Source organism: Mauremys mutica, chromosome 17 (genome assembly GCF_020497125.1).
Source record: "Mauremys mutica isolate MM-2020 ecotype Southern chromosome 17, ASM2049712v1, whole genome shotgun sequence".
NCBI classification, from domain to species: Eukaryota; Metazoa; Chordata; order Testudines; family Geoemydidae; genus Mauremys; species Mauremys mutica.
In genome coordinates this window covers 8,553,854-8,686,058 of record NC_059088.1, presented here as the reverse complement: position 1 = coordinate 8,686,058, position 132,205 = coordinate 8,553,854, and the positions used below count along the sequence as shown (strand labels likewise).

Genomic DNA, 132,205 nt, shown 5'->3' with positions numbered 1-132,205 from the left:
CATGGCCCCAGATGAACCCAGGAGTCCGGGCTCCCAGCCCCCCTCTTCCCTCCATTCTAACCACCAGCCCCCACTCCCCTCCCAGACCTGGGGAGAGAACCCAGGAGTCCTGGCTCCCAGCCCCCCTGCTCTAACCACCAGCCCCCACGCCCCTCCCAGAGCCAGGGAGAGAACCCAGGAGTCCTGGCTCCCAGCCCTCCCTGCACTAACCACCAGACCCTGCTCCCCTCCCAGAGCCGGGGAGAGAACCCAGGAGTCCTGGCTCCCAGCCCTCCCTGCACTAACCACCAGACCCTGCTCCCCTCCCAGAGCCGGGGAGAGAACCCAGGAGTCCTGGCTCCCAGCCCCCCTGCTCTAACCACCAGACCCTGCTCCCCTCCCAGAGCCGGGGATCTATTAGCCCAGGGGTCAGCAGCCTTTCGGAAGTGCTGGGCCGAGTCTTCAGTTATTCACTCTGATTTAAGGTGCCGCGGCCGGTCCGACCCGTGAGCGGCTTTGGAAGGGCTCTTTCTATACGTCTGTAATACAGAACTAAACTATTGGTGTCTGTAAAGTAAATAAGATTTTTAAAATGTTTAAGAAGCTTCATTTAAATTTAAATTAATATGCAGAGCCCCCCGGCCCGGTGGCCAGGCCCCAGGCAGTGTGAGTGCCACTGAAAACCAGCTCGCGCGCCGCCTTCGGCCCCTGTGCCATGGGTTGCCGACCCCTGGCCTAGACATTAAATAACCAAAATTCACTGGGTGAAGTGACAACAGGCTCCACCCCCCCCCCCCCCCCCCCCGCAGTCGGTAGCCAGAGGAGGTATCTGTGGGGCTAGACAGATTGTGTGTATGGGGATAGTGAGTGTCTATGGTGATCTGACAGTGGGTACTGGGGTGCCCTGGGGGTGCACGGACTGAGTAGGGGGGTGGGTTGGGGTGTCCCTGGGGGCTGGGAACAGCAGGTCCTGGGGGCAGGTTACAGGGGTTCTTGGGGGCTGGGGACAGGGGTGTCCCTGGGGCAGGTTACGGGGTGTCGGTGGGGCTGGGGACCGGGTGCCCTGGGGGCTGGGGACAGGGGTTCTTGGGGGCAGGTTACAGGGGTGTCCCTGGGGCTGGGGACAGAGGTTCTTGGGGGCAGGTTACAGGGGTGTCCCTGGGGCTGGGGACAGGGGTTCTTGGGGGCAGGTTACAGGGGTTCCTGGGGGCTGGGGACAGGGGTGTCCGTGGGGGCTGGGTACAGGGGACAGGGGTGTCCCTGGGGGCTGGGGACAGGGGACAGGGGTGTCCCTGGGGGCTGGGGACAGGGGTGTCCCTGGGGCAGCTTACGGGGTGTCCGTGGGGCTGGGGACCGGGTGCCCTGGGGTGTGCGCCCCCCCTCACCTGTGCCCAGCAGCGCAGCCAGCACGCACAGGCGCAGCAGCTCCCCCATCCTGTCTCGTAGGCTCAGGCCGGCTGTGGGGCCGGGGCCGCCTCCCGGGGTTGTTATAGGCTGGGCCGGGCCGGCGGACCCAGGGGCGGCCCCGGGCTGGGCTGGGCTTGGCTGGAAAACTCCCGGGCACCAGCTCTACCTGTTCCACCCCCCCCACCCCCCTCTGTGCAATTCAATCTCCGGGCCCCACCACAGGAATGTCCCCTATCGAACCCGACCGCCACAGGCCCGGGAGGTAGACGGCACTGCTGGGGGGAAGCTCGCAGCACTTGGGGTATTTCTGTAGGGAAGATCACTGGAGGAGTGGGGTCTTGGGGTCTGGTGGGGGGGCTGGGAGCCAGGACTCCTGGGTTCTCTCCCCGGCTCCGGGAGGGGAGTGGGTCTAGTGGTTAGAGCAGGGGGCTGGGCGGTGGCGCTGGGTGTGAACGGAGACATACCAGCTGCCCCTCGCTGCGTGGCTGATTTGTTCCACAGGCAGTGACTGCGTCATCCAGAAGCCGCAGATTAAGAGGCCTGAAGCCCAGGGCGACGGGCCTGTACCACAGGAATTAGCACAGGCCCCGCCGGTGCCCCTCAGTCCCGACCCGCAGCCCCCAGGATTCCAGCCCTCCCCCGTCCCACAGCTCGGTGCCCCCAGTCATTCTCCAGGCCTGGCCATCGAGTCCTCCAACTCCAACCCATTACTCCCCCTCCCTGAGCTGGGGAGCGAACCCAGGAGTCCTGGCTCCCAGCCCCCTCCCTAACCACTATACCCAGATCCTATATCAGGCAGCCCCAGAACCTGGGTCCTAGGCGTGTTTAACCCTTTCCCTGCTGTACCCTGGGTGAGGCCCATAACTGCCCCTGTTGGGGAGCTGCTGGCAGCCTGGGCCAATGCCATGGAGGGTTCCATCCCCCGGCTCTGGGAGGGGAGTGGGGGCTAGTGGTTAGAGCAGGGGGCGCTGGGAGCCAGGACTCCTGGGTTCTCTCCTTGGCTCTGGGAGGGGAGTGGGGGCCAGTGGTTAGAGCAGGGGGGCTTGGCTGGGGAACAGGGCCTGGCTGAGCACCCAGAGGCAGGAGGTTGCTGCTGGGACACACTGTCCCCGACCCCTCATGCCACGTCAAACCCGCAGCAGCGTCCCGGTGGTGCCAGGCGAGAAGGGCCCGGGGCACCGCAGCAGGTGATGCCAAGAATCTGGGCAGACTGGTGCAGCAGGAACCAGAGCAGGATCGGGGCCTTGGTTTCAATCCCCTCAGGGGCGTTGTGCTGCAGGGAGCAGAGTGGGGGGCTCTCCCCTGGCCTTCAGGACCAGTGCTAGGGGGCACTGGGGGGGGGGTGGCTCAGTGGGGCAGGGAAGGTGATGTGGGGCAGAGTGTAATTTGGCAGGCAGATGTGTGGGAACCACCCCCTCCCCCCGCAGGAAAGAGCAGCCTAAAAATAGCCTGAGTCTCAGGGAAGGTCAGTTTATTGAGGCACAATTATGTGGCTCTTTATTGCAAGTGACTGTTTCCTCCTCCTCCTCCCCGAGCCGGGGAGAGAACCCAGGAGTCCTGGCTCCCAGCCCCCCTGCTCTAACCCACCAGCCCCCACTCCCCTCCCAGAGCCGGGGAGAGAACCCAGGAGTCCTGGCTCCCAGCCCCCCTGCTCTAACCCACCAGCCCCCACTCCCCTCCCCGAGCCGGGGAGAGAACCCAGGAGTCCTGGCTCCCAGCCCCCCCTGCTCTAACCACCAGCCTCCCCTCCCAGAGCCAGGGAGAGAACCCAGGAGTCCTGGCTCCCAGCCCCCCCTGCTCTAACCACCAGCCTCCCCTCCCAGGGCCGGGGAGAGAACCCAGGAGTCCTGGCTCCCAGCCCCCCCTGCTCTAACCACCAGCCCTGGCTCCTCGCTCAGAGAGAACCCAGGAGTCCTGGCTGAAGAATCAGGCAGAGATACCGGGGTAGGGGGATTCTCCGTGACGTGACCTTTATCTTACACACAGGAACCGGGCACCAGACTGTGTGTCTGGGGCTGAGGATCCAGCCCCTACGCAGGCAGAGGGCACGCATTCCCATAGCTACCTATTAGGTGCATTACGGTAGCACCCAGCAGCTCCAGTCCAGGCCCAGGCAGGACCCATTGTGCTAGCAGTTGTGATGTACAGCATCTATTTATTAGGTGCATTATGGTAGTGCTGGGTGCGGTACATCACAGTCACTATTTATTAGGTGTATTACGGTAGCACTAGGTGTGGTATATCACGATTGCTATTTATTAGGTGCATTATGGTAGTGCTGGGTGCGGTACATCACGATTGCTATTTATTAGGTGCATTATGGTAGGGCTGGGTGCGGTACATCACAGTGGCTATTTATTAGGTGCATTACGGTAGTGCTGGGTGCGGTACATCACAGTCACTATTTATTAGGTGCATTATGGTAGGGCTGGGTGCGGTACATCACGATTGCTATTTATTAGGTGCATTATGGTAGGGCTGGGTCCGGTACATCACGATTGCTATTTATTAGGTGCATTATGGTAGCGCTGGGTGCGGTACATCACGATTGCTATTTATTAGGTGCATTACGGTAGTGCTGGGTGCGGTACATCACGATTGCTATTTATTAGGTGCATTGTGGTAGCGCTGGGTGCGGTACATCACGATTGCTATTTATTAAGTGCATTATGGTAGTGCTGGGTGCGGTACATCACGATTGCTATTTATTAGGTGCATTACGGTAGTGCTGGGTGCGGTACATCACAGTGGCTATTTATTAGGTGCATTACGGTAGTGCTGGGTGCGGTACATCACAATTGCTATTTATTAGGTGCATTATGGTAGTGCTGGGTGCGGTACATCACAGTGGCTATTTATTAGGTCAGTGGCTTTCAAACTGCAGCTCGTGACCCAGCCCTGGGCCGCGGCGGCTCCGGTCAGCACCGCAGACGGGGCCGTTAAAAGTCCCGGCCAAGGCAGGCGAGTCCCTAGCTGTCCTGACACCGCGCTGCGCCCCGGGAGCAGCTCCTAGGCGGGGGGGGGGGAGGGGACGGGGCTCCATGTGCTGCCCCCACCCCGAGCACCGGCTCCGCACTCCCGGCCAATGGAAGCGGGGGGGGGGGGGGCGGTGCCTGTGGGCGAGAGCCGCGCCGAGCTGCTTGTGTGCCTCCGCCTAGGAGCCGGGCTGCCGCTGGCCACTTCCGAGGAGCAGCGCAGATCGTGCTGCCAGGACAGGCAGGAAGCTGCCTCTGCACCCCAGTTGTGCCGCTGACCGGGAGCCGCCCGAGGTAAGCCCGTGCCCCAACCCCCTGCCCCAGCCCTGAGCCCCCCAAACCCCTTCCTGCACCCCAAGCCCCTCATCCCTGGCCCCAGCCCAGAGCCCTGACCCCCTCCCCACCCCGAGCACCTCATTCCTGCCCCCACCCCGCAGCCCTCACATCTGCACCCCTGCCCCAGCCCTGAGCGTCTCCCACCGCCCCCCCAAGCCCCTCACTCCAGCTCCGTTGGGTCGTGGGCATCAACAGTTTTCTTCAGCTGGGTCGCCAGAAAAAAAGTTTGAAAATCACTGTATTAGGTGCATTACGGTAGCACTGGGTGTGGTACATCGCGATTGCTATTTATTAGGTGCGTTACGGTAGCGCTAGGTGCTGTACAAACCCATACGGGCAGAGCTGTGGAAGGACCCCCCCCCCCCACACACACACACGTTGCCCCTTTCGAGGACCGTCAGGGGCCCCCTGCAGAACAGGCCCCCCTGCATTTCAGTGCTGCCCCCCAAAAGCCAGGGAACAGGGCTGGACCCAAGCCCCACAAGCCAGCTCAGACCCACCCGCGGACTGAGAGAGGCCTCGTCCGTGGGCCTGCGTCACGCCAAGATCCCTGCATGAGCCGGAGCCGCCGTGGGGCAGGGGCGGGACAGGGTCTGTGTTAGCGACCTCGGGGACTTCGGGGGCTGTGGGGGGAGAACTGCAAGGAGAATCGCCCCCCAACCCTATCCCCTGCAGCACAGCGCCCCCTAGCGCCGCGCTGGGGCATCGGGGCCGGCACTGACTGCCAGGGAGAGCCCCCATCCTGCCCCCTGCAGCACAGCGCCCCCTAGCGCCGCGCTGGGGCATCGGGGCCGGCACTGACTGCCAAGGAGAGCCCCCATCCTGCCCCCTGCAGCACAGCGCCCCCTAGCGCCGCGCTGGGGCATCGGGGCCGGCACTGACTGCCAGGGAGAGCCCCCATCCTGCCCCCTGCAGCACAGCGCCCCCTAGCGCCGCGCTGGGGCATCGGGGCCGGCACTGACTGCCAGGGAGAGCCCCCATCCTGCCCCCTGCAGCACAGCGCCCCCTAGCGCCGCGCTGGGGCATCGGGGCCGGCACTGACTGCCAGGGAGAGCCCCCATCCTGCCCCCTGCAGCACAGCGCCCCCTAGCGCCGCGCTGGGGCATCGGGGCCGGCACTGACTGCCAGGGAGAGCCCCCATCCTGCCCCCTGCAGCACAGCGCCCCCTAGCGCCGCGCTGGGGCATCGGGGCCGGCACTGACTGCCAGGGAGAGCCCCCATCCTGCCCCCTGCAGCACAGCGCCCCCCTAGCGCTGCGCTGGGGCATCGGGGCCCGCTGGGGATCTGCCCCCATCGACTGCAGTGGAGCTACGGCCAATTGCCTCAGCAGGGGGATTGCTATGAGGGTGGCTGTGCTGAGACGGTAGCCATGGGCATACGGGGTGGGGGGGCAGAGATTTCGGGAGAGGACAGGGAGTGCAGGCCCCTTTCAGGAGACCCTACAATAACCAAGCAATGCACGCGGCCCCCACCCACCCGGGAGACCCTACAATAACACGGCCGTTCTGCCTTCGCTGCGGGAGGGGATCCCCTCCCGTGGCTGGAAGCCCCCTCAGACCTCGCTGTCGAAGGCCTTGACGAGGACCCGCTGGGAGTCGGCCGCCAGCTCCTCCAGGCACTGGCTGAGCATGGAGTAGGTGGTGTGGAAGGAGATGCCCCCGGAGGCCAGCGCCCCGTAGATGGGGATCCGGTGGAAGAAGAAGTTGACCACCACCAAGCCCCCGCCGGTGGCCTTCCCCAGCAGCCCGATCACCACCTCCTTGTTGATGCCGCGCCCGAGCACGCTGCGCACCTCGGCCCGCAGCGCCTCCAGCGGCTTCCCGGCCCTCTCCGCCAGCCGGGCCAGGGAGGCCGCGTCCAGCCCGAAATCCTGCCGGTAGGCGGCCAGCTTCCTCAGCAGGATGGAGACGTCGCAGGTGAAGGCCAGACCCGGCAAGGGCACGGCGGCCACCAGGCTGGAGAGCAAGGCCACCTTCCAGACCTCCTGGTGCAGCAGCTGCCGCTTCCTCTCGATGATGGCCCGCGAGAGGTTCGGCAGGGAGAGGAGGAAGGCGTGACGCTTGTGCCCCGGCAGCTCTCGCTCCAAGGTCTCCTCGAAGGCCTGGAAGTCGTATTTCTCGAGCTCGAAGCTGCTGAGGAGGAAGACCTTGGTGTCGCCCAGCCCGGCCTGGCCCAGCCGTTCCCGGCAGTCCCTCCTGATCTCCTCCAGCACCTCCTCTTCCTCGGGCGGGTCCTTCCTCCTCCGCGTGGCCTCCAGGTCGTTGTCCACCTTGGCGCGCACGAAGTAGAAGCGTTTCCCTTGCTCCACGATGGCCCGGGCCAGGCGGACGTGGTTCTCCTTGAACCGCTCCGAGGCCAGGATGATGAAGAAGTCATAGCGAGTGAAATCCACGGCCTCGAGGTAGCGGTCGGCCCGGAAGCTGGGCGTGCCGATGCCCGGCAGGTCCCACAGCGTCACGTTGGGGTAGCCGGGGTAGGGGTAGGCCGTGGGCTGGGCCGTGGTCTCGGTCACGCCGGTCTGGGCCGCCCCCTCGGCCTCGTCGCTCAGGCCTCGCAGGGCGTTGACGAAGGTGGACTTGCCGGCCCCCGACTCCCCGGTGACGGCCACATCCAGCCGGGCGTTCCAGAGGGTCTCCAGGCTGCACTGGACCCGGGTCACCACCTCCGCCAGGCCGCCCAGCTCGTAGGCCTCCTGGATCTCGGCCACCTCCCGCTCGCTGATCTGCTCAAAGCCGGAGAGCGCCGGGCGCAGCACCCTGCGGGCACAGGGGGCGTGAGACAATGGGGGCATGGGGGCGTGAGGTGCCAGAGGGCGCATGGGGGGCACCGGGGGCATAAGACAATGGGGAGCACTGGGGGGGGATTAGAGGGGGCATGAAATGCTGGGGGGCACTGGAAGGTGGGGACTGAACAGCGTAAGGACCAGGGAGTATGGGCCAGGGGGCTGGAGTGGGGGGGACGCAGAGCAGGGGAGACACGGGATGAGGAGTGGGGGGGGGACTGGTGAGGGGGAGACATGGGGGGGCGACTGGCTGGGTGTTGGGGGCTCTGGGAGACCCTAAAATAACAAACTACCTGAGACCCTATAAAAAGAACCCACCAAGAGACCCTACAATAACGAAGCATCGTATGCAGCCCTCCAAAGAGACCTACAATGTCATCCCACCTGAGGCCCTTCCCCCAGCAACAACCCCCGTCGTCTCCCCAAGAGACCCTACAATAACAAACCAGCCCTCTCTCTCCCGAGCATCCCCACAACAGCGGCCCACCCAAGAGACCCTACAATAAACAAGCCGCACCTCTCGTACACCCTGACGTCTCCCACCAGAGCCTGGCGCAGCAGGGGCCCGTCCAGCTCCTGGGGCTCGTGGCCGGAGACGAGGAAGACGACGGGCGGGGGCTCCCCGAGGCCGTGGGCCGCCAGGGACTGGACGCAGGCGGCCCGGAGGGCGTCGAGGGCCCGGGCCCGGTCGTAGCGCTCGCCCAGGAGCCGCCGGAGGGTGTGCAGGTCCAGGTCGGCCTTGGTGCGGGCGAAATGCACCGTCTTGCCGGCGCCGCGGGCCTCCTGGGCCAGGCGGGCGTGGCTGGCACCGAAAAGCCCGTCGGTGGCCAGGAGCACCACGTCCCCCTCGGCCAGCCAGCGCGCCGGCCCCTCGCCCTCCGTCAGGGCCAGCTCCCAGAGCAGCAGGTTGGGCCGGGCCGGATCGGGGTACAGCACAGGCCCCCCGGAGCTAGCCGGAGCCCCCAGCGGGGCCGCGCGGGCGTCACCCTCCGCCAGGCCCCGCGCGGCGTTGAGCAGGGCCGACTTGCCGCAGCCCGGCGCCCCCACGATCACGACCGAGACGTCGCCCCGGTCCGGGGAGCCCGGCGAGGCGTCCGCCGGGGGCTGCAGGGGCATTTCGGGGCCTGAGGCGTCGCTCATCTGGGTGCTGCGGAGACAGAAGGAGACGTGATTGTCTCGGGGGGCGGCTCCGGGGGTCTGTCCCCTCCCCCGACACCCCCTGAGCCTACCCCCAACCGCTGATATCCCACCCCCTCCTGCCCCTGCCCCACCCCACCCCAATACCCCAGCCCCCCTCTTGAACCAGATGGAGAGGTGTGCACAGGGACGGACAAACCGCGGGGGGGTGCACGGGACAGAAAGAAAGAGAGCGTGCAGGGGGATGGATTGGGGGTGCACAGAGTGAAGAGAGGGGGTTACAGGGGATGGATTGGGGGTGCAGGGGGATGGATTGGGGGTGCACAGAGTGAAGAGAGAGGGTTACAGGGGATGGATTGGGGGTGCAGGGGGATGGATTGGGGGTGCACAGAGTGAAGAGAGGGGGTTACAGGGGATGGATTGGGGGTGCAGGGGGATAGATTGGGGGTGCACAGAGTGAAGAGAGGGGGTTACAGGGGATGGATCGGGGATTCATGGGGCAGAAAGAAGGGGGTACAGGGGGTGCAAAGGGATGGATCGGGGCAGGGGGACAGAGGGGGGTGCATGCGGACAGAGGAGGGTGCAGGGGGTGGATCAGGGAATGCAGGGGGTGGAGTGGGGGTGCACGGTGCGGATACAAGGGGCGCAGGGGGCTTGGGATGCAGGGGGACAGACCAGGGGGTGCACAAGGCAGACAGAAGGGGGTCCAGAGGGATGGGTGGACAGAGGGGCCCAGGGGGCGGATCGGGGGGTGCACGTGGCGGGTGGAGGATGGGGGGTGTAGGGGGAAGGGGTTGCACGGGGCGCCCAGAGGGGGTGCAGCGGGATGGATCGGGGGTGCACGGGGCAGGGGAAGATGGGGGGTGCAGGGAACGGGGCGGTGGGGGCGCAGCGGGATGGATCGGGGGTGCAGGGAACGGGGCGGTGGGGGCGCAGCGGGATGGATCGGGGGTGCACGGGGCAGGGGAAGATGGGGGGTGCAGGGAACGGGGCGGTGGGGGCGCAGCGGGATGGATCGGGGGTGCAGGGAACGGGGCGGTGGGGGCGCAGCGGGATGGATCGGGGGTGCAGGGAACGGGGCGGTGGGGGCGCAGCGGGATGGATAGGGGGTGCACGGGGCAGGGGAAGATGGGGGGTGCAGGGAACGGGGCGGTGGGGGCGCAGCGGGGTGGATCGGGGGGCGCATAGGGCGGATCGGGGGGGGGTCACACGAACGCTCCCTCCCGCACTCACGGCTCCGCCGGCGTCTCTCCCGGTTCCTCCCCCTCCGGCCCGGCCCCCGCGGGGAGGAGCCGCCGCGTCGGTTTCTGTTTCCCGGCCCCGCTGTCACTCGGCCTGGAGCCAGCGGCCGGGAGAGAAAGAAACACTGCGGGTGAGCGGCTGCCCCCCCGCGAGAACCCAGGCGTCCTGGCTCCCCCAGAGAACCCAGCCCCCCCTTCCCAACCACCAGCCCCCTCCGAGAACCCAGGCGTCCTGGCTCCTAGCCCCCCCAACCACCAGCCCCCCCAGAGAACCCAGGCATCCTGGCTCCCTGCCCCCCCACAGAATCCAGCACCCCCAGAGAACCCAGGCTCCCTGCTCCCCCAGAATCCAGGAGTCCTGGCTCCCAGCACCCCCACTCTAACCACTAGACCCCACTCCCCTCCCAGAGCTGGGGAGAGAACCCAGGAGTCCTGGCTCCCAGCACCCCCACTCTAACCACTAGACCCCACTCCCCTCCCAGAGCTGGGGAGAGAACCCAGGAGTTCTGGCTCCCAGCACCTGCACTCTAACCACTAGACCCCACTCCCCTCCCAGAGCTGGGGAGAGAACCCAGGAGTCCTGGCTCCCAGCCCCCCCCCACTCTAACCACTAGACCCCACTCCCCTCCCAGAGCTGGGGAGAGAACCCAGGAGTCCTGGCTCCCAGCACCTGCACTCTAACCACTAGACCCCACTCCCCTCCCAGAGCTGGGGAGAGAACCCAGGAGTCCTGGCTCCCAGGCCCCCCCCCACTCTAACCACTAGACCCCACTCCCCTCCCAGAGCTGGGGAGAGAACCCAGGAGTCCTGGCTCCCAGCACCCCCACTCTAACCACTAGACCCCACTCCCCTCCCAGAGCTGGGGAGAGAACCCAGGAGTCCTGGCTCCCAGGCCCCCCCCACTCTAACCACTAGACCCCCACTCCCCTCCCAGAGCTGGGGAGAGAACCCAGGAGTCCTGGCTCCCAGGCCCCCCCCCCCACTCTAACCACTAGACCCCACTCCCCTCCCAGAGCTGTGAGAGAACCCGGGGTCCTGACTCCAGCTTTCTTCCCCTCGCAGCTGTGGCCATGGCCGCCCCGGCGAGCTTGGACGACGCTTTCCTCCGGGAGCTGCGGACCCGCTACGAAGCCCAGGACCCCGGCACGGCCGCCACCCGCCTCCAGGCCCTGGTGGACTCGGTCAACGCCCTGAAGGCCGACGTGGCTGTGGTGGGCCGCCGGGGCGCCGGGGTCACCACGCTGATCCACGCCCTGCTGGGAGAACGCCCCGGCCTGGACGACCCCCAGGCCTTCTTCCAGCAGGCGCCAGAGCCCCCGGGGCAGCCGGCCGGCTACCCCCACCCCAGCTTCCCCAACCTGGCGCTGTGGGATCTCCCGGGCTTCCAGGAGCCGGAGAAGCCAGGCGACTACACCAAGCGGCTGGGGGACCTGGGGAGGTTCGGCTGCCTGGTGCTGGTGGTGGCCGAGGGAAGCCCGGCAGATCCCCTCCTGCAGCTCCTCAAGGCCTTCCAGCAGACGCGGAAGCCCTACTACGTGGTGCGCACCAAGGTGGACCTGGACTTGCACACGGCCAAGCGGCGGTTCCGGGCCTGCTACAGCTCGGCCGAGGCGCTGGCGCTGGCCCGGAACGGGGTGGCCGAGGCGCTGGCCCGGAACGGGCTGGACACCACCAGGGTTTTCCTGGTCTCGGCCCTGGAGACGGACAGGCACCAGTTCAACCAGTTCCAGGACAAGCTGGAGGAGGAGCTCATCCAGCTGAAGAGGTGAGCGGGGCGGGGCTAGGAGCCAGGACTCCTGGGTTCTCTCCCCGGCTCTGGGAGGGGAGTCAGAGCAGGGAGGGTGGGAGCCAGGACTCCTGGGTTCTGGCTCTGGGAGGGGAGTGGGGGGAATTTTACAGCACTTTGAAAAATCAGCTTTTTAACAGAAACTGCAGTAAAACTTCCACACTGGCCCCATCACACTAAGTGCTGCACTGTGCCGGGCGCTGCATAGCCCCCGCCCGAGATCAGGGGCTCCGTTGTGGGGCGCTGCCCAAGCCCCAGTCCCTGCCCCACATCCTCTAAGGGGTGGAGCTTCCATTCTGCATAGACAAAAGAAAGCTCCTTCTCCCACATTATACAGGTGGGGAAACTGAGGCCCAGAGAGAGGCAGTGACTCACAGGGAGTCTGTGGCTGAGCTGGGACCAGACCCCAAGTGTCCTGGGTTCCAGTAACACCAGGTACAAGCTTCCTCTCTACCCAAAGCACAGCAGAGGGGCTCCAATCCCCCCCCATCCCGTCCTCTCTGTGCAGGGCCCACGACGGGGAGCTGGAGGACCTGAGGGCCGTGAGCCCGAGGAAGATCCAGGAGCTGTACCAGGCCTGCGCCACAGGGGGGCTGGCAGAGGTGCCTGCCATCATCCGCTCGGCACTGGAGGAGCCCTCGCAGATCCGGCTGGACGTGGCGGTGCTGGGGGAGGCCGGCTCGGGCAAGTCGGCACTGGTGAACGCTCTGAGGGGGGTGGGCTGCGGGGAGCCAGAGGCAGCACCCACGGGGGTGACGGCCACCACCCAGAAAGCCACGGCTTACGCCCACCCTACCGTGCCTGGCCTGTATCTGTGGGACTTGCCGGGAGTGGGGTTGACGGAGGAGGACGTGGGACGGCTGGATCTGTCCCATTACGACTTCTTCCTGCTGACGGCCTCGGAGCGCTACCGCCACGCCCAGAGCCGGCTCGCCCGGGCCGTCAGCGCGGCCGGGAAGCGGTTCTTCTTCGTCAGGACCAAGGTGGACGTGGACGCCCAGCCCGGCCCCGAGCCCGGCCCCGTGGAGGAGATCCGGAGCAGCTGCGTGGATGCCCTCCAGAAGGACGGCGTGGGCTCCCCAAGGGTCTTCCTCGTCTCCAGCCTTCTCCGCGAGGCCTACGACCTGCCGGCCCTCCGGGCGGCCCTGGAGAGCGACGCCCCAGCTTTGAAGAGGGAGGCCCTGGAGAAGGCCATCCCCGTGGCCTTGGGCCGCCTGGTGAGGAGGAAGAGCAAGGCGCTGATGAAGGACGTCTGGGGCAAGACCCTGAAGAGCTGCCTGTACTGGGCAGAGAAACCTGGCCCGGATGTGGCCACCAGCCTCATCGACACAGTCTCAGCTTTCTCCATCCAGCTGAGCCTGGACGAGGAGTCCTTGGCCCAGGTGGCCAAAGCCACAGGGAAGCCGGCCGGGCTGCTCCAGGCCGAGATCCGGAGCCCCTGGGTCAAGCGGCCAGACCCGGAGCAGGTGCTGAAGCAGATCACGAAGCCAGTGCCCTTCTCCTCCCGAATGTGGAGCTTGGTGCCCTACTGGGGCCGCGGGGCCGAGGGGCAGCCCGAGATCTCCCTGGAGGCCACCTACAGGGTGCTGACGCAGGCCCTGGCAGAGATGACGGAGGACGCAGAGCGGATGCTGCGCCGAGCCTATGCCAAGGAGTAGGGGGAGGGGCTGTTTGTAGAGTGTGTCCTCCCCCAGCGCTGAGATGCAGCCACCTCTGGGCTGTTGTGTGGGGGCTGTTTATATAGGGATCCCTCCCCCGGCGCTGAGATACAGCCAGGGAGGCTGTGTGGCACAGGGGTTGCTGCTGCATTAGAGGAGTGTGGTTATACAGCTAGGGCATTGCATGGCTCTTTCCTTGTACTGCACTTGTGAGAATAAGGTGCCACCTGCCCGTCTAGGGGGTGACCTACTGAGCTCCAGGGGGCTGATGTTATAGCCAGAGTCACTCACACTGGGCCCTCCGCAGCGCAGACTTTGTATTAGTTCTTTCTTGTCTGTTTTCCTTCAATCAGAAATAAAATGGAGACCCGGACAGGACCTTGGCTCTGTGTTGATGGAAAACTCTGACGATGAAAGCGCGGCTGCTGGCTGGGGCACAGCTGACAGCGCAGCGCCCCCCGGGGGCCAGCCCAGCCTGGGAGAGGAAAGGGGGCACCCTTGCTGACCTCCACCCTGCAGCACGGCACTGGATACCCCATTGCCCCCTGGGAATTGGGGCTCTGAACCCTCTGGTGCCCCCCTGAGAATTTGGGGCTCTGAACACCCCAGTGCATGCTGGGAACTTGGGGCTCTCCCGGCCCCAGTGCATGCTGGGAATATGGGGCTCTCCACGCCCCGGTGCATCATGGGAATTTGGGGCTCTGCAGACCCCAGTGCATGTTGGGAATTTGGGGTGCTCCACTCCCCGGTGCACCGTGGGGATTTCAGGTGCTGGACACCCCACTCATCCCTGGGAAGTTGGGGGTCTCCATGCCCCAGTGCATTCTGGGAACTTAGGGCTCTCCCGGCCCCAGTGCATGCTGGGAATATGGGGCTCTCCACGTCCCGGTGCATCATGGGAATTTGGGGGCGGTGGATCCCCTTGTGCTCGCTAGGAACGAGGCCTCTCCCTGCCCCGGTGCACCCTGGGATATCATGGTGGGTCGCCTCCTGCCCCTTAATTGTCACCCTCCCCTCATTGGGGAAGCTCCCCCGCGGTCTGCGCATGCGCGTCATTCTAGCGGCCGCCCCCTCCCAACTATTACGCATGCGCAGACCTTTCGTCGTAGGATCGTTGCCGCGACGCATTGAGCGGAATCTATACGCATGCGCACCGTCGGACCCTGAGGCACACGATGTATGTCGCGCATGCACAGTCCACTTCGCCACGCGCCTTTCCCAACGCGCATGCGCCTGCCGCAGTAGCGCGACGCTGGGGACAGAAGGACCCCGCGTCCCCCCGTCTTTTGGGTGCCCTGTTGGATGCCTGATCAAAACTACTCCTCTCCGGGGGCGGGGCTGGGGGAGGGAGCCCAGAAGCGGGTAAGAGGGGAAGGGAAGGGAAGGGAGCAGGCCCGGGGGCCGGTAGTTTAGGTCAGGCGCGGGCAGGGGCAGCCCCACCGGATACGGGGGGGTCCTGGCTGGGTGGGCATCGGAAACAGGAAGGCGAAGCAGGCGAGGGAGGAGAGAGAGAGAGAGAGAGAGGGGTGAGGGGTCCGTGGGGGAGGGGTGGCTGGGAAGGGTCCATGGGGGGAGGGGTGGTCTCCATGGGGGTGGCTGGGAGGGGTCCCTGGGTCTGTGGGGGGAGGGGTAGCTGAGGGGGGTCTCCATTGGGGGTGGCTAGGAGGGGTCCCTGGGTCTGTGGGGGGAGGGGTGGCTGAGGGGTCCATGGGGGGAGGGGTAGCTGAGGGGGGTCTCCATGGGGGTGGCTGGGAGGGGTCCCTGGGTCTGTGGGGGGAGGGGTGGCTGAGGGGTCCATGGGGGGAGGGGTAGCTGAGGGGGGTCTCCATTGGGGGTGGCTAGGAGGGGTCCCTGGGGGAGGGCTGGCTGAGGGGGTCTGTGAGGGGAGGGGTCTATGGGGTTCTGGCTTTGTGAGGGGAGGGTTGGGAGGCTGCATATGAGGGTCGGGGGAAAGGGGCCATGGGGAGAGGCAGCCTTGTGTTGGGTTGGGGGATCTGTCTGAAGGTGGCGAAGGGCTCCATGAGAGGGGAAGGATTTAGAGAGAGAAGACTCCATGGGAGGAGGGGGGGAGAAGGATTTGTGGGGGGGGAGAAGGATCTGTGGGGGGGCCTCCATGGGGAAGGTGGGCCTGGGGGGAGGAGTCCACGGGCAGTAGTGGCTTTATATGGGGAGCTTTTGGGGTATGTAGGGAGTGGGGGAGCCTGCATGGGGGGGACAGCTGGTGGCTGCAAGGAGAGAGGGTTGGACAAGAGGGGGCTCCTTGGGGGGAGCGATGGGAGGAAATGGGGCGGGTGGAGTGCGGGGCCGAGACTCTGCATGAGGGGCCCTATGGGAAGCTGAGGTGCTTCATGGTGAGGGGCAAAGAAACCTAGAGTGGAAGAAACCGTGGCCGATCTGGGGCAGCAGGGAGGGGGCTGGATAGGGGCCTAGATGGGCCCGTGGGTCTGAGCTGGAGGGGGGCGGGATATGGGGCTGGCTGAGCCGGGGGGTGGCTGAGCCAGGTGCTCTGACACAACTCGCCCCTCGCCTGGCAGAGACAAGATGTCTGAAGTCACAGCAGAGAAGCGTCCCCTGGCTGAGCCGCTCCCGCAGGAGATCCCAGTGCGGCCTGCGCTCCCTGCCAAGCAGGAGGCTGCCCCGGCCCGGACACGGTGCCCCAGCTCCGACCCAGAGCCCATCTGCATTGAGGACGAACCCGCCCGGCCCAGCCCCGAGGGGAAGGTTAAGGCCTCTTCCAGCAACAGCCCCGTCTGTAAGTACCAGGGGTGGTCACGGCTGTTCCCTGTGTCTGCTCTCTAGGGCTTTAAATGCCACAGCACTGGGGCTCCCGGCCCTTCCCTTGGGGAACTGCACCCCGGCTTCCAGATCCCCCCAGTGCCAGGACTCCCAGCCCTTCTCTCGGGGAGGGCAGCCCCGTTCCCCCTCCCCACCACCGGGGTATGCAGCTCAGATGGAGTTAGGGATCCCGGCAGTAGGGGGAGGTGGTGTGGGGAGGCCAGGCTGGGCAGGGAGTTGGGGGTGGGGGTCAGCCCAGGCTGGAGCCTTGAGCTCTCCCTCCGCCCCTTTTCCCCCAGATCGCCTGGGTTCCAACCAGTGCTTCCACTGCCTGATCACCTTCCCGGACGAGAAGTTCAAGGAGCGGCACATGAAGCGGGAGCACCCCGAGGACTTTGTGCAGGAGAATCTGCGCGACGCCCTCTTCGTCTGCTTCATCTGCAGCAAGCCCTTCGAGAGCTCCCGCGCCCTCATCTGCCACCAGCGCGGGCATGCCCCCGCCCCGCCCCCCGACTGCCCCGACTGCCTGCGCCCCGCCTTCGAGTGCCCCGACTGCGGCCGCCGCTTCGGCCAGCTGGCCAACTACCAGCGCCACCGGCTGGGTCACGCCGCCGGCCGCAGCCTGCCCCACCAGTGCCCCGACTGCGGCAAGAGCTTCCGCCAGCTCTCCAACCTCCGCCGCCACCAGGCCTCCCACCAGCGCCCCCTGGAGCTGCTGCCCTCCCGCCCCTACTCCTGCACGGAGTGCGGCGAGAGCTTTGCCCAGGAGGCCGGCCTGCACGAACACTACATCCGGCATGCCCGCGGCGAGCTCTAGCGCCGCGGCCTGGGGGCTCTGGCACCGCCCCAGGAGCTCTCCGGCCCCCGTGGGGAGAGCTGGGGCTGCAGCAGAATGCCCCCCTCTTCCGCCACCGAGCCCTCTCCCGTCAGCTCCGGGCACTGGGACAGCAGGCGCCACCTGGCAGGAAGTCGAGCAAGAATGGGACTGGAAGGACATTGACGGGACGAGAGGGCACCAGCTCCTCTCCGGCCCCAAGGCGGGGGATTGGCTGGGGAATGGGGCACGGGGCCTGTCCCCTCTAGGGAGCGCGGGCTCCTATCCAGCCCCAAGGCGGGGGATTGGCTGGCTCAGGGGGTTGGGGAATGGGGCACGGGGCCTGTCCCCTCTAGGGAGCGCGGGCTCCTCTCCGGCCCCAAGGCGGGGGATTGGCTGGCTCGGGGGGTTGGGGAATGGGGCACGGGGCCTGTCCCCTCTAGGGAGCGCGGGCTCCTCTCCGGCCCCAAGGCGGGGGATTGGCTGGCTCAGGGGGCTGGGGAATGGGGCACGGGGCCTGTCCCCTCTAGGGCGTGCGGGCTCCTATCCGGCCCCAAGGCGGGGGATTGGCTGGCTCAGGGGGTTGGGGAATGGGGCACGGGGCCTGTCCCCTCTAGGGAGCGCGGGCTCCTCTCCGGCCCCAAGGCGGGGGATTGGCTGGCTCAGGGGGTTGGGGAATGGGGCACGGGGCCTGTCCCCTCTAGGGCGTGCGGGCTCCTATCCGGCCCCAAGGCGGGGGATTGGCTGGCTCAGGGGGTTGGGGAATGGGGCACGGGGCCTGTCCCCTCTAGGGAGCGCGGGCTCCTATCCGGCCCCAAGGCGGGGGATTGGCTGGCTCGGGGGGCTGCCATCTGAACCCTCCCCATCCCCCTGTGTCCGTCACACCCCCCCCAGCATCTGTCTCCACACCCTGCTCTTCCTCCCATAAACCACCTTGCGCCTCCCCTGCAGCCAAGCCCCGAGCGCTCCACGGCACCGGCCGTCACCCCCTAGTCCGGGTGGGGGCTGCAGTGCCCCGCACTGGAGTCCCGGCGGGGGAGGACCTAACCCGAACACGTCCTCTTTGTTTGTTTGGGGCAGGGGGGAGCTTTCCAGAGCAGCATGGCGTGATCTCTGACTTCCCCCGAGCGTAGCTGGGCCCAGTAAAGCCGTGTCAGCGCGGGGGCTAGAGTTATCCCAGTGCAGCGCCTGGCACGGCGGCACTTACTCCAGTACGAAGGGCTCTTGTACCAGTCTGCCCCTGCAGGATGGGCACTGAGCCACCATAAACGGGTACAACTGCCCAGTGCTGCAGGGGTCCCAGACCCGATCCCAGGGTGGGGGTTGTCTTCACTGCTTCGGGGCAGAGCTGGGCAGCCAGGGGCAGGAAGCTTTCGGGGGCAGTTCGGAGCGGAAGGGGGAGATGGGGGATGGTGAGGCAGCTGGGCTCCCATACAGGCTGCGGGGCCGTGCCAGGACACTGGGAGCAGGAGTTGGTCCTATTTTTCATATGGAAACAATAAAGAGTTGGAAGCTGAGCGCAGGACGGGCTGTCTGTCTCCTGGGGTGGGCTGGCCGCCGGGCAGGGGAAGGCTACAAGGAGCCATGGGCACGTAGCCCCAGGGCTGGGGGGATTGGAAAGGCTCTGCCTTCAGCTGCCAGGGACGTGTGGGACCTGCAAAGCCTGATTTCACAATCAGAGGCAGGGGAATGGGCCAGGGGGCACTGGCCGCAGGGCGGGGGGCTGGGCTGCAGCGAGAACTCGAGGCCTCTAGTTCTCAGCTGTGAGCTCTGCCCCACAGTGAGGCGGTTGTGACACGGGCACCAGGACCCCACTCAGCTGATCAGTGGTGTTGGGACAATGGCCTCAGCTGCTGAGGGATGGGGGGTGGTTCAGGACCCAGCTCCGCTTCCTGTTGCAACCTGCTCCCTGCGCCCCCCCCCCCCGATGCCATCTCAACTGCAGCTAATCAAAATGTTCCATCAGGCCCAGCCTTGCCCCCCACCCCTGTGGGTGCCCCTCAATCCCAACCCACAGCCTGCTGCCAGCCCAGCTCAGCCGGTGCCCCTCCAATTGACCCACCTTTAGCCCCAAAGGAAAAATCTCGGGGTGGTTTGTTTTCCGTTCTTGACTTTGTACCAATCCCAGGTTTGGTCTCATTGCCTCTGCTGTCCCCCCCAATCCGGGGGACCTCTGGGCTGCGACTCCAGCTTCTCCCACCCCACATCTCTCTGGAGCTGCAGCCCCAGGGCTCTGGTGCTCCCAGACTGTGTGGACAGGCCCTGGGCCCCTCCGTAACCGTGAGGGAGGGTTTCATGGCTTGGTCACTGCACCCGGTCCCGCTGCTGCACCCACAGCCCCTGCCCTTGCACTGGGTCCATAGCCCTGACTCAGCCCCACAGAGCGACAAGCCCTAGGCCCCAGCCCCCTCAGTCCCTCCTCCTCCTCCCTTTGGGGATATGGGGCAGCCCAGAGGGTGCCTTGGCCATGGGGCAGGCAGCCAGGGGAACAGTGACACGCTGCGAGGGGCAGCAGTGGGTGCCTCAGTCGCTGGATGCTCTGCCCCAGATGTGTGGCCTTGGCCCCATGTCTTGCCCCACAGTCCCATCCAGCCTCCCCCCCGCAAAGCGGCTCACCCAGGGCCACCCCCAGCCGCTGTCTCCCGGGGCAGATCCTGGGCCAGGGGCTCGTCCAGCAGAGGGGGGGCTGGCTGGAGTCCTGGGATTGGGCAGGGGGAGGGGAGAGATGAATTGGACACACCCTATGGGGTCCCAGATGGGGAAAGGAGCCTGCCCCGTTCTCTGGCCCCTCTGTCTTGCACCTCGAGCTGGTGCAGCAGGAGCCCCTGGGGCAGGTATTCCTCACCCCACCCCACCCCCAGCTGTCATTCTCAGGCACAAAGCCCCGACCACATGCATACTGTAGTTAGTGGAGAAATGACTGACCCAGATGCATTCTGGGAGTTGAAGTTCTTGCGGCGGAGCAAAAGCTAGGTAAGCTGGGAGTTGTAGTTCTCAGCCTAGGACAATACCCCGGTGAGGTGCATGCTGGGAGTTGTAGTTCTCAGCCTAGAACAATACCCAGCGAGGTGCATGCTCGGAGTTGTAGTTCTCAGCCTAGAACAGTACCCCAGCGAGGTGCATGCTGGGAGTTGTAGTTCTCAGTGAAACCAGGCGCCACAGCTGTTAAGTCTTCACTCCGAAACCGCAGGACACCAGGCCACGTGCTGGGAAGGGCCCCGGGCCCCTCCAGCCCAGTAAAATGCAACACGCGACGCTGCTGCTGTCACGGGCATGGCACCACCGCCGCAGCGCAGGCCTGCACGACCTCGTCACCCACCTGACACCCAGCTTGGCAGGGGGACGGCCATGAGCAGCATCCCCGCCGCCCTCACCCAACTAGGTGGCGGTCACCCATCAGCAGGGTGACGCCATGACGATATCACGGCCCAGGCCGGCTCCTTGCCCCGATCATCCTGGGAGCCAGTCCCCTCCCCCCCAAGCTCCTGCCCCAGCCCTGCCACTGATGCCAGATGTCCCCACAACTTCCCCACCCACCCAGACCCGCAGACACCGGCGCAGGGGACAGAGTAGAGCAGAGATACAGAATCACTTTTATTATTAAACAAGGTCCCCACCCCCACCTATTTCAATGAGCTCGTTAATATTCATGGTTCTGCTGCTGGCTGGCCCGCCCACAACCCCCTCCCTCCAAGGCGAAGCAGACAGGATGCGTGGGCAGGATCTGCCCCACTCGAAACCCTGGGGGCGCTGGGTTCCAAACACGCTCGGGCCTAGTGGAAGGGGCACCTTAGTGGCTGCCGGCCTAATCTGCGTGGGGCAGAGGGGCAGGAAATGAGTGATGGGGCCTTCTCCCCTTCAAGGGCAGCAGTGGGGAAAGGGGGGCTGGGCCCCTCCAGCTCCACAGTCTTGCAGCCCCAAGGGTGAGTGGAGATTGCCAGGTCTGAGCCCCCAGTGGGGCTCCCCTCTCTGAGGTCTGGGGGGCAGGTTGGGAGGGATGATAACAGGCCCTGCTCGGGGGCAGGCAAAGATAGGGCCAGGCTGGCTGGGGCCCTGTTCTGAGTCACTTGAATCTACAAATCAACTAGAATAAAAGGGGGGGTCCCCGGCCCCCATTTCTGCCTCAGGGGCTCAGGACTCCAGATCCCATCACTGCCACCAAGCCCCAGCCTGCAGAAACCACTGCGAACATCACCCAACCCACGGATCCCACTGCATCCACCGTCCTCTCTCCCACTACTGCAGCCACCAATCCTCACCTGTGGATCCCACTTCACCCATCATTCTGGCTCCCTCATATACTCCCACAGATCCCCATCCGGCCCCCATCCAACCCACAAATCCCACCGCACACACCAACCCCCAGCCTGTGGAACCCACTGCCACCGCCGCCGTCCAACCCACACGTCACACCACTGTCACCATCCATCTCACTCCCACCTTCCCCACCCCCCAGCCCCACAGCAAGGTAGGGGGCTACAGCTCCCCTCGGGCATGCAGCATGTAGTGCTCATGCAGATCCGCTACCAAGCCGAACTCGCCCGGGCACTCGGTACAGTGGTAAGGTCCGTCTGCTCCCTCAGCATCCCGGGCGCCATTGGCCTCGCGGGGTGGGGCGGGGGGCCCCTTGTTGCGGGGCGGGGCCGGGGGGCTGCGGCGCCAGCCATGTTCACAGCGGTGAGCCTCCAGGGAGGCAGGCGAGGCGAAGCCCAGGCCACATTCAGCGCAGATGTAGTGGAAGGCTCCAGCTCGGGGCGAGGGGGGCACAGGCCTGGCGTCGCGGCCCTCTGGGTCCCCGGCAGAGGGTGGGGCCTGCCGGGGTGGCGGCGGCGGCTTGGAGGAGGAGGTGTGCGGCCGCTTCCGGCCCACGTGGTAGCTGCGATGCACCTTCAGGGCCCGTGAGGTGCCGAAGCCGCGCCCGCACTCAGGGCATTCATGCCACTCGGGGCTGGGGGCCTGCGGGGAGCCCAAGCGCCCCTGGCCGGCATCCCCCTCCTCAGCCACCACCTCCTGCTGGGGCTCCGATACTGCCGACCTCAGCTCCTTGCTCCTGGGACCTAGAGAGAGACGGGGTTGGAGGGTGTCAGCAAACTGTCCCTGACCCACAGGGGCCACAGTCTTCGGGCAGCCCGAGAACACGCACACCCCAGCACCCCCCCAACCACAGGGAAGGGGCTGACTGCACGGGCAGGGGTCTGGCTAGTAGCAATACTCGGCTGAATCTCTGTCGGAGGAGAACCCAGGAGTCCCGGCTCCCAGCTCCACTTGCTCCAACCACCAGACCCCACTCCCCTCACAGAGAATCCAGGATCCTGACGGACTCCCAGCTCCACAGAGCGAGATGCCCAGCCCTAGGCAGAGCCGCCCACCTACCTGGGTACCCGTTGGCAGAGGGCGTGGATGGCCGGCTCTCTCCAGATGACACTGAGGTTGCTTCTGATTCATCCTCTTCCTCCTGCACCGTGGAGACGCCTGCAACATCCACTGCAGGTGAGATGAGGCCTTTTCCCACCCACCCAACCCACTGGGGGTGCCCCTCAACTCCAACCCACAGCCCCGGGCTCCCCACAGCTCTGCCAGTGCCCCCCAGTGCCCCTTGTTCTGGCACACGCGAAAGTATGCACAGGTAGGATGCAGCTAATCCCCTTTCTCCCCACGGCCTCAGGGGGCACAAATGGTTAACGGCACCAGAGAGCTATACACACCAAGCAAACCCTGGGCTCCACCCCTTCCAGCATAGGGACCAATCAAAAGAGAGCTGGGGAAAGGGGTGGAGACAAACGCCTATTAAAGTGCACTGAGTTCACCTAGTGCTGAGATGCGGCCCTTCTGGGGTGGGACTCGGTGGGTGTTTAACCGCCACACAGCACGGTAATTTAGGACCGAAAACAAAGGACTGAAGCCCAACACCCACAGAGACATATCCGGCATCGCCTTGGGTTTAACGGCAGATTTCCCATCCCAGTCATGAGCAGGCCTGACCCTGTTTAGCATGAGATCTAGTCCAATCGCAGCACACTGGGCCTGTCTCCTGTGTGCCACCGCCTCCCAGCAGCTCAGGATCGTGGGAAGGGGGAATTCCAATCTCATCATGCTTTAAGACTGGCATTATATTGACCAGGAGATGGGGAATTCCAAGCCCATAATGCACTAGGCCTCGTATTTTACAGACCAGAGAAAGGAGAAATTCCAATCCCACAATGCACTGGCCTGATGTTAAAAAGACCGAGGGGAGGGAGAGGGGGAATCCCAACCCCCCAGTGCCCCTCCCCACTAAGCCACCCCACCAGTCACTGCCTTGCCCTGCCCTCACCGGTCGAGGTCCCATCCTCCTCCTCGAAGATCACGTCCTCGCTCCCCCCCACGTCCGTGTGCTTGTGTGTTTCAGACATCATCCCTCGGCGATCAGCCTGGCTGGGGCGAGAGCCTCGCTCATGGGTCCCTGCTCTGTCACAGGGGAGCCAACCCCCCAGGGTGCCACAATCCCACAATGCACCAGGGCTATACACATTAGGAGAAATGTAAGGCTCCAAACCTACCTTGCCCTGGAGCTATATGGACCAAGGGGCAGGGGACACTCCCACAGTGGGCTGGGACTATATGGACCAAGGGGAGGGGGATCCATCCCAAAATGCACTGTGCTGGGGCTATATGGACCAGGGGGAGGAGGGTCCCATCCCACAATGCACTGGGCTGGGGCTATATGGCCCGGGGGGAGGAGGGTCCCATCCCACAATGCACCGGGCTGGGGCTATATGGCCCAGGGGGGTAGAGGGGTCCAACCCCACAATACACCAGGCTGGGGCTATATGGACCGGGGGGAGGGGGCTCCATCCCACAATGCACCGGGCTGTGGCTATATGGACCAGGGGGAGGGGGTTCCATCCCACAATGCACTGGGCTGGGGCTATATGGCCCAGGGGGAGGGGCACCATCCCACAATGCACTGGGCTGGGGCTATATGGCCCAGGGGGAGGGGGTACCATCCCACAATGCACCGGGCTGGGGCTATATGGACCAGGGGGAGGGGGTCCCATCCCACAATGCACCGGGCTGGGGCTATATGGACCGGGGGTCGAGGGGTCCGACCCCACAATGCACCGGGGCGCTATGCCCCGGGGAGGGACGGAAGACCCGCCCTATCCCGCCATGCACCGCGCCGCCCGCCGCTCACCGGCTCCTCCGGGCCTGACCCGGTCCCCTCTGGCCGCCGCGGCAGGACCGAGCTGCGCAGGCGCAGTGGGAGCGAGGCGGGGGCGGGGCCCCGGCAGCGCCTCCGACGTGAATCTTTGCGCGTGCGCGGGCCTCCCATTCACGTCTGCGCCCTGGTCGCAAGTCGTTGCGCATGCGCAGTGATGAAGGGATGAACTTCGCGGCTTTGGAGGGTTCTGCGCATGTGCGAAGGAGAATGCCATTTTTGCTGTTGCTATGGGGGGAATAATGCTCCCTGTTTTCATTATTCCCATTGGTATGGTCTAGATCTGGAGTCTCGTGCAATGCACCGCTGGGGCTGCAAAGGACCGGCCCACAAACTAGGAGAAGCTGGTGCAATGCACGTGGAGTGCAATGGTCTGGTCCGTACACTGGGGGTGGGGCTGGTGCAATGCACGGGGGGGTGCAACAGTCCGGTCTGTACACTGGGGGTGGGGCTGGTGCAATGCACAGTGGTGCAATGATCTGGTCCGTACACTGGGGGAGCGCTGGTGCAATGCATGGCGGTGCAGTAGTCCGGTCTGTACACTGGAGGCAGGGCTGGTGCAATGGTCCAGTCCTGTCCTAGGAGGGGAGCAGGTTCTGGTGGGTTAGAGCAGGGGGGCTGGGAGCCAGGACTCCTGGGTTCTCTCCCCAGCTCTGGGAGGGGAGTGGGGGCTGGTGGTTGTAGCAGGGGGGGCTGGGAGCCAGGACTCCTGGGTTCTCTCCCTGCTTTGTGAGAGGAGTGGGCTCTGGGGGGAGGAAGCGGGAGCCAGGACTCCTGGGTTCTATCCCTGCTTTAGGAGAGGAGTGGGATCTGGGTGGGGAGTCAGGACTCCTGGGTTCTCTCCCTGCTGTGCCACTGACTTCATACCCAACCTTCAGCGAGTCACTTCCCCTCGCAGGGCCTGGTTTCCCCTCGGCGGCGGCGCTCTTGGCAGGGTGGCGAGGCAGCGGTTGTGTGTCTGACAGTGACTCTCACGCTGGGGGCTGCGGCCCCTGCGGAGCGGCCTGAGAACAGGGGTTTGGGGTGGAGGGAAACGCCGGAGCCGCCCTCCCCCCACTCTCCCCCCGGCTCCAGCTCTGCGCCTGCTGTTCCGCAGGTGGGCGATGGAGCAGCCCGTGTGCCTCGTCGCCAACCCGGCCGACGGGGAGCTGGAGGTGACGGAGGAGGCGCTGGAGGCCCTGCGCGGCGTGGATCAGCCCGTGGTGGTGGTGGCCGTGGCCGGGCTGTACCGCACCGGCAAGTCCTACCTCCTGAACCAGCTGGCCGGCAGGAGAACGGGTGAGACCTTCTGCTTCTCCTCCCCCCCGGGCCGGCCGGGAAATCCCCCTGCTCCCAGTGGCTTGCGTGAGTCTGTTATCAAGCCACGGGAACGTGGGGCTGGAAGGGACCTCACGGGCTCGTCACGTGCAGCCCCTGGCGCGGAGGCAGGGCCAGGAACCGAGAACGGCCGGGACAGGGGTCTGTCCAACCTGCGACCAATGTGCGCTGGCTGGTGGGCGACCATCCACATAGCTAACCCTGTCCACAGCCGCTGTGTGTGTGTCTGTCTGTCTGTCCCCAACACCGACTCCGTCTGTCTGTCTATCCCCAGACCCCACCTCTCTCTCTCTCTATCTATCCCCACTCACCTCCCACCTCCCCAGACACCACATCTATCAGAGAACTGTCCACGGTACCGACCCATCCCGGGTCCAGGGGACGAGCCGGGTCTGGCAGCTCCAGTCCCTGAACGCCTCAGGCAGGTGGAAACCGAAAGCAGCCGGAGCCTTTCACAGCCCGGGGCTGATTCCGGGAAACCCAGTGGGGCCTGGGCGGGGGAGTTGCCTTCCTCTGCGGCAGGAGGCCCAGGGCACTTGCAGGTTGAACTCGTGTCCGTGGTGGAGTCTCTCACTTGGAGTCTGTAACCCACGATTCGGGGCTGGCAGCGACTCGGCCCGAGGTCGGGGCTGGGCGAGGGGCTGGGGGCTGCGCCGTGCAGGGGGTCAGACTGGATCACAGGGTCCCTGACTGTGAAGCAGTTAAACCAGCGCCAGCCTCCACTTTCAGTTTCCACCTGACTCATCCCCTGTTTTCTGGACCAGGTGCGGGAAAAGCGCAGCTCCGAGCCGGCCGGGCAGACACGTGGCGCAGGAGGGAAACCAAGCGGACACCGAGCCGGCCGGGCGCCCTGACCCTGGGCAGGTGGGTCCCGGGTGCTCCCCCCGCCCCGGGCTCAGAGCGACTGGGGTCGGGGCGCTGGGCATCCCCTGGGTGTGGAGCCGAGAGCGAGGGGAGCGGCTGCTAATGGGGGGCTGGGGCCAAGGGTGATCCCGGCTGGGGGGGCCGGCACCGGGGGAGGGGTGGAGAGCAGGGTCTGCCCCGGCCCTAAGACCTCAACCCTAATCCCTGACACTCACCGAGCCCCCTTCCCTTCCCCCCACCCCATATCTCTATCCCCCACCCCATAGCCCTAACCCCATAACTACCCCCACCCCATAGCCCTAACCCCATAACTACCCCACCCCATAACTACCCCCACCCCATAGCCCTTACCATAACTACCCCACCCCATAACTCTATCCCCCACCCCATAGCCCTAACCCCATAACTACCCCCACCCCATAACTACCCCCACCCCATAGCCCTAACCCCATAACTACCCCCACCCCATAGCCCTACTTCATAACTCTATCCCCCACCCCATAGCCCTAACCCCATAACTACTCCCACCCCATAGCCCTACTTCATAACTCTATCCCCCACCCCATAGCCCTAACCCCATAACTACCCCCACCCCATAGCCCTAACCCCATAACTACCCCACCCCATAACTGCCCCCACCCCATAGCCCTTACCATAACTACCCCCACCCCATAACTCTATCCCCCACCCCATAGCCCTAACCCCATAACTCTACCCCTTACCCCATAGCCCTTCCTCTGCCACTGGGGTTGTGATGGGTTCCCCCTGGAAGTGGGGTACCACAGAGCCCCCTGACCCACCAGCCTGGGCTCCCTCTCACCCTGTGCTGCTGCAACCAGCTGCAAAACTCTCCAGCTGCACTTCCACCAGCACCACCCGGGTCGGGGCACACCCAGCTGCAGTTACCCGCAGGCTCCCTGACCCCCAGCCTCCCAGCCTGAGCCCCAGAGCAGCGCCCTCCTGCCCTGGTCAAAGCTGGCCAGTGTGTGGGTTTAACTCCCCGTCCGCCTCTCCCTCAATGTGAGGAGAACAACGCGCACTTGTGCGAACCGAGCCGAGATCTTCCCCCAGCACCGCAGGCAGAGCTCACGGGTTTGGATTAAAACATAACATATGTTTAACTACAAATGATAGATTTTAAGTGATGACAAGGGATAGCAAACAGACCAAAGCAGAGCAACAGGAATGATTAAAGGTCTTGAGAACATGACCTACAAAGGAGGCTGAAAGAATTGGGTTTGTTTCGTTTGGAAAAGAGAAGACTGAGAGGGGACATGAGAGCAGTTTTCAGGTATCTAAAAGGGTGTCATCAGGAGGAGGGAGAAAACTTGTTCACCTTAGCCTCTAAGGATAGAACAAGAAGCAATGGGCTTAAACTGCAGCGGGGGAGGGTTAGGTTGGACATTAGGAAAAAGTTCCTAACTGTCAGGGTGGTTAAACACTGGAATAAACTGCCCAGGGAGGTTGTGGCATCTCCATCTCTGGAGATATTTAAGAGCAGGTTAGAGAAATGTCTATCCGGGATGGTCTAGTCCAGGGGTCGGCAACCTATGGCACGGGCACCGAAGGCGGCACACAAGCTGATTTTCAGTGGCACTCACACTGCCCGGGTCCTGGCCACCGGTCCAGGGGGCTGTGCATTTTAATTTAATATTAAATGAAGCTCCTTAAACATTTTAAAAACCTTATTTACTTTACATGCAACACTAGTTTAGTTAATATATTATAGACTTATAGAAAGAGAGCTTCTAAAAACGTTAAAATGTATGACTGGCACGTGAAACCTGACATTAGAGTGAATAAATGAAGACTCGGCACAGCACTTCTGAAAGGTTACCGACCCCTGGTCGAGACAGTATTTGGTCCTGCCATGAGGGCAGGGGACTGGACTCGATGACCTCTCGAGGTCCCTTCCAGTCCTAGAGTCTATGAATCTACCTAGCAAATAGACAAAACTGCAAACTAAGTTTAAGATACTAGAAAGGCAGGATATGAACTAGCAGATTCTCACCCTGATGGATGGTGCAGGTGGGCGGCAGATTCGTAAGGGGAAAGCTGCCCCCAGGTGTTCCATACCCAGGCCAGAAATCCCTTAGCCTGGGTCCAGCACCTCCCCCCGTCAGGCTTTGTTCCTCGGGTGTTTCCAGGAGTCTCTTTGGGTGGGGAGTGAAGGACCCAGATGGCGTCACTCCCCGGCCTTACCCAGCGCTAGCGCCTGGCGGGAACCTTTGTTCCCAAGCTTGGGTCCCAGCCTGGGTTGTGGGAAAATACTGACACCCCAAGATGGAGTCCGGAGTCATGTGGTCTCATCACATGTCGCTGTAGAGCCATTGCAGGTCACTCGCAGGCTGGGGGGGGGGGGGTTCTCAGGAAGGCCCCCCAGGTGGGAGATAAGCTTCTCCTAATGCTCAGTGTCGTTTCCTAATGGCCCTGAATAGGCCCGTCCCCACCCGCCATCTTGCCCAGGGGGCGTTCCCCAGGTGTGAGCACCGTTGCTGTACAGCTACACAGTCGATATTTATAACTTCAGTTACCAAGTTATAAATACACACCTAGGCTAATCCTCTTCAGCAAACATCACTTGTCCAATGACGCCTCACAGGACTTGTGGAAAACGCATCAGGATTATGCCATAACCCTGTCATCATAACATCGCGGTGAGGACACGGGCTGCAGGGTCCCGGGGTCACCGACGATTTTCGGCTGGAAGAAAAGCGAAGGGGAAGCGGCGGCCGCGTTTCGTTTTGAAAGGCCGGTTTGTGTCCACACGGAGCTGGGTTGTGTTAAAACCACAGGGCCAGAAAGGGTGAAAATCTGCCTAGAAATGCCGTGGAAAAGGGAGCGGGGGCAGTTTGGGGTCGAATGGTTCATTTGGAACCGAAGTTTGCAAACGTGGCGAGATTCTTCTATAAAACAAAATGTACAAAAAATCAACCTCAGCTCAGCCCGCGGCTTCCGGGCAGCCGGAGAGAGCTCAGAGACGGGCTGTAATCGAGGCAAGAGGCCTCCGCGTGCCCCATGGCTCCATCCCATGGGCTGTGGCTGCCCTGTCTATGGTCCTTCTAGGGGCCCCATCGCCGCAGCCTCATGTATTGACCCTCACCCCCAGGGGGCAGGGCGGCGCTGTTATCCCCATTGCACAGATGGGGAAACCGAGGCACAGAGCAGCTGAGACGGGGGACGGCCAGGCCTTGCAATGCTGAGTGCAGCAATGACGAAACACCTTCCAAAGCCTGGCCCAAGTGTCGGGGAGTCTGTGGGGGAGCTCGGACGTGACCCCAGCTCCCAGGCTCGCGCTCTAACCACTGCACCATCCTGCCTGTCCAGCAGCAGCCCTGGCAGGTGTGATTCAAGGGGCACCGGCTGGGGGTCTGCAGCGATACCCAGGAGCGCCAGGGCTTGTCTGCCCCGGGGTGAGCTGCAGCGGGCGACGCTGGGGTCTGTACGCTGCACAGGGGTGGGTGGAAGGGTCTCCTGCAGATTGGGGGGCCCGGCTCTGTGTCTCATTTCCCCCCCCCCCGCTCTGACCCTCCCCGCTCTGTGTCTCGCAGGCCGCACCCCCAGCGCGATGGAGATCCCCATGCCGGCCCCCATCTGCCTGGTCGAGAACAGCCCAGCGGGGGAGTTGCGGGTGCAGCAGGAGGCGCTGCAGGTGCTGGCGGACATCTCCCAGCCCGTGGTGGTGGTGGCCATCGCCGGGCTGTACCGCACCGGCAAGTCCTACCTCATGAACCGACTGGCCAGCAAGAGAACGGGTGAGAGACGTGAGCCCAGCCCCCGGGTGCCAGGACTCCTGGGTTCTCTCCCTGGTGCTGGGAGGGGAGTGGGGTCTAGTAGTCGGGGGGGGGGCAGGACTCCTGGGTTCTCTCCCCGGCTCTGGGAGGGGAGTGGGGTCTCATGGTTAGAGCAGGGGAGGCTGGGAGCCAGGACTCCTGGGTTCTCTACCTGGCGCTGGGAGGAGAGTGGGGCCTAGTGGTCGGGAGGGGGGCAGGACTCCTGGGTTCTCTCCCTGTGGCAGGGAGGGGAGTGGGGTCTAATGGTCGGGGGGCAGGACTCCTGGGTCCCCTCGCTCTGCGTCTGTCCCAGCTCCTCTCCTCTCTCCCCAGGGTTCTCGCTGGGCTCCACCATCCAGTCGCACACCAAGGGCATCTGGATGTGGTGCCTGCCCCACCCCCACCCCCGCTGGGCCGGCCACACCCTGGTGCTGCTGGACACCGAGGGGCTGGGCGACGTGGAGAAGGTGAGTGGGGGGGGGGGGGGCAGTGTGTGAGAATCAGCCAATTAGCGTTGCAGGAGGGAGCGCCCCTTGCAGTTCCCAGGGGCTGCTGGGAGTTGTAGTTCAGGGCAAGGCATGCTGGGAAAGAGGATGGGGTATTTAAGGAGCTCCCGCTGCTAAGGGCCAGACTCAGTGAGCCCCATGTAGGGGAAGGAGGGGCTCTCTGATGTGGGGTGATGCCCTCTGAGGGGGGCAGTGCCAACGCCGGGAGGGCTGGGGACGCGGTGGTGGGGCTGGGATGGGAGGCTCAGGGGCGTGCCTGGAAACGTTTGTTCTGCCCGGGGAGAACTGTTGAGATATCGAAAACATTTCCCATCCCAAATCATGATGAAAAGTCAAAATGGGGGGAAAGTGCCAGGGCCTGAAAATCAGAAATGTGCCCTGGGTCCGGGTCACGCAAAAAACTTGGGTCGTTTTCAACTATTTCATTTTGATTTTCCGCCTTTTTATTTTCTTTCTTAACTGGGTCTAAATTTACAAAAACCTTGGCAACGAGACATCGCTTTGCCTTGAAAAACAGCAAGTTTCCGGTTAGACAAACGGCCAGTTGGGCTGTTTCCGCAATTCTGAAACTTTTTCCCTAATAATTTTTCAAGTCGGGAAATTCACCTTAACCGACCCTGTTTCACCAGTGATTTTGGGATCAACAATTCAATGTTCTTCGGTGACAATTTCGTGCCCCACGCTAGTGGTGGAAGGCAGGCCTGGGAATTGGGGGACCCAGCTTCAAATCTCTGCTCCACAGACCCCCTGTGTGAGCTTGGACTCAGTTTCCCCACCCCACCTGCCAGAGGGGGTGTGACAATAAATACATTCGCTCTGGAGAGGGGCTCAGACACGGCCGATAAGATGGATCCTTTGAGAAGGATCCCGCAGCCTTGCCCATATGTTGGCATCGCTCAGCTGTAGGTGGAGGGAAGAGCCGGCATCGCCAGCCACCAGGGATAAAAAAAAAAATGTTGAGACCAGAAAAATGCATGAGAGCAGCTGGACCCCGTGAGGCAGGGGCGGGCGGGAGGTTGTCGCCTTCCCAAAGTTTAAATGGAGCCACGTGGGTTAGAAACTTACTTCAATAACATAAGGGCAATGGGAGCTTCCGTCCCATCCCGGGCCTCCGGGAGCTGGAGATTTAAAAGGGGAGGGGAGGGGAATACGTCAACCCCAAATAGTGACTCTGCTGGCTCCAAGAATGGGAATTCATTGTGGCCTTGACTGGGACTCCAGAGAGCTGGGGGCTGTTCTACTGGCCATCCCTCCCCCATGCCTCAGTTTCCCCATCTGTGCCATGGGGCTGTGAGCTCTGCGGCTGGGACGCGCTTGGGATGGTGACGGTGGGTGTCGTTCCAGGGTGACGGGAAGAACGACACGTGGATCTTCGCGCTGGCCGTGCTGCTCAGCAGCACCCTGGTCTGTAACAGCCTGGGCACCATCAACCAGCAGGCCATGGACCAGCTGCAGTATCCTTGCCTGGGGGCTGGGGGCCGAGTCTGGGGGCTTGGGGGGCCCCATCTCCCCGGAGAAGGGTCCCGCGGTTCCATCCAAATTCATCACCCCCAGCAAAATTGTGAGCCACGGCGCAGGGTGTGCACCATGGCCCCCTCTAGTGGCCGCTCTGCATGGTGGGTAACAACCCACTACTGCCACCAGCTGGCAGAGTCACAGCTTCAGCTCCAGTGCTGCAGGGGGCTGCTCTGGACCCTGGGAGTGGTGGGTTCGATCCCTGCTTCTGAGGGTTGTGATGGAATATCCTTCCCTTCCCCTGGTCCATTCTGAGCCCCCGTTGCAGGTGGGTGGGGGGGCTCTGAGGCACCGCATCTCCGGTTCCTTAGCCGGCCCCCAGCTACGTGACGGAGCTGACGGAGCGCATCAAGGTGAAGGCGGCAGGCGAGGGCGGCCGGCAGGAGGGGGAGGATTCGGCCGAGTTCGTGCGGTTCTTCCCGGCCTTCGTGTGGGCCGTGCGGGATTTCACGCTGCAGCTGGAGCTGGACGGGCGGGAGATCACCGAGGACGAGTACCTGGAGAACGCCCTGAAACTAAAGCCAGGTAGGGGAGCGGTGCTGGCCCCAGTGCAGCTCTAAGGGGCACTGGGATGCAGGGGGTGTCGGGGGGGGGGGCTCTCCCCTGGCTGTCAGGGTTGGCCCCAGGGTGGCACTAGGGGGCGCTGTGCTTGCAGAGGGGGTGACTTTTGCTCGAGACAGAGACCCCAGCCGTTGACACCTCGCGGGGGTTACTGGTCCCTGGGAGTTGGGGTGTTTGCTGTCCCGGACACGTTCCAGCTTGGGTGGTTCCCTGGCTCCCCTCAATCCCCTGTGGATATCGGGGTCTCTTCCCCCAGGGGAATCGGTCCAACAGCCGCCGTGCTGCCCCCCAGAAGCAGCCGCATGTCGGCACAGGGCTGCTGCCCAGCTCCCGTCTCCTCCCCAGGCAGCAGCCAGCGAGCCCAGCTCTACAACCTGCCCCGCGAGTGCATCCGCCAGTTCTTCCCGGCCCGGAAATGCTTCGTCTTCGTCCAGCCGGCCGGCAGGAGGGACCTGCCCCGGCTGGAGGAGCTGCGGGAGGCCGAGCTGGAGCCCGAGTTCCGGGAGCAGGTGGCCCGGTTCTGCCACCACGTCTGGGAGACGTCAAAGCCCAAGACCATCCCAGGCGGCCACGTGGTGACCGGGGCCAGTGAGTGTCGGGAGCCCTTGGGCCGGGGGACACTGGGGCAAACGGGGCTCGTGGGGTGCTGGGCGGGTGAACCGAGCTGGGAGGGGTCCCCTGTGGCCAGCGCTGCAGCCTGCGCCCAGCTCTGGGGTGCGCGGTTAGAAGGGCCGCTGGAAAATTGTCGAGGGGTGGAACAAAGCCGCAGAAACGGGCCAGGTTGGGGGAGCCCAACGGAGCAGATCTGGTCAGTGGATCCCAGGGGAGCTGGGGAGAGGCCTGGCTAGCGGAGTGGGCCCGTCTCCCCGGGGAGGGACGCCTGGGTCCCAAGGGGCCGTTTGGGCTGCAGAGAACGGCAGAGCAGGGCCCTGGGGTGGGGTGGGGAGGCTGAAGCCAGGCGCATCCCAACAAGAGATGAGGCACCAATTGCTCAGAGGGGTGGGGGGCATTTGGGAGGGGGCATGTCCCAGGCTTGGCAGCTGCCTGCAGGCAGAGGGCGGTTCAAGGGATGCAGGGACAGGCAGGGAGCAGCCAGGGTCCTGGAAGCTGTGGGGAGGGGCTGGGCCCCCCGGCGCGGACCCTGCCCCCCTCCGGCCCTGCGGGGCCCCCCGGCGCGGACCCTGCCCCCCTCCGGCCCTGCGGGGCCCCCCGGCGCGGACCCTGCCCCCCTCCGGCCCTGCGGGGCCCCCCGGCGCGGACCCTGCCCCCCTCCGGCCCTGCGGGGCCCCCCGGCGCGGACCCTGCCCCCCTCCGGCCACGCTGGGCCCCCTGGCGCTGCCCCTGCCCCTCCGGCCGTGCTGGGCCCCCTGGCGCTGACCCTGCCCCTCCGGCCGCGCTGGGGAACCTGGCGCTGACCCTGCCCCTCCGGCAGTGCTGGGGAACCTGGCGGTGACCTACGTGGACGCCATCCGCAGCGGGGCGGTGCCCTGCATGGAGAGCGCGGTGCTGGCCCTGGCGCAGATCGAGAACTCGGCGGCGGTGGGGGAGGCCGTGGCTGCCTACGAGGAGCAGCTGGGGCGGCGGGCGGCGCTGCCCACGGAGAGCATGCAGGAGCTGCTGGAGCTGCACGCCCAGTGCGAGCGGGAGGCGCTGCGGGTGTTCATGGCGCGCGCCTTCAAGGACGACGAGCGCCGCTTCCAAGGGGAGCTCATGGTACGGCCCCTCGCGCGGCCCCAGGGTTATGGGACAGCTGCCCCCCTGCGGGATGGGGTGGGGGGCTCCCCAACCCCTTCCCTGGGTATCTCCCAGCCCTGGCCCCTGCTGAGCTGGAGACCAAAATGCCAGGCCAAGGGGACCCGGCCCAATCTCCAGCCCCAGGTGCATGTGGGTCGGCTCACATCCCTGCCCCATTTGGGCCCTCTCCTGGCTCATTCCCTGCCCCGTCTGTAACCCCCCCCCCGGCTCACGCCCGCCCCGTCTGCACCCCCCCGGCTCACGCCCGCCCCGTCTGCACCCCCCCGGCTCACGCCCGCCCCGTCTGCACCCCCCCCGGCTCACGCCCGCCCCGTCTGTAATCCCCCGGCTCACGCCCGCCCCGTCTGCACCCCCCCGGCTCACGCCCGCTCCGTCTGTAACCCCCCACCCCGGCTCACGCCCGCCCTGTCTGTGCCCAACCTGGCAGCGCCGCCTGGAGGAGCAGAAGCAGGAGCTCTGCCAGCGCAATGAGCTGGCGTCCTCGGACCGCTGCACGGCCGCCCTGCTGGAGCTGTCGGACGAGCTGGAGGACCGGATCGGCCAGGGGGTCTATTTGGTGCCCGGGGGCCACCAGCGCTTCCTGGACGACCAGTGGCATGTGGTGGAGAGATACTGGCAGGTGCCGGGGAAGGGGGTGAAGGTAGGAGAGGGCTGGAGCCCGGCTCTGTCTGTGCGTGTCCTCGTTCTGCAGCCTCAGGGGCAGCATCAGACGGCGTCTACCCCCCCACCCCCACACAGCCCTGCCCGCTGCCAGCTTCCTCTGTGGGGCCAGGTTCCCGCGGCCCCTCCACCCTCGGCCGCTCTGCTGTGGGGGGGCCGGATAGTGCCTGGGTGATGAGGCCGTTTGTCCTGTTACAAACCGGGTTCAGCCCCCAGCTCATCCGGAGCCGGCGCCGAGGGTGTCGAGTGGGAACCGAATGCTGAGTCTGGAGCTGGTGCCCCCTGGAGGGGAAAGGCCCCAGGCCCCCATTCCAACCCCCCCTGAGCCAGCCAGTCCCCTGCCCTGGGACTGGATCACGGGCAGCAACTCCTAGAGGGGAAAGATCCTGTCTCCCAGCCCCCGCCTGCCTCGCCAGCCAGTTCCCCTCCGGTGCTGTGATCCTGAGTCCCGACCCGGATCCGGCCCCGCGTGACAAACCCCCCTGACCCGGTGGCTCCCTCTCTCCACCCCCAGGCCGAGGAGGTGCTGCAGGAGTTCCTCCAGGCCAAGGAGGCCGTGGCCCAGTCCATCCTGCAGACGGACGAGGCCCTGACGGAGAAGGAGAAGGAGATGGCAGGTACCACCGGAGGGATGTCGCACCGCTGGGGCAGGGGAGAGGGTGCCTGGGCTGCAGCCTGGCGGGCAGAGTCACTCCCCGTGCTGACCCAGCTCTCTCCCCATGCCAGCCCAGCGAGCCCGGGCCGAGGCGGCCGAGCGGGAGCAGCAGGTCCTGAAGCAGAAGGAGGCTGAGCTGCAGCAGAAGCTGGAGGACCAGGAACGCAGCTACCAGGAGAACCTGCGGCAGCTGAAGGAGCAGCTGGAGGACGAGAGGAAGAAGCTGCTGGAGGAGCAGGGCAAGATTATGGATCAGAAACTCAAGGTACGGGGGGGGGGGGGCCGTGGGTGCTTGGCACTGGGGGGACAGGATGGGCACAGCCCCCATCCCCAGCCCACCCCCGTTAGCAGATTTCCCCGTTACTTTGGGATACCCCCATTTATTAGAGTTACTCTTCTGGCTGGTCCTCCAGCCCCAGAACCGGATGAAAAAGCACACGCACACACACATGCACGTGCACACACGTGCACTCACGCACGCACACGCGCGCACACGCAGTCTGAGCGGACCGGGTCAATCAGCCCTCCCAAGCTGACCCCTTATATGCTCCGGGACTCAGTAGTCTGGGTCAAGCCACCCTCGTGTGCCCCAGGTTCAGCACGTCCCTGGCCCCACTTCCACGTCACAATTGCACTGGCCGTAACCCCCTTGCTGAGCAAACCCCCCAGGGTTCTGGGCGCTGCAGGGAGCGTTAGCTCAGGTAAGAGCAGCGTTGCTGCAGAGTGACTGGGGGAAGCTACAAACACCGAAGGGTAAAGTTCAGAGAGAGCGAGAGGGAAGCACCCAGCTTAACCAGACCAGGTATGGATTGAATACTGGTGATAACTGCACAAGGAGCCTAAACCAACCTAACAATCAGAGTATTAAAGGTTACAAAAGTCATATATAAAAAACTCTACGTGGTCAGACAAATCCGGGTTAGAAGGTTACACTGAGGTAGAAAGGAAAACAGAGAGCGAGAGCGCTGGGGTCTCACCGCCCCCTGAAGCTTGAGCCACTCGAAGTTCCCAGGCGCTGGCGGTAGCGCAGGGTCCTGAGTGCGGGAGCCAGGCCGAGCCCCCAGCAGAAGATGAAACCCCAGTGGAACTGATGCAGAGTCTGGGTCCAGGCATCAGAGCCCTTCCTGGAGTGTGGGTAGGAGTTTTTTGTAGGGAAAATACACTGGTTCAGGGGAGAACAATCCATTTTCTGATGAGTACAATGATGACTCCAGGATGTTCTTTAGGCTGGAGGTGGCAGCTGCTCATTCCTGGCCATGGGCCATGGGCCTGCCAGGGAGCTCACAGTGCAATTAAGCAGCCTCACTAGTTTGGATCCCAATAAAGGATTTATGCCTAGACCTGGTCTGATAACTGCTGGGCTGGGGGGTGCAGGCGGGTTCATTGACGTCTGGCGCAGAATCCCCCATCATGCACTGCTTCCCTGCCTCTCTGCTCCCAGAGTTCAGTGCGGTTCCTGCCTGGGAGTCTCTGTTCTCCAGGGTGTAGCTAAGGGAGATGCCTCCTTGTCCCATCTTCGATGCAGATCAGGCTGGGGAGGTCCCTTAATCCCGTCCCCTTGTCCCCGGGGTCCAGGTGTGTCTCCCACCCCCCCGTCACTGCTCTCTGCAAGGCCTTTCTCTGGTGGGTTTTGGTTCAAGCAGAGGCTGGGGGGGAGGGGGGTCCTTCATGAGTCAGACAGGTGGGATACAGCACCCTGGTTCCCCAAGGACACAGAGCTGACTGGTTTCGCCGCCCATGGGGCAGAGACTGTCCCATGGGGCGGGGATGGGGATCCCCCTCACACTGTCGTGCCCCCCAGGAGCAGGAGGCCCTGCTGAGGGAGGGGTTCCAGGAGGACGCCAGACGCTTGGAGAGCGAGATCCGGCGCCTGCAGCAGCAGAGCGAGGAGATCCAGAAGCCGTCGTGGATCCAATCGGCATTGGACGTTCTGGCCGACGTGGCCCCCTTCGTGCTACCTGGCTTCGCTGGCAAGGCCACCGGAGTCGTCAGCAGCCTCGTCCGGCGGATGTTCTGAGGGGCCCCCAGCGTCCCGCTCACCCCTGCACCCCAGCGCCCTGTTCACCCGCGGAACCCCCCGCCACAGGACGCTCCGCCGGCGAGCAGCTTAGGAGCATCCAGCAAAGCATTGAGTGGTTCTGACTGCAGCGCCGGGGGCTCCCAACCCCCACGCTGGCCGGGTCAGGGAGGAATATCTCACCCCACAGGGCCCTGCAGGGACCGTCACTGTGGGAGACGTGCTACCTCAAGATGCAGGGGACTTGTTGGAGAGGGATACCAGGATGGATGGGGCTCTTTGCCTGATCTGTGGGGCAGGACCCACGTGAGGTGGCCACCAGACAACCGCACCTGGAGCTGAGGCAGCCTTCTGCCCTGGGTACCTCCCCAGCCCCGGGCCGAGGGATGGGAGCTGGCTTGGGTGCAGGATGCCTCTCTGCCTTGCAGCCGGACAGCTTTAAACTCTGCAATTAAATAAACCTCCTCACGAACCTCGCTCACGTATCTATGTGTTTTTGCTGCTCTCTGGTGACATGAATCGACCCCTGAAACTAAGAAACATGCAGGACAGGCGCCGGCTGCCCTGAATTTGGGCTGTCAAGGAAGGGTCAGTGTTGTGAGATTGGCTAGTGGTTGCGGGGGGCGGCTGGGAGCCAGGACTCCTGGGTTCTCTACCCAGCTCTGGGAGGGGAGTGGGGGCTAGTGGTTAGAGCAGGGGGGGCTGGGAGCCAGGATAGGGCCCGTCAGGGCAGAGAGTTCTCACCAGCTCATTAGTGAAATACTCAGGGAGGTCCTGGCAGCGCAGATGCTGGAGGACAGTTCAAGCAGCGGGATTGGCTGGCACCGGCAGGGGCGTCAGGAAATGGACACGGAGCCAAGCCCCTCGCTGTGTGGAATCCCGACCCGGTCAGGGCCCTGCGGGGTGGCGTGATCTTGCTGTCGCCAGCTGGCCAGGTGGTGTTTCGCCTGCTCCGTTCAAGGCTCCGAGACCTGCCCCATTTCCCACAATGACAGGGAAGAAGCACCTGGGTCGGGTGTTCCTGCTGAAATGATCGTCAGTCACCCAGATAACGAAGCATCATTAGGTCCCAGGGGTAATACGCCATTGCTATGAAAGACACAACTCACACTGGGGTCAGGCTCTCAGCAGACACAGGCAGCAAACGATGTGGATTCAGGTCACGTTGGGAAGGTTTTGTAGAAGCTCAGGGCCGGATTCTCACCAACACCGGGGCCCTGTTTGGCCTGGAAGTGGGTGAAAGGAGAACACGGAGCCTCTGTACCTCCTGAGCTGTGTAAAGGAGCCCTCGCGCCAGTGAGAATCCAGCCCTGCTCCACCAGCCCTTGTGGCTGCAAAGCAAACTTCCAGATGTGACCTCTGCTGGGCAGGGTTTTCTGCCTCAGTGTGCAGAGAGCCTGAGCTAAAAGCCCTGTGAGTGGTGTGAACTGCCCCATTTCTAGTGACAGTCTGTTAACTCTGAACCCTAATGACCACACTATAACCTGTTTTGCTGATCGTGCCAGCTATGGGTCAGCCCGGCAGTAACATTTGAGGTTGGAGCCATTCGTTGCTGCGGGGGATGTGGGATAAACGCTCCCTTCGTGAGGGCCTCTGGGGCCGAGCGCTTCGGACACCAGCTGTTCACATAGAAACTCCCCACTCTTCCTGCTGGGCTCTCTGCTGCTCCCTCGCTTTAGCCTGTGGCCATGGAGGAGCCCGTGTGCCTGGTGGGGACCAGCACCGAGGGGGAACAGGACGGGTACAACCCGTGGAACAACCGCCATGGCCGCCATGGCCGCCATCGAGAATGTGGCGGCCCTCAGGGAGGCGCTGGCTCACTACGCGGCTGGGAGGGGAGGCTGCTGGCGGAGCTGGGCGAGATCTCGGTGGTGCACGGGACATGCAAAGGGGACGCCACGTGCATCACAGGTTCATCGATTCTCAGCCCACGAGGGACCCTGTGGTCAGCGGGTCCGACCTCCTGCACAGCACAGGGCGTAGGACGTCCCCGAAGTGATTCCTGTTTGAATGAGAGCAGATCTCATAGAGAAACACCCCACGTTCCCCAGCGGGTGACAGCGTCGGCCTTGTGGGCAGGCAGCTCCTCTCGACCCGGTCGCTTGCTTTCTCCCCCGGGCTCTGGCGCAATGTCGGGAAGCCCCCACGAAAGCGTCGATTTTCCTCCCCCGAGAGGATGAGGCCACAGAGAGGCGGGATCAGCCCTTGTGCTGCAGCTCAGCTCCCATCTCCCCACCCCTGACTCCGGCCCCTGCGACCTTCCGGCTTCACGGGGGGAACATTTTGCCCCGAGGTGGAGTAAAGTGAGGCCTGCGCCCCTGAGAAAGGAGGGGGCTCATTAGCATATTGATTGGAGCTCATGAATAACCCAGCGCTTCGCCATCTCTGGTCCCAGGCGGAGGAGGCTCTGGGGCAGTTCCTGGCCAGTAAGAAGGCCGAGGCGGAGGCCGTGCTGAAGGCCGACAACCTGCTGACTGAGGCGGAGAAGCACGTGGCCGGTGAGACCCCACAAACAAGCCCCTGCCCCCTTTTCTTTGCAGCAGAGCTAGTTTCCATCTGGCCTTTAAACTGCCCTTCGAGCCGTGGGTAGGTGGGTCCCATGCTGAGATGCTGGTGTCAGGGGCTGGCTCCCTAGTTATCCGCCCCGTCTCATGCCAACCGAGTCGGGGTGCGGGTTTGCGTGGTGCCCGGGGGCTGCTCCAGGCGGTTGGGGGAGGGGTTGTGCCTCTATTTCCCGGAATGTGCACCAGGGACTCTGTGCTGCTGAGCCGGGCACGGGCACTGCCGGGCCTGCCGAAAAATCTGCTTTTAGCTGAAAGCTCCACATACCTCCAGTGTGTGTGTGTGTGTGTGTGTGTGTGTGTGTGTCCCTGCCGCCCCCTGCTGGGGGGGCAGAGCCCTGCTGTGTGTGTGTGTGTCTGTGTCTGTGTCTGTGTGTGTGTGTCCCTGCTGAGCCCTGCTCTGTGTGTGTGCACGTGTGTAAGGCCACCATCTACCGGCACAATGAAATAACAGCATCCGTTGTGGTGTTCGCAAGTTGTCGGTTCACTCCAGCCGCTGGCCTGTGGGGCGGCCGGGGGCGTCTCTGACCCCTTCTCCCCTTGAGACACTGGGGCTGATTTTCAGACTCGACAGGCACTGGGGGGGCTCAGCCCCACCCCCAAACCAGGCCAAGGGGGCAGGTTGCCAAAGGGCTTTAGGTGCCTAGTGGGATGCTCAGCCCGGCCTGAGGTGGTTGGGGCCAAATGCCCATTGATCTGGCAGACCCAGCCCAGGCAGTTCGTACCATGCTGCGTTAGCTCCCTGCACAGCACACACCATCCGCACCCAGGGGCCGTCTCCACGGGGCCGGCGGCTGGGGGGGGGCAGACCCACGCCGGCTCCGAGGGAGCTGCACCAGCCCGCCTGACGCTGAGGGTCACTCTGACCCAGCACAAACCTGTAGCCTGTAGAGGGCGTCGCGGCTGAGGACAGCGGGGCTGAGCCGGTCCCTCGGCTTTGGAGACGTATGGCGGGAACAGCACCAAGGCGAAGGCTCTGCCCTGAACGGCCAGACCGGCCGGGTACCGTAAATGGTGTTAAAATGACAATCTGTTGCCTTAAATCCTCGGGGGGGGGGGGTTTCCTGGGCCTGCTGGCAGGTCGGGGGCCCCGTAAGGACGTGTGCGACCTGAGTCAGTCTGCGGAGAGCCAGCCCGGAGCAAGGTGGGGTGAGCTGGGCCTTGCGACCTTTGGGAGCAGCCTGCTTTGTCTCTCTCTGGTTTTGGTTCTTGTGTGTGATTGTTCTGGATTCTGAGTAATGAAGTCGTGTTACTGTGCAGCCTTCCAGCAAGAGGATTCAGTGGTTTTATCTAACATCTCTGCCTGCGTGGCGTGAAATGTAACCTGAGCAGAGTTCATTTCTGATGGACTGGCCCGTTGTATTCATAGCTAATTATTACCATTCCCAGAGGAGAGGGCGTGGCGGGGTTGGAATTTGCTCTGTGTGTTGTTCCCAAGCCCCAGTGAAATCGATCTTTTCCCTCCTGTTTTCACTTTCCATGAGACAGCTCTGCAGTGCAGCGGTAGCCGTGCCAGTCGCCGGACGTTAGAGACAAGGTTGGGGAGGGAATCGCTTTCACTGGCCCAGCTGCTGGCGGGAGAGAGACGAGCTTTTGAGCCGCCCCGAGCTCTCCTGGAGGGCTGGGACGTGGATTGCGAGCGTCCCAGCTCAATACACGGGGGGCAGATTGTTCCGCATGAGGAGTGAACACCCATTTCCAGGGACCATTCCGGGTGACGGGGGCTGTGACACCCCTCCAGTCGCAGGGAGAAAAGGGGGGCGGAAGCAGCTGGGCCGGGGGTTGTTAGTGGGTTATCGATTGTCTCTGACCTCTCAGGCCTCCTGCTCACGGGAAACTGGCACGACACATTCAAGAGGGGAGCCCGGGGGCCAAATCCCTAACGCTGCTGGACACTGAAACTCAGGGGCTGTGCAGAGACCTGGGCTGTAGCTGAGTCCACCCCTGCCGCCCATGTCAGCGGGTCGCGGCTCGGACGCGAAATGTTGTATCCGCGCAGGGCTCTCCCTGCACAGCCCCCGAGCAGGGCCCGGCCTGCAGAGCTCACAGCAGGGCCCAGCGAGGGGCGGGTCCTGGCCCTGCACGGCCGCTCGCCGGCTCCCCTGCGCTGCCCGGCCCCCGAGGGGTCTCACTCATCCTTCAGCCTCCGCCACTGACCCTCCGGGCTCCGGCCCTCCTGCTTCACACCACACGCTCGGCCCGGCCTGTCAGAGCCAGGCCCCGGGAGAGGCTCTGATCTGGGGTCCCACTCCAGCGAGGGCGCCCGGCGGGGGAGCGGGGAAATGGGCTGTCTGCCTGTGAGCGACTTCGGTAAAGCACTCAGGCAGCTGAGTTCGGTGTGCGGCGCCTCCTGCTGTCGTGTTGGGTGATAACAGGGCCCGGTGAGGCTGGCGGATGGGAGAGGCCTGTCCAGCTGGGGGGTCAGAGCCCACAGCTGTTCCACGGCTCCCAGGCTGCACCCCGGGGTGACGGCCCATCACACCTGCCTTCGGTCACGGCGATGCCCCTTTCCCCCGCGAGCCGCTTCTCATCTCCTGAGCCACGTCCCGAGCTCGGCACCCTCCCCAAAGCCTGTCCTGCTGGGTCTCATGATTTCTGGGAGCCTGACTTGCGATGAAGGATACGATTCTCTCACAGGTGGAGGTCACAAATTCCAGGACTTTCTGGGACCTCCAGGATGTCTTTGAGGGCAGACCCGGAGCAGTGGCCACCAGAGCGGGTGTCTGGCAGCCAGCCCCAGAGCTGCCGGAGCAGCGGCCAGGGTTGGATCAGCCTCCCTGGGCCTGGAGCAGTGGGGCGGCGGGAGCAGCGACAAGCCCTGGCAATGGTCTCGCTGTGTTTGCCCCCCCCCCCGCCCCCAGGGAACTTTTAGTAACAGTCGGGGACACTCCTCTCCGGCTAGATCTGAAAAGCCCCCGGCAGAAAGACCCCGGGACGGGGTGGGCTGGACAAATTCAGACTGGAAACCAGGCGTCCGTTTGTACCAGGAAGGGGGATGAACCATGGGAAGAATTTCCTGAGAAGCGCGTTGGACGGTTCTTAAATCAAGCCGGGCTGGTCCCCCGACGGATCCGCTCTCGGGTTAGTGTGGGGCAGGTCTCTGGCCTGTGGGACACAGGTGCCCAGTCCAGGTGATCACCGTGGGCTCTTCTGGCCTTGGGGTCTGTGATCTATGAATGGGGGACACGGCGCCCGTGGCGTGGGGGGCACAGAGCTGCTGGCAGGGGCGGGCGGGTGGCACCCAGGTAGCATGCGGGAGGGGACGGAGGGGATGAGCTGAGCTGGTACAAGCTACACAGGGTGTGACCAGGGAATTCACACCATTAATACGGGGAACTGCAGGCGCCAGTGAAAAGCCCCTGGCCAGTCGGGTTCAGGACCACAAGCCCTTGTCACACATCTCAGGACTAACCGAGATCCCAGCGCGGGCGCAGCCGTTACAGGCCCGGCTGGGAAAAGCCCCACGAGGGATGCGGCGAAGGCAGACGGGTTCGGTGGATGTTCCTGCCCCGGATCGGAAGGAAGTGGCCGAGGGATTCGGCTCTAGCAGCGGCACCCGGCTTTCTGTTAAATACCAGATGCTAACGTCTCACATATCAAAATCGGCAGGGCCGGGTAGGGAAGAGTAGCCAAAGAATTGGCCGAGGAGCTCCCTGCACCCGAGGTTGATGTGTAACCAACCTTGGCACACGCCTGGGCGGGGGAGGGTAGTGTTTAACCTGTGCTTTCCGGGCTGGTGCCGCGCCTGTTCCCCGCAGCTTAGAGTGAAACGCAGCCCGGGCCCAGTGCGGGAACGATGCTGATTTCCCGGCACCAGCTCCCGTCACACGAAGGGCGGCTGCTCCCCTGGCCGCTCCCAGTTTCCGTTTGACACAGAGCTGTTTGCGCTGCCGGCCGGTCTCAGACTCATCGAGTTTAACGTCAGACGGGCCCAGCACGATCGTCTCGTCGGACCCTCGGCACCTCGCAGGGCCCAGGGCCTCCCCCACCCCGCCAGTAACAGACCCCGACCTCCGGCTGAGTCACCGCCGGCCCCAAATCGTGGGTCACAGACAGAGTGACAGAGACTCCATCACGGACACAAGTTCAAACCTGCCAGTGACCCGGGCCCCAGTGCAGAGGAAGGTTAACCCCCCCCCCCCCCAGGTCTCTGCCAATCTGCCCCGGGGCAGAATCCCCCCCCCCCCCAGGTCTGGCTTTAAGCGAACACTTAACATCACTGCTGATTTCCGCTGCTCGTGGTTTTGCGACGGCTTGACAGGAAAGGCTGCACACTGCACTCGCAAGAGCAAGGGAGCAGCGCTACAGGAAGCTATTCGGGGGGGTGTTGGTGTCACTAGGCATAAATCTAGGTAACTTGGGGGGAGTGGAAGACCACAAGTGTCAATGAGGCCCCTGCTCTGGGTCTAAGTGAGCCACAGTAACTCCATTTTGGAAACTTTAACCAACCTACATGCTAACAGCCTAAAAGCAGAATATGTGAGAGTCAGCTTTTCTAGCAAACAGCTGCAGTCCTGCTTAAACTAGCAAAGTAGAAAAGTAGTGATAAGATGGGGAAGAAAGGGGGAGAAGTCTTCATGTGCCTGAGCTGACAAGGCCAATAGATAAATATGCGAATGAGAACAGTTCTAACAAGCTACATTATAGTGTTAAGTGTAACTGTTGCAAGGGGGAGGGAGGAAGGGGGAAAAACAAGGGGGGTATAAATGCTGGGACCCCGCCTGCGCGCGGGTGTGCAGGATTTGAGATGCTTTTTCTCCCTGGCACCTTATTTGGGCTCAAATAAACGTGGTTTGCTTCTCCACCCTGGTGTGTTAATTAGTGCGACGCACACCGGGCAACGAACCCTGCTGTTGCTCCACCTCGGGCCCTTTGAGCCGGCAACAGTTTTGGCGTCCCTGGGTGGGCTCGAGGCAAAATTGTGCCTTGCCCGGAGTCCTCCAATGGCCGGTGGACGATGGTCACAGCCGACGCCCAGCGCGCACCGGTGCCTTTACCGGGGGCCTCGGCAGAGATGCGTCAGGCCGACCTTGAAGGACACAACGGTGCAACGCACTCAGATAGTGGAGAAGCTGTTGCAGGCGATGGTGAGGAGCCGGTCCTGTGGATAAGGTAGGAACAGTCCAGTGGTGTGGACTTTTGCCTGAGGCTGGGGATGCCCAGCCGTTGTAATTCCCACTAGACGACAGAGCGTCCTATAGTGGGTCAAGGGCAAGCCCGTGGTATGGGGCAGGGACAGAGTATAGGTAGGGCACGGTGTACACCCCTAGAATGCATTCTGGTGAATTGGAAGGTATTTGGTTTGGATCCATTGGCTAAAAGTAAACTGAAAAGATTTTGTACAGTAGACTGGCCTCAGTATCAGTTAGAGAGCCAGGAAAGGTGGCCACCAGAAGGATCACTTAATTACAACATGATCCTTCAATTACTTCTGTTTTGTCAGTGAATGGGTAGCTTCTGAAGCTGTTTGTATGGAGAGCTCTTGTAAAAAATCCCCCATCATATGCCCCAGAGCTGCACTGGGAGGAGGACTGTCCGTGGGAATGTCTGTCTCTGTTGGGCTCATGCCATCTGAATTTATTGACTGTGCAGCAAGATAAGATGCATCATGGTAATAGGAAATAATGGTCTTGGGGGGGGGGTGTATACCAGTGTGAGTGATTGTTACCGGAAGACGCCCAGAATACCCTGTGAAGCGAATGCTCATGATCAGGACTATTCTAACGCAAGCCCGGTAACTAGTGGATCTTTAGGAGATCCGACCCACGGTGGGCTGACTCGGCCTGGCATCGTCCAGCGAGGAAGCTACCTGGGTCTAGGAGTGTGTGAACCCATCTTCCCTCCCCCCCTCTTCCTTTCCGTGTGGGCTACTGACAGTCTGATCATCTCACTGGATGCAATCAGAGTAAGCGGCGCCGTCTCCCAGAGACTAGCCAACGCTCTTTGCTGAAGGGAGGTGTAGGAGAGTCATGGTCATCCCCGTTAGTCTCTCCTGTGTGAGTGTCCTGTAGGGAGAGATCCTTAGTTTATGAGCCGCTAGCACGGACAGGGGGCACCCTCTGTGTGTGTGTAAGTGGAAAATGGGTAAGGGACAGTCTAAACATTCCACCTCACCCCCTAAGGGTACCCCAGCATATTACATGTACGTACATTATGGTCCTAAAACCTGCAGGTATTTAGAGAATTGGAATCTTCACACGCGTGAAAATCCATCTAAACAATGCCCATTAGAAGGTACCTTCAATCTAGATAAGATCATATATCTCAGAGGAGCTTTTAATCACCAAAGAAAAGCCTCTGACACAGTGTGAACAATTTGTCTAGGAACGGGTTAATTTGAAATTCAGCTTAGCCCAGAGATAAAGGGAAAGTTGCTTTGTGTTCAAGGTCAAGAATCAGCGCAGACTATGCTAAGTGCAAAGAAAAACTGCTTTCAGCCCCAGCTGGTTGTGGAAAATAGAGACAGAGGCAAACCAAAGGCAATACAAGTTACAGAATTGAAATTACATTTGCAAAGCTTAACTTTCCAGTGAGATGTGTGAGTATTAAAGTGGCTTAAGGCTTGGGGCATTCATATTTTTCCTGAGTGATGTGGGAGCGTTCCCAACACTCTCCATTGTTGTTTTATTATTTTTAATGAAGCTTTAAAATTTGGTTATATGGTGTGTTTTCTTCCCCCCACCATCCTGCAGTGTCAGTCTGATCACCTGAGATGAGGGATAAATTGGTAACAGAAATTTGTCATGGTTTGGTGAGCAATTGAGAATGGGGGGGCCTGCAGAATTTACACCATCTATCTGTTTTACCCTTGTCATTTTATGTTTGCTTTGTTTGGTATTGTTGGTATTATATGATAAGGATTGTATGATTAAAGGTGAGCCCTAATAGAATAAGGAAACACTATCTAGTTTTGGTGCACTATCTGGTTCTGGTTCTATTCTGTTTAACCGGTTACTGTTGTTTTTCTGCTCTGTTCATTTGGGCGTTAGGTGTGTGGGCGGAACTGAACTTCTCGTTCGTAATTCCTCGGGGTGGAAGCCATATGTGCGATGAAGCTCTGAGGTTGTATTGAGATCCTTCTGTCCCGCCCCCTGTAACGGACAATGTAATAGAAGTAGGAAAAATCTGGCTTAGACTGTAATTTTCTCTGCTCTCTGTGTAATTTTCTTTTCTGTTTAAGTGTCAGCAGACAAATGGGTGGGTCTCTGGGTAGACCCCCTAAAGGGGTTTGGATTATGTGTTAAGTAAATGGCCTTTACCCAATGGCCATGTATTTTTGCCCAGGTGGCAAGCCTCACAAGGGAGGACTCGGAGAGTCATGTAAGTAAAAATGTTTTAGGGAAAAGACCAGAAGGGTGGGGGCTAGTTGAGAAGCCCACCCTCCTAGCTAAACTGGTAGTGGAACAAGTTTGTGTCCATGAAAGGGACGATTCAGTGAGAAAAGCAGGATCGGGCCCAGGCGGGCAGGCAACAGACAGAGAGATTGGAGAACAGGTTGGAAACTTTTGAGGCTGTAGTGGATGGAAGAAGTAAGTGAGTATAAGCATGAGGATTTCAAATACTAAGGAGGATATTTGAAATGGTGATTTGAATTGGTAAGTGGCTGTTGGAAGGCAAGCAAGTGATTTAAGGGAAAAGCAAGTGATTTTTAAGGGAAGGTGAAAAGTTAACTCTGTAGTTGCTGGAGGGAACAGCAGTTGAACTTTGTAAAAATGCTAAAGAGAAAAGTTTTTGGTGACTTTGAAATGTTTGTAAATAAATTTAGGCAAAGAAATTATTAGATTGCAATCATTTGGCTATGAACAATTTTGTTAAATTAGTTAAGGAATGTATACAGTGCTACGTAATTAAAATTGTATTAGGCTGTAAGGGCACTGTAAGTGGTGATGTTTTCTTTCAGTGTTTAAAAGCAGGAGTTAAAAATAAAAAGCAAGCCAGAAAGCATCTGTGTTAATGCAAATTATCTAACTAGCCACTGAAACCTGGGCTGCCTATGAAACACATACAAGAAAATATGGGGTAATTCCCCTGTTTTGCCTGAAATCAACAAGAGTATTTGTATATTTTAAGTAATGATTGACTGCCCAGAAGGGGTAGACTTCTGTTTTTGTCTTTCAGATAATCAAAGAAAACTAATGCCAGCTGAACAGCATTCAACATACCAAGCATTTACTGACAGAGTAAAATTATGTTTTGTGTTCTATGTTCTGTCTTGTGGTGTTTGTCTTGTGGCCAGAATTGATGTGTTTAATATTTTCATGGGATGGTCTGATTTAAAATCAAGTGGAAGGGTTGGATTGAAATGCAGATACTGGTTCTGTTTAACTTAGAATACAAATTGTTTGGGAAAGAAACTTCATTGGCCAAATCTTTTAAGTGAAAATTGTTATTAAAATTTGCATACCAACAGTCTTTAAAAGCAAGGACATGAAAAGTTAATCCACTCCCCATATTGTACATGGGATCCTTCTGGCTACCTCAGACTTCTAGCCAAAGGGCTGGGGATTGTGGGAAACTATTGGACTAGAGGTTATATTAAGTAAACTTCTCAAAGTGGGTGTGCTTGTCCTGGTTTGTTGTTTTAAACCTCTGTAATAAGGTTATTTTAGTAAAAGGGTATATGTGGCATACATTAAATAATAAGACTAATGTACTGTATAACAGCAATGTATATGTATTCATTGTTAACAAAAGGTGTATAAGTAAAGAGTAAAAGTTTCCTTTGTAGGTTAAAAGGCCAAGAAGGAAAAAGGAAAAAGAACGAGTTAACTGAGAAAAAGAATAGCTAACATGATAAAAAAAAAAAACTGGCCAAGATTTGTGCTGAGACAAACTTAAAGTGGCCAGATGCCCTTCCTTTGGCACTGATGAGTATGAGAGCCATTCCCAATCGAAAGACTGGACTCAGCCCTCATGAAATTTTGACAGGATGCCCAATGCGACTACCAGCTGCACCCCCACTAACCCTGGTTCAGATGGACATTCATTTGATGGATGACATAATGCTTAAGTATTGTCAGTCACTAATGAAATGTGTTAAGTCTTTTTATACACAGGTGAAGGAAGCACTACCGAAGGATCCTGTGCAACCTTGCCACTCGTTGGAACCAGGAGACTGGGTCTACATAAAGATCCATCAACGAAAGACTGCCCTGGCTCCACGCTGGAAAGGCCCTTTCCAAGTCCTGTTGACTACCAACCCCGCTGTGAAGTGCCAAAGACTGACTGCCTGGACCCAGGATTCTCACAGCAAAAAGACCCCTCCACATCAGAAGAATTTTCCTACTGATGATTAGCCTATTCTTTCTTCTAGTTCTACTGTGTTTCTGGACAGCAGGGAAAAAGGACAAGGTGACGTGCTTGTAACCTCTCCCTTGTCCACTGACATCTACTGCGCCTTTAAACTTTTCTAGACGAAGCAAAACCATTACAGGATGTCCTGGTAATCTCCCCTGCAGGATGCTGAACCACGACTGCTTCGGGAAAGAAGAAGAAACACTCACTCCACTGACATTGCCAAAGTCCAGGAATTCCTGATTAAAAGGACATTGAGAACTGACCCTGGTGAAGAAACAAAGAATTGTACACTGGCAGGAAGAAATGTGTGGGACCCATGCTTGGGAATGTGGTATTGATTGGATTTTGAGGTTTATTCTACAGGCTGCGCCCTGTTTTTTGGATAAATCCTTCAGTATGTATTGCCCTCCCTAATTGGATTTTAAATGACATTGCCCTTATCCAGTTTTCAGATCACTTCTACATACCCAAATTGCTCACAAGGGGCTGCCATTAGATTAGCACAACAGAGGGCCTGGGTTATTTCCTCTGGAAAGAAAGAGAATTGAGCAGATCCCTGTGGGCTAGGGGCCACTAGTACAGCAGCCATTTGGAATATTCTTAAAAGCCAAGAATGTGATAAGAAATTGGGCCAACTAGAAAAGGCCACTAGCCTTATTCTTGAAACTCAGCTATCTTAAGTTCAGGCTGGAGCTGGTGAGTTACATGTAATTTCCACCCTTAGTTCTATGACCCAGAAGTTGCTGACAGAGATGGTATTGAATATCACTGAGGCTGGGAAGGCATTGCAGTGGGATCTAGTATGTTTAGAAATTCAGGATTTCGAGTGATCTTAAGCACGAAACTTGGCCCACTGCCCTTACAGACGCATCAGGAACCATCTGATCTGTGGTCATGGAGACACACTTGGACACTTTCTGGATGGAAGTGTGGACATTCACAGTGCTCCTTCCAAGCATATGGACCGGTTAGGGTGGGTGTGGGCTCCCACATACCGAATCCTGCTGGGTCCATGGGGAGGATGCATGTGGGACTGAATTATTCACCGAGACATCTGGGAAATTAAACCACTTGGTATACCTACCTGATTTATAGTCAGTGCCCCAATCCCTTAGTTGTTAAATGAACATTCCACTCTTTTGTCCATGCGTTCATTCCTGGGTTGGGGGAGACTAGGCTCAAAAGAGCAGTTGTAAATATTTCTGCAGAGCTTGCTTCATTGCTTTTTGTCTTTAAAGTTTGAGAAAACTCGCCAAAAGTTTGTTGAGTATTCTCAAAGGGGGGAATTGTTGGTGTCACTAGGCCTAAGTAAACCAAAGTTGTGACTACAGGCTTGAGTGAACCAAAGGTCTTCCATGCTGTGAACTTTAACCAGCCTAAGATGCTAACAGACTGCAAGCAAAATGTGTCACTGTCAGCTGTCTCAGCTTGCAGATGCAGGAGTTTGAAACAGCAGAAGCGGCGGGGAGGAGGGGGAGAGGGGGAGGAAAATCTGTATGCGTTTGTGCTGTGAAGGCCAGAGATAAGAATGCGAATAAGAACTTTTCTAACACACTGAAATGTAATGCCTAATGTAGCTGCTGTTGGGAAGGGAGGGGTGAGGGGGAAAACCAAACAAAAGGCTTACACAAACAAGGGGGGTATAAATGCTGGGACCCCGCCTGCGCGCGGGTGTGCAGGATTTGAGATGCTTTTTCTCCCTGGCACCTTATTTGGGCTCAAATAAACGTGGTTTTGCTTCTCCACCCTGGTGTGTTAATTAGTGCGACGCACACCGGGCAACGAACCCCCATTGTTGCTCCACCTCGGGCCCTTTGAGCCGCCAACAGGCTCTTCCTGCACAGCCCCCCAGCAGGGCCCGGCCTGCAGAGCTCACAGCAGGGCCCAGCGAGGGGCGGGTCCTGGCCCTGCACGGCCGCTCGCCGGCTCCCCTGGGCGCCGCACAGCCCCCGAGCAGGGCCCGGCCTGCAGCGCTCACAGCAGGGCCCAGCGAGGGGCGGGTCCTGGCCCTGCACGGCCGCTCACCGGCTCCCCTGGGCTGCCCGGCCCCCGAGGGGTCTCACTCGTCCTTCAGCCTCCGCCACTGACCCTCCGGGCTCCGGCCCTCCTGCTTCGCACCACACGCTCGGCCCAGCCTGTCGGAGCCAGGCCCCGGGAGAGGCTCTGATCTGGGGTCCCACTCCAGCGAGGGCGCCCGGCGGGGGAGCGGGGAAATGGGCTGTCTGCCCGTGAGCGGCTTCGGTAAAGCACTCAGGCAGCTGAGTTCGGTGTGCGGCGCCTCCTGCTGTCGTGTTGGGTGATAACAGGGCCCGGTGAGGCTGGCGGATGGGAGAGGCCTGCCCAGCTGGGGGGTCAGAGCCCACAGCCGTTCCACGGCTCCCAGGCTGCACCCCGGGGTGACGGCCCATCACACCCGCCTTCGGTCACGGCGAGGCCCCTTTCCCCCGCGAGCCGCTTCTCATCTCCTGAGCCACGTCCCGAGCTCGGCACCCTCCCCAAAGCCTGCCCTGCTGGGTCTCATGATTTCTGGGAGCCTGACTCGCGATGAAGGATACGATTCTCTCACAGGTGGAGGTCACAAATTCCAGGACTTTCTGGGACCTCCAGGACGTCTTTGAGGGCAGACCCGGAGCAGTGGCCACCAGAGCGGGTGTCTGGCAGCCAGCCCCAGAGCTGCCGGAGCTGCGGCCAGGGTTGGGTCAGCCCCCCCGGGCCTGGAGCAGTGGGGCGGCGGGAGCAGCGACAAGCCCTGGCAATGGTCTCGCTGTGTTTGCCCCCCTGCCCCCAGGGTATTTTTAGTAACAGTCGGGGACACTCCTCTCCGGCTAGATCTGAAAAGCCCCCGGCAGAAAGGCCCCGGGACGGGGTGGGCTGGACAAATTCAGACTGGAAACCAGGCGTCCGTTTGTATCAGGGAGGGGAATGAACCATGGGAAGAATGTCCTGAGAAGCGCGTTGGACGGTTCTTAAATCAAGCCGGGCTGGTCCCCCGACAGATCCGCTCTCGGGTTAGTGTGGGGCAGGTCTCTGGCCGGTGGGACACAGGGGCTCAGTCCAGGTGATCACCGTGGGCTCTTCTGGCCTTGGGGTCTATGATCTGTGAATGGGGGACACGGCGCCCCTGGCGTGGGGGGCACAGAGCTGCTGGCCTGGCAGGGGCGGGCGGGTGGCACGCGGGGAGCACGCGGGAGGGGACGGAGGGGATGAGCTGAGCTGGTACAGGCTACACAGGGTGTGACCAGGGAATTCACACCATTAATACGGGGAACTGCAGGCGCCAGTGAAAAGCCCCTGGCCAGTCGGGTTCAGGACCACAAGCCCTTGTCACACATCTCAGGACTAACCGAGATCCCAGCGCGGGCACAGCCGTTACAGGCCCGGCTGGGAAAAGCCCCACGAGGGAGCCGGCGAAGGCAGACGGGTTCGGTGGATGTTCCTGCCCCGGATCGGAAGGAAGTGGCCGAGGGATTCGGCTCTAGCAGCGGTACCCGGCTTTCTGTTAAATACCAGATGCTAAAGTCTCACATCTCGAAATCGGCAGGGCCGGGTAGGGAAGAGTAGCCGAAGAATTGGCCGAGGAGCTCCCTGCACCCGAGGTTGACGTGTAACAAACCTTGGCACACGCAGGAGGTCCCAGGGGATTTGAGAAGCTCTTTCCGCAGTATTAAAAGGGGTGGACGGGGTGACCCGGGAGCCCAGGGCAGTGAAACCCCTGCAGGAAGGGGCTCAGCCCGCTGGGGGGTCTGGGTGGGGGAGGGTCGTGTTTAACCTGTGCTTTCCGGGGTGGTGCCGCGCCTGTTCCCCGCAGCTTAGTGTGAAACGCAGCCCGGGCCCAGTGCGGGAACGAGGCTGATTTCCCGGCACCAGCTCCCATCACACGAAGGGCGGCTGCTGGCCTGGCCACTTCCACTTTCCATTTGACACAGAGCTGTTTGCACTGCCGGCCGGTCTCAGACTCATCGAGTTTAACGTCAGACAGGCCCAGCACGATCGTCTCGTCAGACCCCCGGCACCTCACAGGGCCCAGAGCCCCCCCCCCCACCCCGGTAACAGACCCCGACCTACGGCTGAGTCACCGCCGGCCCCAAATTGTGGGTCACAGACAGAGTGACAGAGACTCCACCACGGACACGAGTTCAAACCTGCCAGTGACCCGGGCCCCAGTGCAGAGGAAGGTGACACCCCCACCCAGGTCTCTGCCAATCTGCCCCGAGGCAGAATCCCCCCCCCCCCCCGCTCTGGCTTTAAGCGAACACTTAACATCACTGGCGATTTCCGCTGCTCGTGGTTTTGCGACGGCTTGACAGGAAAGGCTGCACACCGCACTCGCAAGAGCAAGGGAGCGGCGCTACAGGAAGCTGTTCGGGGGGTGCCACCGGCTGCCCCCCTCCCCATGGAGCAGGAGCTGCTGCTGCCGGGGGAAGGCCAAGCCATGGCCGGGGCCGCGGCCGGCTACGCCCCAGGCTGGAGTGGCAGGACGGGCCAGTGCGGCACCGACCGTGGGCCAGGAAGTTTTCCACGCACGAGGGGAGGCCCGGGACGCTTTGGCCACCTCGGAAGCTGGAACTTGCTAAGAGCGAGGAGCTGCCTGAGCCGTCAGCGGGAGAAGGAAGTTCAAGGCAGCAGCCGCCTGGGGGAGGCAGGGAACCAATCAGCGGCCCTGGGCCAGGCTGAACAAGGCCCCCACCCTCCAGCTCACCCCATATATCGGATGCCACCTGCTTTTGCTTTTGCTTTTGCTTTTGCTTTTCACTCAAGCCCAGGGAGAGGCAGGAAGCCACAGTGCAGAGCGGCAACGCGTGGGACGGGTCCCTACAGCCGAGAGAAACACCGGGCAGCTAATGAACGTAAGTGCTCGGCCTCCGGCTTGTCCCACCGCGCCCAGGGCATTATCAGCACGACTTTACCCTGGAGAGGTTTGCTGGCGTCGGTCAGAGCGTGGGGGGAATCGCCCCCCTACTGACAGAGCTGTGCCAGCCAAAGTCCCCATCTGGACGCGGCTCTAGCAGCAAACGTTCCAGGCTGTCCGGGTACAAGACCCCGTTGGCTGGGACAAGCCGCGTCCCCACCCGCAGGGTTTGCCAGCGCAGCCCTTCTGTGCAGAGCAGGCTTTAGCCGCACGCCGTGATTCATGGCTGAAGATCCTTTTCAGGGCACGGGGGGGGCCAGACTGTCTGTCATTATCGTGCAGAGCGAGGCTGGTGGGACAGAAGCTAGAGGAGAGGCAGGGAAGGTCCTGGAGGAGAGTCAGGTCCATCCATGGCTATTAGCCAACATGGTCAGGGATACGACCCCCTGCTTGGGGCCACCCTGGATTCTGACGGCCAGACGCCGGGAGGGGAAGACGGGGGTGGGTCTCTCCATATTGCCCTGTTCTGTGCACGTCCCCTAAAGCTCTGGCTTGGGCCACTGTCAGAAGAGAGGACACTGGGCGAGACGGACCATTGGTCTGGCCCGATCTGGCTGCTTTTATGTTCTTAACCTGAGCTGCCTGGGCCATGAGAGCCGGGGACATAACGGTGGAAGAGCCTGGTAGGTCGTATGGAGATTGGTCATGGGAAGGGTGGGACGAGCTGGGCGGAAAAGGGAGGGGAGGAAAGGGAGCGGAGTTTCATGTCAACTTGCTAGGAAGGGAACTGGGGCTAACGCTGGGGGTGGGGGGCTGGGAGTCAGGACTCCTGGGTTCCTTTTCCAGCTCTGGAGGGGGCTGGGATCTTGTGGTTAGCGCAGCGCGGGGACTGGGAGCCCGGATTCCAGAGTTCTGTTCCCAGCTCAGTAACGAACCTTCAACAATTCCACTCCCGACGCCGGGGCCTTCGTTTCTCTCTGTGTTGGAGAGAAGCCCAAACCCACCAGGGGCTGGAAGGGTGAATTGTTTGTGTGTGAAATTCTTTCAGCCCCTCAGACGAGAGGAGCAAAGTGTCATGAGTGATAATGAAACTGGCTGAGGTAGAAACAGCAGAAATAATGTTCGAGATGGAATAACGGGGAGATTCTCGGTGTAACTCTGGGGTTTGTGATGCGGTAGGTCGTGGGGGTGGGGCCCCGCTGCACGAAGCATCTTGAGAAGCGGAAAGTGGGTGTTTGCCACGGACAGGGGCAGAACTATGTCCCAGGAACGCTCGGCAGCAGGGACGTTGGGCAGGTGTCAATCACTGGCCCACAGCGAACGCGCCGGGAGGTGGCGCTGCAAATCTCTATTGGGCATTAAAGCTGCTGGTGTCAGAGCCGAGCCAGTAATCGATTTGTCAGGTCAGGGGCTGAAAATCACAAAACCGCCTCAGTTCGGGTCGACGCCAGAGGCAAATGGAGAAACGAAAAATGATTCATTTGGGGTCAATTGAAATGTTTTATTTGGCCTCCGATTCTTTTATCTTCATTTTTTCCTGGTTTTTTAAAATCCTTTTGGTTCATTCTAAATTTCAAAACAAAGTCAAAACGGTTCATTCGGGAAAGGTCAGAGGGAAACGTTTCGACTTTCAACCCAAAGATTTTCCCTCCGAACTGTTCTGCGCCTCGGGGGTTCAGCTGCAGACCCCGGCAGGACTTCCGGCTGGAGGTGCAGACCCCTTGGGGGCCGTGGAGCAGAGGCCGGGACCACGGCGCTAGTGACAGGGGCAGGGCGTCGGCCTAGGTGACCTCTGGAGCGTGGGCGGTGGGGATGAGAGGCCAGGGAGACGCTGCCTCCCCCGGCCGCTGCTGACCCCCGGTTGAACAGGGCCATTATCCAGTGATCCCACCCCCGGTGTCCAGTCCCAGCTTCTGGCACTCTGAGGTTTAGGGACACCCAGAGCGTGAGGTTGCATCTCTGACTATCTTAGCTCATAGCCATTGATGGACCTTCCTCCAGGAACTTGGCTAATTCTTTTTTCAACCCCGTTATACTTTTGGCCTTCACAACATCCTCCAGCAGGGAGTTCCACAGGTTGGCGGAGCTGGGTGAAGAAATGCTGCCTTCTGTTTGTTTTAAATCTGCAGCCTGTTAATTTCATTGGGTGACCCCAGGTTTGTGTCATGTGAAGGGGGAAATAACACTTCCCTCGTCACTGTCTCCACACCAGTCACGATTGTGGAGCCCTCTGTCACGTGCCCCGGATACAGGAAGGGGCACGAGGGTATAATTACCCCAGGAAATCCTGGGGAGCCGAGCCCACCTGCAGCCTGGACATAGACTGTCCGAATACGCCAGGGAAGGTCTCTCCCAGCCTCTGTGTGTGCTGCTGGCGTCACTGCCTGTTCATCACTAGATCCAATCTAAGGGACTTCGTCAACATATTCAACCCACCCCAGCTCGGGCGAGCCCCTCATTCAGCACAGGGCCTTGGGTCAGTGCTTGACGATCGATGGTTGTGGGTGAATTACGAGTGATCGATGAGTCCTGGTCGGATCACCTGAAAGGGCATTTTATAGCGACTAAATGATTGGCCTGTAACGTTTGGCCCCAGTCCAGCTGTCGTGCCTGGGCGAGCAGCGCTGTGGACCAGAGCCGGCGCCTCGGTGTTCTCTCTGCCGGCGTTACCGCCTCCCACGCTCTCTCTGCCGCCCCCTCTCTGTAGCCCGTGGCCATGGAGGGGCCCGTGTGCCTGGTGGGGAACGGCGCCGACGGGCAGCTGGAGGTGAATCCCGCGGCACTGGAGATCCTGCGCGGCGTGGCCCAGCCCGTGGTGGTGGTGGCCATCGTGGGGCTGTACCGCACCGGCAAGTCTTATCTCATGAACTCCTTGGCCGGGAAGCAGAGAGGTGAGAGGTTCCCCAGCCCCCTTCCCGTGGGCGCCGGGCTGGAGCCGGGAGCGAGGGGGCAGGTGCGGCCGGGCGCTGGGTCTCTACCCGTCTCCTCTCTCCCCAGGGTTCTCGCTGGGCTCCACGGTGCAGTCGCACACCAAGGGCATCTGGATGTGGTGCCTGCCCCACCCGCGCCGGGCCGGCCACACCCTGGTGCTGCTGGACACCGAGGGGCTGGGCGACGTGGAGAAGGTGAGGGGGGGGGCTGGGGGAAGGGGCCGTGCGGCCCTTGCCTGGGGAGCAGATTCTGAGACCCCCAAGGCCAGAGGGACCCTGTGACCATCTAGCCTGGCCCCGCTGGATAACGCTGGCTGGATTCCGGCCCCCCAGGGATACCTGGAAGGGATCGAGAGGATCGGCCGCCTTCATTTCCACACTGCCGGGGATGGAGAATCCATGGCTCATGCCCCTCCCCGGGCAAGAATTTGCCGCACTTCACCTCCCAGCCACTGGCTCACGCCCCCCCCCCGCCTTCCCGCTGCTCGAGTGAGGAGCCCACGCGACTCTGCTCCCCGGGACAGACGGGGACCAGGTCACTGCAGAGCAGGGTCGGCCCCTTTCCCGAGCGCTGGGCCGAGCCTGCACGGAGTCCCCCTGGTTTAAGGTGCCGCGGCCGGTCCGACCCGTTAGCGGCTTTGGAAGGGCTCTTTCTATACGTCTGTAACGCAGAACTAAACTAGTGGTGTCTGCAAAGTACAGAAGGGTTCAAAATGTTTAAGAAGCTTCATTTAAAATTAAATTAAAATGCAGAGCCCCCCGGCCCGGGGGCCAGGACCCGGGCAGTGCGAGTGCCGTTGACAATCAGCTCGCGCGCCGCCTTCGGCACGTGCCATAGGGTGCCAATGCCGACCCCAGAGCCTGCCCTGGGCCCAGCTGAGCAGCAGGAGGCCTGGCCTTGCTCGATCTGGGTGGGCGTGTGGGTAGCTGGCCCCAGAACTGGGCGTGGGGGGGGCCGGCCCCAGAACTGGGCTTGGGGGTGGCCGGCCCCAGAACCGGGCGTGGGGGTGGCCGGCCCCAGAACCGGGCGTGGGGCCGGCCGGGCCCAGAACCGGGCGTGGGGGCGGCCGGGCCCAGAAGCGGGCGTGGGGGTGGCCGGCCCCAGAGCTGGGCGTGGGGGTGGCCGACCCCAGAACCGGGCGTGGGGGTGGCCGACCCCAGAACCGGGCGTGGGGGTGGCCGGGCCCAGAACTGGGCGTGGGGGTGGCCGGCCCCAGAACTGGGCGTGGGGGTGGCCGGCCCCAGAAGCGGGCGCGGGGGTGGCCGGCCCCAGAAGCGGGCGTGGGGCCGGCCGGGCCCAGAAGCGGGCGTGGGGCCGGCCGGGCCCAGAAGCGGGCGCGGGGGTGGCCGGCCCCAGAACTGGGCGTGGGGGTGGCCGGGCCCAGAAGCGGGCGTGGGGGTGGCCGGCCCCAGAACTGGGAATGGGGGTGGCCGGCCCCAGAACTGGGCGTGGGGGTGGCCGGCCCCAGACTGGGCACACGTCCAGCGTGTCGCCTTCAGGCCAGGCCAGAGGGGAGGTCCCCTCCCTGCTCCCACTGGAGACCCCCGTTGGGGATCAGGCCGGCGCTAGCAGGGGCGGCTGGTGCGCTCGGCCCGGAGCAGCCCCCGCTCGCCCTGTGCTGGGCACCCGGCTCGTGCTTCAGCTCCAACCCCCCCTCCCCGCAGGGTGACACCAAGAACGACGTGTGGATCTTCGCGCTGGCCGTGCTGCTCAGCAGCACCCTGGTCTACAACAGCAAAGGGACCATCGACCAGTTCGCCATGGAGCAGCTGCAGTATCCTCGCCGGGGGGTGGCCATGGGGGGCGTGGGGCTGGGGGTGCCGGGGGGTGGCCATGGGGGGTGTGGGGCCGGGGCTCCTGGGGAATGGTCCCTAGGGGATGTGGGGCTGGGGGCTATGGGGGTGGCCCCTGGGGGACGTGGGGCGGGGGGCTATGGGGGTGGCCGGGGGGGACGGGGGGCTGGGGGGGCGGGGGGGTGGCCCCGGGGGGATGTGGGGGCCGGGGCTCCTGGGGGGTGGTCCCTGGGGGGGCCTAGCGCTGGGTCTCCTGGGGGTGGCCTGTGGGGATGTGGGGCTGGGGGTGCTGGGGGGTGGCCCCTGGGGGATGTGGGGCTGGGGGCTATGGGGGTGGCCCCTGGGGGACGTGGGGCTGGGGGCTATGGGGGTGACCCATGGGGGACATGGGGCTGGGGAGCTCTGGGGGGTGGCCCCTGGGGGATGTGGATTAGAGGCTCCTGGGGGGTGGCCCCTGGGGGACGTGGGGCTGGGGGTGCTGGGGGGTGGCCCCTGGGGGACGTGGGGCTGGGGTGCAGGGGGGTAGCCCCTGGGGGATGTGGATTAGAGGCTCCTGGGGGGTGGCCCCTGGGGGATGTGGGGCTGGGGTGCTGGGGGGGTGGCCCCTGGGGGATGTGGGACCAGGGCTCCTGGGGAATGGTCCCTGGGGGGGCCTAGCGCTGGGGCTCCTGGGGGTGGCCCGTGGGGATTTGGGGCTGGGATCCCCCCATTCAGTCCCACACCGGCTGGTAGCCCCCAGGCCTGGCCCCAGTTTGAGGCCTCAGCCCCCGGCCCAGCTTCGTGGCGGAGCTGACGGAGCACATCAAGGTGAAGGCGCAGGGCGGGGACGACGCGGAGGAGGACACCGAGTTCGTCCGCTTCTTCCCCAGCTTCGTCTGGGCCGTGCGGGATTTCACGCTGGAGCTGAGGATCGAGGGGCAGCTGGTGACGGAGGATCAGTACCTGGAGCACGCGCTGGCCCTGAGGAAAGGTGAGCTGGGGTCAGCTGTGTGCAGGAGGGGCCCATCACCCCTGGTATCCTGCCCCCTCCCCGCCCCTGAGATCAGACCCATGGGCCCATCTACCCCGGCGTCCCGCCCCCTGCCACTGAGGCCCAGGCCCAGGCCCAGTCGTGGCCCAGGAGCCCAGTGCTGCACAAGCAGAGCAAAGATACAAGCCCTGCCCCCATGAGCCGACAGTGTAAGAGACGTGCGGCCCAGACAGACAGACAGACGGGGTGGACACGGGGACTATAGCTCTGACCGTTCCCTGGCCGGGCCCACGCGGGACAGTGTTATCTGGGAGCTCTGCAGCCGCGGCCGGGTACCGCACAGGTGTCTTTGAACAGGGGGGGAGGAACGGGTTAAACCAGGCCAGGGAACGGGAGGAAGAGTCCAGACCCCTTGGCTAGAACCCCCGTCCCCACTCCTCTTACTGGCACAGGGCTCCGGCATTGGAGCCCCTGGCTTAACGAGGTTCTCTCAGCCTAGGGCGACCCCTCTTTTGGGGCAGGGTAAGGACAGTTCTGCTCCCCTTTATTCACACAACACTGGTAACATTTCCCCACCCTGCAGTCACTACCAAAGGGATTTGTAACCCAGCACCGCTGCTGGGCTGGATACCTAGGCAGGGCAGGTGTGTTCATGGAAATACAGTTTGCTCCTGAAGTCTCTCCCGCTCCCCGCTAGCTGTCAGGGGACAATTCATTCAGGCTCTGCTTACGAGGCGTAGTCACAGCCGACCGTCTGGGTTTGGTGAACCCTGCGGATTAAGGCGCCATGTTGCAGGGTCCGGTTGGGTTTGTTGAGTTGGGAAGAAAATAAATAATAAAAAATCCAAAAATCTGGATTTTTTTTCTTTTGGTTTTAAACAACTTTTGGGTCCAAAATCTCCATTTGACTTTATTCAGTGTCCCGACTCCAGACGTGTTTAAAAATGGCCCTAATCAAAACACCAGGTTTCCTTCAGCTCCAAAGTCGGGTTTTCTCAGCTTTTCAGTTTTCCAAAACTTTTCGTTTTCCACCTGACCTCAGCCAAATTTTCCCCTGATGTTTGGAAGCTGCCAACAACCCAAAACTCCATTATTAGCTCAGTGCTGGGTGTAGCCTCCTGCTTCTCCTTGGCTCTCCAGGCAACAGCAAGAAGGTGATGGACTACAACCTGCCGCGGCAGTGCATCCGCAATTTCTTCCCCACCCGCAAGTGCTTCGTGTTTGTCCAGCCGGCGTCGCGGCAGGAGATGGGCCAGCTGGATTCGCTGCCCACCAGCGCCCTGGACCCGCAGTTCCTGGAGCAGACCCGCCGGTTCTGTGACTACGTCTTCCAGTGCTCCAACGTCAAGACGGTCAAAGGAGGGATTCCGGTCAACGGGCGAAGTACGTCAGCCCCGCGGCTGCTCGGGGGAGACGCAGGCCGATGGCTTTGCCGGGTGCTCTTGCACCTGGCCTCGTAGCAGGGGTGGAAGCGGGGGGTCGTCCTGCATTCAGGGATCCTGGGAGCCGCCCAGCTTCAGATTTGCATGGACGACGCACACCTGCCTTGGCAATCTGTGGTTAAAACAGCTCCAGCCCGGTCCCAGCTCTGGAGAAAGGCCCCAGGGGGCCCTGCTGGCATTACCCACCGGTGGGCAGGTGTGACAGGTGCCCCCACTGGGCCAACCCACCAGGGAGAGGAGCTTGTTCCGGGCCCGGCTCCGGAGCCCTGGCTCTGCTCAGAGGACGCTCGCTCCAAGCCTCTGACAGTTCGAATCCCAGACGAGCCCCGTTGGACCGGGGTCTGCAGAGCTAAAAGCAGGAGCTCTGTGTCTGTGACCGGAATAACCCCTATCCCCTGGGGGTCGGCGCAAAGGAGAATCTGGGACACACTCCCCAGCAGAGTCCCCGGGGTGCCAGGTGCTGTACAAATGTACAGTCCCCTCCCCCCAGCTCTTAACCCTCCCCCTTCCCTCGCCCAGGGTTCGGCGCCTTAGTGCAGAGCTACGTGAGCACCATCCGCAGCGGGCAGGTGCCCTGCCTGGACAACGCGGTGACCGCCATGGCCGCCATCGAGAACGAGGCGGCCCTCAGGGAGGCGCTGGCTCACTACGCGGCCGGGATGGGGGGGCTGCGGCTGCCGGCGGAGCTGGGCGAGCTCTCGGCGGCGCACGGGACGTGCGAGGGGGACGCCCTGCGGCTCTTCATGCAGCGCTCCTTCAAGGACGAGGAGCAGGGCTTCCAGAAGCAGCTGGTGGTAGGTGGGGGCGTCCCGGGCTGGGCCCAGCAGCAAGGAGAGCGTTGCTGGGGTGGATCTGCACTGCGGGGAGCCCCCTGGGCACCAGTGGTGGGTCAGGGCCCCTTTGTGCCAGGCGCTGTATGGAAACTCGACCGAAACCTGGTCCCTGCTCCGGGGACCGACCAATCCCCCGGTGACCTGATTGGTCAATGAATCTGTGACCCTCCTAACCCCTGATTGGCCAGTGGACCATTGGCCTCTGTTCCCCCGAGTGGCCAGTGACCCTTTGACCCGCTGATCCCCCGAGTGGCCCGTGAGCCTTCGGCTCTCCCGTTCCCCGCGTGGCCAGTGACCCACAGTCGGGCGCAGGCGTCAGCCAGGGGAGGCAGGAGGACACCGCAATCCAGCCCCAGCTGTTGCTCTGCGACAGGGTTTCTCCCTTTCCGTGCCCAGGCCGGGATCACGGAGCGATACGCAAACGTCCTAGCAGAAAACGAGGCCGTTTCGGAGCAGACCTGCCGCGTCCTGCTGGAGGAGCTCTCGGCCGCCATGCAGCAGAAACTCAGCGCCGGGATTTACTCCCAGCCCGGCGGGTACCAGGCCTACGACAGGGACCAGAACCAGGTGGTGGAGAATTACCGGGCCAGGCCCAACAAAGGGGTCAAGGTGAGTGTCTGAAATTAGCCCCCCCGGCTCGGCCTGGCAGCTCCAGGAGCCAGCGCAGCTCCGGGAGGAGGAGCCGGATTCCGCTCCGGCTCGTCCCTCGCCCGCAGGGCTGGTGCCTAAACCCCAGCGGCCGAGTCAGGCTTCCCCGCTTGGCTGAGGGCAAAGCAGAGGGGCCACGGCAGGGAAAGGCCGTGGGGTAACCGGGGTCTGACCGTGACCTGCAGAGTCACTGTGGCCCCTGGCGATGCCCCAGCTGGACCCTGATCCCATGTGGGGAATTTGTGGAGCTGGAAAAGTCCCACAAAGGCCCTCGGTCATGGAGCTGCTTTTCCGAGCAGGATGGTGCTGTGGGCGAATCCCCCCCAGGATCCCGTCCTGCTCTGTCTGGGCCCAGTCCGGATCTTTCCATTGACTGGGCTTCAGATCAGGCCCTGTATGAACAGCAACGGGGCCCTGGGTGAAATGACGCCACGTGCATCATAGGTTCATCGATTCTCAGCCCACGAGGGACCCTGTGATCAGCGGGTCCGACCTCCTGCACAGCACAGGGCGTAGGACGTCCCCAAAGTGATTCCTGTTTGAATGAGAGCAGATCTCATAGAGAAACACCCCACGTTCCCCAGCGGGTGACAGCGTCGGCCTTGCGGGCAGGCAGCTCCTCTCGACCCGGTCGCTTGCTTTCTCCCCCGGGCTCTGGTGCAATGTCGGGAAGCCCCCACGAAAGCGTCGATTTTCCTCCCCCGAGAGGATGAGGCCGCAGAGAGGCGGGATCAGCCCTTGTGCTGCAGCTCAGCTCCCATCTCCCCACCCCTGACTCCGGCCCCTGCGACCTTCCGGCTTCACGGGGGGAACATTTTGCCCCGAGGCGGAATAAAGTCCCCTGGGAGGCAGACGCCCCTGAGAAAGGAGGGGGCTCATTAGCATATTGATTGGAGCTCATGAATAACCCAGCCTTTGGCCATCTCTGGTCCCAGGCGGAGGAGGCTCTGCAGCAGTTCCTGGCCAGTAAGAAGGCCGAGGCGGAGGCCGTGCTGAAGGCCGACAACCTGCTGACTGAGGCGGAGAAGCACGTGGCCGGTGAGACCCCACAAACAAGCCCCTGCCCCCTTTTCTTTGCAGCAGAACCAGATTCCATCGCTGCAGCGTGTGTGTGCAGCGCCTGGCACCCTGGGCCCCTGGGCCGGGACTGGGGCTCGTGGGTGCTATGGCCATGCAGGCTGCAAATAATACCAGGGTCACACGCTGCAGAGCGTCTGTCGGCCAAACTCATTGCACCCGCCAGGAGCTCCCTGCATCCCCCCCCTGCAGCAAACTCCCTGGGTGCCCCCTGCCCCTCCTCCCATGCAGGTGCTCTGAATGCCCCCCACTCCCCCTTTCCCCAGGGCTCTGTGGGGCCCCATCCAAACTGCCCTTCGAGCCGTGGGTAGGAGGATCCCATGCTGAGATGCTGGTGTCAGGGGCTGGCTCCCTAGTTATCCGCCCCTGTCTCATGCCAACCGAGTTGGGGGTGCGGGTTTGCGTGGTGCCCGGAGGCTGCTCCAGGCGGTTGGGGGAGGGGTTGTGCCTCTATTTCCCCCTTTCTTTCCCCCCCAAAGAGGAGAAGCAGAAGGCTGAGATGCTGGAGCAGCAGTGGAAGACAGCGGAGGAGAAGCAGCTGCAGACGGAGCAGCTGCTGAAGGACCAGGAGCGCAGCCACCAGGAGAACGTGAAGCAGCTGGAGGCCAAGGTGGCGGAGGAGCTGGCCAGTGCCCGGCAGGAGGCGGAGCGGGCGCTGCAGAGCAAGCTGAAGGAGCAGGAGGCCATGATGCAGAAGGGCTTTGCGGAGAAAGCCAGGCTGATGGAGGACGAGATCTCGGGCCTCCGGCGGGAGATCAGCTCCGCCAGCAGGACTGAATCTCAGTCAGGCCTTTTGGGCACCATTAGGGAGGGGCTGAGAGCTGTCGCCAACGTGTCAAGTTATCTGACATCCAGGCACCAGCGGAGGAAGGGGACGAGTAACCCAAGTAAAACCCCGACACCAAAGTAGCCGGGCCCCTGTGGGGTCCCCCCCCCGGCGGCAAGTCCCACAAACGCTGCTTCTCTGCACAATCGAAAGCTTCTGCTGACTAATTCCTGTGACCTGCCACATCCCACAGCGACTAACACAGGGCCCGGAGCTGTCTGCAAAAAGTAAATCACAGGGCGCCTGGGTTCTGTCCCCAGCTCTGGGAGGGGAGCAGGGTCTAGTGGTCAGAGCGGGTGGGCTGGGAGCCAGGACGCCTGGGTTCTGTCCCCATCTCCTGGAGTGTAATTCTGTGAACCTTTGTGCCAATCACATCACTGTTCTGTGCCTCAGTTTCCCCTCTGTGAAATGGGACCTTCCCTCTGGGTGCGGAGGACGAAGGGTTGTTTGTCTGTTAGGTGCTGAGTGGCTGGTGCTCTCTAAACGCACAGTGTTAACACGGGATCTCCAGTGACCAGCTCCGATTTCCCTGCATGCCCCTACGGCCGTGTAAATGCAGCCCCACTCCCAGGGCTCCCCCCACCGATGCTGTAACGGGGCTGCCAGGTGTCTAGGGCGAGGCAGCTGTGGGGATGTCTCCTTTCCCCGGCTCAGCATGCTGAGAGCTGGGTCATTATCCCCCCGTCTGTAACGGGCGGGGCCGGCAGGTGGCTACAAGCTCCGGCACCTGTATCTCCCTGCGCCGGGAGACTCTGCGCCCTGCAGCCCAGGTAGGAATTAAAGAGGTTTGCATGAGCTGGAGCAGCCTGTCCCAGTGTCTGTATTAGCGACAGCTCCTGAGTCGATCGCGGTCAATCTCCCTCCACCTGCAAATCTCAGAAAACACAGAGCCAGAGGGGCTATTTCTCTCCTCTGTGGAACCACGCAGCTGTCCCATGAGGCTTTGCAGCATTAGCTCCCCCTCGCACACTGACAGATATCGACATGGAGAAGATCCTACAATCAGAGGCTAAATGGAAGGAGCAATTAAGCCCCTTCATGGAGTGAGATTGCCAGAAATTACAGAAGCCACTGTCCAAGGCACTGGGCCACAGGCCGAGGCTAGAGCTAAAATTAAAGGCAGGTAGTTCCCCTGGTTGCACAGGCAGCGGCTGAGGTTTGGGTGGATGTTCCTGTGGGTGTTTAGCGCAGAAGATCCAGGAGAAAGGGAGAAAAGCAATGAGGAGCAGCGTGACCCCGAGCGGGAAGCAAAGGGACGGCTTCTTGGGCACTGATCCGGCTGGAGAGGCCGGGGGATGTCTGAGCAAGGAAACTGCCCACTATTGTCCGTCTCCACTGCGGCCCAGGCAGCAGACCTGGGTGGGCGTTCGTTGTACAGACACAGGATCGCACCCAAGAACAGACCTGACTCGTGGCTTCGATTTCTCCTTCTCCTGGAAACACCCTGCAAAGCCCAAGTATCAGCAACCCCCCCGGGCCCCGAGGGGTGGCAGCAGCTTTCTGAACGGCAGCCGGTCTGGCTGTGGGGTCCTGCAAAGATCCAGCACCTCCCTGGGAGCTTGTTCCTGCAGCTAATCACCTGCCCGGTTAACTAGATTGGCCTTGTTTCCAGCTGGAACGTGTCTGGCTGTCGCTCCCAGCCGGCAGTTCTCGTTCTGCCTTCTCCACCCGCTCACGGAGCCCTCGGGTGCCCGGGAGATTCTCCCCGCGACCGGCCTGACACCCCGGGATCCAGTCACCCGGGCCCCCTCCTTCTGAGCGAGCTCTGAGCCCTTCCTCAGACGCCATGTTCCCCTCCCGAGTTCGAACAGCCGGTGTGTCGGCGAGACAGGCAGGGCCTCTGCGGGGTGTCAGACGGCAGGACGCCCACTCCGGAGCGGGGGCGGGGCGGAGTCTGGGCATTTAACTGGAACTGCTTTGGCCAGAGCTCCCCGAATGTGCACCAGGGCCTCTGTGCTGCAGAGCCGGGCGCGGGCACTGCCGGGCCTGCCGGAAAGTCTGCTTGTAGCTGAAAGCTCCGCACACCTCCAGTGTGTGTGTGTGTGTGTGTCCCTGCCGCCCCCTGCTGGGGGGGCTGAGCCCTGCTCTGTGTGTGTGTGTGTGTGTGTGTGTGTGTGTCCCTGCTGAGCCCTGCTCTGTGTGTGTGTGTGTGTGTGTGTGTGTGTCCCTGCTGAGCCCTGCTCTGTGTGTGTGTGTCCCTGCTGAGCCCTGCTCTGTGTGTGTGTGTGTGTGTGTCCCTGCCGCCCCCTGCTGGGGGTGCTGAGCCCTGCTCTGTGTGTGTGTGTGTGTGTGTGTGTGTGTGTGTCCCGGCTGAGCCCTGCTCTGTGTGTGTGTGTGTGTGTCCCTGCCGCCCCCTGCTTGGGGGGCTGAGCCCTGCTCTGTGTGTGTGTGTGTGTGTCCCTGCTGAGCCCTGCTCTCTGTGTGTGTGTGTGTGTGTGTGTGTCCCTGCCGCCCCCTGCTGGGGGGGCTGAGCCCTGCTCTGTGTGTGTGTGTGTGTGTGTGTCCCTGCTGAGCCCTGCTCTGTGTGTGTGTGTGTGTCTGTCTGTCTGTCTGTCTGTCCCTGCTGCCCCCTGCTCTGTGTGTGTGTGTGTGTGTGTCCCCCTGCCGCCCCCTGCTGGGGGTGCTGAGCCCTGCTCTGTGTGTGTGTGTGTGTGTCCCTGCCGCCCCCTGCTTGGGGGGCTGAGCCCTGCTCTGTGTGTGTGTGTGTGTGTCCCTGCTGAGCCCTGCTCTGTGTGTGTGTGTGTGTGTGTGTGTGTCCCTGCCGCCCCCTGCTGGGGGGGCTGAGCCCTGCTCTGTGTGTGTGTGTGTGTGTGTGTCCCTGCTGAGCCCTGCTCTGTGTGTGTGTGTGTGTGTGTGTGTCTGTCTGTCTGTCCCTGCTGCCCCCTGCTCTGTGTGTGTGTGTGTGTGTCCCTGCCGCCCCCTGCTTGGGGGGCTGAGCCTTGCTGTGGTGGGGGAGGCATGTGCAAGACCATCTACCGGCACAGTGAAATAACAGCATCTGTTGTGGTTGCAAGTTGTCAGTTCACTCCAGCTGCGGGGCGGCCGGGGGTATCTCTGACCCCTCTCCCCTTGAGACCCTTTGGGGCTGATTTTTCAGACTCAACGGGCGCTGTGGGGGCCCCCCAACCAGGCCGAGGGGGCAAATTGCCAAAGGGCTTTAGGCACCTAGTGGGATGCTCCCCCTGGCCTGAGGCGGTTGGGGCCAAACGCCCATTGATCTCGCTGGCCGTGCCGGGGCAGACCCAGCCCAGGCAGCTTGTACCGCGCTGCGTTCGCTTTAAATCCTCAGGCGGGTTCCTGGGTCTGCTGGAGGTGGGACCCCTGTAAGGAAGCGTGAAACCCGAGTCAGTCTGCGGGGAGACAGCCTGGCCCAAGGGCCACATCTGGGAATAGAAATTGTATGGAGGAGCCATGAATGCTCACGAAACGGGGGTTGGGCTGCGGGAGGGGGTGAGGGCTCTGGCTGGGGGTGTGGGCTCCGGGATGGGGCCAGAAATGAGGGGTTCAGGGTGTGGGAAGGGGCTCTGGGCAGGGGTTGGGGTGCAGGCTCCAAGTGGGGGTGTGGGCTCTGGGGTGGGGCTGGGGATGAGGGTTTGGGGTGCAGGAGGGGGCTCTGGGCTGGGATCAAGGGGTTCCAAGGCTGGGAGGGGGATTATTGAGGTTACAATTTACAGATCCCTGTGCAGTGCCAGACGGGGTAATTCTGGGGTCCCACTCCAGCGAGGGCGCCCGGCGGGGGAGCGGGGAAATGGGCTGTCTGCCCGTGAGCGGCTTCGGTAAAGCACTCAGGCAGCTGAGTTCAGTGTGTGGTGCCTCCTGCTGTCGTGTTGGGTGATAACGGGCCCGGTGAGGCTGGCTGATGGGAGAGGCCTGCCCAGCTGGGGGGTCAGAGCCCACAGCGGTTCCATGGCTCCCAGGCTGCACCCTGGGGTGACGGCCCATCACACCCACTGAGAGCAGGACCTGGAGAAGGCCTGTGGGGCTCCCTGGCTGACCCAGCTTAGCCCTTAGCGCTTCAGCTCCATTTCCGCCCCCGAGCGCTTCTCCTCCGCGTCCGCCTCCAGGCACTCCATCGGCAGCAGGAAATTCCCGTCTTCCGCAGTTAGCGCTGGGCTCGGGTTCAGGGCATCCCTCCAGCCTGGCGCCTGGATCCCGTAGGGGAGGGCTGACCATTCCCGCCAGGGGGATCTCCGGGCCCCCATCCCCTGCCTGCATTTCTGTCACGGAGCTGGATGTCTGGGTCTGTCTTCTCCCTGGCGAGCCGCTTTGGGAAGAGCGGCTGCTCTAGGGTCTCGGTGCCCGACCGCGACCTCATGCCCAGGCTGCCCTGCTCCAGCCCAGCTATTTCGTTGCCACCAAGCTCAAAGAAATTAAACAGCTTGGACTCCCTGGCTTTGCAGGCTGAGCCCTTTGCAGGCCTGTTCCTCCTCAGGCAGCAAAGCCAAGAAAAGGAAAAAGAAAAACCTCCCTGGCTTTGCAGGTTGCCAAAAGGAAACGTGTGTCCGTTTCCAAGCCTGAGGTCTGGGCTTCTGGTTCACAATGATCCCACTTCTGCCACCATGTCAAGGCTGATTCCCCCTCCAGCACTTCGAGTGCAGAAGGTGGGGGCCTGTAAAAACTCTAAAAATTAATACTGGCCACTCCAGGCTGGTATTAAACTCCCAAGGTATTAAACTCTCTGGCCTTGGCTTGGTAGATGCTGCCACCACCCAAGTGCAGAACCCCTTGGAGAGCCCAGGAAGGCGCACTTGGGAATTCCTTCCTGGGGGGCACCCTCAGGCCTTTCACTCCCCCCTCTGGGAAGAGCTGAGAAAGAAAAGAAGGGAAATCAGCTGTTGCCACCAGCTAATTAAACAACATGCACAAACCTCTTAGACACACAAATCCAATTCTGCTCTTAAAAAAGATACATTTTATTAATAAAAAATGAGAGAAAGAAAATTCATCTGGGAACTCAGGCATCTGCTCGATTTTAATAGCGTAACTACAAGGGTTAAGCACCAAGAATCGTTTTCTGGGGGTGCAGCTTAAAGGTTACAAGCAAAGCAAGCGCACCGGGGTTAGCACAGGGGCGCCCACGAGCCATGAAGAAATAAAAGGGATGAACCTGATTGCGTCGTCCTAGACCAGGGGTCGGCAACCTGTCCGCAGGGCTGGGCCGAGTCTTCATTCATTCACTAATTTAAGGTTTCGCAGGCCAGTCATACATGTTAATGTTCTTAGAAGGGCTCTTTCTATAAGTCTATAATATAGAACTAAACTATTGGTGTGTGTAAAGTAAACAAGGTTCTTAAAATGTTTAAGAAGCTTCATTTAAAATTAAATAAAATGCAGAGCCCCCCGGACCGGTGGCCAGGCCCCAGGCAGTGTGAGTGCCGCTGACAATCAGCTCGCGTGCTGCCTTCGGCCCCCGTGCCATAGGCGGCCAACCCCTGTCCTAGCCGTTCCCTGAGCTACTCACATCTCTGGGGTTCAATGAGCAGTTTCTAGGTGTGACGCCGGGGACTTTTCATACCTGCCTCCAGCTTCTTACAGCATCAATGGCCTTGGCCCCTCTCCCCGGGAGAACAACAACAGACCACAGAGGAGTCTTTGTTCAATTTTAAAAAGTTTGAGCCTTCCCATTGGCTCGTTCAGCCAGGTGCCCACACCCGCCTTCGGTCACGGCGAGGCCCCTTGCCCAGCGAGCCGCTTCTCATCTCCTGAGCCACGTCCCGAGCTCGGCACCCTCCCCAAAGCCTGCCCTGCTGGGTCTGTTCTTTTCCAGGCCTTCCCGGGGCTGCTACACCCGGCTAGTCGCACCAGGGGGCAGCGGGGCCCAGTGCTGCCGACGCTCACGAGTGGAATCGTTTTCCTTAAAGCCCCAGCTCCTGGAGTCAGGTGGGTCTCGGCTGGTTTCAGCCTTAAAGAAAAAGGAAGCTTTGAACCCTCGTAGCTGTGGAGAAAGCTACAAAATGTGACCCCCGGGGATCCTAACGACTCAAAGATCAGACAGCAAATAACAAGCTCCCCAGATCTCGTATCTTTACATAATCTAGTGATTTTAAAGCCAATCTCATGATTTCTGGGGAGCCTGACTCGCGATTAAGGATACGATTCTCTCACAGGTGGAGGTCACAAATTCCAGGACTTTCTGGGACCTCCAAGGCATCTTTGGGGGCAGGGCTGGCGCAGCTGTCAGACCCGGAGCAGCGGCCAGGGTTGGGTCAGCCCCCCTGGGCCTGGCGCAGTGGGGCGGCTGAAGCAGCTGCAATCCCGGCAATGCTCTCACAAGGGGTGACCCAGGGAATTCAGACCGTTAATCCGGGGAACTGCAGGCGCCAGTGAAAAGCCCCTGGCCAGTCGGGTTCAGGACCACAAGCCCTTGTCACACATCTCAGGACTAACCGAGATCCCAGCGCGGGCGCAGCCGTTACAGGCCTGGCTGGGAAAAGCCTCACGAGGGACGCAGCGAAGGCAGACGGGTTCGGTGAATGTTCCTGCCCTGGATCGGAAGGAAGTGGGTCGAAACATTCGGCTCTAGCAGTGGTACCAGGCTTTCTGTTCAGCCAGTGACTGGGGCGGATGTTAAATACCAGATGCTAAAGTTACACATCTCTAAATCGGCAGGACCGGGTACCCTGTACGGAAGAGTCGCAAAAGAATTGGCCAAGGAGCTCCCTGAACCATTGATGTTGATATGCAACAAATCTTGGCATTCAAAGGAGGTCCCAGAGGACTGGAAAAAGCTCTTATACCAATATTTTTAAAGGGTGGAGAGGGCGACCCAGGAACCCCTGGGCAGTAAAACCCCTGCAGGAGGGGGTCAGCCCTGTGCGGGAGGGTCGGGTCGTGTTTACTCCTCACTTTCTGGGGTGGTGCCGCCCCTTTTCCCCACAGTTTAGCGTGAAACACAAGACGGGCTTTGTGTCGCGTGACGCTGAATTCCCGGCATCAGCTCCTGTTACATGAAGGGCAGCAGCTGGCCTGGCCGCTTTCAGTTTCCATTTGACACAGGGTGGGGGGGGAGGGGGTTTCGGGCCCAGCCACTTCCCCATGCCCGAACTCCATCGCCTGGAAGCTGTTCAAGGGAATCAGTGTCCTGGTGCAGAAAGCGACGGCGTGTCCTGGCTCAGAGACAGCGACGAGGAGGAGCCGGTGGTCGGTCTGCAGCACGGCAGAGGGACCCGAGGAGCTGTGCTAAAACGGGTGGTTAATAGATCACGTAACAGGCTGGGAAAGAAAAGGGATCAATAGGGTGCTTCAGATTCACTGGAAAGCCAGAGACCCACACATCCCGCTCTGCTCTCCGGCACTTCCTAGTCACCGCCCCCAGCTAAGCTCCCTACTGGGAGCTGCCCCAGTAGCAAATTGCTGAGACACAACATTGGATATAGGGTGAAACCCGGTGGGCAGCTGCCTTTCAATCAGGATAAGTATCAAAGAAGCAATTAAGCTCCTTTTATGGAACCAGGCAGCTGAAACTAAAGAAGCCACCACCCAAACTGTGGGACATATACAAAGCCTGTCAGGAATCCGAGCTATATTGGTGTTGTTTTTGGTGGAGGGGGGTGTGTGTGTTTGAGGGGAGGGTGTGGCAGAGAAACAGCAGAATCACCACTGAAGCAGACACAGAAGGAAGCCAGCAAGCCCCAGAGATGTGCTTCTAACATGACCTTGAAAAAGAGAGACCTTTTGGGCAGAGTGCTGTCTGGAAAGAGGCTTGAGATGTAAGTAAAACAACCTGCCTCTTGCTGTGTTCTGGGGAACAGGACTTCGTAAATAAAGACGTAGCAAAGTACCACCTGACCCATCAGTAATGTCCCCCCTGTAACAAACAACACGTGAGACCCCAAATATGACCAGGCACTCAGGCTAAAAACGGCTAACGTTGGTGTGAAGAGTGAGCTCCATTCTCCAGGAGGAGACTCGAGATTCCCGTTTGGCCAGGCTCGCGAGAGCCGTTTGACCCTGGGGCAGGGCCAGATTACCACTGGCCTGGCAGCTGACGGTGAGCTCACCTCCTCTCCTAATCGCATGAGCATTTCCCACCCTGCAGGGGCCGGTTTTATACTGTCCATTGCTGTCTTCGAAGGGCTGCTTGTCTGGCCCAGGCACAAAAGAGGAAGTGACTAGCCCCCTGCATAGACCGTCAGACCTGGAGGGCCCAGAAAAAGCCTCCCAGAGTCCTAACCCTCTGCTCCTTTCTCCCCCTCCCAGTGCTCAGCACCTTGGTGAAAAGCACCGTGGACACGACACACCCCGGCGGGAACCTGCCCTGCCTGGAGGACGCCGTGACACTGCTGGCGGCTGTGGAGAACGAGGCGGCCGTCGCGGAGGCGCTGGCTCACTACGTGGCTGAGATGGAGACGCGGGTGACGTTCCCGGTGGCAGAAGCCTGGTGGCCACGCTGCAGCTTTTCATGCCGCGCTCCTTCAAGGCTGAGAAGCCACGGTCTCAGCAGGAGCGCATGATAACGCACTGTCACCGCTCAGGCTTCCAGCTCTAGAGGTCCCTGGTTCAATCCCTGTGGCAGCAAGGCCAGGGCCAGTCTAGGATCAAAACCGCTGTGAGCTCGCACGCTCAAGGCGAGCTTGGCTTGAGCAGAGGGAGTAAGTTACCTGCTGGCGACAGGGCTAGAAACGCCAGGACTGGGGCCTTCTCTCCTGAAGGGCAGGAGCCACCCTGACGCTCTAGGCCAGAGCAGGCTGCGGAGAACAGAAATGAGTTTTTTCCTTTTGTGGGCTAGGCCGGGATAGCAGAAAACTTTGGCGAAGTCTCGGGCAGAGACGAAGCATCTCCAGGGAGCTTTGCCTCGTGCTGCGGGAGGAGCTCTCGGCCGCTGTGCGGAAGCAGCACCCGGACGGGCTTTACACGCAACCTGGCGGCTCCGGAGTCGACCTCCGAGACCAGAGCCGCGGGGTGGAGAACGTCGGGGCAGAACCCAGCCAAGGGGTCCAGGGGAGTGGCTGACGACCCGTCACTGGAAAGGGGGCAGGTGGGCGGAACGGGGGGCCGGGGGAAGGGGTGAAGCGGGGGCGAGGCCTCCGGGGGAAGGGTAGTGCAGGGGGCAGGTCACAGCTGCACTTTCCTACCTCATCCCCCCCAGGTTTGTTTTCAAACTCCCGCAACGGCCCTTGCTCCCTTGCTAAGAGGAAACGTGTTTTAGTGGGAGATGAGGGTGATTAGCATATTCATGAGAGCTCATGAATAATTCAACACCGTGTGCTCGTCTTCCCAGGCAGAAGCGGTACTGGACCGGTTCCTGGCCAGGAAAAGGCGGCGGCAGATGCCATCCTCGGAGCGGAGCAGACAGCCAGGCCGGTGCTCGAGTCTGGAGGATTCCCGATCGAACCGGACCTGAAAGTTCCCTCATTTCCTCAGACGGCTGAGGAGTAAATGGGTCAGTGCCGTGCAGGGAGGCACAAAAGCAGAGACTCACCCCCGTTGCGTGGCGACATCCCCACGCACAGGAATAAATGGGTCCGTGTGTCCCTAGCGTTCCGGTCCCTGACCTAAGGGACTCGCCAGAATTTGGGGTCTTCTGGGTTGTTCCACTTGGGAGGGGAAATTGAGGCTGGAGCGTGGTGCCTTTGGGGCAATCCCGTTCATTTACCAAGCACGGACCAAGTCCAATTTGCCTGAACACAGGACGACTCGGAAAAGAGGGGCCCCCTCCCGCCCCCCACAGAAAGGATGTGGACGAATTGGAAAGAGTCCAGTGGAGGGCAATGAAAATGCTTAGGGGGCTGGAGCACATGACTGACAAGGGGAGGCTGAGGGAACTGGGATTGTTTAGCCTGCAGAAGAGAAGAATGAGGGGGGATTTGATAGCTGCTTTCAACTACCTGAACGGGGGTTCCAAAGAGGATGGATCTAGACTGTTCTCAGTGGTAGAAGATGACAGAACAAGGAGTAATGGTCTCAAGTTGCAGCGGGGGAGGTTTAGGTTGGACATTAGGAAAAACTATTTCACTGGGAGGGTGGTGAAGCACTGGAATGGGTTCCCTAGGGAGGTGGTGGAATCTCCTTCCTTAGAGGTTTTTAAGGTCAGGCTTGACAAAGCCCTGGCTGGGATGATTTAGTTGGGGTTGGTTCTGCTTTGAGCAGGGGGTTGGACTAGATACCTCCTGAGGTCTCTTTCAACCCTAATCTTCTGTGATTCTATGATTCTAACAGGAGACAGTTTCCTTGCTCACAATTTGAAGCCTCTTTCAGCCAGTATTGTGCCCAAAAACTCCTTCTCTGGGCTTCTCTCAGGCCTGTGCTATCAGTTGCTTGTTCAGGCTGCATCTCGCTTTCTGCTCCTTCTGTCTCTGAGTGTCTCTCCCCTTTTGCCGTGTCTTACACACAGACTTTTAAGCCAAAGCAATATTCAGTGACGCCCCTCCGCCCAGATGTTTGCAATGTCTGTGAGTTGCTTGAGGCAATGACTGGTGCTTATCTGTCTCCTGCAGCTTATCTGAAACAAAGGGTAGCAGTTAAGCCTCTAATAACATGCTAAAAAAACCCTGCAGCTGGAATGAAGAGATTAAACACGTGTGTGTGTGTGTGTGTGTGTGTGTGTGTGTGTGTGTGTGCGTGCGTGTGTGTGTGTGTGTGTGTGTGTGTGAGAGAGAGAGAGAGAGAGAGAGACAGAGGGAGAGAGAGAGAGAGAGCTCCCCATCACTTACCCTCGATTCGGTCTCTTAGGGGTCGCTGACCCAGTCTTTTCCACCCATGTGACATTCACTTACTATAAATCAATACTGCGCTGGATTTAAATCTCTCTTCATCCTTGAATTATTTGCTGCCTGTCACAAGGCAGCCGAGCGTGTGTGAACTGTGGAGCATAGACTCAAATACCGTGAAGGAGACGCAAAAATCAAGCAAACCTCAGGAAGATTTAAAAGAAAAGTAGGGGGAGAAAATATCCTTGTTTAATGTGAGGCCCCCCAGGAACTAATGGTGCGAGATTCCCGTAGCAACTTCAAACGCTGCTCACTTGGACAGGGAACAAATCAAAACCAGAATTAGTTCTGGGGTAAGATTTTTCAAAAGCATCTAAATGATTTAGGGGCCTAGTTTGATCCCCCAGCCCAGAGTCTGATAAACCCCAGCCAACCGGCAACCGCTCTCAGGGCCAGACCAAGCCATCCAACCACTACCGGCAACATGCCCCACGCAGGCCGGTCTCGGGGCTTAGTCCTGCGTGTTACATCATCAGCTGAACCCCCGGTCACGGGCTGTGGCAGGACGCTGCAGTGAGAACACGTCAATGTTTAGCTCCTTTGTCGCCCCTTGGAGCCCAGGGGTTCGCCAGGATTCCCCACCTTGCGGGGTTTTCTGTGGCGTCATCTGGCTGATTTATAAAGGATTTTCACAGTTCCCTTCCTCAGAAATCCCCACGCCTGCCTCTCCAGCAGGCTCTGTGCCCAAGAAAATCTCTCCGTGTCGAACTCCCTACGGCAGCTAGGGTGACCAGATGTCCCGGTTTTATAGGGACAGTCCCGATTTTTGGGTTTTTTTCTTGTATAGGTTCCTATTACCGCCCCCCCCCCCCGGTCCCGATTTTTCACATTTGCTGTCTGGTCACCCTAAGAGCAGCCAATCTCCTGTCACTGGCGACCAGGGAAACCCCCACTCTTGCTAACAGACATTAGTAGCGTTGGAAGAAATTTTTGGTGCAATGTTTTTTTCCACAGATTCAGGGCAACCAAAGCTATTGGTAATTTAGGTCAATGTGTGGCCAGTCATTCTGGTCAATGACAGGATCTATTAGACGTGGGAAGACTGCAGTGAAAGGCAGCGTGAGCGATGGGGGGGATGGAAGAGCTTCCATGCGAGGAAAGGCCTGGGACAGCTCCACTGGGCAAAGGGACAATGGGGGGATGTGACTGAGGTCTGTAAAATCTTGACGGCTGTGGAGACAGCAAATACGGAAGTGCTAGTTACCCCTTCGTGTAACACCCAATGAAACGAGCGGGCAGCAGGTTTCAGACAAACAACAGGAAGCATTTCCTCACGCAGCGCTTAGCCAGCCTGTGATGCTCGCGGCCGGGGGTGTGGTGAAGGGTTCAGCAAAGCACTAGAGCAGTTCCTGGAGGACGGGTCCATCAATGGCTACTAGCCAAGATGGGCAGGGACACAACCCCCTGCTCTGGGTGTCGCTAAACCTCTGAGTGCAGATGCTGGGACCTGACAACGGGATGGATCACTCAATAATGGCCCTGTTCTGTTCACTCCCTCTGGGACGCCTGGCACTGGCCACTGTCGGCAGCAGGACACTGGGCTGGCTGGACCCTTGGCTGCTCTTATGTTCTTAACAAGAAGAAGAAGTCTGGAAATGTTAAAATATTTCAGAAAGACATTTTGTGCTGGGCTGACATTTTATTTTTAAAAATAATTTAAAACCACACGAAACAAAAAAGAAACAGGGACAAACACTTGTTTCGGGTTGAATGAAATGTTTCGTTTGACCCAAAATAACTATTTTCATTTTGCCGGGAAATCTGAACGTTTTTCGTTCCACTTCGATGCAAAACAAACATTTTTCTTTTGATTATTTGGTTGGGCCCCTGACCCAAGAACGTAGCTCGTCACTTGGTCCAGGCAGCGGCAGCTCCGCGCCCGACAGGCCATAGGCAGGAAATGGGGGGGCTTCATGTGCCTGAGAATCGGACTCTGGCAGATCTGCTCCAAATGCCGCCTGTTCTCGTTTAAATGCGTCTCAGGCGTCGTGTCTGCGATGGGAGGGCGGCGCCGTTTCACTGACCTTTACATCAGAATTGTTCCTTTCAACCCTTCTGCCCAATGTGCAGAGGAGCAGAAGGCTGAGATGCTGGAGCAGCAGCGGAAGGCGGCGGAGGAGAAGCAGCTGCAGACGGAGCAGCTGCTGAAGGACCAGGAGCGCAGCCACCAGGAGAACGTGAAGCAGCTGGAGGCCAAGGTGGCGGAGGAGCTGGCCAGTGCCCGGCAGGAGGCGGAGCGGGCGCTGCAGAGCAAGCTGAAGGAGCAGGAGGCCATGATTCAGAAGGGCTTCGCGGAGAAAGCCAGGCTGATGGAGGACGAGATCTCGGGCCTCAGGGAAGATACGTTCAGCCAACACCTCCCATGCCAATGGCCCCACTGTTCCCTTCTGTGCCCGACCCCTCTGCCCCTGGGCCGCGATCGGCCTCTTCCTCCCACCCGTGTCTATAGCCCCTGTTCTCCCGTCTTCAGTATTCACCGGGCCGGACTCTCCATGCGCCACAGCGACCACAGGACCTGCTGCTCCAGTGACTGTCTTTCACACACACCAGCTGGGCCAGGGCAGATCGGCAGCCCCCCATCCCCTCGCCAGCCCTCAGCCTTTGGCTTGTCTGAGCTCAGTCCCCCTGCGCTGTGGGTCTTTGGGGGGGCTTTACGGGAAAGAAAATCCCCAGTAAATAACGTAGCATGAGCTGACAGCCTGCGGCGGGGGTGGGGGGGGTTAGGGGATCGGGGCCCAGGCTTTGGCGGGCGGGGGGTGTCTCCAAAGCTGTTGGGTGGGTTGGGAGCGGGGGAACCACTGGCGCTCAAGGCAGGATGAGGCTGTTTTCCTTCCCGTCGGCCAGGGCCGGCGCTGCCATTAGGTGACCCTAGGCGGTCGCCTGGGGCGCCAGGATTCGGGGGGGCGGCATTTTGTGCGCTCCCCACGGGGTGTGCGGGAGCTTCCGGTTCCGTTCCCATCGCGCCGCCAGAGGAGGACCTTCTGCCGACGTGCCGCGGAAAACAGTGGCAGGCAACTGAGCAGCTCAATGACTGTCACTGTCGCCTGCGGCATTTCGGCGGAGGGTCCTTCTTCGGCGGCGCGATGGGACTGGAACCGGAAGCTCCCGCGCGCCCCATGGGGAGCGCACAAAATGCCACCCCCCGAATTCTGCCTAGGGCGCCAGAAACCCTGGCACCGCTCCTGCCGTCGGCCCTTGCGCCCCGGTTCCCAAGTGACCTGCCTGGCTCGGTACCGGGGCCGTGTCCTCGTCAGGGTTTCCTGCTCCCCCCGTTTAGGGGTTGGCTGCCAACTTTGTGTGTTTTCAGGGCCCAGCCCGGAGGCACGGGAAACGCCCGGCTCAGGCCGAGCCCCCGGTTACAGCTCCGTTTGGAGGCCGGGGCACTCGGGAGACGGCTGCAGGCCAGCACCCTGGCTCTGGCCCGGCCACCGAGCGCGGCTGCGTGGCCGTGTTCTCGCGTTAGCCGACCCGGTTACATCGGCAGTGCCAGGGCGGCCCCCGCTCGAGTTCACCCGTCTGCCAGCCGCTGAGGCCCCCTGAGGGCTGCACTGCTCCTTGGGCTCGTGCGCCCGGGGGGGGGCGGGGGGGGCGGCAGAACCCCCCTGGCTGGGCAGTAGCTGCCCCGCGTTCAAGGGGTTCACACAAGCCCGAAACCAAGGACACAGTTGGGGGGGGCTTGGCTGGGCCCCTGCAGGCAGGTGGGTCCTGAGGGAGCCCAGTGGGGCTGATCACACCACTCCCGAGGGGCCGGAGCGATTCCCGGCCCCAGGCCCAGCCTGGCTCAGCCAGGCAGACACAGGCCCCTCCCAGCAGGGCCGGTGAGTGCGGCCGGGAGGCAGCAGGTGGGGAGTGGGATTCTGGGGGGTGCTGGGCTGTGGGGGGGGGGGAGGATCTGTGTGTGTTGGGGCACTAGGGAGTGGGGGGTGCTGGGCAGTCGTGGGGGGGCTGGGGGTGCAGGGCAGGGGTGGGGTGCAGGGCGCTGTGCATGTGTGGGGGGGTAGTGGGCATGGTGGGTCCGGGGGGCTCTGGCCATAGGGAATTGGGGGGGGGTGTCCCGGGGGGGGGGCTGTGTGGCACGGCATGGACCCGCCCCCAAGGGAAGGGGCAGGCTGGCAGCACAGGGCTGGCTGGGCCAGTGTGTGTCAGGCGGCTCCCGTCTGTAACCAGTGCCCTGGGCTGGGCTGGGGGGATCGGGGCCGCCCCTGCCAGGCCCCATTGCCCCTGGCCGGCCCCTCGCTCTGGGGACCGACCTCCCCACACCAGGCTCCATTGCCCCATGGGGGCCCACAAACAGGTGTGGTGCCAGTTCCACAAAAGGTTAATCCGGCCCTGGCTGTGCCGTAGGGAGTGTGGGGGGGGGAATGGGGGGCCCTCCCCTGGCTGCTGTGGGGGGGGAATGGGGGGCCCTCCCCCGGCTGGGCTGTAGGGAGCGTGTGTTAATCCGGCCCTGCACCCGCCCAGCTCCGGAGACCCTTGGGGGGGGCGGGGGCGTCTCTGCCGCAGGGCAGCGTGTGGGGAGCCCTCGCTCCAGCCCCCTCGATGGATCCATTTTAATTTCCCGTTTGCTCCGTTAGCGGGTTGGACGGGGCCGGACGCGGAGGAGACGGGAGCGAAGCTTCACTCAGCCGTCCAGGCCTCTGCCCCCCAGCTCTGCCCTGCCCCCCGCTCCCCCGGACCCGCCGGCGCAGACACGCAGCCGCCTCCGGGTTTGGCTGGTTCACAGAAACACGCCAGTTTGCCAGGGCGTGGAGAGAATCCCCAGTCTGGTCACTGAGCCCGGCTCTAACCACCAGCCCCCACTCCCCTCCCAGAGCCGGGGAGAGAACCCAGGAGTCCGGGCTCCCAGCCCCCCTGCTCTAACCACCAGCCCCCACTCCCCTCCCAGAGCTGGGGAGAGAACCCAGGAGTCCTGGCTCCCAGCCCCCTGCTCTGACCACCAGCCCCCACCCCCCTCCCAGAGCAGGGGAGAGAACCCAGGAGTCCAGGTTCCCAGCCCCCCCCCACCGCATCCGGGTCCCCCATAGTGAGTTTCACCCTCTTCCCCAGCCCCCACGGACCCCCCCCCTTTGCTCTTGTCACTTTAAGGCGGGGGGGTCACCTGGCCCCCGCCGCTGCACTGTTGCGAGCGGAAGGCGCTCAGCCAATCAGCGGGCCGGGGGCGGCGTTCCAGGGACCGCAACGGGCGGGGGGGGGGCGCTTGAGAGTGTCCCCTCCTCAGGCCCCGCCCCCAGCCGGCCAGCCCCGCCCACAAAGATCCCCCCCCCGGGGGGCGGGTCCCCGCTGCCCCACAGGTGCCCAGAGAGCAGGTGTGAAATCGGGAGGGGGGGGCGATAGGTGCAGATAAACCCCCCCGACGGGGGGTGTCCGGTCCCCATTGCAGCCCCCCCCCCGCTCAGCTCAGCCCCCCCGCCTGGCGCCCCCCCCGCTCAGCCCCCTCCCCCAGCTCAGCCCCCCCCCGCCTGGCGCCCCCCCAGCTCATCCCCGCCCCCGCCTAGTGTCTCCCAGCTCAGCCCCCCCGCCCGGCCCCCGGCTTGTCCCGCCTCTGCGCCCGCAGCCCCGCCCCCCACGGGGCCCGGAACCGGCCGGACCGGTCCAGCCGCCGCCCCGCCCCACGCGATGGAGGTGGCTGGGGGAGGGGAAATTTACACCCCCCCCTCCCCCCCCCCCGCCAGTGCTCAGCAGGGGGTGACCGCAGCTGCCTAGTTCCCCTTCCCCGGGTCACCCCCGCACAGATCTTCCCATGGGGGGGGGGAGGCCTAGGATTGCCCCAAATGCATGGGTCAGCGGGTGCCCCTCACTCCCGACCTGCAGCCCCTGCCCGCCCCAGCTCTGCCGGTGCCCCTCACTCCCGACCCGCAGCCCCTGCCCCCCCCAGCTCTGCCGGTGCCCCTCACTCCCGACCCGCAGCCCCTGCCCCCCCAGCTCTGCCGGTGCCCCTCACTCCCGACCCGCAGCCCCTGCCCCCCCAGCTCTGCCGGTGCCCCTCACTCCCGACCCGCAGCCCCTGCCCCCCCTCCCCCCCGCTCTGCCGGTGCCCCTCACTCCCGACCCGCAGCCCCTGCCCCCCCCAGCTCTGCCGGTGCCCCTCACTCCCGACCCGCAGCCCCTGCCCCCCCCCAGCTCTGCCGGTGCCCCTCCCTCCCGACCCGCAGCCCCTGCCCCCCCAGCTCTGCCGGTGCCCCTCACTCCCGACCCGCAGCCCCTGCCCCCCCCAGCTCTTCCGGTGCCCCTCACTCCCGACCCGCAGCCACTGCCCCCCCAGCTCTGCCGGTGCCCCTCACTCCCGACCCGCAGCCCCTGCCCCCCCAGCTCTGCCGGTGCCCCTCACTCCCGACCCGCTACGCCTGCCCCCCCCAGCTCTGCCGGTGCCCCTCACTCCCGACCCGCAGCCCCTGCCCCCCCAGCTCTGCCGGTGCCCCTCACTCCCGACCCGCAGCCCCTGCCCCCCCAGCTCTGCCGGTGCCCCTCACTCCCGACCCGCAGCCCCTGCCCCCCCAGCTCTGCCGGTGCCCCTCACTCCCGACCCGCAGCCCCTGCCCCCCCCAGCTCTGCCGGTGCCCCTCACTCCCGACCTGCAGCCCCAGCCCTGCCCTGCCCCCCTCCCGCACACACTTTGTGTGTTGTGTGTTGGAATTGCACCATCACATGCAGTTGCTGGGAGTCAGTTACAGGCGGTTTTTTATTGACTTTCCGCCCCCGGGAGGGGCCTGGGCCCTGGCGTCTCTGCTCGGTTCCCCCCCTCCCCCCCCGCAGGTGCAGGGTTCGAGGCAGGCGGAACCCCGGCTCCCCCCCCCCCCGCCTTCCTGCTTCTGCTGCGACACGGAAGCCGGACGCCAGAGTCTGCCTGGAGCCCTCGCCCGCTGCCATGGCCCTGCCAGGCCCCCTGCTCCTGCTGGCCGCCCTGGCCCTGCGCTGGGCCCACGGGGGTGAGTGGGTCAGAGCCTGGCCCCGTCTGCGGCCTCCCTTCCTCGGGGGGGGGGGGCTCCTCCCCCCCCCACCCGCCCTGTGACCCTGTTCTGCCGAAGGGGCCCAGTCGGGCCAGGGGGGCCTCTGGGATTGGGGGCCCGCACCAGCTCCCACCCGGCCCCAGGGCAGGGCCTGGCTGGTTAAAGGGGGGTGGGAATGGGGCCCATCCCCTCTAGGGGGGGAGGCTCCCCCCTGGCCCCAGGGCAGGACTGGCTGGCTCGGGGGGGCGGGGAATGGGGCAGGGGCCTGTCCCCTCTAGGGGGGGAGGCTCCCCCCCGGCCCCAGGGCAGGACTGGCTGGCTCAGGGGGGCGGGAATGGGGCCTGGCCCCTCTTGGGGACGCTCACACTGTGCCCCATCGGCTGTTCCAGAGATACCCACCGTCCGCCTGATTGACCAAGAGGGCCCGATCCTGGAGGGCAGCTCCGTGACCCTGGAGTGTCTGACGGACGAGGCCGGAGCTGACATGAGCCAATTCACCTTCCAGAAATACAGTCGGGTCAGGACGCCCCCCACCCCCCCAAGCCCCACCGGGGACGAACCTGCCCCTCACCCGACACTGAGGGGTGCCAAGCTGCAGGGGGCGTGGTGGGGAGTCAGCAGGGGTGCCATGGGGCAGGCAGGGACTCTGTGCCACAGAGGGGAGGGAAGGGGGTCAGCAGGGGGTGCTGTGGGGCAGACAGTGGGTCTGTGCCTCAGGGGCAGGGGGTGCATACGGGGTGCCATGGGGCAGGCAGGGGGTCTGTGCCGCAGGGGCAGGGGGTGCATACGGGGTGCCATGGGGCAGGCAGGGGGTCTGTGCCGCAGGGGGTGGGGCAGGGCAGGGGGTCCATAGGGGGCACCGTGGAGCAGGCCAGGGGTCCGTGCCACATGGGGCAAGGCAGAGGGTCCATGGGGGCACCGTGGGGCAGGCCGGGGTCCATGGGGGTGCCGTGGGGCAGGTCAGGGGTCTGTGCCACAGGGGGCAGGACAGGGGGTCCATAGGGGGCTCCGTGGGGCAGGCCGGGGTCCATGGGGGCGCCGTGGGGCAGGTCAGGGGTTCGTGCCACAGGGGGCCGGGCAGGAGGTCCATAGGGGGCGCCGTGGGGCAGGCCGGGGTCCATGGGGGCACCGTGGGGCAGGCCGGGGTCCATGGGGGCACTGTGGGGCAGGCCGGGGGTCCATGGGGGCTCCGTGGGGCAGGCCGGGGTCCATGGGGGGCAGCCAATCGGGGTTTAACGGTGACACAGGGGCGTCTCTCCGCAGTGGCTCCACTCCTGGGTCTCGCTGGACAATCCCGACCGGCTGCGCTGCTGGTTCTTCGACGTGAACGTGACGCGGGCGGACGGGCGCCTCCTGCTGGCCATCGCGTCCCTGCAGTCCTGGCACGCCGGGGCCTATCGCTGCGTGGCCGCCAACAGCACCGGCACCGGCAACGCCTCCGCCGAGCTCAGCCTGCGCGTGGAGTGTGGGTGGCGCCCGCCCCGGGCCCCTCGGCACACTCAGGGGGGCCCACCCACGTCTGTCTCTTGGGGGGCCGTGGGGGGGGTTACCCCTGGTTATATTTGAGCACAAGCCCCCCAATTTGCCCCTTGCCCCCCCAGGCTGGGTGGGAGGAGATGGACGGGGGGTGCTGCAGGGAGCCCAGAGTTTGGGGGTGCGTCTGTGGGGCAGGCAGGGAGGGGGCAGTTTGGTGGGGGGGTGTCTACTCCCCACAGCTAGAAGTGGGGTACAGAGGGACACCCCGATTGTAACCCGGGGGCGGGGGGGCGGTTACTCTCCGGCAGCTGGGCAGGCGGGGGAGGAGGAAGGATTTCGGGGTGCGGCGCCCGTGGGGCCTGACGCAACGTGTCCCCCCAGATCTGCGCAGCGTCTTCGTGACCCGGGCCCACACCTGGTGCGGGACCGTGGGCGACTCGGTGGCCGTGATGGAGGGCGAGGACGTGGAGCTGCAGTGCTCGGCCGACGCCTCCCTGCCCCCCGAGTACGAGTGGAGCCGCCAGGTGAGGGGCTGGGCAGGACCCCTGGGCAATGGGGGGGGGATCATACCCCAAAATATCAGGGATGGATGTGGGGTGTCACACAGTAGACCCAGCAGGGGGCGCCGTGGGGCAGGGAATGGGTCAGAGGGTCAGCGGGGGGGGCGCCATGGGGCAGGGAGCGGAGTGGAGGGTCAGCAGGGGGTGCCGTGGGGCAGGGAATGGGGTCTCAGTAGGGGGCGCCATGGGGCAGAGGGTCAGCAGGGGTGCCATGGGGCAGGGAACGGGGGCTCAGTAGGGGGTGCCGTGGGGCAGGGAAGGGGGGCTCAATAGGGGGTGCCATGGGGCAGGGAACGGGGGCTCAGTAGGGGGCGCCGTGGGGCAGGGGGTCAGCAGAGGTGCCATGGGGCAGGGAATGGGGTCTCAGTAGGGGGCGCCGTGGGGCAGGGGGTCAGCAGGGGTGCCATGGGGCAGGGAACGGGGGCTCAGTAGGGGGTGCCGTGGGGTAGGGAGCAGAGTGGAGGGTCAGCAGGGGGTGCCGTAGGGCAGGGGGTCAGCAGGGGTGCTGTGGAGCAGGGAATGGGGGCTCAGTAGGGAGCACTGTGGGGCAGGGAGCAGAGTGGAGGGTCAGCAGGGGGTGCCGTGGGGCAGGGGGTCAGCAGAGGTGCCATGGGGCAGGGAATGGGGTCTCAGTAGGGGGCGCCGTGGGGCAGGGGGTCAGCAGGGGTGCCATGGGGCAGGGAACGGGGGCTCAGTAGGGGGTGCCGTGGGGTAGGGAGCAGAGTGGAGGGTCAGCAGGGGGTGCCGTAGGGCAGGGGGTCAGCAGGGGTGCTGTGGAGCAGGGAATGGGGGCTCAGTAGGGAGCACTGTGGGGCAGGGAGCAGAGTGGAGGGTCAGCAGGGGGTGCCGTGGGGCAGGGGGTCAGCAGGGGTGCCATGGGGCAGGGAACGGGGCTCAGTAGGGAGCGCTGTGGGGCAGGGAGCAGAGTGGAGGGTCAGCAGGGGGTGCCGTGGGGCAGGGGGTCAGCAGGGGTGCCGTGTGGGTCCCCGCCCCCTAAGCGGTGCCCTCGTTGCAGGGGGCCGACTGGGTGGTGGCGTCCAGCGTGCTGACCCTGCCCCACGTGAGCCGGGAGCAGGCCGGGACCTACGAGTGCCGGGCCCAGCACCCCAGCCTGCCCCACCTGGCGCGCAGCCGGGCCGTGCGGCTGGACGTGCAGGGGCCGCAGAGCAGCTACCAGCTGGGTGAGTCGGGGGCTCCCCCGCCACGTCCCCCCCACGGGCTGTGACCCGCCCGCCCCGCACTGACCCCTCTCTCTGCCCCCAGAGCCGGGCCTGGGGCTGAGCACCCCCGTGCTGCTGCTGGCCGTGGGGCTGCCGGCCCTGCTGCTCCTGCTGCTGGTGCTGGGGCTCAGCGTCCTCGTTCTGCGGCGCCGCCAGGCCGCCAAGATCCCGGCCGGGTGAGTGCGGGGGGCCGGGCGCGGGGTCTGATCCGCCCATGGGGCCGGGGGCGGGGTCTGCCCTCCGGGGGGGGGCTGGGCGGGGGGGGCCGGGCGCGGGGTCTGATCCGCCCATGGGGCCGGGGTCTGTCCTCCGGGGGGCGCCAGGCGGGGAGACCGGGCGGGGGGGTCTGCCCTCTGGGGGGCGCCAGGCGGGAGGGCCGGGGGCAGGGTCTGTCCTCCGGGGGGGGGGGCGGGCGCAGGGTCTGTCCTCCAGGGGGCGCCAGGCGGGGGGACAGGGCGCGGGGTCACAGTGGGGGGGTCGTCTCTCTTCATTTTCCCTCCCCCAGCTCGGTCCCAGGAAGATTCGGGGGCTGGGGGGGGCTAATGGGGGTCTGCCCACAGGGAAGGTGGAATGGGGGATGGGATCCCGGGGGCTGGTTGGGGGGGTCTTACCCCCAGCCAGCCCCCTCCAGGCAGGGGGAATCACTCACCCCGGCTCTCTGCCCCCTGCCTGGAGGGGGCTGGTTGGGGGGTCTTTCCTGCTGCCTGGAGGGGGCTGGGGGGGGTCTCTCCCCCCCTGCCTGGAGGGGGCTGGTTGGGGGCTCTTTCCCCCTGCCTGGGGGGGGCTGGCTGGGGGGTCTCCCCCCGCCTGGGGGGGCTGGCTGGGGTCTCTCTCACCCCGGCTCTGTCCCCGGTGCAGGGAGGAGCCCGGCCAGCGCACCCCCATCTACAAGGGCAGCCTGGAGTCGGTCCCGTCGGTGGCGGGGGACCAGCAGCCCCTGGTGCTGTGAGCTGGGCCCGGCCCCCGGCACAGGTAGGGGATTCGCTCCTCCCATGAGCCTTTGGGGACTGCAGCCCCCCCCACCCGACCCCAATTTCTCACCCCCCCCATTGAAATCTCTTTTCTCCCCCCCAGGCAGAACCGCACCGGCCGTCACAGACGAGATTCAGCCACTTCTGTAATCAGCGGGGGGGGGTTATGGGGGGGCTTTGGGGGAGGAGGAAATTATTGGGGGCTCAGCTGCGTTTTCTGAGGGGGGGCTTATTCTGGGGTGGTTTCTATAGGTAGTTGATGCAGATACAGCCACTGTGGGGGGTGGGGAGATACTCTGGATGGGGGGGCTGGTGTTATTTTGGGGGTGGGGTGGATCTTGGGGTGCTGTTTGACCAGCCCAGCTCCCCCCCCAGGTGGTCTCTTTTGGGGGCTCTGACTTAGGGGGCTGGGAGCTTGGTTTGGGGGATATTGGCATGCGGGAGCCAACCCCCCGTTTTGTAATGGGGGGGGGTTGTTCATGGAACCCTCCCAAAATGCAAACCTCCCGCCACCCCCCAATTCACTCTGCAGGGGTCACCGGTCCAGAGACCCCCAATCTCCAGAGGCCTGATCCCCCCCCCCCCAGCTAAACAGAGTTAATTTGCTTTGTTAATGGGGAGACTGTAATCAGTGTAGTGGGGGAGGGGTCAGGGCAGCCTGAGGGGGGGGTCCCCCTAAACTGGGACCCCCCAGTGCTGATCCCCTGCGATCTGCTCTCGCCCCTTTGCTTTCATCGGCCCTGCATGTCAGTGCTTGCGGGCCGGGGGCTGAGCATTATTTCGGGGGGGGGGGATTTCTTAGGGCTGTTGCTTAAAATCTGGGTATTGTAGTTCTGGGGGAGGGGCCTGGCCCTTTAAATGGGGGGGGCATGGGCCAGCCCCCCGGCTTAAACGGGATTAAAATGACACTTTTAAACTCTGGGTGCGAGTGCTGGTGTTGGAATCCCCCCCCCCCCCCGCCATGGGGCCGGGATTGAGGGGCACCAGCAGGGCTGTGGGACAGCCCTGGAGTCTGTCGTTGCCCCTAAACCCCACTTCCCTCCCAGAGCCGGGGAGAGAACCCAGGCGTCCTGGCTCCCAGCCCCCCCCCACCCCCCCCTTCCCTCCCAGAGCCGGGGAGAGAACCCAGGCGTCCTGGCTCCCAGCCCCCCTCAACCCCTCACTTCCCTCCCAGAGCCGGGGAGAGAACCCAGGCGTCCTGGCTACCAGCCCCCCCGCTTCCCTCCCAGAGCCGGGGAGAGAACCCAGGAGTCCGGGCTCCCAGCCCCCCCCACTGCCCCACTTCCCTCGCAGAGCCTGGGAGAGAACCCAGGAGTCCTGGCTCCCAGCCCCCCCCCCCCCGCCCCCCTCTTCCCTCCCAGAGCCGGGGAGAGAACCCAGGAGTCCTGGCTCTCAGCCTCTACCCCCCCCCACCCCCCACCTTCCCTCCCAGAGCCGGGGAGAGAACCCAGGAGTCCTGGCTCTCAGCCCACCCCAACGCCCCACTTCCCTCCCAGAGCCGGGGAGAGAACCCAGGAGTCCTGGCTCCCAGCCCCCCCCCCAACCCCCCCCCCCAACCCCCCACTTCCCTCCCAGAGCCAGGGAGAGAACCCAGGAGTCCTGGCTCCCAGCCCCCCCCAACCCCCCACTTCCCTCCCAGAGCCGGGGAGAGAACCCAGGAGTCCTGGCTCTCAGCGCCCCCCAACCCCCCCCTTCCCTCCCAGAGCCGGGGAGAGAACCCAGGAGTCCTGGCTCTCAGCGCCCCCCCGCCCGCTCTCTGGGGCCCTGCCCTCTGTCCCAGCCGTGGGGAGGTTGCTGGGGGGTGGGTCCCGCTGCTCCTGTTCTCAGCGGCGAGTCTGGTGGGGGGGGGTCCCTGTGATTGGGGGGGGTGTGATTTTTCTTCAGCCCCCTCGGGATCTCACTCAACCTGCGTCCCTCGTGTCTCAAGCCCAAGCTGTGATTTTTAGGCCCCTGAGTGACACTTTCTGAAGGGGGGAGACGCCCCCCCCCCCGGGACGGCCCCACAAACCAGGTCTCTGCCCCCACTCGGGTTAAAAGAATTAATCGGGGAGTTTATTGAAGTATCAAAGGCGGTTAAAAGGCGACAGATATTTACATATATATTAACGTTCAGGCTGCGGCGGGGGCAGGGGAACAGTCTCGGGGTGGGGGGGGCCTGGCCCCCCCACAGAGCCCCCTCCCCGCACCCCGGTTATATATTAATTATTATATCTCCCATTCGTTCCCCCTGTCCCCTCCCCCGACACACACGCTAGAAAATAACCTCGAGCCAGAGACGGGCTGGGACCCACGGGGGGGGGGGGTTCTTCTGGACAAAGGGCGGGCCGGGGGGGCAGTCAAGGAACTGGGGGGGTCAGAGGGGATCAGGGAGGAGATGCCCACACTGGAGATGCGGCCCCTCTGGGGTGGGGCGGGTTATGGGGGGACCCCTTGCCTGGTGCAGGACACGGCCCATCTGGGGTGCGGCGGGTTATGGGGGGGACCCCTTGCCCGGCGCAGGACACGGCCCCTCTGGGGCGGGTTATGGGGTGCAGGGAGGGGGAGGGGGTCCCCGCTCTCCAGCAGGCCGTGATGGGGAAGCTCTTTCCCAGTTTAACGGGGGGGGGGGAGGGAGTTCAGGGTCTGGCTTCTCTAATGCCCAGGGTTGGGGGGTGGCACTGACTACGGGGGGCGAGCGAGCCCCACCCCCACAGCACCCCCAGTGCTGGGGGAATCTGAGGGGCTGGTGCATTGAGGGGGCAGGAGGGTGAAATCTGGATTTGCCCCATTCAGCCCTCTGGGCCCGCGGGTGCCCCCAGGCAGGGGAGTTCTGGGGGGTGGGGGAAGATGCCCCGGCCCCCCCAGCTCCTCCGCCCCCCCCCCGCCCCGTCTCAGGCTCTTGTGCTTGGTGAGGACGTCACATGACGAGGACGGACAGACACTGATGGACACAGATCCCCCCCCCCCCCAACAATCATGGCTTTAAAGAGTCCAACCTGCTTTTAAGGCCCACAGCAGGAATTCGGGAGCCCTGGATGGAACCCAGGAGTCCTGGCTCCCCGCCACCACCCTCCACCCCATTAACTCCCATCACCCTCCCGGAGCCGGGGAGAGAACCCAGGAGTCCGGGCCCCAGCAGGCCCATCCCCCATCCAGTCACGGCCCAGTTAAGCTGTTTACAAAAGCACCCCACGGTCTCCACCCCACCTCCCTGGGGCCCCACCCCCATCAGAGGGGCGTGGTCCCCCCAATTGTATGGTGGGTGAGGCCTGAATCCCCTGCTTCACCCCCCCGACCCCCTCCTCTGCCTGGGCAAAGGGCACCACCTGGGGACCCTGGAGGGGGGACTTTCACGGGTGGGCGGGGCCTCAGCCCAAGGGCGTGGTCTTACTACACAGGGGTGGGGCTTCTTGTAGGAGGCGGGGCCTCAGCCCAGGGGCGGGGCTTGAACCCCAGGCTGCTGGCACATAGGCCTTGGTTTCAAAAATTAAACCAACCCCCCCCCCCCCCAATCCTGTGGTTCGGCCGCTGCTCGATGGGCTGGTCCAAACTCTCCCCTGGCTCCGCCCCCGGCTCCGCCCCCGGCTCAGATGAAGAATTCCTCCTTGCGCTTGTGGCCGTCCCCGCCGTTGAGAAACGCCTCCCGCGCCTCGCCGTGCTCGTCCAGCCCGCTGGCCTCGTGCGTCAGGTACGAGCCTGGGGGGCGGAGGGGGGGGAGGTGAGGGGCTGCCCCGAACCCTGCTGCCCCGCCCCCTCTGGCCCCTGCTGCCCCGCCCCCTCTGGCCCCTGCCCCCCGCCCCCTGCTGCCCCCCCGCCCCCTGCTGCCCCGCCCCCTCTGGCCCCTGCAGCCCCGCCCCCTGCGGCCCTGGCCCCTCCCTCCCCCTGCTGCCCTGCCCCCTCCGCCCCCTGCAGCCCTGGCCCCTCCCTCCCCCTGGTGCCCCGCCCCTCCGCCCCCTGCTGCCCCGCCCCCTGTGGCCCCGCCCCCTGTGGCCCCTGTGGCCCTGGCCCCTCCCTCCCCCTGCGGCCCCGCCCCCTGTGGCCCCTGCGGCTCTGGCCCCTCCCTCCCCTGCTGCCCCGCCCCTGCGGCCCTGGCCCCTCCCTTCCTCCCCCTGCTGCCCCGCCTCCTGTGGCCCTGGACCCTCCCTTCCCCTGCGGCCCCGCCCCCTGTGGCCCCGCCCCCTCCAGCCCTGGCCCCTCTCCCACTGCCCCTCCCCCCCACTGTCCTGCCCCTCCTCTGGCTCTGTCCCCAACCCCACACTGCCCTGTCCCCTCCCCTCCCCTCCCCGCTTCTGTCCCATCCCCCTTCATCCTCCCCCAGCCCCTCCCGCCCTGTCCCCTGCTCCCCACTGCCCCACACCACACCCCAACCCCCCCCGTGCCCCCCCCACGCACCTTTCTGCCGGATGGAGCACCACACCCCATCCCCCCCTGTGCCCCCCCATGCACCTTTCTGCCGGATGGAGCACCACACCCCATCCCCCCCTGTGCCCCCCCATGCACCTTTCTGCCGGATGGAGCACCACACCCCATCCCCCCCTGTGCCCCCCCATGCACCTTTCTGCCGGATGGAGCACCACACCCCATCCCCCCCTGTGCCCCCCCATGCACCTTTCTGCCGGATGGAGCACCACACCCCATCCCCCCCTGTGCCCCCCCACGCACCTTTCTGCCGGATGGAGCACCACACCATGCCGATCAGGACGCAGATGACGCTGAAGACCAGCAGGGCGAGGATGCCGCCCACGATGGCGTAGGGCACCGAGGTCTGGGCCTCCACAATGGCCCCGGGGTCTGGGGGCAGGAAGGAGGGGTCAGGGGGGGCCGGGCCCGGGTGGACACCGAGTGGCCACGTGGGCTGGAGCTCCCAGCTGCCCCGCCCCCAGGGGGCTGCGGGTCGGCAGTGAGGGTCCCCGGGAGACAGGGGGCTGCGGATCAGGAGTGAGGGGCGCCAGGGGGTGGGAGTGAGGGGTGCTGGGGGGGACAGGGGGCTGCGGGTCAGGAGTGAGGGGCGCCGGGGGCGGGAGTGAGGGGTGCTGGGGGGGACAGGGGGCTGCGAGTCGGGAGGGAGGGGCGCCGGGGGCTGCGGGTCGGGAGGGAGGGAGGGAGGGGCGCCGGGGGGCAGGGGGCCGCGGGTCGGGAGGGAGGGAGGGGCGCCGGGGGGCAGGGGGCTGTGGGTCGGGAGGGAGGGGCGCCGGGGGGCAGGGGGCTGTGGGTCAGGAGGGAGGAAGGGGAGCCGGGGGGCAAGGGGCCGCGGGACAGGCAGAAGGGGCGCCGGGGGCCGTGGGTCGGGAGGGAGGGGAGCCGGGGGCCACGGGGCTGCGGTTCGGGAGGAAGGGAGGGAGGGGCGCCGGGGGGCAGGGGGCCGCGGGTCGGGAGGGAGGAAGGGGCGCCGGGGGGCAGGGGGCCGCGGGACAGGCGGAAGGGGCGCCGGGGGCCGTGGGTCGGGAGGGAGGGGTGCACGGGGCCACGGGTCGGGAGGGAGGGGCGCCGGGGGCCGTGGGTCAGGCGGGAGGGGCGCCGGGGGCCGTGGGTCGGGAGGGAGGGGCGCCGGGGGCCGTGGGTCAGGCGGGAGGGGCGCCGGGGGCCATGGGTCGGAGGGAGGGGCGCCGGGGGGCAGTGGGCTGCGGGTCGGGAGGGAGGGGCACCGGGGGGCAGGGGGCTGCGGGGAGGGAGGGAGGGGCACCGGGGGGCAGGGGGCCGTGGGTCGGGAGCGAGGGGCGCCGGGGGCTGCGGGTCGGGAGTGAGGGGCACTGAGGGGCAGGGGGCCGTGGGTCGAGCGTGAGGGGGGCAGGGGGCCGCGGGACAGGCGGGAGGGGGGCCGTGGGTCGGGAGGGAGGGGCGCCGGGGGTCAGGCGGGAGGGGCGCCGGGGCTCCTTACCGTACACCACCAGCACATACTGGTCGGAGGCGCGCCCGTGTTTGTTGGCCGCGTGGCAGGCGTAGGTGCCGTTGTCGCCCGGGCTCAGCGCCGGCAGCGTCAGCTCCGCGCCCTCCATCTGCGCCCGCTCGGGCAGCGAGTCGTTCGCCCGGCTCCACGTGATCTCCGTGGGGCTGCGGGGACACACACCGGGGAGGGGGTGAGCGGGGCCAGGCCCTGCCCGGCCCACGGCCCTGGGGTCCGTCCCCTGGCACCAGCGGGCAGGGCCGGCCCAACACCAGGGGGATGGGCAGCAGCACGGCTCCCAGGGTGACACCCCCACCCCCCGGCACTGAGACACGCAGCCCCCCATGTCCCAGCCTCTGGGCACATCCGGCGCTGGGAGCTGGAGGCCTGGTGTGACGCTGTGTGAAATACGGGGGTGTCACGGAGTGTGGGGGGGTCCGGGCCCCGCACCCCCCCCCTGCGATTCCCCGGGGCTCTCAGTCAGCCAGGAAGCCTGAGCCCTGCTGCCCTGGGCTTCGGCTGGGACCCAGGCCGTGACCTTGGCGCTGCGAGCTTCCCCCCAGCAGTGCCCCAGCCAGGGACCCTGGCGCTGCGAGCTTCCCCCCAGCAGTGCCCCAGCCAGGGACCCTGGCGCTGCGAGCTTCCCCCCAGCAGTGCCCCAGCCAGGGACCCTGGCGCTGCGAGCTTCCCCCCAGCAGTGCCCCAGCCAGGGACCCTGGCGCTGCGAGCTTCCCCCCAGCAGTGTCTCCAGCCAGGGACCCTGGCGCTGCGAGCTTCCCCCCAGCAGTGCCCCAGCCAGGGACCCTGGCGCTGCGAGCTTCCCCCCAGCAGTGCTCTTGGCCGTGACCCTGGCGCTGCGAGCTTCCCCCCAGCAGTGCCCCAGCACACGGCCCATGGCCCCCACTCACAGCGGGTTGCCGTTGACGACGCAGGTGAGGAGCAGGGTGTCACCCTCCCGCAGCACGGCCTGGCTGGGCTGGATCCGCGCCGTGGGCGAGTCTGCGGGGACAAGACCAGGCGGCTGCACACAGAGCCCAGCGGCCGCGCAACCCGACAACCCAGCAACCCCACAACACGACAACCCAACCCCCCGCACACGCTAAAAACAGCCCAGCTCTCCCCGGCCAGACAACCCCACCACACACCCAGTGCGCCCCCCCAGCACGACAACACCACAACCCAGCAACACAATGCCGCCATGTCCCCCCAGCAACCCGACACCACCACAACCTGAGAACCCAACACCACAACCCAACACGATGCCCCCTATGTCCCCACAGCAATCCAACAACACAACCTAACACCACACCCCCATACCCCCGCCAGTAACCCATCAACACCGCAACCCCGTGACCCCCAGCATCACAACAACCCAACACCACTGCAACACGATGCTCCCCCCAAAACAGCACAGCTCACCCCAGCACACGCCCAGTGCGCCCCCCCAGCACAACAGCACAACACGACAACTCACCACCTCCGCCAACAGCCCCCGCACTCCCTCAGCAACATGACAGCCTATGACCCCCACACACAACCCCCTGCCCCCTGCAGCACCCAACACACACAGCACAACACAACACAACCCCCAGCCTCTCGCAACTCAGCCCCAGCCCCCCCTCGCCCCAGCAGGACATGCCCTCCAGCCCCCCCGTGCACCCACAACCACCCCCCATCCCGGCCCCCTGCACACTCACAACCCAAAGCAGCCCACGGCCACACGCCGCCCCCAACCCACTGCCACAGCCCAGCCCAGCCCCACACGCGACTGAGACATGAGGAACACACCCCCCCCCGGGCAGCCCCATCCACAGCCACTTCCTGCCCCCCAGCCCTAAACCCTGCCCCCCAGCCCTCCCTGTCCCCCCTCACCCCACCCTGCCCCAACCCCCCGTTCCCCTCACCCCCACCCCCATCTGCTCCCTGCCCCCCGCCCGGCCCCCCGCACTTACACTGCACGTCTAGCACGTACTGCGTCTGCTTCCGCTGCCCGCGCAGGGCGGGGTGCGTGGCCTCGCACGTCACGATGGTGCCGTGGTCCCGGCGCTCGACCCGCAGCCGCACCGATGTGCTGACCCGGAAAACCTTCCCCAGCTGCTCCCGGCTGCTGAGCCCTGCCACGGCACGCCCGGGGGTGAGCGACCCGCGGTGACCCCCGCCGGCCCCCCGCCCTGCCCCAGCCCCGACCCCAGGGGGGACAGGCCCCCTGCCCCATTCCCCAACCCCCTGAGTCAACCACCTCCCTGCCCCCCAGGGGGGACAGGCCCCCTGCCCCATTCCCCGCCCCCGAGTCAACCACCTCCCCGCCCCCCAGAGGGGACAGGCCCCCTGCCCCATTCCCCACCCCCCTGAGTCAACCACCTCCCCGCCCCCCAGGGGGGACAGGCCCCCTGCCCCATTCCCCGCCCCCCTGAGTCAACCGCCTCCCCACCCCCCAGAGGGGACAGGCCCCCTGCCCCATTCCCCGCCCCCCTGAGTCAACCACCTCCCTGCCCCCCAGGGGGGACAGGCCCCCTGCCCCATTCCCCACCCCCCTGAGTCAACCACCTCCCCGCCCCCCAGGGGGGACAGGCCCCCTGCCCCATTCCCCGCCCCCTGAGTCAACCACCTCCCCGCCCCCCAGGGGGGACAGGCCCCCTGACCCATTCCCCGCCCCCCAGGGGGGACAGGCCCCCTGCCCCATTCCCCAACCCTCCAGCCAGCCCATGCCCCCTAGGGGGAGTAGGCCCCTTACCCCACCTCACCTCGCAGCTCCCGCCGGTCCCGGTACCAGCGCAGGGTGGCCGCGGGGCGCGACCGGGGCACGACGCACGTCAGCTCAACCTCCCCGCCCTCCACCGCCTGCTCCTTCACCTCCACCGTCGGGTTCTCGGGGGCCACTGCAGAGACACGGGGGGGGGGACCAGGGCAGGGGGGTCACTGGGGCTGGCCCCTTGTCCCGTCCCAGAATCCCCCGCGACAGCCAACCCCTCATCCCTTCCCAGAATCCCCTGGGGCAGCCATCCCCTTGTCCCTTCCCAGAATCCCCCGCGACAGCCAACCCCTCATCCCTTCCCAGAATCCCCTGGGGCAGCCACCCCACATCTCTTCCCAGAATCCCCCCCGTCCCTTCCCAGAATCCCCTGAGACAGCCATCCCCTCGTCCCTTCCCAGGATCCCCCAGCCACATCCCCTCCCGCCCCAGCCCCCGGGGACCCCGCGCACCCAGCACGGTGAGCGAGGCGATCTGGTGGTGCGTGTCGTCGGTGTAGAGCTGGCAGAAGTAGCCGCCCTCGTCCTCCAGCCGGACGTCGGAGAGCAGGATTCGCACCTGCCTCTGGGTGAACTCCACCAGCTGGAACCGCTCGTCCTTCAGCGCTGGGGAGACAGGGACGGGCTCAGCGGCTGCACCCCCGCCCGGCGGCCCCTCACCCCACGTGCACAGACCCCCCCCACCCGGCAGCCCCTCACCCCGCGTGCACAGACCCCCCCCGCCCGGCGGCCCCTCACCCCGCGTGCACAGACCCCCCGCCCGGCGGCCCCTCACCCCGCGTGCCCACCCCCCCCCCCCCGGCGGCCCCTCACCCCCCGTGCACAGACCCCCGCGCCCGGCGGCCCCTCACCCCGTGTGCCCACCCCCCCCGCCCGGTGGCCCCTCACCCCGTGTGCACAGCCCCCCCGCCCGGCGGCCCCCCACCCCGCGTGCACAGACCCCCCGCCCGGCGGCCCTTCACCCCGCGTGCCCACCCCCCCCGCCCGGCGGCCCCTCACCCCGCGTGCACTTATCCCCCGCCCAGCGGCCCCTCACCCCGCGTGCACAGACCCCCCCGCCCGGCGGCCCCTCACCCCGCGTGCACAGACCCCCCCGCCCGGCGGCCCCTCACCCCGCGTGCACAGACCACCCCCGCCCGGCGGCCCCTCACCCCGCGTGCACAGAACCCCCCGCCCGGCGGCCCCGCACGCCGCGTGCACAGACCCCCCTGCCCGGCGGCCCCTCACCCCGCGTGCACAGACCCCCCCGCCTGGCAGCCCCTCACCCCGCGTGCACAGACCCCCCCGCCCGGCGGCCCCTCACCCCGCGTGCCGTTGAAGAAGAGCGTCTGCCGGGCCGGGTTCTGGATCACTACGATGGAGCCGTCGTATCGGTGCAGCCGGCAGTTGATCTCGGCCACGCCACCCTCCACCACTGTCATGTTCTCCGTCTGCACCTCCTGCGCCCGGGCGGGGGGGGGGAGAGCTGGGGTCTGGGAGGGACCGGGGGGGGGTCAAGCTGCCACACGGACCCCCCCACGGACCCCTGCAGCACCGAGGGCGCTCATCAAACCTCCCAGCGTCACAACGACCTCGACGCATTGGAGAATTGGGCTCAAAGCAACTCCCTGAGGACACGTGGGGTCAGGGAAACGGAGATGATTGACCGGGAGCCCACGGTGCCAAGCCGCCAGAGCCAGGCTGAGACTCCTGGGTCCGGTTTGGGGGGGTCGCACTTTAGGGAGGAGCCAGACAGACCTGGAGAGGGTTCTGAGAAAGCAACACAACCCCAGGGCACATCTGGCTGAGCGGGCGGCTGACTGGTCTGCCAAGGCCGGGGATCACGGCAGGACAAGCCAGGCAGAGCGCAGGTCGGCGTTAGCAGAAACCCTCCCACTCCCGGGTCGTTCAGCCCGGTGCAGGCTCTGTGAGACCCCGGCCAAACCCCTGCCCGGCTGGTCCAGGGTGCCCCGGTCCCGCCCGGTGTCTGGCCCGACGCGGCGATGACCGTACGGGGTGTGTGGAGAGGAACAGATGGACACGGGCCCTCTGCACAACTGAGCCGCCCCTGGAGCCGGCGCCGCGCCAACCGTAGCTGGTGAACGGCCCGGGAAGGACACGCTGCCGGCAGCGTCGGGGGAACCAAGCCTGGGGCTGGCTGGGGGGGGGGTGGCACCTCCTGGTTTGCAACGACCCCAACCCCCAGGGAGACGATCTCCCTCAGAGCCCCCCCCAGACCCAGACCCACCAGATCTCCACCCCCCGAGATTTGGTAGTGACTTGTCACATGTGGCATGGAAGTAGGGGGCGTGGCTTGTTGGAACAGGGGCGTGTCCTATGCAGATAAGGTGGGGCTAAAACATCCTTGGTCCCCATTGGCCCATAAGCGGCCAGGGCCAGTTCATGCTATTTCCGCCGCTTTCCCATCCCACCAAACAGGCCGACGGTGACTGTCACGTGACCTTTGACCTCTGCCGTGAGGCCACTTCCTGTCTTTGGCTTAACCCAGGAGTTGGCACCCCACGGCACAGGTGCCGAGGGCGGCGCGCGAGCTGGTTTTCAGCGGCACTCGCACTGCCGGGTCCTGGCCTCCGGGCCGGGGGCTCTGCAGCTTAATTTAGTTTTAAATGAAGCTTCTTAAACATCTGAAAAACCTTATGTACTTTGCAGACACCACGAGTTTAGTTCTGTATTACAGACGTATAGAAAGAGCCCTTCCAAAGCCGCTCACGGGTCGGACCGGCCGTGGCACCTTAAATCAGGGGGACTCAGTGCAGGCTCGGCCCAGCGCTTGGGAAAGGGGCCGACCCCTGGCTTAACCGCTCCCCCCCGTGCGTAGCCAGGAAGCCACGGCTCGCGTCACTTCCTGCTTCACTCCCACCCGTGGCTGCGTGCTGTGCTGTGTAAATCACGTCATCACCTAGCAACAAACATGGCCGCCCCTTGGCAACGCGGACAAACATGGCCGCCCCTTGGCAACGCGGACAAACATGGCCGCCCCTTGGCAACGCGGACAAACCTGGCTGCCCCTTGGCAATGCGGACAAACATGGCCGCCCCTTGGCAACGCGGACAAACATGGCCGCCCTCTCCTACATAAGAACATAAGAAAGGCCGTACCGGGTCAGACCAAAGGTCCATCCGGCCCAGTATCTGTCTACCGACAGTGGCCAATGCCAGGTGCCCCAGAGGGAGTGAACCTAACAGGCAATGATCAAGTGATCTCTCTCCTGCCATCCATCTCCATCCTCTGACGAACAGAGGCTAGGGACACCATTCCTTACCCATCCTGGCTAATAGCCATTTATGGACTTAGCCACCATGAATTTATCCAGTCCCCTTTTAAACACTGTTATAGTCCTAGCCTTCACAACCTCCTCAGGTAAGGAGTTCAACAAGTTGACTGTGTGCTGCGTGAAGAAGAACTTCCTTTTATTTGTTTTAAACCTGCTGCCTATTAATTTCATTTGGTGACCCCTAGTTCTTGTATTATGGGAATAAGTAAATAACTTTTCCTTATCCACTTTCTCAACATCACTCATGATTTTATATACCTCTATCATATCCCCCCTTAGTCTCCTCTTTTCCAAGCTGAAGAGTCCTAGCCTCTTTAATCTTTCCTCGTATGGGACCCTCTCTAACCCCCTAATCATTTTAGTTGCCCTTTTCTAAACCTTTTCTAGTGCTAGAATATCTTTTTTGAGGTGAGGAGACCACATCTGTACACAGTAGTCGAGATGTGGGCGTACCATGGATTTATATAAGGGCAATAATATATTCTCAGTCTTATTCTCTATCCCCTTTTTAATGATTCCTAACATCCTGTTTGCTTTTTTGACCGCCTCTGCACACTGCGTGGACATCTTCAGAGAACTATCCACGATGACTCCAAGATCTTTTTCCTGACTCGTTGTAGCTAAATTAGCCCCCATCATGTTGTATGTATAGTTGGGGTTATTTTTTCCAATGTGCATTACTTTACATTTATCCACATTAAATTTCATTTGCCATTTTGTTGCCCAATCACTTAGTTTTGTGAGATCTTTTTGAAGTTCTTCATAATCTGCTTTGGTCTTAACTATCTTGAGTAGTTTAGTAACATCTGCAAACTTTGCCACCTCATTGTTTACCCCTTTCTCCAGATCATTTATGAACAAGTTGAATAGGATTGGTCCAAGGACTGACCCTTGGGGAACACCACTAGTTACCCCTCTCCATTCTGAGAATTTACCATTAATTCCTACCCTTTGATCCCTGTCCTTTAACCAGTTCTCAGTCCATGAAAGGACCTTCCCTTTTATCCCATGACAGCTTAATTTACGTAAGAGCCTTTGGTGAGGGACCTTGTCAAAGGCTTTCTGGAAATCTAAGTACACTATGTCCACCGGATCCCCCTTGTCCACATGTTTGTTGACCCCTTCAAAGAACTCTAATAGATTAGTAAAATGATTTCCCTTTACAGAAACCATGTTGACTATTGCTCAAGAGTTTATGTTTTTCTATGTGTCTGACAATTTTATTCTTTACTATTGTTTCAACTAATTTGCCCGGTACCGATGTTAGACTTACTGGTCTGTAATTGCCGGGATCACCCCTAGAGCCCTTTTTAAATATTGGCGTTACATTAGCTAACTTCCAGTCATTGGAATTTAGCTGTACAACACGGATGAAAACCAGTCGCCCTGGGGACCGTTGGCCCCTCAGGGACACTCCGTGGGGTTTGGTTGCTGGCTCCCGGTACCAACAGAAAGGGGACGGGCTGATGGGACCCAGACTGACAGGCGCCAGGGCCAATGGGGAGAGGCCAGCACTCCAGGTCAGCCTGATTGATAGGGCAGGCAGGCCAATGAGGGAGTCAGGAGGCCGGGGGGTCCTGGAGTCGGGAGTGGGGGGCGCCAGTTGAGTTGGGGGGCTGCGGGTCGGGAGTGGGGGGCACCGGTTGAGTGGGGGGGCTGCGGGTGGGGAGTGGGGGGGGCTGCGGGTCGGGAGTGGGGGGCGCCGGTTGTGTTGGGAGGGCTGCGGGGCGGGAGTGGGGGGCGCCGGTTGTGTTGGGGGGGCTGCGGGGCGGGAGTGGGGGGCGCCGGTTGTGTTGGGGGGGCTGCGGGTCGGGAGAGCGGGGCGCCGCTAGTGTAGGGGGGGCTGCAGGTCGAGAGCGGGGGGCGCCGGTACTGTAGCGGGGGCTGCGGGTCTGGAGGGGGGGGCGCCGGTTGTGTTGGGGGGGCTGCGGGTCGGGAGTGGGGGGCGCCGGTTGAGTGGGGGGGGCTGCGGGTCGGGAGTGGGGGCGCCGGGTGTGTTGGGGGGGCTGGGGAGTTGTGTTGGGGGGGCTGCGGGTCGGGAGTGAGGGGCGCCGGTTGTGTTGGGGGGGCTGCGGGTCGGGAGTGGCGGGCGCCGGTTGAGTGGGGGGGGCCGCAGGTCATGCTGCCCCTTTAAGTCCCTGGATGTTTTGTCTCCTCCTCCTTTGACATCTTAATGGGTTGTCATGGGAACGGCTCTGATCAGCTGGTGCAGTCAGTGGGGGATGGGGGGGATGGGCAGAGCAGGGGGTGAAAGGCCGGGGAGGGGTGGCGATGGCAGGGGGGGGATGGGAGAGAACCCCCCAAATAACCTCACCCCCGGGCCCATCCCCCCAGCAGTGAAGGATTGTGGGTAACCCCCAGCCCTGTCCAGAGGGGGCGGCGGGCTCCCTGGGGCAGTTCCCTTCACGCCCTCCAGGGGGCGCTGGGCGGCATCACCCGCCTCATCCCCACCCCCCACGGCGCCATTCAGCTCCAGCTAATCAGGCGTTGCCATGGCAGCCGGCCACCGCGATTTGCATATCCGAGTCCTTAAATATTTGGCTGAGGGCTGGAGATGGGGGGGGCTGGAGATGGGGGGGCAGAGAACTGGGGCCTGGGACCCACATGGCCCCTCCCCCCACAGGTTAATGCCCCTCGGCCCCTGACAGGATGGGGGTGACGGAGGCCAAGCTCGGCCTCATCTCTGGCTTTGGGGTACCCGGGGTGGGGGCAACTGAGGGGGCCTGGCACAGGGGCTGGCTCCCCAGGGGGCAGTGGGATGGGGGGTAATCGGAGGGGGGTTGGGATGGGGCTGGCTCATGGGGGGCAGTGGGGTGGGGGTAATAGGAGGGGGGTTGGGATGGGGCTGGCTCAACGGGGGCAGTGGGGGGGGGGTAATCGGAGGGGAGTTGGGATGGGGCTGGCTCCCGGGAGAAGTGGGGTGGGGGTAATTGGAGGGGGGTTGGGATGGGGCTGGCTCCCCGAGGGCAGTGGGGTGGGGGTAATCAGAGGGGCCTGGCACAGGGGCTGGCTCCCCGGGGGGCTGCAGGCCGGCGAAGGCACCAGAGCAGAGAAAGGGGGCGCAGGCCGCGGAGGAGGAGGGGGAGAAGGGGGAATGGCAGGTAGGGGGTGGGCAGGGGGGAAATGGGGGCAGGGCGGGGGGGGGGAAATGGGGGGCAGGGGGGCAGAAAGGGCTGAACGGAGAAATCGTGGCCAGTTCCTCGCTCCCGCTGCTCGCTCATTCCTCCGCTCCGGCCGGGGGTCCCGCGGGCTGGGGCCGGAGCCGAGGGGCAGCGGCTGGAAGCGAGGGGAGGGGAGGGGTGGGGGGGCTGTGGCCGAGGGGAGTCACCGAGGGGGGGGGCAGAGCCCCCAGGCAACCAGCCGGCAAATGGAAACCACCACCTGGGGGGGGGAGGGGGGCGGAAGGGCTGGACCCGGAGGAAAGGAGGCGACACAACGCAGGGAGCCTGGGGTCTCAGCCCCCCAACGAGCGTCTGCCCCCCCCACCCCTGGGGGTGCCCCTCACCGCGCCCGCCTGGGCCTGGGCTCTGACCAGAGGGACACAGAGAGCGGGGAACCACCAAGGTCTGGGAGGGGAGTGGGGGCTGGTGGTTAGAGCAGGGGGGGCTGGGAGCCAGGACTCCTGGGTTCTCTCCCTGAGGCTGGGAGGGGAGTGGGGGCTGGTGGGTCAGAGCAGGGCACCCCGGGGCCATAGTTCTCCCCACGGCGGGATCCCCCAGCCAGCCCCTCCCCCCCGCACCCTCCGCTGGGCGGGACCGGACCAGCACAGCTGGGCCCCCCCATGCAGCTGTCTCCTCACCATCCCAGCCATGCCAGCCAGGGTTGCCGTAGCAACACCCCCATCGCCCGTTGCTAAGCACCAAGACTGTAGGACTCCCTGGTGTGTGGAGGGGGGCGGTTTATTGCTGTGTCAGCTCCTTCCCCAGCCCCCAGCCCCCCTCCCACCTCCGGCAGGGTCTCCACGGCGACCGTGGCGCAGCCAGCTGTGACTGTCAAGGTCACTCGTGCCACCAAGGTCACCGGTTCCCCCCCCGCGCCAGCTCCGCCGGTGCCACTCACTCCCGACCCGCAGCCCCCCCTACTCCACCGGTGCCCCTCACTCCCAACCCGCAGCCCCCCCTACTCCGCCGGTGCCCCTCACTCCCGACCCGCAGCCCCCCCTACTCCGCCGGTGCCCCTCACTCCCGACCCGCAGCCCCCCCAGCTCTGCCGGCGCCCCTCACTCCCGACCCGCAGCCCCCCCAGCTCCGCCAGTGCCCCTCACTCCCGACCCGCAGCCCCCCCAGCTCTGCCGGTGCCCCTCACTCCCGACCCGCAGCCCCTCCAGGTCCGCCGGTGCCCCTCACTGCCAACCCGCAGCCCCCCCCCAGCTCTGCCAGTGCCCCTCACTCCCAACCCACAGCCCCTCCCAGCCCAGCCCTGGGCTCCCCCCGAGCTCCGCCGGTGCCCCTCATTCCCAACCCGCAGGCCCCCACCTCCGAGCTCAGCCGGAGCCCCTCACTCCCGACTCGCAGCCCCTGCTAGCCCAGCCCCGGGCTCCCTCTGCCCCAGGTTAACTCCGCGCTGCTGGCCCAGCCCCCCCGGGGATGCAGCACTGCATTCCTGGCATATTTTGGGCCGTGCCCCCTCAGCCAGTGCCAACAATGGGGCCCATTTTTCTGCCAGCTCGACCCCCTTCCACACAAGGAGGGAGAGGAACTGCTGGGTGGGAGAGGCGCAGTTCGGCCCTGGTGACCCAGGGGGGCAAACCCTCCCGCGGCCAGTGTAACCCCCTGAAGAGCGGCCCCCCATTCACCTCCAGCCACTGCCCAGCACTGCCCCCTGGGTGGGGAAACTGAGGCACATGGCGCTAAGATCATGGAGTGAGGCAATAGCAGGAATAGAACCCAGGAGTCCTGGCTCCCAGCCCCCCCCGCTTTAACCCCCCCCACTCCCCTCCCAGAGCCGGGGAGAGAACCCAGGCGTCCGGGCTCCCAGCCCCCCCTGCTCTAACCCACCAGCCCCCACTCCCCTCCCAGAGCCAGGGAGAGAACCCAGGCGTCCGGGCTCCCAGCCCCCCCTGCTCTAACCCCCCCACTCCTCTCCCAAAGCCGGGGAGAGAACCCAGGCGTCCTGGCTCCCAGCCCCCCCTGCTCTAACCCCCCCACTCCTCTCCCAGAGCTGGGGTGAGAACCCAGGCGTCCGGGATCCCAGCCCCCCCGCCAGGGCCAGTCCGGCTCTGGCAGCAGGTCCAGGCTGCTGGATTCCATCCAGCCCTGGTGCCCCAGCAACCCCTGGGGGGAGGGGAGACAGTGACCAGCCACCCCCCATGGGCCCATATAGAGGCCTGGGGCCCAGGGGTATCAGCCCCCCCTCCGGGGCAGATTCCTGGGGGGACAGCAGGGCGGACGCTGCCCCCCATGGGTGCGGCCCTGACCCACAGATTCCTGCCAAGCCAGGAGCGCCCGCCACTGCCCACGGTGCCGCCAAGCTGGGAACGGACAAGGGGCTTTTGTTCCCCTGCCAGCGAGCTCCCAGCACCCCACCCCCACTCCGGACGCCTGGGTCCCTCGGACTGGCTCAGGCTGCTGCGCTCCCCATCAGATCCCTCCGTCCCCAGGACACCTGGGTCCCTAACTCCAGCTCAGGCTGCCCCCCGGCACACACAGCCACGTAAAATCCCCCCACCCCACCCCACCTCTGCCGGTGCCCCTCAGTCCAGACCCACAGCCCCCGGCTAGCTCTGGGAGGGGAGTGTGGCCTAGTGGGTCAGACCAGGGTGGGGCTGAGAGCCAGGACTCCTGGGTTCTCCCCCAGGCTCTGGGAGGGGAGTGGGAGCTGGTGGTTAGAGCAGGGGGGCTGGGAGCCAGGACTCCTGGGTTCTCCCCCCGGATCTGGGAGCGGAGTGGGAGCTAGTGGTTAGAGCAGGGGGGCTGGGAGCCAGGACTCCTGGGTTCTCTGCCTGGCTCTGGGAGGGGAGCAGGGTCTGGTGGTTAGAGGGGTGGGTGAGGCTGGGAGCCAGGACTCCTGGGTTCTCTGCCTGGCTCTGGGAGGAGAGCAGGGTCTGGTGGTTAGAGGGGGGGTGGGGCTGGGAGCCGGGTCTCCTGGGTTCTCTGCCTGGCTCTGGGAGGGGAGCAGGGTCTGGTGGTTAGAGGGGTGGGTGAGGCTGGGAGCCAGGACTCCTGGGTTCTCTGCCTGGCTCTGGGAGGAGAGCAGGGTCTGGTGGTTAGAGGGGGGGTGGGGCTGGGAGCCGGGTCTCCTGGGTTCTCTGCCTGGCTCTGGGAGGAGAGCAGGGTCTGGTGGTTAGAGGGGGGGTGGGGCTGGGAGCCGGGTCTCCTGGGTTCTCTGCCTGGCTCTGGGAGGGGAGCAGGGTCTGGTGGTTAGAGGGGTGGGTGCGGCTGGGAGCCAGGACTCCTGGGTTCTCTGCCTGGCTCTGGGAGGAGAGCAGGGTCTGGTGGTTAGAGGGGGGGTGGGGCTGGGAGCCGGGTCTCCTGGGTTCTCTGCCTGGCTCTGGGAGGAGAGGCAGGGTCTGGTGGTTAGACGGGGGGTGGGGCTGGGAGCCGGGTCTCCTGGGTTCTCTGCCTGGCTCTGGGAGGGGAGCAGGGTCTGGTGGTTAGAGGGGTGGGTGGGGCTGGGAGCCAGGACTCCTGGGTTCTCTGCCTGGCTCTGGGAGAGGAGCAGGGTCTGGTGGTTAGAGGGGGGGTGGGGCTGGGAGCCGGGTCTCCTGGGTTCTCTGCCTGGCTCTGGGAGGGGAGTGGGGGGCTCATGGTTAGAGTGGGGGGGGTTGAGAGTTCAGGGAACGAAGGGTTGGGCTAGTGGGGGGCCGGTTGCCATAGCGAGGGGATGGGCCGGGCCTGGGGGAGGGGCTAGTGCCCGGGGGAGCTGGCGCCGTGGGGTGACAATGGCCTTTTCTCCGCTGCCTGGCAGGGATAAGGGCCCGGTGTGCGGGGCACAGAGCCGCCTGTCAGCCCCGCGGCCTGCACGGGCCGGCTCCTCCTGGCACAGCCCCCGGGACACGCCACTGGGGGGAAACTGAGGCACAGACCGGTCCAGGGGACCCCCAGGAGAGAACCCAGGAGTCCGGACTCCCAGCTCCACCTGCTGTAAGCAGCCAGCTCAGTGTCATCCCAGGGGTTAGGTGGTTTCACACAGACACAATATTCCCTTCGGACCAGCCCCCACCCCCACCCCCGAGGGGCCGCGTCCTGCGCCAGGCGAGGGGTCCCCCTATAACCAACCCCAACCCACCCCAGCAGGGCCGCATCCTGCGCCAGGCCAGGGGTCCCCCTATAACCAGCCCCCGCCCCAGCGGGGCCGCGTCCTGCGCCAGGCCAGGGGTCCCCCTATAACCAGCCCCCACCCCAGCGGGGCCGCGTCCTGCGCCAGGCGAGGGGTCCCCCTATAACCAGCCCCCGCCCCAGCGGGGCCGCGTCCTGCGCCAGGCCAGGGGTCCCCCTATAACCAGCCCCCACCCCAGCGGGGCCGCGTCCTGCGCCAGGCCAGGGGTCCCCCTATAACCAGCCCCCACCCCCGAGGGGCCGCGTCCTGCGCCAGGCCAGGGGTCCCCCTATAACCAGCCCCCACCCCCGAGGGGCCGCGTCCTGCGCCAGGCCAGGGGTCCCCCTATAACCAGCCCCCCCCCAGAGGGGCCGCGTCCCAGCCCCCCGAAGGTGGCAGACGTGTTAGGAGCTGGTTGTATCTGGCCCCCCGGGCGCTGACAGGCCGAGCGAGCGTCTCTTCAGGCCTGGTTCCCAGGAACGCCTCCATCGCCATGCACCGGCGGGGAGAGGCTGCCGGGCGGGAGCCGGCGCCGGGGGTGGCACAGGTGTGGGGCTGGCACGGGAGATAATTGGGACGAGCTGGCCCCACGCGCCAGGAGCTGCCAGCGAGCCCCACGCCCCCCTCCCCCCCAGAACCAGCGCCCCACTCCCCACAGCAAACCCACCTCACCCCCCCACAGCACCCCCTGCTGGGAGCCCCCCAGAGCCAGTCCCCCCCCAGCCCCCCCTGTAGCCGTAACCCCCACCTGCCACAGCACCCACACACACAGCCAGCGCCCCGCCCCATCCCTCAAAACACCCGGTGCTGGGACCCCCCCCCACCCCCACTCCCCACAGCGCCCCCTGCCAGGAGCCGCCCCATGGGGGCTGATCGCCGGCACGGGGGCTGGGACACAAAGGGGGGAGGACGACACCCAGGGGGCCCACAGCTGGTCCCAGGGGTCAGCATCAAGACTGGCTGCTGGGACCCCCACCCTTCAGAGACACCCCCCCACCGGCCCCTGACGCCTTGTGGGATCCAAGCGGGGAATCCCAGCACCCCAACCCTGGCCCAGCACCTGTGCCGGGGGCCACCCCCCCTCGCTCACCCCAAACCCGGCCCAGCGCCTGTGCCGGGGGCCACCCCCCCTGGCTCACCCCAAACCCAGCCCAGCGCCTGTGCTGGGGGCCACCCCCCCTCACTCACCCCAAACCCAGCCCAGCGCCTGTGCCAGGGGCCACCCCCCCGGCTCACCCCAACCCCAGCCCAGCGCCTGTGCCGGGGGCCACCCCCCCTCACTCACCCCAAACCCAGCCCAGCGCCTGTGCCAGGGGCCACCCCCCCTCACTCACCCCAAACCCAGCCCAGCGCCTGTGCCAGGGGCCACCCCCCCTCCCTCACCCCAAACCCCGCCCAGCGCCTGTGCCTGGGGCCACCCCCCCGGCTCACCCCAAACCCGGCCCAGCGCCTGTGCCAGGGGCCACCCCCCTGGCTCACCCCAAACCCGGCCCAGCGCCTGTGCCGGGGGCCACCCCCCTCGCACACCCAAACCCGGACCAGCGCCTGTGCCTGGTGCCACCCCCCCTCGCTCACCCCAAACCCGGCCCAGCGCCTGTGCTGGGTGCTGGGCGCCCCCCCCCCTCGCGCACCCCAACCCGGCCCAGCGCCTGTGCCAGGGGCCACCCCCCCGCGCTCACCCCAAACCCGGCCCAGCGCCTGTGCCGGGGGCCACCCCCCCTCGCTCACCCCAACCCGGGCCCAGCGCCTGTGCCAGGGGCCACCCCCCCTCGCTCACCCCAAACCCGGCCCAGCGCCTGTGCCGGGGGCCACCCCCCCTCGCTCACCCCAAACCCGGCCCAGCGCCTGTGCTGGGGGCCACCCCCCCTCGCTCACCCCAAACCCGGCCCAGCGCCTGTGCCAGGGGCCACCCCCCCTGGCTCACCCCAAACCCGGCCCAGCGCCTGTGCCGGGGGCCACCCCCCCTCGCTCACCCCAAACCCGGCCCAGCGCCTGTGCCGGGGGCCACCCCCCCTGGCTCACCCCAAACCCGGCCCAGCGCCTGTGCTGGGTGCTGGGCGCCACCCCCCCTCGCTCCCCCCAAACCCGGCCCAGCGCCTGTGCTGGGCGCCACCCCCCGTCGCTCACCCCAAACCGACGCCGGCTCAGCAAGATACGTCCCCCCCCGCCCCCCCCCATCGCTGTGTCGCAGGCCACCCCCCCTCGCATCTCCACCTGCCGCTGGGGGCGGCTGCGTCTTTCAAACGCCCTTCTGGGCCACCAGGATCCCCCCCCCCTGGGATCTTGCAAACCTCCCAAGGGGGGGGGGGTCTCCTCTGAGCCCAGCCCCCCACGCTGCAGCGCTGACCCCGGAGCAGCTTCCCCGCCCCCCCCCCTGGTTTCCCCTTCCAAAGCGAAACCGGAGCCTTGGAAATTCCCGTCCCCTCGCCAGCAATTTATGGCTTCACATAATCAGTTTCCCCCACACAAGGGCAGGGGGGGGGGCAGGGATCAGAGCCCCTCCCCCCCCCCACAGCCCCGCTGGGGCTCCCAGCTCCAGCTGACACCGTCCGGGGGAGGGAGGTGACGGAATGTCTTGGGGGAGCCGGACCCGGACACCTGGGTCCCACGTCCCCCCAGGCCCCGCCAGGGGATGGGAAGCAGGCAAAGATGATCCCCCTAATCGCTAGCCCCCCCCCATCCTGGAGCCGCCCCACAGCTGCAATGGGGCGGGGGGAGGGATACCAGCCGGGCCCCCCAGCGCTGGGCCGGTGGCTGCAGGGGGCAGGGCCGGGCCAGGCCAGAGGCACCGAAACGCCACCGCGGGCTGGGGAAGCTGGGCCCAGCTGGCCGGGCAGAAGCTGGAGCCGGTGCCCACGGCCGGGGGCTGGGCCCTGCCGGGAGACGCGTCTGGTGCCCAGCGCTGGGCCGGGAGAACAAAGGCTGGAAAACTGCAGCCAGCGGGATGGGGGGGGGGGCACAGACGCGCCATTTTCCTCCCGCTCTTTCTAGTCCGAGTCCCCGTTAATCACGTAGGAAAACAACCCGAGGCCCAGAGCATGGGCTGCCCGGCTCCGGCTCCCCGACCCCGGCTCCCCGACCCCGGCTCCGGCTCCCTGACCCCGGCCCCGGCTCCCCGGCCTGATCCCGACTCCCCGACCCCGGCTCCCCGGCCTGACCCCGGCTCCGGCTCCCCGACCCCGGCTCCGGCTCCCCGACCCCGGCTCCCTGACCCCGGCCCCGGCTCCCTGACCCCGGCTCCCTGACCCCGGCTCCGGCTCCCCGGCCCGACCCCGGCTCCCCGACCCCGGCTCCGGCTCCCCAGCCCGACCCCGGCTCCCTGACCCCGGCTCCGGCTCCCTGGCCCCGGCTCCGGCTCCCTGGCCCCGGCTCCCTGACCCCGGCTCCCTGACCCCGGCTCCGGCTCCCTGACCCTGGCTCCCCGACCCCGGCTCCCCGGCCCGACCCCGGCTCCCTGACCCCGGCTCCGGCTCCCCGGCCCGACCCCGGCTCCCTGACCCCGGCTCCGGCTCCCCGGCCCGACCCCGGCTCCCTGACCCCGGCTCCGGCTCCCCGACCCCGGCTCCCCGACCCCGACCCCGGCTCCGGCTCCCCGGCCTGACCCCGGCTCCCCGGCCTGATCCCGACTCCCCGACCCCGGCTCCGGCTCCCCGACCCCGGCTCCCTGGCCCGACCCCGGCTCCGGCTCCCTGACCCCGGCCCCGGCTCCCCGGCCTGATCCCGACTCCCCGACCCCGGCTCCGGCTCCCCGGCCCCGGCTCCCTGACCCCGGCTCCGGCACCCTGTCCCCGGCTCCGGCTCCCCGGCCTGACCCCGGCTCCGGCTCCCTGACCCCGGCTCCGGCTCCCTGACCCCGGCTCCGGCTCCGGCTCCCTGACCCCGGCTCCCTGACCCCGGCTCCGGCTCCCCGGCCCGACCCCGGCTCCCTGACCCCGGCTCCGGCTCCCTGACCCCGGCTCCGGCTCCCCGACCCCGGCTCCGGCTCCCCGACCCCGGCTCCGGCTCCCCGGCCTGATCCCGGCTCCCCGACCCCGGCTCCGGCTCCCCGACCCCGGCTCCGGCTCCCTGGCCCGACCCCGGCTCCAGCTCCCTGGCCCCGGCCCCGGCCCCGGCTCCCCGGCCTGATCCCGACTCCCCGACCCCGGCTCCCCGGCCTGACCCCGGCTCCGGCTCCCCGGCCCCGGCTCCCTGACCCCGGCTCCGGCTCCCTGACCCCGGCTCCGGCTCCCCGGCCTGACCCCGGCTCCGGCTCCCCGGCCTGACCCCGGCTCCCCGACCCCGGCTCCCTGACCCCGGCTCCCCGGCCCGACCCCGGCTCCGGCTCCCTGACCCCGGCTCCCTGACCCCGGCCTGACCCCAGCTCCCCGACCCTGGCTCCGGCTCCCTGACCCCGGCTCCCTGACCCCGGCTCCGGCTCCCCGGCCTGACCCCGGCTCCAGCTCCCCGACCCCGGCTCCCCGACCCGATCCCGACTCCCTGACCCCGGCTCCAGCTCCCCGACCCCGGCTCCCCGACCCGATCCCGACTCCCCGACCCGAGCTCCCCGATCTGACCCCGGCTCCGGCTCCCCGGCCCGACCCCGGCTCCGGCTCCCCGACCCCGGCTCCCTGACCCCGGCTCCGGCTCCCCGACCCCGGCTCCCTGACCCCGGCTCCCCGACCCCGGCTCCGGCTCCCCGGCCCGACCCCGGCTCCGGCTCCCCGACCCCGGCTCCCTGACCCCGATCCCGGCTCCCCGACCCCGACCCCGGCTCCCCGACCCCGGCTCCCCGACCCCGGCTCCGGCTCCCCGGCCTGACCCCGGCTCCGGCTCCCTGACCCCGACCCCGGCTCCCCGGCCTGACCCCGGCTCCGGCTCCCCGGCCTGACCCCGGCTCCGGCTCCCCGGCCCCGGCTCCCCGACCCGATCCCGACTCCCCGATCTGACCCCAGCTCCGGCTCCCTGGCCCAACCCCGGCTCCGGCTCCCCGATCTGACCCCGGCTCCGGCTCCCTGACCCCGGCCCCGGCTCCCCGGCCTGACCACGGCTCCCTGACCCCGGCCCCGGCTCCCCGATCTGACCACGGCTCCGGCTCCCTGACCCTGGCCCTGGCTCCCTGACCCCGGCTCCAGCTCCCTGACCCCGGCTCCAGCTCCCCGACCCCGGCTCCCTGACCCCGGCTCCCCGACACCGGCTCCCCGGCCTGACCCCGGCTCCAGCTCCCCGACCCCGGCTCCCCGACCCCGGCTCCCCGATCTGACCCCGGCTCCGGCTCCCTGGCCCAACCCCGGCTCCCCGGCCCCGGCTCCCCGATCTGACCCCGGCTCCGGCTCCCTGACCCCGGCCCCGGCTCCCCGGCCTGACCACGGCTCCCTGACCCCGGCCCCGGCTCCCCGATCTGACCCCGGCTCCGGCTCCCTGACCCTGGCTCCCCGGCCCGACCACGGCTCCCTGACCCCGGCTCCGGCTCCCTGACCCGACCTCAGCTCCCCCATCCCGGCTCCGGCTCCCCCATCCCGGCCCAACCCCGGCTCCCCGGCCCTGGCTCCCCGACCCGACCCCAGCTCTCCGACCCCAGCTCCCCGGCCCCCCGACCCTGGCCCGACCCCGGCTCCAGCTCCCCGACCCTGGTTTCTCCACCCGGCTCCGGCTCCCCAACCCCGGCCCAACCCCGGCTCCCCAACCCCAGCTCCGGCTCCCCGACCCCAGCACAAATCACTCGCCAGTTCCCGTGCCCCCGGAGCCAGGCCGGGATAAAAGCAGGAACAGAACAGGAGAGAGGAATAAAGGGGGGTGGGGGTTGCCAGGGGACGGATGCCACAGCCGGTCGAGACCCCCCCTCCCAGCAGCGAGCCGGGCACAAGCAGGTCGGGTGCAGAAATACACGGGACGGGCGAGGCCGGAGCAGCGGGACAGGGTGACCGAGGTCCCAATTTTATAGGGACACTCCCGATGTTTGGGGCTTTTTTTATACAGGCTCCTATTACCCCCCACCCCGATTTTTCACACTTGCTGTCTGGTCACCCTACAGCAGGGGGAGGTGCTGGACTGAAGCAAAAAAAGGGGGTGCATGGGGGATACAAAGGGGAATGCATGGGGGATGCAATGCAGAGGGTGCAGGGGGGCATGCTGGGATGAAGGGGGGGCACAGGGATGGATACGGGGTGCAGGGGATGCTGGGATGAAGCGGGGGCACAGGGATGGATACGGGGAGCAGGGGATGCTGGGATGAAGTGGGGGCACAGGGATGGATGGATGGATACGGGGTGCAGGGGATGCTGGGATGAAGGGGGGGCACAGGGATGGATACGGGGTGCAGGGGATGAGGGGATGAAGTGGGGGCACAGGGATGGATACGGGGGTGCAGGGGATGCTGGGATGAAGCGGGGGCACAGGGATGGATACGGGGTGCAGGGGATGCTGGGATGAAGCGGGGGCACAGGGATGGATGGATATGGGGTGCAGGGGATGCTGGGATGAAGGGGGGCACAGGGATGGATGGATACGGGGTGCAGGGGATGCTGGGATGAAGTGGGGGGCACAGGGATGGATACGGGGTGCAGGGGATGCTGGGATGAAGCGGGGGCACAGGGGTGGATACGGGGGTGCAGGGGATGCTGGGATGAAGCAGGGGCACAGGGATGGATACGGGGGTGCAGGGGATGCTGGGATGAAGTGGGGGCACAGGGGTGGATACGGGGTGCAGGGGATGCTGGGATGAAGGGGGGGGCACAGGGATGGATACGGGGTGCAGGGGATGCTGGGATGAAGGGGGGGCACAGGGATGGATGGATACGGGTTGCCAGGGATGCTGGGATGAGGGGGGGGCACAGGGGTGGATACGGGGTGCAGGGGATGCTGGGATGAAGCGGGGGCTCAGGGATGGATACGGGGTGCAGGGGATGCTGGGATGAAGGGGGGGCACAGGGATGGATACGGGGTGCAGGGGATGCTGGGATGAAGCGGGGGCACAGGGATGGATACGTGGTGCAGGGGATGCTGGGATGAAGCGGGGGCGCAGGGATGGATGGATTCGGGGGTGCAGGGGATGCTGGGATGAAGCGGGGGCACAGGGATGGATACGGGGTGCAGGGGATGCTGGGATGAAGCGGGGGCACAGGGATGGATACGGGGTGCAGGGAATGCTGGGATGAAGGGGGGGCACAGGGGTGGATACGGGGTGCAGGGGATGCTGGGATGAAGGGGGGGCACAGGGATGGATGGATACGGGGTGCAGGGGATGCTGGGATGAAGGGGGGGCACAGGGATGGATGGATACGGGGTGCCGGGGATGCTGGGATGAAGGGGGGGCACAGGGATGGATGGATACGGGGTGCAGTGGATGCTGGGATGAAGCGGGGGCTCAGGGATGGATACGGGGGTGCAGGGGATGCTGGGATGAAGGGGGGGCACAGGGATGGATGGATACGGGGTGCAGGGGATGCTGGGATGAAGCGGGGGCACAGGGATTGATACGGGGGTGCAGGGGATGCTGGGATGAAGCGGGGGCACAGGGATGGATACGGGGTGCAGGGGATGCTGGGATGAAGCGGGGGCACAGGGATGGATACGGGGTGCAGGGGATGCTGGGATGAAGGGGGGGCACAGGGATGGATACGGGGTGCAGGGAATGCTGGGATGAAGGGGGGCACAGGGATGGATGGATACGGGGTGCAGGGGATGCTGGGATGAAGGGGGGCACAGGGATGGATGGATACGGGGGTGCAGGGGATGCTGGGAGGAAGGGGGGGCACAGGGATGGATGGATACGGGGTGCAGGGGATGCTGGGATGAAGGGGGGGCACAGGGATGGATGGATACGGGGTGCAGGGGATGCTGGGATGAAGGGGGGGCACAGGGATGGATGGATACGGGGGTGCAGGGGGCACTCTCAGGAAGCGGGGGGCCGGGGGGAGCTGGCAGGGTTGCTCTGGGCTCTGCATGCTGAGCTGGCGAGAGGGGGGGGGGTTGGGGGGGGACACGGGGCTCCGAGCCCAGGCGGGGGGCGGGGGGAGGCTAATCCCACAGACCCGCATTTGAATGGGGGGGGGGAGAAGATCTAACAAAGCCAGAGGCGGCATCGCTGCAGAATGGCAGGCGCGGGGGGGCGGGCATTGTTCCCCCCCCTCCGCCGCAGCAGCTGCGCCCGTCCTAGGCCCCGCACAACGCAGATCGGGGGGGGGGGGCGCTGAGCCAAGAGCCCCCCTCAAATCCCGCGGCTGCCGGGCCCCCCCGGAGCCGACTGGGGGGCAGGAGACCCGCGCACCTGGCAGGGTCCGGGGGGGGGGCGCGCCCCAGTGCGCAGCCCCCCGGCCCCCCCGCGCCCCACTGCCCAGCCCCCCCGCGCCCCCTACCTCGCCCGGCTGCCCAGAGCAGCCCCAGCGCCGCCAGCATCGCCCGGCCCCGGCCCCACCGCGCCGGCCCCATCGCTCCCGCTGCGCCCGGCCCGGCTGCACCTGCACTGGGGCCGCTCCCGCCGGCACGGCTGCTAATGAGATGCTAATGAGATGCGAGGGGCCGGGCCAATGGCAGCCGGGCGGGGCCGCGGGAGCGGCGGCCGCGTGTTTACAAGCCCCATGCGGGAGTGGGGCGGGCGGGGATTTAAAGGGACAGGACCCCCCCCCCCCGCACCACAGCAGCGCGCAGGGATTGGCTGGCAGGTCGCCCCCCACCGCTGGATTGGGGGGGCTGTTCTGCCCCCCAGGGGAAGGCGAAAGGGGGCCTCAAAGCCAGAGCAGGGGGACCCAGGGGCTTCTCCAGACAAGGGGGGAGGGTCATTGGCAAGAGGAGAAACTGAGGCGCAAAGAGGGCTCAGGTCAAGTAGCGAGGCAGCAGCAGGTCTGGGGTTCGAACCCAGGAGTCTTGGCTCCCTGCCCACGTCCTGCTCTAACCACTAGACCCCACTCCCCTCCCAGAGCCAGAGAGAGAACCCAGGAGTCCTGGCTCCCTGCCCCCGTCCTGCTCTAACCACTAGACCCCACTCCCCTCCCAGAGCCAGAGAGAGAACCCAGGGCCCCCGTCACCCCAAGCGCTGCCCAGACCCCACACTGAGCTCAGGGCCCCCCTTGTGCCAAGCACACTGCACTGTGGCCATTCCCTGCCCCCCAGGGCCCACAGAGGCGGGTCGGGGCGGGGACCGCAGGACCCAGGGGAAGCACAGCGTACGTTACAGCAGCCTCGAGGTTGCTCTCATGTGCCCCAGGGGCCGGGCAGTGAAGCCAGGGAACCCGAAGCCACCTTTGTGCCCTGGTCCCCGGCCCAGTTCCAAGCTTGGGGCCGAAGCGACTGAGGATTGGGCCAAGTGCCCACCTGCCGGGGGCACTGAGGCGTCTCTGATCTCCCCCAACCCCACCCCCAAGCTCCCACGCCCTTCAGCAGCTCCGAGCCTCTGGGGGGACCAGCACAGCCACGGCGCAGGTGTCACCCCAGCACAGATCTGTCCCTGGCTGGAGGCAGCCCCCAGCCAGGCTCGTCCCTGGCGAAAGGGCCGCGGTTGGTGGCAGCGCCCGGCAGGGGCAGGAGCAGGAGCAGAGCCGCAGCCCGCAGGGGGTTGCAAAGGCCACGTTCCCACGGCCGCTCGAGACGGCGAACGAGGCACCAAGTCCCGGCCTGTTCCCGTGGGCGGCGTCTCTGCGCCACCCGGGCTGGCAGAACTCGCTAGGCAGCTCCAGGCCCTGGGGCTGGGGCTGGATTCCTCGCCCTGCACCCAGGGGCCCTGGGCCCTGCCGGAGGAACGGGCGGGGGCTCGCCGAGGCCTGGAGGGAGACGTGCCCCTCGGGCTCTGGCGCGTCGAGCAGCCGGGCAGGGGCGGCCTGGAGCCAGGGGCCAGAGAGCAAATCCCAGGAGCCCCACAGGGGAACTCGGTCCCCAGCCGAATGCATCCCAGGCCGTACAGACGGGGGAGTGGGAGGGGGTGGGGACACTGCTGCTGGGCCCTGGCTCTGGGGCACCCGGTCAGCCGGGGAGGGGCCGGAGCAGAGCCCCGAGGACGATCGGCGGGTTCGCAGCCCCGGGCCGAGGCGCGAGACGCTCCCGGTTCAGCTGAGCCCAGGGCGGCTCCGGGCGCCTGCTCCCCGTCTGTCCGTCCCTACGCGGGAGCGAAGGTCTCCGAGCCCGGCCCAGCCGCCTTGGCCTGGACCCTGGACTCCCGGCGCCCAGCCCCGCACGCTGCAGTGCGTCGGCGCGGCCCCAGGCCCGGAGGGAAGGACGGGGGCGGGGGCACGTTCTGCGGCCGGGGGGATCTGGGCACCCGAAGGGGAACAGGACGTCAGCCTGCGGGGAGGGGGAGGGGCACGGGGAGGCGGCTGGCCCAGGCCCAGATCCACAGAACGGCGGGTTGGCAAGCGGGGAAGCAAAGGGCAGCAACTGCAGCGGAGGAGGGGGAAGGGGCAGAGAAGGGGGGAGGGGCAGAGGAGGGAGGGGGAAGGGGCAGAGAAGGGGTCGCGTCCCCGCGTTTCACACAAGGTGGCGGCAGGGGGGAAGGGGCAGAGGAGGGGGAAGGGGAGGAGGAGGAGGGGGGAAGCGGCAGGGGAAGGGGCGGAGAAGGGGTCGGGTCCCCGCGTTTCACACAAGGTGGCGGCAGGGGGGAAGGGGCAGAGGAGGGGGAAGGGGAGGAGGAGGAGGGGGGAAGCGGCGGAGAAGGGGTCGGGTCCCCGCGTTTCACACAAGGCGGCGGCAGGGGGACACCAGCCACGCAAACGTCCCGTCACCGAGCCCATGAGCTGGGGCCCCCGACGGGATTAACAGGCAGCAGGTGCAAGATGAGCCCAAGGACGTCATTTCAGCCTCCGCAGAGCGACCTGGGGAACTCACCGCCGGGGGATGCTGCGGAGGCCAAAGGGCGGGTCCATCCGTGGCTACTAGCCCAGGTGCTCAGGGCCACGGCCCCTTGCTCGGGGGGTCCCTGAGCCCCCGACTCCCAGGCGCTGGGAGCGGCCGCCTGGGCCGGGCGCACTCGATACCTGCCCTGTTCTGTTCAATGCCCCGGCACAGCCGGGCTCGAGGGACCGCGGGGCAAATCCTGCGCCCAAAATTACAAACTCTTCACACAATACCTGGGAATTCTGCACATTTCCTATGTCAAAGTAACACACCAGCATCATGCCGGTGTCAGTGATTTTGGTCATTTATTTCAACATCTCCGAAGCAGTGAGAAGGCAGGGGGGAGTCGGGGGAACGGAGGAGCTGAGGGAGGGGGAAGGAGCCTGGGAGTGAACCTGGAGGGTGTTGGGTGTGGGGGGGAGAAGGGTTTTTTGTTAGGGAGTTGGGGAACCTCCCCCTGCAGACCCGCCTGACCCCAACCCCTCCCGTTCAATCAGGCACCTCTGCCCCAGTCCCTGCACCCCCATCCCCATGGGTCTCTGCAGCCCCCCCAGGCTCAATGCTGTCCCCCCACTAGATCCTGAGCCCCAGGCTGAGACCCCCAGCACCCCTGGGTGCCCCACTCTGTCCTAGCCTGGCTCCGCGGGCAGGGGCGGTGATGCACCCGGCTCCGGGGGAACGTGCAGCACTGAGCATGCACAGATGTTCTCCCCCCCACACACACACACCCAGCTCTGTCCAGGTATCTATTCCAGGGACACCATCACAGGACCTGATCACATCAGCCACATGTCAGGGGCTCGTTCACCTGCACATCTACCCATGTGATCAGTGCCATCATGTGCCAGCAATGCCCCTCTGCCGTGTACATTGGCCAAACCCGACCGTCTCTGCGCAATAGAATCAATGGACACAAATCTGACATCAGGAATCAGAACATTCAAAACCAGCGGGAGACACGTCGACCTCTCCAACCACTCAGCGACAGAGCTGAAGGGGGCAATTTTGCAACAAAAAAACTTCAAAAACAGACTCCGAAGAGAGACTGCGGAACTGGAATTAATATGCAAACTAGATACAATTAACTTAGGTTTAACCAGAGACTGGGAATGGCTGGGTCATTACACTAATGGAATCTATTTCCCCATGTTACGTTCTCCCCACACCTTCTATGGGGCATCTCAGTTATCACGTCAAAGGCTTTTTTCTCCTGCTGACGACAGCTCGTCTCAATCGCTCGGACTCTCCCGGTTGGTTCGGGTACTGCCACCTGTTCCTGTTCTCTGTGTGTGTCACTAGCTCCTGTCTGTGCTCCAGTCTGTGCAGCCGGGGAAGTGGCTGTAGCCCAGGGAAGCTCAGGCTCAGATAAACGTGTTAGTCTCTACGGTGCCACAAGGATCCTGTGCGTCTTACACCCCGAAAACACAATCTGCCCTTTTGTGCTGCAGTTCCGCCCTTTTCCCACCAGGGGACGCTGTGGCGCCAGAACCGCCGGCTGTGTCCTGGTGTCCCAGCGGCCCCTGGTGGGCAAAAGGCGGAACTGCAGCACTGCTGGGGCTGGGATGGTTTTTATGCGGGAAAGGAGGAAATGCTGCGGGGCAGATGGATTCTGCGTGTCCCCCCGGGCGACAGGCGGGAGCCGGGCTCCCCAGACTGGGACCCCTCGGCTCTTACATGGGGGTCAGAGAATCTCAGGGTGGGAAGGGACCTCAGGAGGTACTAGTCCAACCCCCTGCTAAGAGCAGGACCAACCCCAACTAAATCATCCCAGCCAGGGCTTTGCCAAGCCTGACCTTAAAAACCTCTAAGGAAGGAGATTCCACCCCCTCCCCAGGGATCCCATCCCAGTGCTGCACCACCCGCCTAGGGAAATATCCACCCTAGAGCCCCCCCCCCCGGGGTGCGAGCTGCCAGCCTCCCCCCAACCCCGCTTTGCCTCCAGGGTTTATAATGGGGTTAAATGTATAAAAAGTGTTTTAACTGATAGGGGGGGGGGTCGCACTCAGAGGCTTGTCACCAGGGCAAAAGTTTGAGACCTGCTGGGCTAGAGGGACCGTTGGTTCCCCCGTAGCAGCTCCGGGGGGGTCTGAATTCTCCCCCGCTCAGGCACTGGCTCGGCCCCGGGTCTCCGGGGGAAGCACAGGCTGTAGCTGGTGCTTTCAGCGCCGCTCCGGGGTCGGGACTGGCCCCGTCGCCCCCGGGAGGAGCTGGTCTGGACGGTGCCAGTTCCTCCACTGGTGGACGCTGGCCAAGAACCCAGCCGGGGCAGAGAGGGACGGGGGATGTGGAGGGAGGTTAAGGTGCCTTAGAAGAGCCGGCTGCATGCAACTCCCTGCTGCACCACGCTCCTGCCGCCGCCGCGTGCCTCAGTGTCCCCCCTGTGGTCGCAGAGCGGTGCCGACTCCAGGGAGCTCTGGCCCTTGGGGGCTCACCGATGATCTGCCCCCCCCCCCCCAATCCAGGCTGATTACAAAGCAGGAGGAGCGGGGGAGGGTCAGATGCTCCTTTCTATTTCCCTCCCCGGGATTTAACTTCCACTTTTTAAAGGAGCCGTTTCGCCTCCCCTGCTTCTCACTTGTCATTTAGCCCCAGTGGCTCGTCGCTGGTTCTCTCCCGCTGGGTTTTGAATTTGGGGGACACATTGAAGTTGAGCCTCTGTTATGGGGTCTAAAAACCTTTCCCCGCAGCTTGCAGAGATTTCACGTTTGGGGCTGAACCTTTTCATTCCTGTCTCACCAACCTCCTCCTCATTGTGTCGTTCCCCTGTCGGAAATGAAACGCTGCCGCGTGGGGCCGCCGGGGTCTCCCGCCCCGGGGATGTTACATGGAATTATATTATGGTCACTGTTACCAAGCGGCCCAGCTCCAGTCACCTCTTGGACCGGATCCTGGGCTCCACGTAGGACTAAATCAAGAACTGCCTCCCCCTTGGGGGTTCCAGGACTCGCTGCCCCAAGAAGCTGACGTTTAAGGTGTCGATAAACTTCATCTCTGCGTCCCGTGCTGGGGTGAGGCACCCAGGCACTATGGGGAGAGTTGAAATCCCCCGTTGTTATTGAGTTTTTTTATCGCCTCTCTAATCTCCCCGAGCATTTCACAGTCACTGGCGCCTGGCCAGGTGGGCGGTAACAGATCCCCACCGGGATGTTCTTCTCGCGCGGGGTTACTAGCCGCAGAGACGCTCTGCTGCAGTTTGGTTCATTTAAGATTTTTACTCCATTTGATTCAGCTCCTTCTTTCCCATCAAGCGCCGCTCCCCCACCAGCACGACGGGTTCTGTCCTTCCGCTGGGTTTGGACCTGGGATCAGTGTCCCACTGAGCAGCCTCATCCCCCAGGTTTCTGTGAGGCCCGTTACACCAACCTCCTCCCTGAACACGACACACTCCAGCTGCCCCAGCTCAGTATTGAGACTCCCAGCAGTGGTAGAGAAGCACTTTAAAAACTTGTCTCCTTTTAGCTCTCTGCCGGGGGTTACATGATGGAATTCAATGGGCCTCTCTTTTCTGGGTTGTTTCTGATCAGAGCCTGCCGGCATTTGATCATTTGCCATCCTCTGGGCCTCACTAGGTGTCACGGAGTGTGGGGGAGTCAGGCCCTGCACCCCCGGGCTCCCTGCGATTCCCCAGGACTCTCAGCCAGCCAGTAAAGCAGAAGGTTTATTCAGACGACAGGAACACAGCCCAACACAGGTTTTGCAGGCACAGATAACAGGATCCCCCCGGTTAGGTCCATTTTGGGGGCCTTGCAGCCCCCTCGGGGATCAGAGCCCTTTCTCCCTGCTCTCGTTTCCCCAGCCAACAACCGTCTGCCCCCTCCCCCCCGGCCCCTCCTCTCTGCTCCGCTTCCTTCCCGGGCCAGGAGGTCACCTGACCCCTTTGTCTCCCACACCTTGAGATGCACCTTTGCAGGGAGGGGCCCGGCCATCCGTTGCCAGGAGACAGAGTGTCAGGCATTTGTGCTGCTGGAACTTAGTTTCTGTCCCCAGCCCCCAGTGCGACCAGTCCCACTTCCTCACACCTCTCCCCCCTTCGAGACCGAACTGAGCGGGGTCACTCCAGCCAGTGACCTGGGGAAGTTCGAACCCACCTACATTCCCACAGAGGCCCCAGGGTCCCCCCCGTTCTGGGGGGAGAGTCACCCCAGGTCATTCCGGTTTCCTGCCCCCCTGTAGGTCGGGGGTACTCGTGGGCACTGGCAGGTTGCAGGGGGGAAGCCTTATGCCGCCCGCGCCCTTTCCCCCCCCCAGTACCCCTGGGGTGCACACGGGGCTGGGGCCTTCTCCCCACGTTCCAGTCTGGGGGGCTGTGATTCGGGCTCTCTCGGTTCAGAGCCCCCCTTCTGACCCTGGCCCCCCTCTGGACAGGCTCCTCGGGGCGGGGCGAGGGTCTTACAGCCATCTCCCCCCTGTCCCGGGCCTCCCTCCCCCTCTGGCAGACGTCGCAGGAGCGGCAGTGCTGCCGGACATGGGCAAAGACCCCAGGCCAGTAATAGTTCTGCAGCAGCCTCTGCTGGGTACGCCAGGCTCCCGGGTGCCCTGAGGGGGGAATGTCATGGGCCTGGCACAGCAGCTGGTGGCGATACTCCTGGGGTACCACCAGCTGCCTCCTGATCCCCCCTGACTCCATCTTCCCTGGGGGAGCCCATTCTCGGTACAGGAGCCCCTTCTCCCACAGGAACCTTTTCCGGCCACCTCGTCCCATGGTCTGTCCCCCCCCGAGGCTGGCCAGGTCCCTTATCCTCCGCAAGGAGGGGTCTCCCCGCACCGCGGCCTGGTACTCAGCCGCTGGGGCAGGGGCGGGGATCTGCTCTCTCTCACCGGCTGGGTCTGGGGCCACAGCCTCTCTGAGCCCTGTCCCTGGGCGTTCCCTCCCCACCGGGTCAGGGTCCGGTGCCCCGGGCAGAGTGCCTTCCCCGGTGTCAGGGTGCAGAGCCCTGCGCCGACTCTGACTACGGTTCACGGCCAGGGCACCCCGTGTGTTCCTGGGCCAGTCCTCGAGATCCCCCCCCATTAACACCTCCATGGGCAACTGTGGGTGCACCCCCACGTCCTTGGGGCCCTCCTTGTTCCCCCACTTTAGGTGCACCCTCGCCACAGGCACCTTGAATGGGGTCCCGATCACACCCCTCAGGGTCAGGTAGGTGTTGGGCACCATCCGATCTGAGTCCACCATCTCGGGCCGGGCCAGCGTCACCTCAGCGCCCGTATCCCAGTACCCAGTGACCTCCCTCCCGTCTACCTTCAGGGGAACAAGGCACTCGCTCCGGAGGGGCAGCCCTGTGCCCACCCTGTAAACCCTAAACTCAGGGTTGGGCGCATCCAGCCCCTCGGAGGGGTCAACCCGGGGCCCCCCTCCCTCCTTCGCAGGTGGTACGCGGCCAGCCCCCCTTCCCTGCGAACACTGCCCCTCATCCTGCTGGGTCTCTACCAAGTCGACCCGGTGTGGGGTTGGGCCGCTCAGTTTGTCCCGGAGCTTGGGGCACTGGGCCCGTACGTGGCCCGGTTGGCCACACTGATAGCAGCCCATGTCTCGTGGGTCCCCTCGAGGGGGACGGCTGGACCTGACGCCAGATGTTTCCCTTTGGTGGGGGCCCTCCCTCGGCTCCTTCTGGGAGGTCCCCTGGTGAATCTCCCTCTGCGTCGAGGCCGACCTGCTACTTCGAGACGCCTCCCTGCTATCCTCTGCCCTACGGTCGGCCAGCCGGCCTGCATGCTGCGGGTTCTCCGGCTTTTGGTCCATCAACCACAGCCTCAGGTCGGGTGGGCACTGCTCATACAGGTGCTCCAGTACGAATAGGTCAAGCAGGTCCTCTCTGGTTTGGGCCCCAGCTGTCCACTTGCGGGCATATCCCTGCGCCCGGTTGACCAGTTGTAGGTATGTGCCCTCCCGGGTCTTATGTTGCCTCCGGAACCTCTTCCGGTACATCTCCGGGGTCAGCCCAAACTCGCGGAGCAGGGCCTCTTTGAACAGGTTGTAGTCCCCCGCCTCCGCCCCCTTCATTCGGCTGTACACCTCCACGGCGGTGGGGTCCAGTAAGGGGGTGAGGAACTGGATCCTGTCTGCAGGGTCAACCTGGTGCAGCTCGCAGGCATTCTCAAAGGCCGTCAGGAAGGTGTCTATGTCCTCCCCCTCCTTACGCCGGGCCAGGAAGTTCTTATCGAAGCTCTTTGTAGGCTTGGGCCCCCCTCACTCACCGCAGCCGGGGCCTTGCTGTTGTTCAGCTGGGCCAGGGCCAGCTCATGTCTGCGCTGCTGCTCCTTCTCCCTCTCCTCGTATTCACGTTGCTTCTCCTTCTCCCTGTCCTCGAATTCACGCTGCTTCTGCCGGTCCTCTATCTCCATCAGTTTGATCTCTCTCTCCAAGTCCAGCCGCCTGAGATCCACGGAGGCCGAGCGTTGCCGGGATGATTCCCGGCTGGCCGGGGGGGTCACGGTGCCCTCCGTAGCTGGGCTCCTCCTCCCCCTCCCCCTAGGCCTAGGGGTGGGGGGTCTCGAGGAGCCCTCAGCGGCCGGCTGACCACTCCCAGCGGGGACAGACACTGGTGCCTGCGCTGCATCTGTCCGGCTGCTTCCCTCAGAGACAGGGACCGGTTCATTCCTGCGATCTCTCTCCAGCCGGGCAATCAGCTGGGCTTTGGTGAGCTTCCCACAGTGCAGCCCCCTCTGCTTGCACTGCTCCACCAGCTCACACTTGCGCTGCGTGGCATACATCTTCCTGCTGGCCGCTCGCAGGCCGGGGTGCTCGCCGCTCCCCACAGGTTCCAGGAGGACCCCTAGTGTGCTAGTCCTTGAGGTCACCACCTCTTTGCCAGGGTCGAGCAGCAGACTCCTCCGCCCCTGGGATCGCTCGCTGTGATCCCCCGGGGGACCCTGTTACTGCAAAGTCCTGCTCTTTGGCCACACTCGCCCAGGGGTGAATCGCCCCTTCGTTTTACTGCTCCCCAGTCACTTACTGCAGGAAGCGCCATCCGCGGGGTGCAGTCTATCCCACTGCTGCCACCAGTTGTCACGGAGTGTAGGGGAGTCAGGTCCTGCACCCCCAGGCTCCCTGCCGATTCCCCAGGACTCTCAGCCAGCCAGTAAAGCAGAAGGTTTATTTAGACGACAGGAACACAGTCCAGGACAGGGTCTTGCAGGCACAGATAACCGGATCCCCCCAGTTAGGTCCATTTTGGGGGCCTTGCAGCCCCCCTCGGGGATCAGAGCCCTTTCTCCCTGCTCCCCTGGTTCCCCAGCCAACAACCGTCTGCCTAACCCCCTCTGGCCCCTCCTCTCTCCTCCGCTTCCTTCCCGGGCCAGGAGGTCACCTGACCCCTTTGTCTCCCACACCTTTAGATGCACCTTTGCAGGGAGGGGCCCGGCCATCCGTTGCTAGGAGACAGAGTGTCAGGCATTTGTGCTGCTGGAACTTAGTTTCTGTCCCCAGCCCCCAGTAAGACCAGTCCCACTTCGTCACACTAGGACACAGATTGTCCATGAACAGACCCTCCCCCAGGGATGTCTCAGTCCCAACCACGGGCTCCTCCGCACCTGCCGGCTTCCCCCGGCACTGAGCTTAAAAACTGCTCAACGACCCTTTTAATGTTACGTGCCGGCAGCCTGGTCCCCATGCGGTTTGGGTGGAGCCCAGCCTTCCTGTCCCGGCTCCCCCTTGCCAAGGCTCCCACGTTCCTAGTGAATCTAAACCCCTCCCGGGCCCAACCTTGGAGCGTTCAGCCCCCTGCTCACCCCAGGAGCTCCCCGCAGCAAGTCCCTCGGGGCAGGGCCCCTGGGGAGCCTCACACCCCCCCAAAGGGCCCTGCCCCCCCGCCAGCAAGTGACACCAACGGCTTATTAGTCACGGGGAGCAGGGGGGACCCCTGGCTGGGAGCAGTCTCTGTGCGTCTCACATCCATGGGGGCGTCTCCATCACTGACCCTTGGAAAATCACCGTGTTTGGCCAGCAGAGGTTGGGATTAGACCCCGGCCTGGCGCCACGTTGGCAGAGGGAGCCAGGGCTCCTGCCCCAGCAGCGTTCGGCTCACGCAGCCTCGGCCCAGCCGTGGAACCGGGGCAGCAGAGCGGAGGCTGAACGGCGGAGCTGGGCTCTGAGTGGCAGCGAAGACACAAACGCCCGCGCTGCCAAACGTAGCAGCCGGAGCCCAGCGGTGCCCGAGTGCAAGTGGCCGCCCGGGGCTCCTCCTCCAGAGCGAGTGACTGGGGAGAGTCCCAACCCGCTTTGCAACCTTGGCCAGGGGCCGAGCCAGCCCGGCGGGGCCCGTGTCCCTGTGTTACGGCCGCTAAGACCAGCACTGGCCCAGGCCGAAGCTGCGCGTGGACAGGGCTCCCGGCCCCCAGGGACGAGGAATCCCTCCGTGCTGCTCCCCCTGGCACCCGGCTTCCTCCACAAGCCACCGCTCCAGACCAGGGAAGAGCGGCAGGCGGGAAGGGACCCCGAGGTCACTGCACCCAGCCCCCTCGCAGGGAGACGGGGCCAAGGGACCCCAGACTCCTCCAGGGAGGGGATCCCGCACCCTCGGGGCACCCGCTCCCGGCTGAAGCGGCCGTGGAAAGCTCTCCCCAACGTCCGGCTGAGACCCCCCTTGCGCCCGCAGACGCCGGCCCCTCGCCAGGGACTCGGGAACATTTGCTCAAAGCCGGTTGGTCTAAGATGGTGAAGACCCATCAGGCCCCCACCCCGTGTGCTGCAGGCTGAACCCGCCCAGCTCTTCCCGCAGCTCCTCCGAGGCCGCGAGCTCCATGGGTCGTTGTGTAGCCAATGCCGGGCCCCACAGCGCGGTGCCCACACCCAGCCCGGGGACCAGCGCCCATAGAGCAGCCTCGTTACCTGCTGCGTCTTACGGCCCCTGCCCCGGCCAGCCCCCCTGGGCTCAGCGCCGCCGCCCCCCCCAGCCCCCCGAAACCAAGGGAGCCGAGCTCCTGGCAGCTGGACGAACACAACAGCCGCCGTGTCTCCAACCTGTCCCTGCCCCCCAGCCCCTGAGGCTCCACCCCTGCCTGCCCAAAGCGCCGCAGCCCCCTCCCTCGGGGGCTGATTTCCCCTTTCCGGGGGCTCCTCTGGGGAAGGGGCAACAGGTGGGGAGACTCAGCAGCTCCTGGGAGAGCCAGAAGGGGCCACCCAGGGGGGCTGGAACCATCGCAGCCCATTAAATGAGTCCCAGGCCATTTCTCCCAACCCCCACCCCGGAAACCTCCCCCCGGCCCCATGCTGCCAGCCCCTGCTTCTCCCCCCACCCCCCAGAAACCTCCCCCCGGCCCCGCGCTGCCAGCCCCTGCTGCCCAGAACCTGGGACAGGCGAGAGGAGCCTGGCGCCAGCCCCCGGGACAGGCTACATTCCCGCTAGCCCAGGAGCTGGCGGGACGGGGGGATTACGAGCCAGAGGGTCGAGGGACTCAGACAGCAGGTTTCTAGGCCTGGAACTGGCACAAACCAGGCCCTGTGCAAGGCGACGCTCCCCTCAGGGCAGCCCCGAGGCTGGGAGCGCGGGAGCCCCCACAGGCAGCCGAGAAGCCAAGTGCCCGGGGCGCACTGGGGTTTCCACACTCCCACGAGGGCAGCCTAGACCCCCCCCACGCCTGCAGGGCGGCCGGGTCTCGGCGCTGGCCTGGAGCCGGAGCGAGCGGCCGCCCCCGGACACACCCGCCCTGCGCCTCGGGGAAGCAGCAGGAGTCTCTGCGGAGACCCCAGGGGCTCCGGCTCTACAGGAGAGCGGGGAGCGGCCCAGGTTGCGGTGACATTGGTGCTGCAGCGACGGCGGTGCGGTTCCTACACACTCCCTTGCCCTGCTGGGGATCCCCCAGTCTAACACACAGCCCTGCTTGGGGTGGGGGAGGGGGACGCTCTGCAGACACCCAAGATGGTGACATCTCCCCGCCCACCAGAAAACACCCTGGGACACCCCCCCCCAACTCACCCCCCAGGGCTACCAAGTGACGGGAAGAAGGGGACCAACTTTTGGCTACCTGGGGAGTTCACACAAGCGCCGGAGCAGAGATCCCCCCGCCCGACAGAAAGCACCAGGCCTCCGGTGCTGATGCGCCCCATCCCCAGAACGGGCCGGCTGCGAAGCCCAGGTGGTGCCCCGCTGCCGGCCGCCCCAGCGCGAAGCCTCGCAAAGGAACAGGCGCAGGCGTGAAACAGGAACCGGGTTTTATTCTCTGACGCTCATTTTAATGTTTCTTGTTTGCAGCTGCCACCTGGAAGAGAGGAGGCGGATGAGAGCCGTGCCGGAGAAGGGGGGGAGAGACAGCCTAGGTGCACCCCCCACCCCCAGACAGGTTGTGGGGGTCACACGGCCACTTCGCGCAGAGCCCAGCAGGGGGAAGAGCGAGGAATGGGGACGCTCAGCACTATGCGGCCGGGGCTGCTAGCCAGGGCACCAAAGGCAGCGGCTGGCTCTGTCCTGGCCGTGGGGCTGGGAGAACGCCCCTCGCCATGCTGCCATGGGCTGAACTACACCCGCTTTCAGGGACCCTGAACGCACGGGCGGGGTCCCCGGGCCCTACCCAGCACACGGGGGTGGGAACGCAGCCTTACCTGTCCGGCGATTCTGTCCAGATCTCTCTGTCCCTGGGGGGTGAGTTTGCGACCTCTGGCAGGAAACAGGAAGGGTAAAGAATCTGCCACTGTGGACTAACGCTCTCCCAGCGCCCCGGCCCCTGGAGCCGGCTCGGCTGCTGCCCGTGCCCACCACGCAGCGTTCAGATTGGGCTCCGACACCCGGCGCGCTCAGTGTAAACCCGACAGGCTGCTCCGAAACCCGCCTCCCCTCCCACCCAGCAGCCACGTCCGTCCCCGTCACGAACGGCCGGCCAGGCCCCTCGACACTCACCCGTCCTGATCCTTCTCCACCATTTTCAGCCCCTCCAGGGCCTGCAGCACCCGCCTGGCCACGCTCTTGGAGCCGCGGCTGAAGTGGCTGGGCATGACGCCGTTGCGCTGCCGGCCCCCATAGATCTTGGTCATGGAGCCGACGCCGGCACCACCACGGAGGTACAGGTGCCGGGCTGTGGAAGCTGCAGAACCACAGGCAGAGCCCGTTAGCCTGGCATCCCAGCGGCTGCTTCCAAGCCAAAGCATTAACACGCCCCCTCCCCCACCGCACAGCCTCTCTGAGCAGCCGCCACGGCGGGGGAGCGAAGGCGCCAGGGATGGGTCCAGCTGCGACCAGGAGACTCACGGGGGTCAGGGCTCCAGCTAGGAAGCCGGAGGTGCCGGAATCGCCGCACAGGGCAGAGTTCCTCCCGCCACCACCCGCTCGGGGTTCCCTGCACGACTCCCGCAGGCTGCAGGGCTGGTGAAATCAGCGCACACCCCCTGGCAGCGAGCTGACCCCTCACTCACAAACCCAGGGCAAGGGGGGCTGGGATCAGAGCCCTGGAGGGTTCGGGGCACAGGACGTGTTCGAGAGCCTCTCGCCAGCCAGAGGAGGCTCCCAGCCAGGCAGGAAAGGCTGCGGCGCAGAGCTGAATTCAGAGCCCGTTCCTTTGCCCTACGTGGTGCGTTCACAAGCCAAGCCAAGAGTCACAAACGAGCCGGCGCCCGGAGACTCCAGAGGAACCGCGGCGGCCATGCCCATGGATCAGAGGCACAAGGCCACAGTCCCTCACTAGCAACGCAGGGTGATCGCGAGTCAGGGCATCTCCTCCCACACGCCCAGCAGGATCGAACACAACCCACTTTTCAGTGCCTAGCGCTCAGATTCCGGGTTCAATGGGCGTTTGCTGGCTGAGGCGCGCGGCCGCCCCTCCCCAGGACACAGCACACAAGCCGAAGCCCCCGAGAAGAGGCGGCAATGCCAGCCGCGTGGGAGGGACGTGGGCTGTGACTCCCCAGCCCATTCAGGGGTCACTGCTCCGCTGGTTCGGGGGGCAGACGTGCCCCTGGTGCTACGGGCAGGGCTGGGATTCTTACCTGCTCTGGTATAGAACCAGTTCTCGTCGTACGGGGCCAGCTCCTTGTGCTTGGCCAGCTTGACCGTATCCACCCACTCGGGCACCTTCAGCTTCCCTGACCTGGAAGCGAGGCAGAGACAAGTCAGCCCAGCTCCCGGGCAGCCCAGCCGGGATAGCGCTGCGTGTGGCGAGGGGCGGCCAGGCCCGCAGAGGAGACTTCCCGGGCCCAAGGAGCGCAGGGACCCACAGGCCCCTGCAGATCCAAAGGGGCATTTGGGGAGAGGAAACGTAGCCTGGGCCGATGCGCGGCAGCGGCCTCCCCGGTGCAAACGAGCCGCGTCCGGCCGCTCCACCCGCCCCCGGGGAAGGGAAACTCACTTCTTGAGGAAGGCGGCCAGGGCCCTGACGAACTCCTGCTGGTTCACGTCTTTCACCGTGACCCCGGGCATCTGCGAGACAGGAGACCCGCTCAGCGCTGCGCAGGGACCTGGCGACAGGACCGACCCTGCTGGGATGGGGGGGGGGACCCCGCCCTGCAGCCCCCAGCGGGGAGCGGCCCTGGGACGGGGGGGGACCCCGCCCTGCACCCCCCCAGCGGGGAGCGGCCCTGGGACGGGGGGGGGACCCCGCCCTGCACCCCCCCAGCGGGGAGCGGCCCTGGGACGGGGGGGGGGACCCCGCCCTGCACCCCCCCCAGCGGGGAGCGGCCCTGGGACGGGGGGGGGGACCCCGCCCTGCACCCCCCCCAGCGGGGAGCGGCCCTGGGACGGGGGGGGACCCCCCCCCTGCACCCCCCCAGCGGGGAGCGGCCCTGGGACGGGGGGGGACCCCGCCCTGCACCCCCCCAGCGGGGAGCGGCCTCTCCAGCCAGCCGGGGCCCCCCGCCCCCCCGCCGTGCGCACGGGCCGAGCCGGGTCCCCACCGCCAGGCGCTGCGGAACCCAGCAGTTACTGCGGGGGCCGGGCCGGGCGGAGCGGGGCCGGGTTACTGGGACCCCGCACGGGGCAGCGGCGGCACAAATCCGGATCCGCTCAGCCCGGCCCCGGCTGCCCCCCGCCCCGCCCCGCCCCCCCAGGTCCCAGAGCCCCGGGGCCCCCCCCCACGGGGCCGCCCCCCCCAGAACCCCCCCCACGGGGCCGCCCCCCCCAGCGCCTCTTCCCCGCTCCGGAGCGCCCCCTCCCCCCCCCGGGGTGAAGCGGGGGGTCCCGGGGGGGGGGCCGGTGCCGGGCGGGGGGGGGCCATGCGGGGGGGGTCCCTGGCCGGGCCCGGCCCCCCCCGCTCCTCACCTCGCTGCTGGCTCCGCGCTGCCGGGCTAGGAAAGGGCCGTACGGGGCCGCCCGCCCTCAGAACACGGGGCCCCAGATCCCGCGAGAGCCGCTCGCCCAATCGCGCCCCGGGAGAGCTGCGCCCGGCCAATGGCCGCCGAGCGGGAGAGGGGAGGGCGGGGCCCCGCGGGGCGGAAGTCAGGGGGCGGGGAAATCAGTGAGGGGCGAAGCGCCGTTTCGTCATCCGCTGCGGGGCGGAAGCGGGGCTTGTCCGGAACAGCGGGGCGGAAGTGTGACGTCACATCGGTTCGTCGTGACATTACAGCCTCGACGTGTGATGTAACCGCATCCAATCCCATGACATCACAGCATCCAAATGTGTTGTAACCCCGTTTGATCACAGTCTTGTGACGTCACAGCGACTCATTGTGACATCATCTCAACTTATCACAGTCTCATTGTGACATCACAGCGACTCGTTGCCATGCTGGGGAGTTTCATTGGGTCACTTTCACTGTTGCCGGGTGGCTCGAGCCAGCCCCTCCCCCCCACCTGGGAATGGCCTGCGCTGGACAGAGCCACGGCCCAATCCCCCTCCCCCCCCGCCAAGCCCCCCCCCCCCAGCCGGCCAGTCCCCCCCCCACCCCACCCCCACCCGGGAACAGCCTGTGCTGGATGGGAGCCGTGGGACGTCCCCCCCATCCAGCCAGACCCTTCTGAGCCCCCCACCCCCCAATCCGGAAACATGCTGCCTTTGATGGAGCCGTGGCCTGTTCCCCACCCCAAACCAGCCCCCGCCCCAGCCAGTCCTTCCCAACACCCCCACCAGCTGGGAACCATCCCCTCCCCCCGAGCCAGCCAGTCCCTCCCAGCCCCCCCCCCTGCTTTCTCCCCCCCCCCCAGCTGGAAGGGAGCCCTGGCCTGTTCCCCCACCCCCCCCCCCCCGCAGGCAGCCCATGGCCCCGCTCCCCTGCCCTTTCCCAGAATCAATTTAACAAACATTTGGTAAAAGCAGGAGGCCAGTCACGGGATGGTTTTATTGCCCAGCAGCAGGGTCCATTATCCGCCCGACAGCTGCGTGATCGATCCCTGCCACCACTTCAATAATTGCTCCGTGAGCCGGCGGGAGCCCCCCCCTTGTTTTCCCTGCTCGCGCTGGCTGGCGGGGCTGGGTGCCTCCGACTCGCCCAGAGACCGGGAACCCATGGCTGGAGCTCAGCGTAAGCCAAGCGGCTCAGCACCGTCCAGGATGGGGCCGGTATTTAACAGACAATAACCCCAGGGACACAAAGCCAGGAGAAGAAAACCCAGCCCCTGCTGGGGGGTTGCTGAGGGGGCAGGCACCAGAGATTGGGGGGGGGAGCGTCACCCCTTCCCTTTACCAATAGGACAGGGAGCTCGGCGGGGCGCTACGCCGGGATCGGGGAATAAGGACCAGGGCTGGGCCTTGGTCCCTCTTATCTTCGGCCGCTGCGGCCCTGGGGCTGAACCTTGGCGCCGGAGCAGCAGGGGACGTAGCGGAGGAGGACGGACCTGAGCGCCCGCCCGAAGTCCTTCTTCCTCATGGCGTAGACGAGCGGGTTGGCCAGGGAGTTGAGGTGGGACAGCAGCACGGCCAGGCGGTCCAGGGCCGCGTAGCTCCGGCAGCCGGGGCAGAGGAGCCGCACGCAGTAGATGACGTGCAGCGGGATCCAGCAGAGGCAGAAGATGCCGAGCAGGAGGAGGAGGGTGCGCGCCATGTGCAGCTCCCCGCGCCTGGCCGCCCGCAGCGGCTGGGCGAGGAAGTGCCCGCGCACCAGCCGGAAGAGGTCGGCGTAGATGCCCAGCAGGGCGCCCAGGGGCAGCAGCGTGCAGGCGAAGAAGACGAAGTAGACCAGGTATTCGGGGGTGAAGACGGAGGTGAAGGAGCAGCGCCCCAGGTGGTCGTCGTGCAGCTGGCTGTAGGGGGGCGCCGCGCGCGCGCCCGGGTACACCTTGGAGAGGAAGCCGCCGTAGGGCTGCTCGCGGGCGATGAGGACCACGGGGACTCGCTCGGCGGCGAAGCTGGCGGCCAGCGTCCGGTTCCCCTCCACGTAGCGCCCCAGGCGGTTCCAGCCCATCATGGGGGAGAGGCCGATGAGCAGCGAGAGCAGCCAGCACAGGCCCACGGCGCCCAGCACCCGGCCCTTCCTCACGTGCACGGCGTAGCTGCAAGGAGAGAGCCGGCTCAGGGCCTCGGCACCCCGCTGCAGGCCTGGAGCCCCAGCTGCCCGGCAGCCTGGGCAGAGCCACGCCCGCCG

At 64.5% G+C, this 132,205-nt stretch overlaps 10 protein-coding genes across 18 annotated transcripts in view; 5 read left to right on the top strand and 5 right to left on the bottom strand.

Moving 5' to 3' along the window:
* The window catches only part of LOC123351732 (interferon-inducible GTPase 5-like), an 11,059-nt gene extending 1,082 nt beyond the window's left edge, over positions 1-9,977 (bottom strand). Inside the window, exons 1-3 of one of the 2 annotated variants that reach the window (XM_044991315.1) lie at positions 9,850-9,977; positions 7,997-8,626; positions 4,870-7,453 (exon numbers count right to left, since the gene is read on the bottom strand). In XM_044991315.1, coding sequence (XP_044847250.1) covers positions 6,250-7,453; positions 7,997-8,619 — 1,827 coding nt within the window. In that variant the 5' untranslated portion in view covers positions 8,620-8,626; positions 9,850-9,977 and the 3' untranslated portion in view covers positions 4,870-6,249. Of the gene's footprint in view, positions 1-4,869; positions 7,454-7,996; positions 8,717-9,849 lie in introns of those variants that run through there. The other variant, XM_044991316.1, reaches the window with a different exon arrangement.
* LOC123351730 (interferon-inducible GTPase 5-like) lies at positions 4,518-13,677 on the top strand. Of its 2 annotated transcripts, none has more exons than XM_044991314.1 (3): positions 4,518-4,655; positions 10,920-11,622; positions 12,152-13,677. In XM_044991314.1, the coding sequence occupies exons 2-3, from the start codon at positions 10,928-10,930 to the stop codon at positions 13,299-13,301; spliced, it is 1,845 nt and encodes a 614-aa protein (XP_044847249.1). In that variant the 5' UTR covers positions 4,518-4,655; positions 10,920-10,927; the 3' UTR covers positions 13,302-13,677. The 2 variants fall into 2 exon arrangements, with proteins under 2 accessions (XP_044847249.1, XP_044847248.1); XM_044991313.1 differs by lacking the exon at positions 4,518-4,655 and adding an exon at positions 9,940-9,988.
* A 742-nt stretch (positions 13,678-14,419) lies between these two features.
* LOC123351733 (zinc finger protein 576-like) lies at positions 14,420-17,635 on the top strand. The gene is made up of 3 exons (XM_044991318.1): positions 14,420-14,478; positions 15,836-16,053; positions 16,376-17,635. The coding sequence occupies exons 2-3, from the start codon at positions 15,843-15,845 to the stop codon at positions 16,891-16,893; spliced, it is 729 nt and encodes a 242-aa protein (XP_044847253.1). The 5' UTR covers positions 14,420-14,478; positions 15,836-15,842; the 3' UTR covers positions 16,894-17,635.
* A 2,848-nt stretch (positions 17,636-20,483) lies between these two features.
* Positions 20,484-24,245, bottom strand: LOC123351583 (WAS/WASL-interacting protein family member 2-like). 3 transcript variants are annotated; one of them, XM_044991025.1, is made up of 4 exons: positions 24,065-24,245; positions 23,204-23,304; positions 22,264-22,362; positions 20,484-21,947 (listed from the first exon to the last, which is right to left on the bottom strand). In XM_044991025.1, the coding sequence occupies exons 1-4, from the start codon at positions 24,235-24,237 to the stop codon at positions 21,367-21,369; spliced, it is 954 nt and encodes a 317-aa protein (XP_044846960.1). In that variant the 5' UTR covers positions 24,238-24,245; the 3' UTR covers positions 20,484-21,366. The 3 variants fall into 3 exon arrangements, with proteins under 3 accessions (XP_044846960.1, XP_044846962.1, XP_044846963.1); XM_044991027.1 differs by having other exon boundaries at positions 23,204-23,300; positions 24,065-24,217; XM_044991028.1 differs by lacking the exon at positions 24,065-24,245 and adding an exon at positions 23,430-23,498.
* LOC123351581 (guanylate-binding protein 1-like) lies at positions 24,172-38,182 on the top strand. Of its 5 annotated transcripts, XM_044991021.1 has the most exons (13): positions 25,349-25,366; positions 26,170-26,269; positions 28,872-29,024; positions 29,821-30,024; positions 30,376-30,509; positions 31,893-32,002; positions 32,386-32,588; positions 32,970-33,212; positions 34,057-34,337; positions 34,807-35,019; positions 35,554-35,656; positions 35,766-35,959; positions 37,496-38,182. In XM_044991021.1, the coding sequence occupies exons 4-13, from the start codon at positions 29,838-29,840 to the stop codon at positions 37,709-37,711; spliced, it is 1,884 nt and encodes a 627-aa protein (XP_044846956.1). In that variant the 5' UTR covers positions 25,349-25,366; positions 26,170-26,269; positions 28,872-29,024; positions 29,821-29,837; the 3' UTR covers positions 37,712-38,182. The 5 variants fall into 5 exon arrangements, with proteins under 5 accessions (XP_044846954.1, XP_044846955.1, XP_044846956.1 ...); XM_044991019.1 differs by lacking the exons at positions 26,170-26,269; positions 28,872-29,024; positions 29,821-30,024 and adding an exon at positions 24,172-24,358 and having other exon boundaries at positions 25,185-25,366; XM_044991020.1 differs by lacking the exons at positions 26,170-26,269; positions 28,872-29,024; positions 29,821-30,024 and adding an exon at positions 24,243-24,464 and having other exon boundaries at positions 25,185-25,366.
* Positions 38,183-54,013: 15,831 nt separating this feature from the next.
* Positions 54,014-65,739, top strand: LOC123351582 (guanylate-binding protein 1-like). Its single transcript, XM_044991024.1, has 10 exons — positions 54,014-54,416; positions 57,126-57,309; positions 57,416-57,543; positions 59,014-59,123; positions 59,919-60,112; positions 61,253-61,495; positions 62,074-62,348; positions 62,784-62,996; positions 63,971-64,073; positions 64,592-65,739. Exons 1-10 carry the CDS (start codon positions 54,411-54,413, stop codon positions 65,020-65,022), a joined length of 1,887 nt encoding a protein of 628 aa, XP_044846959.1. The 5' UTR covers positions 54,014-54,410; the 3' UTR covers positions 65,023-65,739.
* Positions 65,740-82,187: 16,448 nt separating this feature from the next.
* Positions 82,188-86,995, top strand: LOC123351741 (cell surface glycoprotein MUC18-like). Its single transcript, XM_044991335.1, has 8 exons — positions 82,188-82,573; positions 82,984-83,111; positions 83,858-84,059; positions 84,452-84,594; positions 85,646-85,811; positions 85,894-86,026; positions 86,709-86,822; positions 86,925-86,995. The coding sequence occupies exons 1-7, from the start codon at positions 82,513-82,515 to the stop codon at positions 86,797-86,799; spliced, it is 924 nt and encodes a 307-aa protein (XP_044847270.1). The 5' UTR covers positions 82,188-82,512; the 3' UTR covers positions 86,800-86,822; positions 86,925-86,995.
* Positions 86,996-89,599: 2,604 nt separating this feature from the next.
* LOC123351900 (cell adhesion molecule 4-like) lies at positions 89,600-125,507 on the bottom strand. The gene is made up of 10 exons (XM_044991583.1): positions 125,443-125,507; positions 99,983-100,325; positions 96,739-96,874; positions 95,889-96,041; positions 95,429-95,563; positions 94,637-94,798; positions 93,593-93,683; positions 92,679-92,851; positions 91,463-91,591; positions 89,600-90,496 (listed from the first exon to the last, which is right to left on the bottom strand). The coding sequence occupies exons 1-10, from the start codon at positions 125,505-125,507 to the stop codon at positions 90,387-90,389; spliced, it is 1,497 nt and encodes a 498-aa protein (XP_044847518.1). The 3' UTR covers positions 89,600-90,386.
* A 1,392-nt stretch (positions 125,508-126,899) lies between these two features.
* On the bottom strand, positions 126,900-130,003 carry LOC123351786 (40S ribosomal protein S19). The gene is made up of 6 exons (XM_044991418.1): positions 129,948-130,003; positions 129,040-129,110; positions 128,681-128,781; positions 127,599-127,782; positions 127,304-127,358; positions 126,900-126,963 (listed from the first exon to the last, which is right to left on the bottom strand). Exons 2-6 carry the CDS (start codon positions 129,108-129,110, stop codon positions 126,937-126,939), a joined length of 438 nt encoding a protein of 145 aa, XP_044847353.1. The 5' UTR covers positions 129,948-130,003; the 3' UTR covers positions 126,900-126,936.
* A 1,380-nt stretch (positions 130,004-131,383) lies between these two features.
* LOC123351899 (adenosine receptor A1-like) overlaps positions 131,384-132,205 on the bottom strand; it is a 1,379-nt gene continuing 557 nt past the window's right edge. The window contains exon 2 of the mRNA XM_044991582.1: positions 131,384-132,113. Coding sequence (XP_044847517.1) covers positions 131,384-132,113 — 730 coding nt within the window. The remainder of the gene's footprint in view (positions 132,114-132,205) is intronic.

Bases quoted from the DNA above. Each gene is read 5' to 3' on its own strand.
- LOC123351730 (XM_044991314.1), top strand. From the start codon at position 10,928: ATGGCCGCCCCGGCGAGCTTGGACGACGCTTTCCTCCGGGAGCTGCGG. The intron at 11,623-12,151 runs GTGAGCGGGGCG...CTCTCTGTGCAG, and splicing joins GAGCTCATCCAGCTGAAGAG to GGCCCACGACGGGGAGCTGG.
- LOC123351900 (XM_044991583.1), bottom strand. From the start codon at position 125,507: ATGGAGCTCGCGGCCTCGGAGGAGCTGCGGGAAGAGCTGGGCGGGTTC. The intron at 96,042-96,738 runs GTGAGGGGCCGC...CTGTCTCCCCAG, and splicing joins CTTCTTCAACGGCACGCGGG to CGCTGAAGGACGAGCGGTTC. The intron at 93,684-94,636 runs GTAAGTGCGGGG...TTGTCCCCGCAG, and splicing joins GTACGTGCTAGACGTGCAGT to ACTCGCCCACGGCGCGGATC.
- LOC123351733 (XM_044991318.1), top strand. From the start codon at position 15,843: ATGTCTGAAGTCACAGCAGAGAAGCGTCCCCTGGCTGAGCCGCTCCCG. The intron at 16,054-16,375 runs GTAAGTACCAGG...CTTTTCCCCCAG, and splicing joins TTCCAGCAACAGCCCCGTCT to ATCGCCTGGGTTCCAACCAG.
- LOC123351581 (XM_044991019.1), top strand. From the start codon at position 24,285: ATGTGCGAAGGAGAATGCCATTTTTGCTGTTGCTATGGGGGGAATAAT. The intron at 32,589-32,969 runs GTAGGGGAGCGG...TCTCCTCCCCAG, and splicing joins CGCCCTGAAACTAAAGCCAG to GCAGCAGCCAGCGAGCCCAG. The intron at 35,020-35,553 runs GTAGGAGAGGGC...CTCCACCCCCAG, and splicing joins TGCCGGGGAAGGGGGTGAAG to GCCGAGGAGGTGCTGCAGGA.
- LOC123351582 (XM_044991024.1), top strand. The intron at 57,310-57,415 runs GTGAGAGGTTCC...CTCTCTCCCCAG, and splicing joins CTTGGCCGGGAAGCAGAGAG to GGTTCTCGCTGGGCTCCACG. The intron at 62,997-63,970 runs GTGAGTGTCTGA...CTCTGGTCCCAG, and splicing joins GGCCCAACAAAGGGGTCAAG to GCGGAGGAGGCTCTGCAGCA.
- LOC123351741 (XM_044991335.1), top strand. From the start codon at position 82,513: ATGGCCCTGCCAGGCCCCCTGCTCCTGCTGGCCGCCCTGGCCCTGCGC. The intron at 83,112-83,857 runs GTCAGGACGCCC...GTCTCTCCGCAG, and splicing joins CCTTCCAGAAATACAGTCGG to TGGCTCCACTCCTGGGTCTC. The intron at 84,060-84,451 runs GTGGGTGGCGCC...GTGTCCCCCCAG, and splicing joins GCTCAGCCTGCGCGTGGAGT to ATCTGCGCAGCGTCTTCGTG.
- LOC123351583 (XM_044991025.1), bottom strand. From the start codon at position 24,237: ATGCGCAACGACTTGCGACCAGGGCGCAGACGTGAATGGGAGGCCCGC. The intron at 22,363-23,203 runs GTGAGGGCAGGG...TGGATGTTGCAG, and splicing joins GGAGGATGGGACCTCGACCG to GCGTCTCCACGGTGCAGGAG. The intron at 21,948-22,263 runs GTAGGTGGGCGG...GTCTCTCTCTAG, and splicing joins CTCTGCCAACGGGTACCCAG to GTCCCAGGAGCAAGGAGCTG.
- LOC123351786 (XM_044991418.1), bottom strand. From the start codon at position 129,110: ATGCCCGGGGTCACGGTGAAAGACGTGAACCAGCAGGAGTTCGTCAGG. The intron at 127,783-128,680 runs GTAAGAATCCCA...GTGGTTCTGCAG, and splicing joins CTGGTTCTATACCAGAGCAG to CTTCCACAGCCCGGCACCTG. The intron at 127,359-127,598 runs GTGAGTGTCGAG...GTTTCCTGCCAG, and splicing joins GTGGAGAAGGATCAGGACGG to AGGTCGCAAACTCACCCCCC.